The sequence below is a fragment of the Lycorma delicatula genome, chromosome 12, assembly GCF_047948215.1.
Source record: "Lycorma delicatula isolate Av1 chromosome 12, ASM4794821v1, whole genome shotgun sequence".
NCBI lineage: Eukaryota > Metazoa > Arthropoda > Insecta > Hemiptera > Fulgoridae > Lycorma > Lycorma delicatula.
Window position 1 is genome coordinate 76,100,765 of NC_134466.1, and position 102,934 is coordinate 76,203,698.

At 29.2% G+C, this 102,934-nt stretch overlaps 2 protein-coding genes across 2 annotated transcripts; one reads left to right on the forward strand and one right to left on the reverse strand.

Annotated features, from left to right (window-relative positions):
• Window positions 1–45,050: 45,050 nt before the first annotated feature.
• LOC142332819 (uncharacterized) lies at window positions 45,051–87,422 on the reverse strand. Its single transcript, XM_075379433.1, has 6 exons — window positions 87,222–87,422; window positions 66,132–66,261; window positions 59,015–59,094; window positions 51,175–51,253; window positions 47,476–47,600; window positions 45,051–46,167 (listed from the first exon to the last, which is right to left on the reverse strand). Exons 1-6 carry the CDS (start codon window positions 87,372–87,374, stop codon window positions 45,697–45,699), a joined length of 1,038 nt encoding a protein of 345 aa, XP_075235548.1. The 5' UTR covers window positions 87,375–87,422; the 3' UTR covers window positions 45,051–45,696.
• Window positions 87,423–99,206: 11,784 nt separating this feature from the next.
• Window positions 99,207–99,884, forward strand: LOC142332815 (uncharacterized). The gene has a single exon (XM_075379430.1). It carries the CDS (start codon window positions 99,207–99,209, stop codon window positions 99,882–99,884), a length of 678 nt encoding a protein of 225 aa, XP_075235545.1.
• Window positions 99,885–102,934: the final 3,050 nt, after the last annotated feature.

Here is a 102,934-nt window from a genome sequence, read left to right on the forward strand (position 1 = left end):
GGGTACAGCTTCGACAACTTTAGGTAGGTATTCCGTGGTATACCACTTTCCTGTAATTGGCTTCTGAGTTTCTGGCTCTGTCATTAAAAAATATGCCCTCTGTTCTCTTCTTTGTCAATCTAGATTTTTAAACAATCCTCTCCAAGCACAGAAGTCATTTCCTCTAAATGCTGATCAACACTTAACCTACCAACAAAATTGCTCAGTATTCAGCTTTTGGTCATGATGACATCACTCCTTTTTTCACTAACTGTCATCTTGACACTGTAGGGAAAGACACACACCACCACCCTCTTCGTGTCTAGCTGTTACAAGCTGTAACGGAGATCTTCTACAAAATCTTGGTATTTGTTATATTTCAGTCCGCCTCAGCCAGGATACTACTATTTACATGGAACTCATAACAAAACACATCAACCAAGTCTTAAACAAGATGAATGGACTAAATTACTTCAAAGGAACTGAACTACCTAGTCGAAATAGGTAAAGTTGAGTTCAGCACAAAAAAGTAAACACACAATAAAAACAAAAACTTAAAAACATAAAACAACAATAAATCAACTGTAAATCAAAATAAACACAGTTAAAAAGCAAATAACACTGAGACATGACTAGAGTGGCTACAGTGCAGGTTGGGACCTGTCTAAACACCATTAACTTGTAACCGCCTTGATAATTTGTTCCATCATATTGCAAAACTTTCCTAGTGCTCTTGAATATTCTTTAAAATATACCATTTAATATCCTGCCTGATATGAAGTATTTAATATCTTCTTTTTTTTCAGAATTTGCATATCTTTTTAATTGTTTTCATTAAATTATAATATTTTAAAACACACACTGTTAAAATGAATTTTTAATATATACGAGGGATATCTCTAAAGTAAAAACCGCTGAGGAATTTCTCTCCTTAAGGTTGGTAAACCTGTGTTGTTCATGGCCACACTAGTAATGTACACACTGCGTTGTTGTCTGTAAGTTGTTATGTTGTAGTATCTTTGATTGCATGTGAGTTATTACATTATAAAATGATAGGAAAATCAATGTTGCCGCCAACTGTGAAACACTTGGAGTCATACGTTTTTTAAACCATCAAAACATTAAGCTGGCTGAAATTCATAGGCAGTTGGTTGCTGTATATGGTGATGATGTAATGAATGAAAGAAACATCTGAAAATGGTGTGAAAAGTTTAGAAATAACAGAATTAATGTACATGATGAAGAACATCCAGTGAGACCCTTGATAATCACCAAGGACTTGTTGAAATGCCTCTATGATGAAATCAGAAAAGATTGTCGCTCAATGATTTCCGACCTGCCTCTTCGTTTTCTGATGTTTCTTGAAACATCAGGAAACAGCTCTTGAGCTGTTATCAGTCGCATTTTTCATGACCATTTAGGCTTCACAAAGTTTGTGCACGTCGGGTGCCGCACATCTTAACGGAACGTCACAAAAAAATCTGAACGGTATCGGCTTTGGAATTTTTTATGCACTACACAGAAAAAGGCGATGAGTTTCTTAATTTGAATGTTGCTGATGATGAAACATGGATTTCGTATTACATGCCAGAGAGAAAACGGCAGTCAAGTAAATGGCGTCATCCTTGATCACTAACCAGACCATCAAAGGTCAAGCTACAGCCATTTGGATGCAAACTGATGGCCACAGTCTTTTGAAATTGGTTTGGCATACTGCTGATTGATTTCATGCCGGGTGGAATGACTATAAATGCAGAAGCCTACTGCAAAACTCTACATAAGTTATGGTGCGCCATTCAAAATCAGCGATGTGGGTGGCTAACTGACAGTGTCGTCCTGCTGTACAATAATGCATGTCCACATGTTGCAGGTCCAACACATGATTTACTGATAACATTTGGATGGAAATTTACGATTACCCATCATATAGTTTGGACTTAGCTCCTTCTGATTACCATTTGTTTGGGAAATTGAGGGAATTTTTGAGTGGTAAGCATTTCGCAGGTGACTATGAACTTAAAAGTGCTGTTATTCAGTAGCTAAATGGACTGGCGGCAGAAGAATACAATGAGAGTATATTGAAGCTGATTTATTGCTAAGAAAAATGTCATAATTAATGTGGCAATTATATAGTGAAGTAGTATAAGATAAAGATATAGTAGTAAAAGACCATTTCTTTTACTTTAGAGATAACTTCTCATACATTTATTTTATTCAGATTTGTATTGTGATCTGCAGTTAAAGTTTATTCATGTCAAAAACATTTAACATCTTGCCTAATAAGTATTTATTGCTTATTTCTTGTTTTAATTTAAATTATATATAATTTATATGGAGTATATGTATAAATTTTATTTCAGCTATACATTATTTTTTGTTACAATGATAAGTAATTTTTTATTTTTAAATTACCCATTTACAATTTCATATAGTTTGTAAAATTTACATTTTATCATATTTAGATATACTCCTATTTTTTTAAATTATTTAACATAAAATTTATTACTGGTAACTATGGTTTTGATAATAAATTTATCATAAATTACTAACTGTAGAGTTATTTTATTTCTATAAAAATTAATAATAATTTCTTTAAAAATAAATTCTTTACAGTGAACTCTAAAATATTAAATTTTTGAGGTATAAAAAATTTTACAATTAAAACTTCCCAGGATAAATAACAAATTAACTTAATTTTACTCCACTGTGAATCCTTCACTGAACTTTCCACTATATTAAATTAATATCAATAGAAATTAAGTAGTCATCTGTGGTTTGTTCCTAACTCGGTTATGCTTGTTCAAATTTCTTCACATACTTGTATTTTGAAATCCAATGTTCTTGACTCGAATGCATTTTTCACTTTTGTACTTCCAAAAATAATAAATAATACATAATTACTTCACTCTATAATTTTTTTACAGCAATACAAATTAGCAAATTTAAACTTAGTTCAGGATGATACAGTGATAACTGAAATCACCCTCGTTTCTAATAACATCATCCTATCCTCTAAATAAAGCATATACTTCAAATTATTTGCTTTTATCAAAAAATACTAGTGAGGTTTTTTTTATTGAACTTTTCATTGTATTTAATTTCATTTTATGTAACGAGCATAACATTTATTTTTTCATATTATATGAATTTGTAATTTTTTCTGACTGGGTGCTGCAGTAACAGCAGGTTATTAATGATAATAATTAAAAAATTGAATTCAAGATAGAGAAGCAGATTTTGTTAATTCATTTCAAATAATTGCTACTGTCGATTTAATAATAATCCCCTAATCTGGCCTAATACTCTAATTTTTGGAGTCCACTTCTAATATAAACTGCAATTCTTTGTTGATCCTTAATTTTTGTCTCGTTGACATACTTGTAACTTGTGCATTCCTTTCTCAGGTCTTAAATGCTGGAATTAGATGTTCCTTTTTGGCCTCTTTTCTCATTGTCTCATTGTCTTTTCTCTTGTCTATTTAGAACTTTACTTCCAAGTTTCAATGTAAAAGTAAGATTTTCAATCAGAAAATAATATTGGAAGCCTTAACTGAAGACATCTAAATATTGTTTTTATTTAAATTAAAAAAAAAATAATAAATTCACTCCAAATCATTTAAAATAAAACAAAATCTGCAGATCACTTCTTAATGACAAACTTAACTGTCAATATTGAAAATTGTTTTGATTACAATTAGTAATCAAAATAATTTTGATAATAATAATGTTATTCCTCTAATTATAAGGCATAATCACCGCCGAATCTCCCATTTAGAAAAGGGAGGTAATGTAGCATGGTGTAAATAAGCCAGAGGTGATAGCATTGCTTATTCAGACATGACAGGAGAGATTGGAGCCATAGATGCAACTATAGCAAACTTTTATCACAATTTAATCGCTAAGTATTTAATTAATTATACAAACTAAAGTGATTAAATTCAATAAAAATAATAAATATAAGAAATAATAGCCATTAATGGAAATTATTTGAGCACATTATTTGTTCGTATACTTTTAAATGAAGATGCATTAGATGGTTAGAGTTGCTTTCTTTGAAAATAATGCTGTTTAATATTCAGGTGTACAAAAAAAATATGTTTTAATTTTACCAATTTGTAGAGAATTAAATAAAACCGTACAATTATATAAATGCACCTCGGCTACTACCTAAGGGCAATAAATTTTGTGAAAAAATTTACTTACTCTGCGTATGAAATTTATACCTCCCTGTTCTGTTCCCTTGACAATTGTGACCAGAGTTAAATTATTTCAATCCATTATACAGAAATCAAGCCAAATTCATTGATTTGTTAGGAAATATAAAAAAGCCAACTTTCTACATACTAGAATTTTCCAATGCTATTTTTTTTGTCATAAAATTTAAAGATCTACAAAAACTGTGACATAGAAAAATTTACTTAATCAGCATACTTTCCCTTAAATAGTAGTATACTGTATAGCTGGGAATGTAAAACGTAAATTTGTAAATATAATAGTATTTATATATTTTTTAAATTAAATTGTATATTTTTGTATCTTACAGTATTTATACTGACAAAATAAATGTATCATTTATTTAATCATCTAGGTTTATTCTACCTTACCATTCTGGAAATTTTCATCTCCAATTATAGCTCCCAATTACTGACCCTTTGTTTTCATTTGCAAAGAAATGTTATAACTTACAACCCAATTCCAGTATGCTTTTGCAGGATTTTATTTCATATTAATAAGATTATGTATTCCTAAAATATTGTAAGTACAATTATTGTCTAGATTAAAACAGGAATAATTCCTGAACAGTTAGAAATTAAACATTTCTATAAAATGATTTTTATACCAGAAGATTATTCACTGGTAAGTTTGCTTATAACTTATTTAAAAATATTTGAAATGTTTGTCTCAACAAATTAAATGTCATCTGAATGAAAATAATATATGTATTTATTAGCAGAACATAGAATTAGAAAAGTAATATAGAAAAGATAATGTAATGGATTCAAGCAAAAAAGATCTAATACACAAATAAATTGTTAACAGTGAGAATTTCACAATATTAAATTAGCTCGCAAATAACAAAGCAATAACATTTTGGAACGTGCATCTTGGAACAGTTAATACATAATACAAATCTTGTAGTTAGGTACCACAATTGAAAAAGAAATCTCCATAGCACAGTTTAGCTAACCTGTTGGGTGCTTTATATATATATATATATAGTATCTCAACTAAATATATACATTTTTTGTTTGGTTTTATCTAAAGACTAAAGAGGAATAAAGATTACAAAACCATATCAGCTAATAATTCAAAACAACCATTTTTCATTATTATCACTGCTTGTAGTGTAACTGGTATAAAAAACTCCCAGAAAGAAAAAAGAGAAAATGAGAGAGAGAAATGAAGAAATGACAAAGGATCCTTTCTAGAAAAGCGTAGAAAGTGCGGATAATGAAAATTGTTACGCTTGAACAATCAAAAGAACAGGTTGGGTATTCATATTGCAGGTCAGGAAATATACTCACCGGGTTGGTCTAGTGGTGAACTCATCGCAAATCAGCTGTGAAATCGAAGAGTTCTAAGGTTCAAATCCTAGTAAAGGCAGTAGTTACTTTTATTTGGATTTGAAAATTAGATCGTGGATACCGGTGGTCTTTGGTGATTGGGTTTCAATTAACCACATATCTGAGGAATGGTTGACCTGATATTTTAAGAGGCTACACTTCATTTACAATCATACATATCCTCTGAAGTAATACCTTACATTGGTTCCAGAGGCTAAACAGAAAAAGAAAGATCAGGTGATATAAATAGTGCCGGGGACCAGCAGAGTGACAGTTTTTCAAGTTTGAGTTCAGTTCAGTGTGGGACAAAAGTGATCACAATGTAGAGCATGTGTGTAATAAGTATTTGTTAACAAACAATTGAAGAGTGCATTATGAGTATTCCATTTTGTACAGGGGTTGAAAGCAAGAAGCTGTTTGGTGAGTTATTTGTGAACAGGAGTGAAAATGACATTATTCTAACAGTTTATAAAGTGTGCTCACCGGGCTGGGTTAAACTCGTCGTCACAAATCAGTTGTTTTTCAAAGTTGGTTGCCTTTATATGGATATGATTGCTACATAGCGGATATTAAAGTACATTGGTGGTTGGGGTTCAATTAACCACACATCTCAGGAATGGTTATATCCTGCACAACACTACAACTCATTTATGTCTTACATATCATTCTCATCTGATTAGGTTATGGTGTTAACAAAGTGCAAAGTACACATTAGAAAGAGAAATAAAAAAAAATTCTTTTACATATAAATTTTTTTATTACATATGTAATTTTAAACTTTTTAGACATAATCTGAGTTATTAAATATATATGTTTGATAAAATTATTTTCCCTTACAATATATTAACATATAAATCAAGGTTTCCATTATTTTCATTGTTAATGTGTTTGCAAATAAATTCCATTAATTTAATGCACATGCAACACTAAAAAAATTCTTTAATATTCTATTTTAAAAATCTCTAAATAAGTTACTCTAATATGAAATACTGAGTAATTAACTCAGCGTCAAATAATGGGCAGGCAGGAGTAGGTTTCGTGATGAACAAGAAGATAGGGAAGAAAGTAGAGTATTTCAAAACGCATAGCGATAGAATCATTGTAATAAGGATAAAATCAAAACCTAAACCGACGATTGTTGACGTCTATATGCCTACAAGCGCCCATGATGATGATGAGGTAGAGTGTGTATACGAAGAGATTGATGAAGCAATTAAACACGTAAAAGGAGATGAAAATTTAATAGTAGTTGGAGATTGGAATGCAAGCATTGGAAAAGGCAAGGAAGGAAATATAGTGGGTGAATACGGGCTGGGCAAAAGGAATGAAAGAGGGGACCGACTTATAGAGTTTTGCACGAAGTATAATTTAGTAATTGCCAACACCCAATTTAAAAATCATAATAGAAGAATATACACTTGGAAAAAGCCAGGCGATACTGCAAGGTATCAGATAGATTATATCATGGTTAAGCAAAGATTTAGAAATCAACTCGTTGACTGCAAAACTTACCCTGGAGCAGACATTGATAGCGACCATAATTTGGTGATAATGAAATGTAGATTGGGGTTTAAAAACCTGAAGAAAGGTGTCAGAGGAATCGGTGGAATTTAGAGAACCTTGAGGAAGAGGAGGTAAAGAAGATTTTTGAGGAGGACATCGCAAGAGGTCTGAGTAAAAAAGATAAGGTAGAAAATGTAGAAAAAGAATGGGAGAATGTTAAAAAGGAAATTCTTAAATCAGCAGAAGCAAACTTAGGCGGAATAAAGAGAACCGGTAGAAAACCTTGGGTTTCAGACAATATATTGCAGCTGATGGATGAACGTAGAAAATATAAGAATGCTAGTGATGAAGAAAGTAAAAGGAACTATCGGCAATTAAGAAATGCTATAAACAGGAAGTGCAAACTGGCGAAAGAAGAGTGGATTAAAGAAAAGTGTTCAGAAGTGGAAAGAGAAATGAACATTGGTAAAATAGACGGAGCATACAGGAAAGTTAAGGAAAATTTTGGGGTACATAAATTAAAATCTAATAATGTGTTAAACAAAGATGGTACACCAATATATAATACGAAAGGTAAAGTCCTTTACCGTCTAAACAAAGATGGGTGGAATATATTGAAGAGTTATACGGAGGAAATGAATTAGAAAATGGTGTTATAGAGGAAGTTGAGGAGGATGAAATGGGAGAAACAATACTGAGATCTGAATTTAAGAGAGCATTAAAAGATTTAAATGGCAGAAAGGCTCCTGAAATAGACGGAATACCTGTAGAATTACTGCGCAGTGCAGGTGAGGAAGCGATTGATAGATTATACAAACTGGTGTGTAATATTTATGAAAAAGGGGAATTTCCATCAGACTTCAAAAAAAGTGTTATAGTAATGATACCAAAGAAAGCAGGGGCAGATAAATGTGAAGAATACAGAACAATTAGTTTAACTAGTCATGCATCAAAAATCTTAACTAGAATTCTATACAGAAGAATTGAGAGGAGAGTGGAGGAAGTGTTAGGAGAAGACCAATTTGGTTTCAGGAAACGTATAGGGACAAGGGAAGCAATTTTAGGCCTCAGATTAATAGTAGAAGGAAGATTAAAGAAAAACAAACCAACATACTTGGCGTTTATAGACCTAGAAAAGGCATTCGATAACGTAGACTGGAATAAAATGTTCAGCATTTTAAAAAAATTAGGGTTCAAATACAGAGATAGAAGAACAATTGCTAACATGTACAGGAACCAAACAGCAACAGTAACAATTGAAGAACATAAGAAAGAAGACGTAATAAGAAAGGGAGTCTGACAAGGATGTTGCCTATCTCCATTACTTTTTAATCTTTACATGGAACTAGCAGTTAATGATGTTAAAGAACAATTAAGATTCGGAGTAACAGTACAAGGTGAAAAGATAAAGATGCTACGATTTGCCGATGATATAGTAATTCTAGCCGAGAGTAAAAAGGATTTAGAAGAAACAATGAACGGCATAGATGAAGTCCTACGAAAGAACTATCGCATGAAAATAAGCAAGAACAAAACAAAAGTTATGAAATGTAGTAGAAATAACAAAGATAGACCACTGAATGTGAAAATAGGAGGAGAAAAGATTATGGAGGTAGAAGAATTTTGTTATTTGGGAAGTAGAATTACTAAAGATGGACGAAGCAGGCGCGATATAAAATGCCGAATAGCACAAGCTAAACGAGCCTTCAGTAAGAAATATAATTTGTTTACATCAAAAATTAATTTAAATGTCAGGAAAAGATTTTTGAAAGTGTATGTTTGGAGTGTCGCTTTATATGGAAGTGAAACTTGGACGATCGTAGTATCTGAGAATACTTCTAAGATTAGAAGCTTTTGAAATGCGGTGCTATAGGAGAATGTTAAAAATCAGATGGGTGGATAAAGTGACAAATGAAGAGGTATTGCGGCAAATAGATGAAGAAAGAAGCATTTGGAAAAATATAGTTAAAAGAAGAGACAGACTTATAGGCCACATACTAAGGCATCCTGGAATAGTCGCTTTAATATTGGAAGGACAGGTAGAAGGGAAAAATTGTGTAGGCAGGCCACGTTTGAAATATGTAAAACAAATTGTTAGGGATGTAGGATGTAGAGGGTATACCGAAATGAAACGACTAGCACTAGATAGGGAATCTTGGAGGGCTGCATCAAACCAGTCAAATGACTGAAGACAAAAAAAAAAAAAATGAAATATTACTCTATATAAGTATAAAAGTTACTCTATATAAGTTACTCTAATATGAAATGTTACTCATATAATAAACAAGAAAAATTTAAATTACTAAGATTAAGATATACTTCCACTTAATGAATCTTTCAGCTCAAGATGAGTGCATGCCTTAATGAAAGCCAGTCATACTGGAGTCTCCTGCAAAGTGCCAAATGCTAAGCTTAAAATTGTATATTAAAAAAATGTATAAAATTGCCAAGATTTTCTTTAAAGCTATTTTCAGTACAAAAACTGTTACGATAATAAATTCTTCTGGTTGAAGGGTCTTGCTGAACGACTTTTGATCCAGTTTATTTACTAAGTCCCATGCTTCTTGTGTGATGCGGTTGTTAAGAAATTAGTACCTGTTTTGTAATAGCTCTTATAATGTCTGGAGAAAAAGGGTTTCTATTGCAGTATTATTTAAGTCAGTTGATGCAAAATTATTAATCATTATGCGCTGTTCCCCATCTAATAAAAATATTGTGATCTCTAAAAGAAATATCAGGATTGGTGAGCCCTGGAAATTGCCTGCAGGGAGCCTTAAATCTTACTAGGATAGATCAACCTAAGTCCTGTACAAACCTACACCTCATTATAATATACATAAAATCCTCATCTTATTGGGTTGTGAGGTTCACTAGTTAAACAGATTGCAATGTACACAATAGGAATAAATAAATTTATAATGTGCAAGGTAATATTTTATAAACAATAAAAATGAGTAATAATTTCATAAAGTAAATTGTAAATTTTTCTATTGTTATCTTGTTAATATTAGTTTCTATTAATCATAGTAAAGTTTTTTTTGTAAATCGGAACTGTATTTTGGTATTTATAATTTAATTGCTATTCAATTAATGTTGCATTTAATTTGAATTGTTATTTTTGTACCTGGTAATGGTTGTCCAGGGACAGCAAGCAGGTCGGTTGAGGGTCAGCCATTGACGGAATCCTAAGTAATATTCTGATTACAATAGCTTAGCTTTCTATCTTGTCAGCAGGGCGCTTGGGGACTGATCCAGGTTAGGAGGTTGGATGGCTGTGTGAATTGCCAGCTCACACTGCTTAATGGTATTGGCCCCAAGAATTATGGAATTAAAAATTCTTACCATGGCTGAGAATGAAAATTATTTATGTGTTACAGTTAATGAAATGAAATATTCATTTCATATTAACCGAAAATTAGTTAATAGGCAGTTGCGATTTTGTAATATAGTACACATATATTATTTTTATTCACTTAATTTATTATATAATATTTAGAAAATCATTTTTAATTTTAATTTTGCAAATTTTACATAAACATGAAAGATTTTTGTGAATGAATTTCAATAAATATAAGATGGACATACTTAAAAGTTAGCGATTAATATAATATGATAGGCCTGCTGCATCATTAGATCAAAGTTAAACTTTTAGGAATGTGTTCTTTGTATTTCTTATTTACTGGTGCTACAGTAGAAAAGATAATGTAGTTACATAATTTTCAAAATCGGTTACCTAGTGAGTGTGCAGTTAATTTATTTCCTTCCAGCCTATGAAAGCAAACTCACTGGGTTGGTCTAGTGGTGAATGCATCTTCCCAAATCAGCTGATTTGGAAGTCGAGAGTTCCAGCGTTCAAGTCCTAGTAAAGCCAGTTATTTTTACACGGATTTGAATACTAGATCGTGGATACCGGTGTTCTTTGGTGGTTGGGTCTCAATTAACCACACATCTCAGGAATGGTCGAACTGAGAATGTACAAGACTACACTTCATTTACACTCATACATATCATCCTCATTCATCCTCTGAAGTATTATCTAAACGGTAGTTACCAGAGGCTAAACAGAAAAAGAGCCTATCAAAGCAAATACACTGAAAGTGATAACATTGTAAGACATTTGTTTAAAATTCTTTTTTTATACATTAGATACAATAGTTCAATGCAATACCCAAACATCTGGGCTATAGCCAAAATTTTGGCAAATAAGTTAATTACGTAAAAATAATATTTTTTAAGTCTATGGCCAAAAATACAACAGAAATCACCTATTTTACTTTTCGAAAAAAAAACTGCATATTTTTAGTATTTTATTTGCATTTTACATAATTTAGATGTATTGAAAATAAGTTACGCTCTCACTGCTCATAGGTGATTATATAAAAGCCGAATGGTACAACGAGCTATTATTCAGGGCTCTGGAGAGCACTACCACAGAGTCCCCGACTACCTCCCACCAGGCAGAGTTGACTTCGTCAGAGTCCTGCTTACAGATTCAACAGCCCTTTTCAGGGCTACCATAATATTTTAAAGTCCCATGTGCCGTTGAAGCCATTTGGCGATAATATGAAAGGTATTCAGGATAAATGTTTCTAGATTATATTGCAAGATTCTCTCTAATGTAGGATTATAGTGAAATAGGCACACATATTTGTCAATCAAATATTTATTAGATTAAACCATAACCAATAATAGTACCACTTAAATGTTTAATGACATAAGTAGGCCTGCAATAACAATTCTCTATACTAAGTGTAGGAGATTTATTAGAAACCATAATATCAGTGGAATTTATGTAAAAGCTGTGGTAACATTTATAATAATACGTACTGGTTTCAAAAATATTGGAATGTCATTGTCATCAGGGTTTATAATAAGTAAAGATTGAAGGTAAGGTAACCTTTTCAAAATTTATTATGTGAGGTGATAAAAGAATGTTGCAGTGAATAAAGGCAGGCGGTGACATGTTATAAACTCTGCATTTTGGTAAGTATGAGAACAAAGTAAATTATAATCTAAGAAAGTTATGATCAGTACAAAAAAGAATGGAATATCTGATCATCAATGGAACAGGAATTTGTTGATTAAGGAGGATGGATCTGAAGTTAACATATTGAATGTGGAACCGGTTAATTATGACCTATATGTATATTTACTGTAAGGCACCCTATACTAACTTACACCTTGATATCCCTTACTGTGTAATACAGTTTTTTTAAGTAATCGGTTAAAAAAGGTAAAATTTACTTTTACTTTGGCATGATACTGAAATATAGGTTTTGCATTGGAGCCAAAACATCAGTGACATTTGTACAGTTCATAACACTACTAAGTAACATAAATATTTCTATAAAAAACCAACAGATATCGTTAGAAGAGGCAAAAACTTACAAGATAATCCTTCCTGTAACACACCAATGAAAACATGAACACTGGATAATGGGAACTTGTAACGCATGAAAATTACATGAGTTAAAAAATAACACTATTGATGTCAAAATTACACAATTTTTAACACAGGAAACAGTAAAGCAGAATTAAAATACTGGATTTAAAAAGTCAAGAATGCTACTCTTTAACTATGAATACATGTAACCAAAATACATCTATAACAAAATAAAAACATGTATTTAAAGGAATTGTAGAAAACAGTACGATAGGTAGAGGCTAAAGGAAATGGATGTTGATATATTTATAATCTAATTAATAATGACAAGTTTAAAATTGATACGGAGAAAATGAAATCAAAGAACACTCGTATTAAAGAATGTGCCAGTGTATTAAATTGATATGGACATATGAGGTATAAAGTATAAGACATATGAGAAAAGGTTGTTAGAACAGTATGCAAGACTGGGTTCCACTTTATCTCAGATTTGTGTTAGACATATAATGTGGCCAGTAATGACAAATTATTTATTTACTTTATTATTTTTTACCATAAGCTGAATTTTGTTGATCTTGCAATTCAAGTATACTCAGTGTAGAGTGTACATGGCAATGAGCAAAGATAAAAAAAATAAATCTGGCATCATCAGGAAGTGCCTACAATAATATGTGAATTTATATGACATTTCAGAGTTGAAAATCATGGCTTAGAGCAGTTTGACAAGATATTAAACATCATTTCATGGTTCATGACACCAGAATATGAGTATAATAAAATGTTAGAATAACCCCAATATTTCCCTAATTTTAATTTAAGATTTTAATGTTGTTCTATGTTTGTATGATTATGTGTTGATACCAGCATCCAATAATAAACTGGAAACTAAATTAAGCTTGAAAACTGTTAAATCTGAGACTAAATAGCACATTTTGATTGTTTAACAAACATCATCACTTAACACTGAGGAAGATTTATAAATAAGAAAATTAAATAAATCTATACATAAAAGTATACTAACACCAACTGAAACTATAATTTACTTTTCTAATTTATTTCAAAAACTATTTAGTGCAGATCTTTTTTTTATGTTCAATCTATAGTAAAATTTTCAATTTATTAATTTCTGTATGTTATTTGTGCAGGTTTTGACTTAATTTTACATTTTCTGAGATTCTTTTTTGTCATCCATAAGTAACTTGTGCAAGATATTCGAGTTTTGTTAAACTGTTTTACTATACCACTATTTCATTCTATATGGTTATTTTATCTCTTTGTCTATGGTGGTTTAGGAAAAAAAGGATAAATAAATAAAAAAAAATGGTTTTTATAAAATTGTGGTATTAAGTTTCCTTTAGAAGTTGTTAGTTAATCTTTAGAGTTTATTTACAAATGTTAATTACAAAATATTTTTTTTTATTACAAACATATATTTAAATATACTGTATAATACGTATTTTCCATCACAAATCTAACAACAAATAAATAAAAAATTCATCTACAGTAATTACGATAGATATCTATTTAGTTTCAATATTTTTTTTAATATTAATTTATTATTTTCTTCTCATTAAGAATAAAATTACACTAAACCTTAAAAAAAAAAAACCAACTAGTTGTAATTTTAAATTGAAAATAATTATGTTGCTGAATTCATCACAGATATTAACAAAAAAAAAATTCATACATTTCTAAGTCGGTAGAACTTACGAGTTATCATTTAAGAATATTGTATGTCCCATGAGTAAGATAATAAACTACATCTCTTTAACCTGATAGTTTTCCAACATCAAGAAAGTCAAAAGGAGTAGCATCCTGGAAATCATAGAAAGTAGAATATTGAAAATGAAATCCACGTTTAATGAACCGGTCTCCATAGATAAATAAAGTTAGAAATACTAGTACGGTTGGTTTTTTTACTTTCCCATTTAACGCTGTAGCTTTAGAAGGGAAGCTATAGTAATCGGTCCAATTTGGGCATATGCGGTTTTCACCGGATCTTCACATTTTGACAACTAAGGAACCCAAAACCCAGATGGAACTTTTCTGGATGTTCATATGTATTTGTGTATGTTCAGTGTTACCATCTAAATTTCATGTTGATTTAGATATTCTTATACATCCACAACTACCGGACCGATTTTGACCAAACTTAGATTACTTCTATATATGAGGCATTGATGCCACTAAATTTTCAACTTACAAAGGATGTGAGGTTGTAGAGCAAGGTCACCCTCAGTATCTTGAGATTTCACCTAATTAAGGTCTTAATTTTCTTAGACACATTTGTTAACAATTAAAAAATAATAATATTTCCAAATAGAAAATTTTTGCAAAATCGCACCTCCCCCACAAAAAATACTCTAAATAAACTAGTGGCTAAGCGGGTATACATTGTCAATAGTACTTACCACAAGGAGTGCTAGTGTAGCACTGATGTACAGCTGCTGTAGTCGTCTGTGCTATGTTGTGATGTCACAAGTGAGCGGTAGAGTTAAATAAATGAATAATATCTAAAGTGTAAAAAAGTATATAATGTTGCTGCTTAGTGTTGCTGCCCATGTGTATGAAATATGGTAAAGCCACAGGCTTTAGTTACAATCATTGAATTAAATAAACAAAAAATATTATATTTAAATAAAATGATAAATATTTTTAATCAGTTGTATGTATAAGCCACATATCAAAAAAAAGTTGCATGACGGGAAAGTCGTACAACTGTATTGTCAGCTTCTTTTGTAACAAATAATCACAGAATTGATGAGACTTAATAAAATAATAGTAAAACTTATGATGAAATAAATCACTCAAATTTCTTATATGTTAAAAAGTGATTGCTGAAGTTTGTGGGTTAAAAAGGATAAGCTTCAATGTATAAACAAAAAAATGAAATACAAACGGTATGGTTTTTGAGAGTTCAAGAAAACATTAGAAAAGAGAATGACTATGGAAAGTATCATGTAATGGATATTACCCATAATGGTTAGATGATTACAGTTGGAATCTAAAGAGGAATCTACCTACAGCAAATTACAGCAGAAAATCCAAAAGAAATAGATCTTTGGTTAGTACAAAATGTATTGTCCATATTACATTCAATTTGTTTCAAAAGAAATTCCAATTACAAAAAAACTGAGCCCAATAGAAAGCATTTATTAACATATATGAAATCAGCATAAAAATACGATAAGAATCAGCCATCTATGTATTTTGAGGATTATGTATTAATGCATACATACATATAATTTAATTTGTGTACTAATATATATGTATATATATATTTTTTTTGAATCAACACCAGTTTCTGTAGGACCACAATAAATGGTTTCATTTATTGACATCTCTTTTCTTTAAACCCAGTACTTATTCATTTTATATGAGTGTTTTTCTTACTTTTTCTGGGTTCATTCTGTATTTGTTCTTTATTTCTGGATTGTTTCATATCTTTGAGTATTTATCTGATTTCTTTTTATGATTTCATATATTTCTATCTTTGTTTCTTTTAGATCTTCTTCAATCTTTTTGAAACAGTTAATAGTTGTCTTTCTGTTATTTCCTTGGTCAGTCTTTGTATATTCTCATCAAGTTTCTGTAAAAGATAAGTCTGTGTTTTCTAATTGCATCTGATCGTTTGTTTACCTTCTAGTAAAATTACCCTTTTTTTGTAGTTTCAAACCATCTTCTGCTTTTCTGGGTCCTACTACTTTCCATTCTATATTTTTGAGTTTGTCTGCGAGCAACAGAGTGCATCCCAGGTTTCAAATATGAGAGAGGCCATCAGTATGATGATCAGCTGTATTTACAGGCATAACATGATTAACACTTATGGAGAGGAAGCAGCAGGGACTGAAGCATGGTGGAGTACTGCTCAAAGGGGATGAGCAACGAACCTATAAAATACCGTACATTGAAAAGGACAGTTTACTAAAGCAAATATTGGTTGCCGTTAAACAAACTTCGACAAATCCCTTATGCGCAAAGGTGACAGTTAAGACAAGAGGTATAGCTGGGCACAAGAGTACAAATTCCTGTAGGACTTACATCCTACTTGTAACAATTAAACTGGAACAATGGGTCTCACTAAACCAATAATTTAAATTGATGCATGATGACTGAAAAAGAAATATTAACATAACTTACAATCATAAATAACTTCAGTAACTATCTAATCAGAATTGGAAAGCAAGTAAAAATCAATCAGTGACAACAAACATTCTTTCTTCAATACTTCAGATTGACACTAACAATCATCTCCGGCATACATAACTTCAGTAAATATCTATACAGAATTGGATAGACTAAAAACTAATCAATGACAACACATGTGTGTTGTCATTGATTAATTTTTGTCATTGATTAATTGAGGTAGTGTAGGGGGAATGTTCCCGCTACACTAGCTCAAATTAAAACTGACAATTATCTCCTTCTTACATAAATTCAGTAAATATCAAAATAATAATTGAAAAGCCGATAAAAATGAACCAGAGAACACAGATTCCCTGTTCAGTAATTCAAATACAACTACCACCCTCATCCATAACTTCAGTAACTATCTAATAAGAAGGGGTAAGATTTAAAATTAAACAGTGACAACACACATTTACTCTTCAGTACCTCAGATTACAACTAACAATCACGTTTTTCATATATAGCTTCAGTAACTATCTAATCAGAATTGGAAGGACTAAAAATTAACAGAGACAACAAACATTCCCTGTTTATTACTTCAGATTACAACTAACAATCACCACCCTCATACATAACTTCAGTTAAAATCAAATAAGAAGTGGAAAGACTTGAAATTAACAGTGAACACAAACATTCCTTCTTTAGTAACTCAGGGTACAACTAACAATCACTTTCTTCATATATAATTTCAGTAACTATCTAATCAGATTTGGAAAGACTAAAAATTAACAGTGACAACAAGCATTCCTCGTTCCGCAATTCATATTACAACTAACAATCACCATCCTCATACATAACTTCAGCAACTTTCTAATAAGAAGTGGAAAGAATAAAGTTATTCAGTGACAACACACATTTTCTCTTCAGTAACTCAGAGTACAACTATCAATCACGTACTTCATATATAACTTCTGAAACTATCTACTAAGAATTGGAAAGACGAACAACTAATATTGACAACAAACATTCCCTCTTCAGTACCTCAGAGTACAACTAACAATGACATTCATCATACATAACTTTAGTAAGTATCGAATCAGACTTGGAAAGCCGATAAAAATTAACAGTGACAACACAAATTCCCTGTTCAGTACTTCAAATTACAATTAAAAATCACCATCCTAACACATAACTTCAGTAACAAGGTAATACGAAGTGGAGAGATTTAAAATTAATCAGTGAACACACGTTTCCTCTTCAGTACCTCAGATTACATCTAACAATCACGATCTTCGTATATAACTTCACAAACTATAAAATCAGAATTGAATAGACTAAAAATTAACAGTTGCAAGAAACATTCCTTGTTCAGTACTTCAGATACAACTAACAATCAATACCCTAATCTATAACTTAAGTAATTCTCTAATAAGTAGTGGAAAGAATGAAATTAATAAGTGACAACAAACATTCCCCCTTCAGTTCCTCAGAGTAACACTAACAATCTAATTCCTCATAAATAATTCTCTAATAAGTAATTCTCTAATAAGTAGTGGAAAGAATGAAATTAATAAGTGACAACAAACATTCCCCCTTCAGTTCCTCAGAGTAACACTAACAATCTAATTCCTCATAAATAACTTTAGTAACTATCTAATCAGATTTGGAAAGACTAAAAATTAACAGTGACAACAAACATTCCTCGTTCAGTATTTTAGATTACAACTAACAATCCCCACCCTCAGACATAATTTCAGTAACTTTCTATAAAAAGTGTAGAGAGAAAATTACTCAGTAACAACACACATTTCTTCTTCAGTACCTCAAATTACAACAATCACGTTGTTCATATATAACTTCAGTAACTATCTAATCAGATTTGGAATGACTAAAAATTAACAGTGACAACAAACATTCCTCGTTCCGTACTTCAGATTACAACTAACAATCACCACCCTCATACATAACTTCAGCAACTCTCTAATAAAGCGAAAACAATAAAGTTATTCAGTGACAACACACATTTTCTTTTCAGTAACTCAGAGTACAACTATCAATCACGTTCTTCATCTATAACTTCTGAAACTATCTACTAAGAATGGGAAAGACGAACAACTAACATTGACAACAAACATTCCCTCTTGACAACTAAAAATGACATTCATCATATATAACTTCAGTAACTATCTAATCAGAATTGGAAAGCCGATAAAAATGAACAGTGACAACACAAATAACCTGTTCAGTACTTCAAATTACAATTAAAAATAACCACCCTTATACATAACTTCAGTATCAAGGTAATACGAAGTGGAGAGATTAAAAATTAATCAGTGAACACACGTTTCCTCTTCAGTACCTCAGATAACAACTAACAATCACGATCTTCGTATATAACTTCAGAAACTATAAAATCAGAATTGAATAGACTAAAAATGAACAGTTGCAAGAAACATTCCTTGTTCAGTACTTTAGATTACAAATGGTGATTAACAATCACCACCCTCATACATAATTTCAGTTACTTTCTAATAAAAAGTAGAATGAATAATATTAATCGGTGACAGCACACATTTCCTCTTCAGTATTTCAGAATACAACTAAAAATCACATTCTTCATATCTAACTTGAGTAACCATTGAATCAGACTTGGAAAGCCGATAAATATTAATCGGAGGAAACTCACATTTCCATTTCATTACATCACATTACAAATAACAATCACCACCCTCATACATAACTTCAGTAACTAGCTAATAGGAAGTTGAAAGAAATAAATTAATCAGTGGCAATATACATTCCCCGTTCATTACTTCAGATTACAACTAAAAATCACCACCCACATACATAACTTTAGTAACTAAGTAATATGAAGTTGAAAGACTTATAATTAATCAATGACAACACAGTACCTGAGATTACAACTAACAATCTTGTTCTTCATATATAACTTCAGTAACTATCTTATCAAAATTGGAAAGACTAAAAAATAACAGTGACAAAACACATTCCTTGTTCAGTACTTCAGATTACAGCTAACAATCACGCTCTTCATATCTAACTTCTGTAACTATCGAATCAGACTTGGAAAGACTAACAACTAACAGTGTCAACAAACATTCTTCGTTCAGTAATTCAGAGTACAACTAACAATCACGTTCTTCATATATAACTTCAGAAATTATCCAATCATAATTGGAAGGTCTAAAAATTAACAATGTCAACAAACATTCCTTGTTCAGTACTTCAAATTACAAATAACAATCACCAACCTCATCCACAAATTCAGTAACTATCTAATAAGAAGTAGTAAGATTTAAAATTAAAAAGTGACAACACGCATCTGAGGTACTCTTCAGTACCTCAGATTACAACTAATAATCACATTCATCTTACACAACTTCAGCAGCTATCCAATCAGAATTGGAAAGCCAATAAATATTAATCGGAGGATACTCACATTTCCTCTTCAGTACATCACATTACAAATAACAATCACCACCCTCATGCATAACTTCACTAACTAGCTAAGAAGTTGAAGGAATTAAAATTAATCGGTGACAATACACATTTCATCTTCAGTACCTCAGATTACAACTAACAAGCGCGTTCTTCATATATAACTTCAGTAACTATCTGACCAGAATTGGAAAGCCGATAAAAATTTACAGTGACAACACAAATTCTCTGTTCAGTACTTCAAATTATAATTAAAAATCACCACCTTTATACATAACTTCAGATCAAGGTAATACGAAGTGTAGAGATTTAAAATTAATCAGTGAACACACGTTTCCTCTTCAGTATCTCAGATTACAACTAACAATCACGATCTTCATATATAACTTCACAAACTATAAAATCAGAATTGAATAGACTAAAAATTAACAGTTGCAAGAAACATTCCTTGTTCAGTACTTCAGATTACACTAACAATGAACACCCTAATCTATAACTTCAGTAATTATCTAATAAGTAGTGGAAAGAATGAAATTAATCAGTGACAACAAACATTCCCTCTTCAGTACCTCAGAGTAACACTAACAATCTCATTCCTCATAAATAACTTTAGTAACTACCTAATCAAAATTGGAAAGACTAAAAATTAAAAGTGAAAAAAAAATTCCCTTCTTCAGTATCTAAGAACACAACTAACAGTTAAGTCCTTCATATATATCTTGAATAGCTATCTAATCAGAATTGGAAGGACTAAAAAGTAACATTGACAACAAACATTCCCTGATTTATTACTTCTGATTACAACTATCAATCATGTACTTCATATATAACTGCAGTAACTATCTAATCAGAATTGGAAAGTCGATAAACATTAATCGGTGAAAACTCACATTTCCATTTCAGTACGTCACATTACAAATAACAATCACCACCCTCATACATAACTTCAGTAACTAGCTAATAGGAAGTTGAAAGAATTAAAATTAATCAGTGACAATACACTTTCCCTGTTCATTACTTCAGATTACAACTAAAAATCACCACCCACATACATAACTTCAGTAACTAGGTAATATGAAGTTGAAAGACTTATAATTAATCAATGACAACACATATAAACTCTTCAGTACCTGAGATTACAACTAACAATCTTGTTCTTCATATATAACTTCAGTAACTATCTTATCAGAATTGGAAAGACTAAAAAATAGCAGTGAAAAATAAACATTCCCACTTCAGTACCTAAGAGTACAACTAATAATCACATTCGTCTTACACAACTTTAGTAGCTATCCAATCAGAATTGGAAAGCTGATAAATATTAATCGGAGGATACTCACATTTACTCTTCAGTACATCACATTACAAATAACAATCACCACCCTCATGCATAACTTCACTAACTAGCTAATAGGAAGTTGAAAGAATTAAAATTAATCAGTGACAACACATATATCCTCTTCAGTACCTGAGATTACAACTAACAATCTTGTTCTTCATATATAACTTCTGTAACTATCTAATCGGAATTGGAAAGATTAAAAATTAACAGAGACAGCAAACATTTCTGTGTTCAGTACTTCAGATTACAAATAACAATCACTACCCTCATACATAATTTTAGTAACTTTCTCATAAAAAGTAGAATGAATAATATTAATCAGTGACTGCACACATTTCCTCTTCAGTAACTCAGAGTACAATTAACAATCACGTTCTTCATATGTAACTTCAGTAACTATCGAATCAGACTTGGAAAGACTAACAACTAACAGTGTCAACAAACATTCTTCGTTCAGTAATTAGAGTACAACTAACAATCATGTTCTTCATATATAACTTCAGAAATTATCCAATCATAATTGGAAGGTCTAAAAATTAACAGTGTCAACAAACATTCCTTGTTCAGTACTTCACATTACAAATAACAATTACCACTCTCATCCACAAATTCAGTAACTATCTAATAAGAAGTGGTAAGATTTAAAATTAACAGTGATAAATAAACATTCCCCCTTCAGTACCTAAGAGTACAACTAACAATCACATTCTTCTTACACAACTTTAGTAACTATCCAATCAGATTTGGAATGCCGATAAAAATTAATCATAGAAATCAGTCATTTCCTGTTCAGTATTTCAGATTACAACTAACAATCATGTTTTTCATATATAACTTCAGTAACTATCTAATCAGAATTGGAAGGACTAAAAATTAACATAGAGAACAAACATTCCCTGTTTATTACTTCAGATTATAACTAACAATCACCACCCTCATACATAACTTCAGTAAAAATCTAATAAGAAGTGGAAAGACTTGAAATTAACAGTGAACACAAACTTTCCTTCTTTAGTAACTCAGAGTACAACTAACAATCACGTTATTCATATATCACTTCAGTAACAATCTAATCCAGTTTGGAAAGACTAAAAATTAACAGTGACAATAAACATTCCTCGTTCAGTACTTCAGATTACAACTAACAATCACCACCCTCATACCTAAGTTCAGTAACTAGGTAATAAGAAGTTGAGACTTATAATTAATCAGTGACAACACATATTTTCTCTTCAGTAACTGAGATTACAACTAACAATCACGTTCTTCATATATAACTTCAGTAAGTATCTTATCAGAATTGAAAAGACTAAAAAATAACAGTGACAAAACACATTCCTTGTTCAGTACTTCAGTAAAAATCTAATTCAAAGTGGAAAGACTTAAAATTAACAGTGACAACAAATATTCCCTCTTCAGTACTCAGAGTAACACTAACAATCATATTCTTAATACATAACATTAGTAACTATCCAATGAGAATTGGAAAGCCGATAAAAAGTAATCAGAGACAACACACATTCTTTGTTCAGTACTTCAAATTACAATTAACAATCATGTTCTTTATATATAACTTCTGAAACTATCTACTAAGATTTGGAAACACTAAAAATTTACAGTAACAACAAATATTCCCTCTTCAGTAGCTCAGAGTACAATCACATTCTATATACATAACTTTAGTAATTATCGAATCAGAATTGGAAAGTCTAAAAATAACAGTGGCAACACACATTCCTTGTTCAGTATTTCAGATTAAAACTAACAATGCCGTTCTTCATATATAACTTCAGTAACTATCCAATCAGAATTGGAAAGACTAAAAATTAACAGTGACAACACACATTCCTTGTTCAGTACTTCAGATTTCAACTAACAATCACGTTCTTCATATATAACTTCTGAAACTATCTTCTTAGAATTGGAGAGACTAAAAATTAACAGTGACAACAAACATTCCCTCTTCATTATCTCAGAGTACAACGAACAATCACGTTCTTCATATATAACTTCTGTAACTATCTAATTAGAAGTGGAAAGAGTTAAATTAATTAGTGACAACAAACATTCCCTCTTCAGTAACTCAGAGTACAACTAACAATCACATTCTTCTTACATAACTTTAGTAACTATCTAATCAGAGTTGGAAAGCCGATAAAAATGAATCGGTGTAAACACTCATTCCCGGTTCAGATTACAACTAACAACCACGTTTTTCATATATAACTTCAATAACTATCTAATCAGAATTGGAAAGAATAAAAATTAACATAGACAACAAACATTCCTTGTTCAGTTCTTCAGATTACAACTAACAATCACCATCCTCATCTATAACTTCAGTAACTATCTAATTAGTAGTAGAAAGTCTTAAATTAATCAGTGACAACAAATATTCCCTCTTCAGTTTTCAGAGTACCACTATCAATATAATCAATAGTACAATCAATACAATCAATAGTATAACTATCAATCAATCAATACTCTGTATTGATAGTAAACTATCAATACAGAGGGCTGTATTGATAGTAAATGTATAGTTGTATAGTTGATAGTATTGTATAGTTGTACTCTGTATTGATAGTAAACTATCAATACAGAGTACAACTATAAAATCAGAATTGGAAAGCCGATAAAAATTAACCAGAGACAACACACATTCTCTGTTCAGTAATTCCGATTACAACTAACAATTACCACCCTTATACATAAGTTCAGTAACTAGGTAGTAAGAAGTGGAAAGACTTAAAATTAACAGTGAAAACAAAGATTCCCACTTCAGTACCTCAGAGTACAACTAACAATTACATTCTTCATACATAACTTCAGCAAGTATGTAATTAGAAGTGGAAAGTCTTAAATTAATTAGTGACAACAAACATTCCCTCTTCAGTAACTCAGAGTACAAGTAACAATCATGATCTTCATATATAACTTTAGTAACTATCCAATCAGAATTGGAAACCCGATAAAAATTAATCAGAGGCCACACACATTCCCTGTTCAGTACTTCAAATACTCACAATCTATTTTAGTGATTGTACTCACAATCACTATCTATATACATAACTTCAGTAACTAGAAAATAAGAAGTTGAATGACTTAAAATTAATCAGTGACAACACACATTTCTCTTCAGTACCTCAGATTACAACTAACAATCACGATCTTCATATAGAACTTCAGAAATTATCCAATCAGAATTGGAACGACTAAAAATTAACAGTGACAACAAATATTCCTTGTTTAGTACTTCAGATTACAACTAACAATGCAGGATCTTAAAATGATATCTATATGTTGAAAAATCAAAAAATCTTTTAATTAAAATTAAAATTGTTTTCAAAAATGGTTGGTTATAGAAAGATTCTGAGTTCATAATCGTTTTCAGCATCAAAAAACAAATTTAATCATGTATTGCATGTTAGGAAACAAAAATTATATTTATCAGAGTAATTTGTTGACCTATTAATCCTTGTCAGTACTTCTCAAATCCTGCATTGTTCAAATAATTTTTTTTTTTGTTTTGTGTTTTTCTTCACAGAAAATCTGCTGATTTCTCCCGAATGAAGATTTCTTCGTATTTTCCATAAGAAAATATCCTGAACTTTTCTAGAAAATATCCTTTTTTTCTTATAGAGACTGTCCTTTATTCTCAAAGAAAATTTCTTTAAGAAATGTTTAAATCTCTCAAAGGAAAATCTCCTTAATGTCAAAAAAGTTTAATAAGCATGACGTAGATTGGAACTATTTTATCGTTTGGTTTTTGTTACGTGATTTTTTTTAGGGGCGTGCAATGACAAACTGTACTGTTGTTTCTTTATATTCAAAAACAAAAACAAAAAGTTATATTCAAAGAAAAAGTTTTGTCATTCAACTGTTAACATATTATTTTTTCTTTTACAATCATAAGTGCGATATAAATTCTTTAACATGACAATACATAAACAGAAAAACTGTGCAATTTTTCAGTGGGAAAATTTATTCAATAGTTTTAATTTTTTCCATGAACCATTAACAAATTTTCCTGACCATACACATTGTTTTAGAATAAAAATTGGAGAAAAAATAAAATTATAAAGAAATAAATATAAATTATTATATTAGTATTAAATTTTAGAAGCCTGTAGGACCTCCTACTGATTTCCTGCTATTGCAGAAATAATTCAAAACTAGTGATAATACATTACTAGTGGCCCCTTGCTGCTCCACAGCGTTATTACAAAACACTGTTATACATTTTTAATTCTTTTTTAGATTTCAATAAATAGGATAAAAAAAATAATTTTTTTTTACAATTATTAATATTTATCAATTTTATTTCAAACACAGCCATTAGATTTTACATAGGATATAATTATTATTATTACTATTATTATAATAACTACATTATTTTTTATAATAACAATGAGTAATTGAAATAAATAAAAACAAATTCGTTTTACTTTTTATTACTGTCAATGATAATGCTATTAAAAAAATGTTGTTATTAAAAATTAAATATTGTTTAATTTCAGTAAGAAAACTAGCCTCAACAGAAATTTTATCATGAAAAATTTTAAATAAACAAAATAAAATATATATACATTATTCTTTAAAGGGAATCACCTAATTTACAACTCCCATGTTAAAATGGGCAAATTTAGATATGTTTTTTTTTTGAAACGTTAAAGCTATAGGATTTACATTTTTTTTTACTCAAGTTGATTTCTCTGTTGTATATGTCACGGTAAATTTGTTTAATCCGGTGATTATGCATAATTACCGGCGATTTGAATAATCGCCTACAATGTTAGAGAATTTGATAAACATATAGCAATTTATTAAATATACCGGTCATTTTACATATTCTCCATTAAAATAACTGGACTATAACGTGTAATTACTGAATTTATTAATTAAATAACCAGAATATTACTGTTAATTAGTCGAGGTTAGCAAGCGTAGGTTGTATTTTTTTCCTATTTAGCCTCCGGTAATTAAAGTTCAGATAATACTTCAGAGGATGATATGTATGAGTGTAAATGAAGTGTAATCTTATACAGTCTCAGTTCGACCATTCCTGAAATTGTTAAACCTAACCAAACTTTGTGTAATTAACTAACGTTAAATATCAAATTGACCGGTAATTATGCATAATCACCGTGTTAATCAAATTTACCATAATATTTACGTCAAACATTTTTGTTATTAAACACATTATTTGTCAGAAAATAAATGTTTTTCATGAAGAATTAGGTAAAAAAAAAAAATAATAATTTTTACCACAAAATAAACAATTTTTATAAATAAACCTTTTTATTTAAACATGTAGAGCAATATCAAGTACTTGTATAAAAAATAATTTATCATTAATGCTTTTGAGAACCATTAATGGCAGCTTAATCTAGTTTCAAAATTTGATTACAATCACTTTTCTCTACAGCACTAATCCTTTTTTCGCAGGCTGCGTTCCAAAGTTTATTAAAAATTAATCATTTAGTTACTTAACTTTTACTAGCAACTATTACATCATAAATTCAAAATTTATTACAGTTAAGAGATACAAAATCAAACCAATGTTCAGATTAAATTATTTGACCCATTAAATTAATATATTTTTGATTCCTGAAAGAGGGCAGCAGCTCTTTCAGTAGTTGTTAGGGGCTTGAGTTACAATGACTTAAAACGGCCATATCAACATCACTCAGTCCTCTGAGTACTGCGCAGCTGAAAGCAATGGAAAACTACAGCTGCTTTTTTTCCAAGAAAATGTGGCTCTCTGCATTTTCACATAGCAATAATGGAGGCGCCTTCCTTGGTAAAATATTCCGGAGGTAAAATAGTCCCCCGTTCGGATCTCCGGGTGGGGACTACTAAGGAAGGGGTCACCAGAAAATTAAAAAATAACATTCTACGAGTCGGAGCGTGGAATGTTAGAAGCTTGAAAAAGGTTGGTAGGCTAGAAAATTTAAAAAGGGAAATGGGTAGGACAAATATGGATATAGTAGGAATTAGTGAGGTTCGGTGGGAAGAGGAAGGCGACTTTTGGTCAGGTGATTTTAGAGTAATTAACTCAGCGTCAAATAATGGGCAGGCAGGAGTAGGTTTCGTGATGAACAAGAAGATAGGGAGGAGAGTGGAGTATTTCAAAACGCATAGCGATAGAATCATTGTAATAAGGATAAAATCAAAACCTAAACCGACAACGATTGTTAACGCCTATATGCCTACAAGCGCCCATGATGATGATGAGGTAGAGTGTGTATACAAAGAGATTGATGAAGCATCAAAACGTAAAAGGAGATGAAAATTTAATAGTAGTTGGAGATTGGAATGCAAGCATTGGAAAAGGCAAGGAAGGAAATATAGTGGGTGAATACGGGCTGGGCAAAAGGAATGAAAGAGGGGACCGACTTATAGAATTTTGCACGAAGTATAATTTAGTAATTGCCAACACCCAATTTAAAAATCATAATAGAAGAATATACACTTGGAAAAAGCCAGGCGATACTGCAAGGTATCAGATAGATTATATCATGGTTAAGCAAAGATTTAGAAATCAACTCGTTGACTGCAAAACTTACCCTGGAGCAGACATTGATAGCGACCATAATTTGGTGATAATGAAATGTAGATTGGGGTTTAAAAACCTGAAGAAAGGTGTCAGAGGAATCGGTGGAATTTAGAGAACCTTGAGGAAGAGGAGGTAAAGAAGATTTTTGAGGAGGACATCGCAAGAGGTCTGAGTAAAAAAGATAAGGTAGAAAATGTAGAAAAAGAATGGGAGAATGTTAAAAAGGAAATTCTTAAATCAGCAGAAGCAAACTTAGGCGGAATAAAGAGAACCGGTAGAAAACCTTGGGTTTCAGACAATATATTGCAGCTGATGGATGAACGTAGAAAATATAAGAATGCTAGTGATGAAGAAAGTAAAAGGAACTATCGACAATTAAGAAATGCTATAAACAGGAAGTGCAAACTGGCGAAAGAAGAGTGGATTAAAGAAAAGTGTTCAGAAGTGGAAAGAGAAATGAACATTGGTAAAATAGACGGAGCATACAGGAAAGTTAAGGAAAATTTTGGGGTACATAAATTAAAATCTAATAATGTGTTAAACAAAGATGGTACACCAATATATAATACGAAAGGTAAAGTCCTTTACCGTCTAAACAAAGATGGGTGGAATATATTGAAGAGTTATACGGAGGAAATGAATTAGAAAATGGTGTTATAGAGGAAGTTGAGGAGGATGAAATGGGAGAAACAATACTGAGATCTGAATTTAAGAGAGCATTAAAAGATTTAAATGGCAGAAAGGCTCCTGAAATAGACGGAATACCTGTAGAATTACTGCGCAGTGCAGGTGAGGAAGCGATTGATAGATTATACAAACTGGTGTGTAATATTTATGAAAAAGGGGAATTTCCATCAGACTTCAAAAAAAGTGTTATAGTAATGATACCAAAGAAAGCAGGGGCAGATAAATGTGAAGAATACAGAACAATTAGTTTAACTAGTCATGCATCAAAAATCTTAACTAGAATTCTATACAGAAGAATTGAGAGGAGAGTGGAGGAAGTGTTAGGAGAAGACCAATTTGGTTTCAGGAAACGTATAGGGACAAGGGAAGCAATTTTAGGCCTCAGATTAATAGTAGAAGGAAGATTAAAGAAAAACAAACCAACATACTTGGTGTTTATAGACCTAGAAAAGGCATTCGATAACGTAGACTGGAATAAAATGTTCAGCATTTTAAAAAAATTAGGGTTCAAATACAGAGATAGAAGAACAATTGCTAACATGTACAGGAACCAAACAGCAACAGTAACAATTGAAGAACATAAGAAAGAAGACGTAATAAGAAAGGGAGTCTGACAAGGATGTTGCCTATCTCCATTACTTTTTAATCTTTACATGGAACTAGCAGTTAATGATGTTAAAGAACAATTAAGATTCGGAGTAACAGTACAAGGTGAAAAGATAAAGATGCTACGATTTGCCGATGATATAGTAATTCTAGCCGAGAGTAAAAAGGATTTAGAAGAAACAATGAACGGCATAGATGAAGTCCTACGAAAGAACTATCGCATGAAAATAAGCAAGAACAAAACAAAAGTTATGAAATGTAGTAGAAATAACAAAGATAGACCACTGAATGTGAAAATAGGAGGAGAAAAGATTATGGAGGTAGAAGAATTTTGTTATTTGGGAAGTAGAATTACTAAAGATGGACGAAGCAGGCGCGATATAAAATGCCGAATAGCACAAGCTAAACGAGCCTTCAGTAAGAAATATAATTTGTTTACATCAAAAATTAATTTAAATGTCAGGAAAAGATTTTTGAAAGTGTATGTTTGGAGTGTCGCTTTATATGGAAGTGAAACTTGGACGATCGGAGTATCTGAGAATACTTCTAAGATTAGAAGCTTTTGAAATGCGGTGCTATAGGAGAATGTTAAAAATCAGATGGGTGGATAAAGTGACAAATGAAGAGGTATTGCGGCAAATAGATGAAGAAAGAAGCATTTGGAAAAATATAGTTAAAAGAAGAGACAGACTTATAGGCCACATACTAAGGCATCCTGGAATAGTCGCTTTAATATTGGAAGGACAGGTAGAAGAGAAAAATTGTGTAGGCAGGCCACGTTTGGAGTATGTAAAACAAATTGTTGGGGATGTAGGATGTAGAGGGTATACTGAAATGAAACGACTAGCACTAGATAGGGAATCTTGGAGAGCTGCATCAAACCAGTCAAATGACTGAAGACAAAAAAAAAAAAAAAAATCAATATAGCTAGAATGGCTATATTAAAGGGGAAAGTATGGTTATTTTGTAAAAAAACAGGGTACCGATTTTTTGCAAATCTTTACATTTTGGGGTCCAACTAGTCAATCTTTTTCTTTTTCTTGACCAAAAAACATAAGTATACATACGTGTCACACTGCTTTTGGCCTTATGTGTCAGAATTTGACCGAACTGATTTTCTTAATTTCGTTGAAATATTTTTCCCTATATGAGGGATTGATTATATTCATTTTTTCAAAATTCATTCAGGAGGTGAGGGGATATTGTAAAAAACCAATTTTGATTTTTCGCAAACACATTTTGGAGAAAATTTTATCAAAGCATTTTTTTACTTATAATGTATATAAATAATCATTACACGTCTTTTTTTTTTCAATAAATCAGTCCCTAAATTAAATTTAAAAAATAGTTTTTCTAACTTAAAACTTACATTATTGATTACAAATTAATATAGTTGCTAGCATTTCAGAAGTTTAAGTTTAAAGTATCTACTATGAACTACATAATTTGTCTAATTATGACATTGATAATAGTAATGTAACACTTTATCAAGAACCTTATAACTCATTTTTATTCTATCACATTTACAGAATGCTGAGATAATTTATAAAATTTGATATTTGAATCAACATTATTATTCAAGACCTCATTACATAAGTTCAATGAACTGAAATTTCTAGCTTTTTTCAAAAAATTAAATAATCATGAAGTAGAATAGGTTTTGTATTATATTTTTGTAATAAAAAATAATTAAAAAAAGGAAATTTTTTCTATTACGAAAATAAGTATTTATGTACAAGAACTCCAATAAAATTTTGTTTTAATATTTAATTAATTTATATAATAAATTATTAGTACAGATTGCAGGAAGTACATATTTATTTATATACAAGAAGAGATAACCGATAAATGTTACTGATAGATAAAAATAAATTCTGTAGCGTGGAAAAAATGTCATGCCTGACCAGGATTTAAACCCAAGATCTCCAGATGGAAAATCAAAGATGCTACTATTCAACCGTGGAGAAATGGTTTTCAAATATAAAATTAAAATAACATAACTACTCACCCGTATAAATTAATTTTTATATAACCGATGAATCAGTTTTTTTAGAAAACCGATTCTGGTCACCATGCCACCCGCTCCGTACCTAGCTCTGATGGGTTTTACCAGAGGTCGTCTTTTGAACCCACAGACTGATTAACATCACTCAGTTAGCAGCTTGGCCTCCGTCAGGATGCCACAAATGATATTTCTACCGGTGTAAGAACGTACTATCAATAAACCTAGATAATTAAATCAATCAGGTAGGCCCAACATACAAGAAAATAAATAAAATGAATTGGACAATATGAATGCCAAACTGATGAAAGTATTAGTAATCGAACAAACTACAAATTGTCTGCTTGCCACATAAAAATGAAAGACCTTTTAGCGCAATAAATTTTTTTTAAAGATACAATAAATTTTATTTTTTTTAAATAATGAAAAATAAAACATTATAAGATGATAGTTTCTTTCATTTTTAAAATTTATCCGATATGTGTACTTTTTTTTAATTTCTTATAGTAGACTAGACTTTTGCACTCTTTAATTGAAAAAAAAAAACTGTGTACATGTTGAATTGCTTCTTAATTCTGTAAAAATGTAATATGATAATTTTATGTTTTCTGGAAGTGACATAACATGTTCGATATATTTTAATAATGTAGATAAATATTAAAAATTGTGATAAATTACAGAGATTTTGTTTTCTGAAAAGTATTTTTTTATTTCAGGTACTATGAAATTTCATAAACATATTGATGTTATATCAATTCTTAGTAAAGCTTTTTTTCCTTTACTTGATTATCAAATTAAAATTCATTACAGATATTTTATTCACGAGGTAACTAAACATTTAGTCTTACGTTCAATTCTATTTTTATAATAATTGTACTTATAATTCTAATTTATAATTTATTCTGTTTCATGATTTAAAATATCCAGAATTTTTTTCTTGTTTTAGTTAGTACAACAAATGCAGTTTTTTAATAGATTAAAGAACTGCTTACATTCAATTTTGTGTAAAATAAATTACCTAAGCTTCATGTAATCCAAATTAGTAAAGTTTTATTCATGTATAATAATCTTTTTTGTTTATTTTTATGTTACATCTATACATAAAATGAATTTTTTATTAGCTTGTGCGTTATTAAAAACCCTGATTTATAAATGTAATGAAATTATTACAATTAACTTAAACATTCTTAAAATCACAACCTTTGTTTCTTAATAATTCTATAAATAACTCATCTTCAAATATCTCAGATATTATGTTTTAATCAATTAGTTATCCATGTAGCCAGAGATTTTTTTCAGAGATGTCTCCTTTCACCCAAACCTCTGTAAATTAAACCTCCATAATTTAAACAAATTAGGAGATAAATTTAAGAAATTTTTGATTTCCATGAACAAATTTATTTTTTTGAAATAAACATTTCTAAGTATTGGTATCTTTTAAAATACTTAACAGTGATAAATTATAAGTGTAGAAGGAGTCAAAAACATTTGTCCTTGAAGTGTTCAATCACTTGTATTCTGTTTTCTTTATGAAAATTGAATTTACCTTGATTTTTTCTATGATAAATCTAACTTCTCTATGAAATCAACAGCAACAGTTTTTATTTTGTTATTTTCCCAGGACATGGAATTTTTTATCTTTGGTAAGCAGAAATATACTGTATACTACGGATTCATACCATTACTTGTCTGTCATTTAAAACAAATTTTATATATCTTTCTTTTAATACTGCAATGTTTGGTATTTCTTTTCTAGACCATCCGGTACGATTTCTCTTCAACAGATTAAGCATATGTTTTTGTCACTTCATCACGGCCACTTTGGTTTCTTTTATCTTGATTTTTCCCAACAACCATTTATTAAAATTAATTTGTTGTAATAAATGTCAACAAATTGTATTTTTTTATCATCTTCAGCATCTGATTAACATAACTATCAAATCATAGTAATTTGTCTTTCATACAGAATGATCCAAAATCAAACAAAATTTTTCTACATTCTTCTCTAATCTTTTTTATTGCAGTTTTCCTAGATTTTTAATTTCAAGAAATGTATCAATGACCTGTCCTTTACATTTTTTTTAAAGATTTTCTTTCTGTTTGATAAATATCCAGCATTCAAATTTACGATCATCGTTTAATGATAATTTTTTTTTTCTCAAAAACATATTTGTTCTCTTATACATATATTGATTCACTTAAATAAGAGATACAAATAAAAGACATTAACAGAAATCTATTTAATTTTTAAAAAATGCATTTTAAAAAAGTTTATTATGATTGTGAGTTATGTTTTTTTACACAACAAAACACAAGATTCAAATAAGTTTTATTTCTATATTTTACTTTATACAGTACTGGATTATTTTTTTCTTTCAGTATATTTCTTTTGCTAATTGCATTTTTTGAATCTTCATGAATGATTTTGGATTATTAATTACATCACATCTATATCTTTATATGCCTTAATTTTATCATAATTTTAGGATGTTACCAATGTTAATAATAATAATTTATAAACTTTTTTTGTACTTTTTTTTATCTTTGAAAGTACATTTTACAGGACAAAAAATATTCAATTCATTAAGTGCACAAATTTTCAGTAAAATCACCAGTTACATTAAATTTTTGGAGTTTATTCAACTTTCATAAAATGATCCCTTCAAAATTAAAAAAAAAATTAATGTGATAGAGATATAAAACAATACATACATTAAATGTGTTAGGAATATTACATTTTTAAATATTTTGCACTTCAAAAACTACCAATATAAATTTAACATTGTACAATGTAGAATGTTCAAAAGATCTTTCGTAACATGTAAATCTTTTCTTTTTTTTATTTCTCTCCAGGTAGAAATAATTAAAATAAAAATAATGTAATTTATTGTTCTACACAAGGAAAAAAAAATTTTCAATAGCGCATAAAAATACTAACAAATTTTTTCTTCAATTTCAAATTACCTTACATTTGATAAGATCAGAAATCAATTTCTTATATCCTGTAGTAATTCTCCTAAATAAAATTGCGACTATTATTATTTTTTTTTTTTGAAATATGACAAACAGTAAATACAGTGATTAACACAAGTATAAAACTAGCCAGTTTATTATGTTTTAACATTTGTTACATGTTAAAATGCACCTTTGAATCTTTAATTCAAAGATCTTAATCTTCTCTGGGAATAAAACATGTTTATAAACTAATACACCTTTAAGCCAATGCATCTAACTCTTGAGGCATTCATATAGAAAAACATGTTTCACCAATAATTTCACAATATAAAATTCAATCGATTAAACAGAAACCTCTCATCTCTTTGTATGACATGTCCAAAATAATTATTAAAAATTTTAATTCAATGTAAATTGATTTAAATTATTTCTAACCAGGATTTCAAGACTATGCTGATTTAATGAGTATAAAAGTAGTAAAAGATCTAAAAAACAAATGTTACTACATGCACATAGTATAATAATGTTCTGTAGAATACTTCTGAATCATAATAATATAAATTAATTACCACAAATTATTACGACATGGTTGTTAATTTATCAATTACCATTGCGGATGTATTTTTTTTTATCACATTTGACTGATTTTAGTGAACAGGTAAAACATTTGATCTATTTTTATGAGTATGAGTAAAATAGTTGAAGATGATACTTAATTAAAATATTTTAATATTTTTAAATGACCTCATATATATATATATATATATATATATATATATATATATATAGTAACAAGACCAGTATAACAGACCTGAGTAATGGATTGTTGCCAAATAAGTAGAAAGTAGTAGAAAATATAATAATGAGAGGAATCGAGACAGAGGCTAAAAGAAACCCTTTTAGTAAAGGTAACAGGTCCGATTAACAATTGTCTTTTGTAATATTGCCCATTCAGACGCACCTAAACAGATGTTCATCCCATGAGAAGAATTACCGGATCAAGGTTTGGAATGCATGGGAATGAAAGGGCTTGGTTGATGGTTCCAACGCTTTGAGCTGGTCCAGTCCATAACAGAGAGGAGACCAGACATCCAGAACTATGTTGTCATGCATGACAACATTTTCACCAGTAAACCAGATTACTCTGTTCCAAAATTTATAATTTTCTGAACCTTAAAAATGATCCAAACACCACAAGGACAGTTATCTCAAACTAGCTGTTTGTTTATTTTTGTGTCAACTCTAACCATTGAATGTACATGTAGAGGTACCATGTATGAACTGTTGAACATTTAACAGTTATTTTATTTCAGTCATTAATGATTAATTTTATCTTATATAAGCTTTTGAAATGTGGTGCTATAGGAGAATGTTAAAAATCAGATGAGTGGATAAAGTGACAAATGAAGAGGTATAGATAAGTAGATAAGGTATAGAGGTATAGATAAGGTAATAGATGAAGAAAGAAGCATTTGGAAAAATATAGTTAAAAGAAGAGACAGACTTATAGGCCACATACTAAGGCATCCTGGAATAGTCGCTTTAATATTGGAAGGACAGGTAGAAGGAAAAAATTGTGTAGGCAGCCCACGTTTGGAATATGTAAAACAAATTGTTAGGGATGTAGGATGTAGGGGGTATACTGAAATGAAACGACTAGCACTAGATAGGGAATCTTGGAGAGCTGCATCAAACCAGTCAAATGACTGAAGACAAAAAAAAAAAATAATTCTTTTTTTGTTCTATTTTAAGAATGAAGATTGTGGCTGTAAATGGATCAAGCTTAATGATGAGAGAGCTTGTCCATTCATTAAAATGTAAGCAAAGACCAAAGAGAATAAAGTTCACATTTCCAAGTAAGATACAAAAGTTTATATTAATAAGGTAACAATAAGCAAAATATTATAATTAATTTCTTTTTAAAGCAAAGAAGTAATAGAAATATACAGAATGAAAAGCAAATGCAGACTTTTACGCATTTTGATAATGGCATTCCAAGAATTAAATATAAAATAACATAAAAAATAATCAAAATTATTCAATAAATTGGTGCCATTTCATCTGCTGTAAAACAGATAATTGTAAATATTATCTACTGGATATATAATAATATTTATTACATTATAGTCAATGTGGAACAATAATTGTCAAACTCTTTTACAAGTTGTGAAAATAGAAGCAGGTAAGTAGTTCCATGAGACTAAAAATCTGGTTGTAGTTCATGTAAGAAAGAAATATTATAATAATTTATATGATTCAAAGAAAATGTCATACGCATCTACACTTTTCAAGAAAAAGTATAAGTAATAATTATATTAAGGGGAAATATTCCTAAAAAGGATAAAATGTGTCAATGATTACTGACGTGTTTTCTGCTGATTTACGAGTATTACAAACCAAAAGTATTTTGTGTATGTAGTCGATTTCATTTGTCTATCATATCAATCACACGCTATTTGTTTTTTTTCCTTTTTTTGTCTAATAGTTATTAGATTTTGAATATTTTCAATCAATGATTGATTGTAATCTTACACAATAATTTTTTCTTTTCTTCATTTTAAGAATGTTATGTTTTTCTTCGGCATAATTTCTGGCTACATTTTGGCATTTGTCCCACCTTTCTGTTAATTTTCTCATTTCAGTCGTAAAGAATTGTTCACCTTGGTATCTGAAACACTCTGATCTTAAGAATGTATACATTTTTTTTATAATTACCATACTTTTTTATGTTATATTTTTGAGTTACTGATTAAATTTTATATAAAATAATATTTGGTTCCTATAAAGAAAATTTTAAAAATAGATTGAATCTTATTATGGTATTTAATTTATAAAAATCTATTGTGACAGCAGAAAGTTAATGAGAAATTAAATATTAAGACAGGGACCAATCTTTTTTCTACATAAGCCAAACAAAGAATTTTTGACATCAAATGATTAATTTTTCCATCAGTGTCACATCTGATTCGATGAAAATGCATAAACTGTAAAGAGTAAACAACCCAAAGCCAGGTTTATTTGGAATAATGAAAATTGAAATTGTTTAGAATTGCTTTCTTTATTGAATATAAATTGCATGCAACTCATAACAAATGAAATACATCTGATGTTTAGCTCTACAAATAAACTTCAGTCTGTTGATGAGAGAAACTTGCTGTTTTATGACACACCAACCATTACTATCATGGGGAAAACAACTTAACAAAATGGGATACAGATAAACCATTTCTGAACAAAATATTATAAAATCCATTAGATTTTATATGATTTTAAAAGATGACTTTTATAACACAAAGGTCATATAAACTTTTATGACAATTATATATTCTGTTTTTAAATTATTAGAAATAGATGTATGGAATTTAACTGAATTTTTGCAACTGGGACATCCTGACATCAAAAGCCAGGGAGAAATCTTTTCTCACTTTGCTGGTTTATGTGCTCAAAATAACTGAGTGCGATGCTAGAGCTAATGTCAGCTCTAGCATCGCACTCAGTTATTTTGAAGGTTCCTCAGTTATGTTGTAATATTCTACTACTATTAGTAAATTCAAAGAAAACCTCCTGGCTCTCCAGTTAAGTGTAAAGATTCAGTAATTATTAACAATTTTTACTGATAATTGTAATGATATACTGATACTTTACAGTAAAACAATTATTATTAAATATTATTATTGTAAGAAGTTTAAATTTGTTTAAACTAAACAATTTTTTGTTTTTAAAAAAATTACAATTTTTCATTTATTTTTACACACAACTATCTTTCAATGTCCCATTCATTTAGACCGATGGCTTTCCAACTTTTTTATACTCTCAATATAATACAATTTGTCCCACTCTGCAAAATAAATGAACTCATATACATTTCTATATATATATACACCAAAAAATGACACAATTGCTGGAGAATTTACAAAGACTGTAACAAACTTTCAGGACATGTTCTACTGATGAAAGTTCATGTAAACAGAGGTTCAAAAAGCTGTGTGTGTGTGTGTGTATATATATATATATATATATATATGGTGGATCATTTAAAAAGTTACAACATTTATTATTCAACAGCTATCAGTCCCATTGTATTTCTGTTAGTATCATTCTTGCTTGGTGAGATCCTTTTTAAAATTATTTTCAAAGGGATGGAACCACCCTCTCTGCTACATCTACCCCAATCAAAAAACTTAAATGGCAATGGTAAAATTTAATTACATTAATTAACAACCCAAAAAAAATAATGAATTTTGGTGAAAATAAAATAAAAATCAGTCCACCCCTTCACTCAGTACGTGTGACAAACCACACCTACCGAAGGGTAATACTTTTTATAAATTTCAATCCAACAAAAATAACTATAAAATTATGTGATATTACTTCTTAAACCATTTGAAATAATCATAGTCTATGGATTAAAACTGTAAAGATTATTTTTGAAATTACAAACACAAAATTTCACCCTTAAATGTTTTCTAAATTTTCAAGGGTTGAAAATTTATTGTTTTTAAATGAGACAATGTAGCTTGTGACACTCATTAAAAGGTTCTTTGAATAACAAATAAAATAAAAATTGGTTCACTGGTATTGAAGTTATAATTTTTTTTTTTTAGGTTATGTTGTACTGACCCAAAGCATTAGGTCTGAAATTGTCCGTTCTTAAAAATATGGGTTTTAGGTTTCTCTAGCATTGAAAAAACATACTAGTAAATACAGCAGTATAAAACATCAGTAAAACATATGAAAAACCAACAATGTGGTACCTATTTCTTTCCTGACAACATGTTGAAAAATTTATTACCAGATAAACATAATGATTAAATAAAAACTAATTTATAAATGAATAATTGTTAATCAGAAATAAAGCTTAAATCATTCATTAGTTAATTTTGTAATAAAGGTTTTTTTTAAACAAAAAGAGTCCTTAAGAAATAAAAGAAACACACATTTCTTTCCTCAATAAAATAAAAGTACCAATTTTTAAATTATTTGTTCAAAATTATTCAGATTTTCCTGTAAAGTCTTTGTTGAAATTCACATCTTACTTTTATTAAATTTTCTTTAGTTACATCCCTACCTACATCCTCTTACAATATTATTTTTCAATTCTTGTATGTATTGATGTATGATTTTTATTTTATTTTCACCAAAATTCATATTTGGTGAAACTATATTGTCATGTAAAAAAATCCGGTTTATAGCGGTGACAGGAAGAAGGTTGATTAAGATCACTATGCAGGTGCAATCTGAGGAATCAAATATAAAGGGATTTGTTTCAAAGGAAACTCGCACTAGAGCAGAATTAATGGTTAAGAACCTCAGTAGACTGCTAGCGAACACATTGGGCCCTTGGACATCGAAGAGGAGCTATACTCACATATAGCCAACTCGATACTGTTATATGTTATTCCTGTTTGGAAAAGAGCCTTGGAGGTTGATAGCCTGGAGGACCCAGCCCTCAGGACTGCGGCTGCCTATACATCAGTGTCAATGGAGGCCATCTTTGTTATTGCCGGGGTCCACCAAGTGCAGCAGTTAGCTAACATGAGAATGAGAATCATCAGGGGTGAAAACAAGGATGCAACATACAGAAACATGATCAGAGAATGACAGAACATTGAAACACTACGACGAAAGGATGCCTGATACAAGAAATTGAGCTGTGGGTTGGGAGGAGATTCGAGGAACTTAATTTCTGGTTCAACCAATTTCTGACCGGCCACAGGGCTTTCAAAATATATCTTCATGCATGAAGAACAGACAATGAAAGCTGTCCTTATTGTGGGGATCTAGTTTCCCCAGAAGACGTGATATTCTCATGTTCAAGATGGCAGTGCAAAAGAAAAAGGCAGGGGGGAAAATACTAACAATTACATTATGAAAGAGAGAAGAATAAATATAGTAATGTACTTTTAATCATACAATTTGGCAGTGTAAAATACCTTTTTTCTTTCTTTTTCCTGTTTGGCCTCGGGTAATTACCGTTCAGATAATATTTCAGAGGATGATTATGTATGAATGTAAATGAAGTGTAGTGTTGTACAGTCTCAATTCAATACCTGTACATTGTTCCTCTTTACTACTTTTTCTCCAGACAATATGGTTATAAAAGATTATGATAATTCAAAGACAGTAAATGTCACTGCTTTATGGGCCAAAAACCATAAAGCAATGAGCTACATGTCTTGTTCTGATGTAAATAAAGTAATTGTCTACCAGCTAACGGTCAGTTCTCAAAGCAGTGGCTCGTGTTCACCTTTAACACAGCTCCATTCATGGCGCACAGGACTTTTAAATTGAGTTTGCTGCTCCAAATTTTGCCTGTTAAAGGGAGGTCCAAAATATGTTAAAGGGAGATCCATAGTATTGAAGTACGAGTGTCTTTTATAACTAAAATACTGTAGTTATATTTTTTTTTAAATTCTAAGCTATTGAAAAGATTTTTAAAGTTATTGGAATGATTGTTGTTAGATTTTTAAAAAAAATTCTAATACTCCTGTAAGGCTGTATTAAGTTATATTTTTTTACCCATTTACTGCTATAGAATCATCAATATAGAACACTGATATCACAAAATGTTGGCATATAACATAAGTTGTTATTAATAAAATAGATTTCTCCTTTTTTAAAATTATGATATTTATAGCACAATACATTACACTTCTATTGCGATTTAAATGAATGACTGATAATGGTTTACACACTTTGAATTACAAAAATTTGCTTCTTTTTTAGAGGAGTTATGGAAAATAAAAGACTAAATAAAAAATAAAAAAATAAAATACTCATCCAATATCAAAAGTATAGATAAAATCTATCTAACTTTAAACTGGTATGATGACTAGGATCATCACAAAGTGGGTGTCTTCCTCTACAGGGTTCAGGATGTAGTTACAATGCCTTTTAAAATTCACTTTTAACAACATAATATATATTTAAAAATTGTCATAAAAACTCATAATTATATTTTTAAATGAAAAATTAAACAATTTTACTGGTGTAATATAAATTCAATCTTTTTTTATTGAAATAAAATGGAATATTAATTCTATTATTAGTTCAATTATTATTCAGTGGATTAATGGATTCATTTTATTATTTGATATTAAATTAATTATTTCCAGAATTTGTATTTAAAAAATAAATAATAATTAAACCTTTCAGTCATGTGTATTTAACTGTTTCACATGAAGCAAAAAGTAATAAAGCATTTTACTAGCTCAACTTTATTACTATTTTTTCTTAGTACTCTATTGTTACTTATTAATCAATCATAAAATGGTAAGAAAACTATTAAAACATATAAATTAAATGATTAAGGTATAAATAAATTTAAAATAAATGAAGCATATAAATGAATGGATAAACAATTAGTCGATAACATTATCTAACAATCCGCTATAAAATGAAATAGAATAAAGCAGTTAATTTTAATAACTCTCTTAACATGAACTTAATTAAGCACCTAAGTATTGACTAATTTTTTTAATATATAATTTTTTGTATTTATTATGTTTTGTATATATAAAATAGAACTTTTATATTATTAAATCAACAAAATAATTTGTTATTATACATTGTTAAACAATTATATTAATTTGACACACAGCATTTCTATCATCTCTCATAATTATACACACACAGTTGAAAAGAAATATCTCAGGAATGAAATACAAATTTTCATAAAGTATATATAAAAATGTAACCTGCTAAATTTTATGTTTATTAACCCACTGGCTACAGTACCTGTTATGTATACTCTGTACAAACATTTGCAGCGAGGCTTCCTGTTCTCCCCTTAATTTCCCTTCTATGCAGGTATATTTTACTGTTTATTCTCAATTATTTTTTTGTCATTCTGAGTAAAACTAAAGGTTAAATTCTAACTCAAAAGAGTTAAATTTATACCGGCCTTGTGACTTTTAAAAATTACGTGCATTAAAAAGAAAAATATTGCAACCAACAAGTTATCTATTTATCCTGCAAACAAATATTTTCTGAATTCATTTTTAGTTTACAAAATTTATTTATATATTGTTTCAAATTACAAATGATATTTATTGAATTCAATGGTATCAAGAAATATTTAATTTAGTTATTTTGAATAATATTTTATTAATAAAAAATACAATGGTCCGTAAATTATTAATTAAAATTGTAAAAATTACTTTATTACATTATGGTGATGTACGAACAAACAAATTAGAATTTAAAGCTATACAAAACAATTAAATAAAATCGCTTCTGATCATTACAGACCAAATTTAATTTTGAACATCCATATAAAAAATTTGAAATACTTTTTTAATAATTTACTATATATTTAAAAATTTATTTTGATATATCTTGTACAGTTTGTAATCAATGATTCTTTCTCGCCAATAGAGATAACTGAATGGATCTTGATCTCGCAAGGTCAACTGCTTTCTAATAATCAAACTTAAAAGTTTTAAATAATTTGAATTAGAACCATATTTATTATTAATCCAACTAATTAACTATATGTAATTAATAAACACAGTATACATTCATAAGCTTTAAATATATTAAAATTTTTTTAATTTTGTCAAAGGAAATAAATGTTCCAGTAAAATCAATAAGCAACTTGCTAATTCAGAAAACTTTAGGAAATAATGTACTATTAAGTATAATCTGATTTATTTACTTACGTTATACAAAGACTAAAATGTCTGTTCCAAATTACTTTTAACAAGGAAAAATATGAAGTTTGGAAATAAAATTAAAGTTTCAAAAGGGCTAAAAAATATATATATATTATAGATAAGTAAAATCCTGACACATTGCATTCCATAGGCCACATGTGTTGCATATTACTAAATACTAAGATATCCACAGTATGGTGGAAATGCAATGCAGCTGTACCCCCTTTGTTAACTGTGAGAATAATTAGTTAGTCCATGAATGGCACTTGTTCGATACACATTGTCCTAATTTATAAATCATTAGTAGTGGAGTTAAAATGGTATAAGATCAATAGAACGTGCAAAGAAAGGGAGGTAAGAAGAAAGTAATCTCATTAATAGTTAGGTAAACCATATTTAATACAGTTATCATATATAACTATATATATATATATATATATATATATATATATATCTTCAACCAGTAATATCAGTAATGAATGCATGATAGAATTTTTGGAAACTATCCAGGAATTGAACCCAGGTTTTTCAATATAGCACGCAAGCACACAAATGCCAATTATCACAAAGATGGTCAAAATGAAATACGGGTTTAGTATGCAGTCTACCACCATCTAAAGTAGCACTGTTCCACCTACTCAGTCGTAAACTAATATTATAAATTATATACAAATTGTATATTTAATTAGACTAATTATGTAATTAGACAATGTCAGTGGGTGAAGTGAGAATTGGATTAAGTTTGGTTAAGTAACATCATTTCCGTATACTAAACTTCATATAATATCAACATAACCTACCAAACTGAAACAATACCAAACTTAACTTAACGCTCAAATCCTACCAAACTTAACCTAACACCCCCCTTACTCACTAACCTCATACAATTATCATTAAATACTAAAGTGTCCACTCCCCTTAGCTTAGCACTAGAATGAACTGATGATCACTACCAGAAAATTCCAATTCGGGATTTGTTATATGTTTTACATATATCATATCCCTTTCAGGATTTGTTATAACAAAAAAAGGTTAAACTTTTTTGTTATACTTATTTTACTTTTATCCAAGAACTTTTTTTAATATGCTAATTTAAAGTACCTCTTCACATAAATCAAACAAATACTGCTGTATATATTTAAACACATAATTTGTTTTGTTTTAATAATAAAACTAAGCTATTATTGGTCAAATGTGATAAAAAAAACTGATACTTACATAATAAAGCAGAAACATATTAATTAATGTGTTTAATAAAGCACTACTAGGTTTATAGGGAAAAAAATTATATTTTCGTTATTTTTATTCATTTATTTTTTGTGCGTATAGATTTTTTTTAACAATAGCACCCAAGATTTGATTTTTTTCGTATAACAAATAAATTCTTTTAACAATGAAAGCAGAAAATTGTATGTATAATTCAATATTCTAACAATATACCAATAAATAAGCTCATTTTAAAAATTTACTAAAAAACAATTACATATACTGTAAATAAATAATAATTATTTAATTTATTAAATTTAAAATCTTTTAAAACTATTAATCATAATAATACACTTTGACTACAAAAATTAAAATGAAGTAAATAAATATATACATATATATTTTAATTATTTTACTTATCAGGTTATCTTACAAACTGATGCAGTGTTGTCAATTCTAAAATTCTCACAAAAAGATCATTTTAAGTTATACTAAATAATAGACAAAATTTTATATATATATATATATATATATATATATATATATATATATATATATATATATATATATATATATATATATATATATATATATAATGCACAATTGTTTTTACAGTATGAAGCAGGAAAAAAAGACGTAATTGAATCAAAATAAATATTTTGATATAAACTTGATTAAATATTATTAATATGTAACTACTAAGGATTTTAAATGAAAATTCTCTGGATTTTTTTTTAATATATATTGTACATATTTTCTTGCAACACATTTATTGGCCAAGTTGTAATAGAACAATCATTATTTTTCTAATTTAGATCAACTTTGTCCTCAACATTATTGTTAATTGAACCCCAATAATCATATTAAAAAAAAAAAATTGGGACAAAGTTTTTTCTGTTTTAAAAATTTTTCTGTATTTTTAAAAAATGTCTTATTTGGATAAAATTATTATTATTACATAATTAAATCCAAGGATCGCCAACCTGATGTGCTCCCTTTATGGGATATGGAGTACGAGTAGCTGATGTCTGAGAAATTAATCATTTTTATATATATATATATGTAGAAAATTTATGCATCATTTTAGAAATATCAAACTATTTTTAATGAATATTTTGCTTTTGTGGATTGTGAATCCGCATTTTTGAAATTTTTAAATAATTTTACAAGATAAAGAGTTGAAAAAATATTCTAATAATTTGGAGATACTCAAATTCTTAAAACTAAAATTTTGGAGTATGCTACATCAGATATTTGTACACATTACATTCAGTTTTACAACTATATGTATTTTAACCACGATAAATAGAGCTGTATATTTTTTCAAATAAGATAAATTAATAAAAAAATAATTCTGTTAAGGCTGTTATCAGTATATACATAAATTAAAAACATCCAGAATCATTATTTTTTTTTTTAATATTAAAATCAAAATCTTTAATTACATGAAAATACAATGATAATTATTATATATATTTTTATATGATAAAATAAATTAATGATATAAATGATATGTGACATCAATTAATCTTTAATAAAATCTTAGTTATTTAAGAAGACAAGATAGAAAGAGTATAGTTTTTTTTAGTAATATTTTACTAATAAACATCACAATTAAAATAAGCCATAATAAAACAATTAATTAAAATGGCTGTGTATTTAAATTAAAATAATCAAGCGATGTTAGATGATGATTGTGGTGAAGATGTGTTTTTAATCATAAGACTTTCATCGTCATTCATAACTGCATCATCATATTTAGGTGGAGGTATTTTATGTATGGTCGGTACTATCACTTCCATTTGATTCTTATCTGTCTTATCGATCGGATCCACTAATACAGCGATGGGCATAGATTTTCCAGGTGATGAAAAAATCGATTTAGTCAATGAAGCATTCATATCATCATTAAATGATGGAGATGATCTATGCACAAGATTTCTACGTGTATCGCAAGTAAATAAGAAACGTAATAATAAAATTATTATTAAGACCAGTACTGCAGCTAATAAACATGGTGGAACGTGATTCAACTGCAAAAAATCACGAATCCACCATAAACATTCTGATGATGACGTCGATGATGGTGATGTTAATGTCGAGGATAATGCTACCTTCTCGTTGCTATTAATCGAATTGTCGAGCTGTAATAATTAAATAAAGAAAAGTTTAAGCAGTAATATATTTCTTAAATTTAATGTAAAATATTACTTATTCTGGATCAAGATTGGCTCATCCAAAAAGTAAATTATGTTTGCACTTGGTGCTTGTAAGGGTGAATTTTCATCAACAATGCAATCAGACGAGTTCTTTGTTACAGCTCTTGTAACAAAGAGCGTAAACAGCTCTTGTATCAAGGAATGCTCTGTTCCTTGATATAAAATACAACCAATCAATCAGTATTGTAGAAAATTAAAAAAATTATTTATCTCATCAATACAATAAACTACAACTGGTAGCCATAACAAACAAACAGAACACTCAGTCCATTATTAATGCGAAGATAATTTTTTCACGAGAGGAATGTTTTTCTATGGCCGTAATTCAGTACACGATCAGTGACTGCAGTGCAAGAATTTTTTTCACCATAAGTACCAAGACTGTTAATGACAAACACAAAAGATCAAGGAAAGTGTTGAATGTATGCGGAGTCGCTGAACAAAATTGTTAAACCTATAACCATAGTGAATTCAAGTTGTAAATTCACATTTTATTTGTGCATGAGGAGATTCAAATTACAGTCACTATTTTTTCAGATGGCTACTTAAGCAGTAAAAACGGTATGATTTGTAGTGCAAAACCATTGTCCTCATAGAAGATCAGCATCTGATGTGCGATCTCATAAAAAACTACTTACTATTCAGGATTTTGGAAAATCTATAATGATGCAAGGAGTATTGTTACATATGTTTGTCATTTGTCATTAATCATTATGCATTTGTGTATGTATTACACAAATACATATACACTAGCTATCTGGCAATGACTGACTCGGCTACATTCCCTTATTTCACAGGGGATGGCAGATGACGAAGATTGTAGCCTTGTCTGAAGGTTTTTTAATCTGAGTGAAAAATGCTTGTGTTATCGCCCAAATACAATGTACGTGTTTTAAAAAACTAAATGTTAAAAATTCATAATTAAAAACAAAAACATCTTTAAAAACAATTAAAATAATCTTAAAATGAAAACTAACATGATTCATGTTAAACTTTCCTAATGTTTTGTATATAGTGTAAAAATACTGAATCCACCATTACAATTTCATTATTTATTTTTTTACTGATGTGGTAATATTAATGAATAAAAACTTCTGAAATAAAAAGATGAAAATTAATGGAAAGCTACCTTAATATGCCCAACAACAGTAGATCATTGATAACTAACACTAATAATAAATTTTAAAAAATATATGCACAATTAAATAAAATAATTATCATTAACATATATACCTGATCATTTTCAACTGGTAATGTTTTAATTTTCATTTCCGGTAATTTTTTATCATCAATGACATTCAAAGATAACTGATTCCTCAATGCAGGATCAGTCAACACATCATCTGGCTCGATGTCACCTTAAAAAAAAAATCATATAATAAAACATCATATATATATATGGAAGAGAAATCCTAGGCCCCTAATTTCAAAACAACTAATCCACATCAAAAACAAAACCCTATACAAAAAAATAGAAAAATTGTCAGACACAATGAGAAAAAGAAGAATTAACTTCTATGGATACATATTCATAATGAGTGCACTCTTAATCATAGAGAGCATGCTCCTGGACAAAACCCCCAAAATAGTCACAAAGGACAAGGAAACAGGTTCCAAGCCAAAATCTAACCCAAATTTCCAAAGAAGAAAGGAAAGTAACATCAGAAAGAATGAGACAATACTGGGCTGAAAGAAAAGCACAGAACACAAAAAAGTAATTGAACGTACTCGAATGAAACAAAAAAGTTAGTCAATCTTATTAGTACATAAAAAACTGTTAAAAAATAATAATAATACAGAGTGGTTTTATAATTTGCATCTCCTCAATTCATGTAGAATTTGATTCGCCTGATGCATAAATTTTCTTCATTAAATGTACATGTACAATTTTTACATGTACCAAATGTAAAAAAAAACACAATGTTTTTCTTCATTTTTCATTATTATCCAAGGTTATTATTTTAACAGACTGTAAACAGTTCTTCTCATTACATTACTACTAAGTTTTTACATTAGTAAAAGATATGGAACTAAACCGAATGGTTTACTGAGGTCATTAAAAATTCAAAATGGAATCTTCTGTTATGTAAGGAATTTGAAATATATCTGTTGACAATTGTTTTTTTTTAAATATGCTGAAAATTTATTAATATTTTATAGTTTTTTCAAAAATTATAAGTTTACTTTTCAAAGTTTTTTCAAATAATTCAGAAAATATGGATAATAATGAATTGACATATAACAACTGTTTAAATTAGGTGAACGCTTTATAAGGATGGGAATAACAACGTAAGTCTTGGGTGGCTGGGAAGTACTCTGTTGTTGAAAGATACATTAATTAAATTTGTAAGAAGGATATCATGTATGACTTCTTCAAAAATATTGGCAGGAATTTAATTTATACCTTCTGATTCTTTACTCATTATACTTAAAATACATGTTAAAATCAAATTGATTTCATTCATAACACGATCAAATTTCATTAGTTTGCATTGTTTGAAGTGCAGTAATTATTAAGCTCATCATAATTCTTTTAAATGTGGATTATACTTACATATCTTGTATCCAAATTATGTTAAATCTTGAGGTATTTTTTTTTTTCAACTCAGATTCAGTGAAAGTGAGCTATCAGATTTTTATTTGGAGTATGAATGATTAATTTTTCGTAAAATAAAAATTCCGAGACTTTCTAAGAATTTATTTTTTTGAATGTTCTAAATTAAATAAATGATTCACTTATTCCAAAAAAAACCAGACAATGTTTATCTTTCACTAAATAGATGTTTTGTAACACTTCATCACATCATAACACTTGAAAATATAAACTTCAGATCAGGCTGTCATTTTTTTGTTCTTATATATGAATCCTGTAGATCTATATTTAGAAAAATAAACATTTCAACTTATCCATGCTTTTATATTTATGATGTAGCAACCTTTGCTAAAAATAACAGTCATTTATTCTTAGCAATATCAATATCAACCACCTATATCAATCCAGATAACAAAACTGTTTCATATAACTAAAAAAAAATGTCTTCTTTATATAGTTTAGTTTATCCTATGAAAAAGAATCTTATGATTTTGTTTCTGATTTTTAAAATCAGTTTATTTTAGAATTAAATTTAAAAATGTATTTTTATAGAGGCAATATTCTGTGTTAAGAGTAGGAGTTTGATAAACCTGAATTATCAAATTCATATACAATTGAACATGAATTTAAATATGCGATTATACAAAAAAGAATATAAGGGGTTTAATGTATTATAGTATTTCTTGTATGTGGAGTACAGGGTTAATTTAATGCTACAATTAAACAGCAAAAATGACAAGTTTTAGTTGTGTGGCCATGTGCACATATAAAATCTTAACAGAGCAGTATCACAAAATACACAATTTTTTTTTTGTCTTCAGTCATTTTACTGGTTTGATGCAGCTCTCCAAGATTCCCTATCTAGTGCTAGTCGTTTCATTTCAGTATACCCTCTACAATTATAAGGTAAATTATACAATACACAATTATAAGGTAAAAAAGCAGATGTGATTAAAGCCTATTTTAATTATTATTTAAAATATTTATAGATCAATAATGCTTGAAAATATTAAACTTAAAAAACTACAAAATAATTTACAATTCAGAAGGCATTAGTGAAAATTGTTTGTGGATATATTTTTTCTCAAATATAATATTTTAATTAGGATTATATAAAAATTCATTGACCATGTAATTAATATTGTTTCTGGAAAAGAAAATATTTTATATAAACCTGTTTGGTAATTTATTGAGCATAATCAGGCACTTTTTCACGTAAGTCGAAATATATTGTGCGAGTTATCTAGTTATTGTATATGTTATCTAGTTTGATAGCACTTAATGGAAATGGGGTGCTTTTTGTTTTAAGTCAGTTCCCAAAATTTTTTCTTAAAAGATTGAGGTTTTCGCAATTTTGTGTAAAATCTACTTTCCTGTACTCGGTCAACCAAATTAGAAAATTTTCATTTTCACCATTATTAATAATAATCATTAATAACTTATATTTAATAATAATATTAACAATTTTTATTTTAAATTATTTAATTTAATGAAATTATTAACTTTATGGCACTAAATATTATGTTACTTTTGCAAACATAAAAGCTGAATAATAATAATACTTACAATTTTTATTTAAAATTAAGAAAATTTAACTTAACCTTTATTATAACAATTTAATTATATATTAAAATTTTTAAATTCTGTTGAACATAACAGACAATACCGGGAAAGTTTCACAATCCTTTGCTGGCTTTTTAAAACCTAGATAGAAAAGTGTGTGTCCACTTCATGTTTCCCACTCAAAGTTATTAGGGAGACCATCTTTCAAAATTAAAAGATAGGTTAACTAAGGTTCCAAATATAAATAAATACTATTTTTTTCTTGATTTGATTCAAATTGAATTTAGTCACAATTTAAATAAATATATGGTATCTAAAAAAAAATTGTGAATATTTTCTGGACAGAAAGTCTGCTTTGGTGCTAATTTTCTGTAGTTATTCCAATAAATTTGATACCATGTAAACAAACAGTTCATATTACTGTTTTAAATATCGATGCTAATATTTTTTATGCACACAATTAGTGTCATAAATCCTGCAACATGGTCAGCGCATTAAGTTTTATTTTAATATACATGAGTCTACTACTTTTTTATAAACTCACTGCTACTGTTTTAATGGAGGTATTATATTTAAAAAAAAGAAAGTAAAAATTTCATTCATCTAAACATACATAAACATTTTTTTGAAACAACGTGTACACAACTGTGTTTACATATATTTAAAACAAAGACACCAGCTATTACAACTTCATTTAATCAATCTCTTCATTGGAAAGAGACAAAAATTCATAAATACATACTAATACAGATAACACTATAAACATTCAATCTTACCTGTTGACTGAACTCCTTGGTCATCACTGTCATCAGCAATAAATATAGACAAAGAGAATGATGATCTAACAAACGCTGGCTGCAAAACAAAAAATAAACAAATAGAATTACAAAGAATAATAACAGTAGTAGTATAACTATTATACACGCAAATATTAGTATTCAGTCCCTCATTAGATACTGCGACATTGCTTCAAACGCAGCATCTGTTCTCTGTTTTAAGAACGGCTGCAATTGGCTGAATTCCACAATACAGACAAATTGTTATATACAAAGAACACTAGGAGAGTTTAGCAATACTCCTTTATTTTTAGGCAATCTAAATAATTTCCACCGTACATTATACAGTTTTCCACCCTTCAAAACCAGTTTTACAAAAAACCCTCTGTTTTATCTGGACTCATAACACAGTCGATGTTTCATGATCACTCATAAAATGCCTCCTTTTCAGTTTGTTCTTCACCTAGAAGAATAGTGCAAAGTCCCATGGAGCGAGGACAAGGATGTAGGAAAGTTTTCTAACAGTTTTATTCCGATGCTGGCCAAACTTTGGAGCGGTGTGCTTGAGCATTATCATGAAGAAGAAACCATGCATCCAAACTTGAGTTTGAGCGCAGCTTCTTGACAGCTTGACAACTTCAGGCAGGCATTCTTCGGTATATCACTTCAATGTAACTGTCTTAAAAGAGTTTCCAACACAACTCTCTAAATCTCCTTTCACACTAAAAAATTCAGCCACTTTCTTCTTCACTAACCTTGATTTTCAAAAAGCCACAAGTGTCCTCAACTTCAAACATACACACTTTGTTCTAAGCCTTGATCGGGATATCATAATAATACAGTCCAGTTTCATCACCTGTCACAATATACTGCTCACATAGGGAGATTTCCTATTTTCAAACATTTCCAGCATTTCACGGCACCATGAAACACGGCATGCCATCAGATCATTAATTCAAGTTATGGAGCACCCAAAGAGTACAAACCTAAGCAGCAATATTTCCATAGTAAAGGCACCAAGACAGTCGACCTGATCTTAGAGCATTCTCAAGGTCAAAATTTCCTCTTTCCAAGTCTCAATAACACCTAAATATCGCAGTACAATGAGGATATCTTCTCCAACCACAGCAGTCACTTCTTCTAAATAGTTATCACCAGTGTGCAAAATTGCCTGGTATTCAGTTTTCAGCCACAACATTACTACCTTTTTTACTAACACAACTAAAAAGCAAATAACACTGAAAAGTGACTAGAGGGACTACAGTACAGGTTGAACCTGTCTAAACATGGGATAACTTGTGACCGCTTGTGATGATCTGTTCCATCGTACTGCAAAACGTTTCCTAATCCCCTTTGTAGATGGAAAACAATAGAATACCACAATGATTCTCCATGTTTTACCATCATGGCAAAATCTCCTTTGATAAATTTTCCAGATAAAATTGCTTCCCATTCAGATCTTCTGGAGAAGTGACATGAAAAGTTATGGAAATCTCACAATTTCAAATATAAGTCATACCGAGAGAAATCCAACAAGCCTGTTTCTACAAGTATCTATGAATTAATCTATTGCACCATAGAACACTTAAAACAGTTTTTTTTTTAATTTAATTTATGAATCTTCTTTAAATTGCAGCTCTTGTTATAAGCTACCAGTATTTTCTCTACATTTTTGTTTATTGTGCCTATTGACAACTCTCACTCTAAATTGAAATTTCTACATATATCAACTTATTTAACACCTGTCTTTAACTCCTACATAACTTTGATTTTTTATCATCTAAAATAAAACACCTACATGATAAAAAAAAACAAAAAAAAACTGTAAAATAGTAACCTAGGGTCATAAAGTAATGTACAGATCCAGAAGCAGTTATGATAAGGATAAATCAATACATATCAAGCATTTCTTAACAGATAAATTTAACACTGGTTTTTCCAGAATAATATTAAGAAAAAGAATATTTGGTGTAGATACAGGTAACACATGACTTGTTTGATAATCAATGTAAAAAATCAGATTAACTTTCCAGTTTACAACATAACGATAAACAAATTCCTAAGGTTATTGTGCATAATTTAACAGGGGAAGGATCATGTTCTGGAATTGTTATGGCTGCTATGTGAAAAAAAATTGCTATGTTTGTCCTTCTTTCTTTTTCCTGTTTAGCCTCCGGTAACTACCGTTAAGATAATTCTTCAGAGGATGATATGTATGAGTGTAAATGAAGTGTTAGTCTTGTACATTCTCAGTTTGACCATTCCTGAGATGTGTGGTTAATTGAAACCCAATCACCAAAGAACACCGGTATCCACAATCTAGTATTCAAATCCGTGTAAAAATAACTGGCTTTAGTAGAACTTGAACCTTGGAACTCTCAACTTCAAAATTAGCTAATTTGCAATGATGAGTTCACCACTAGACCAACCCGGCAAGGTTAGTTATGAGGCCTGCCTAAAACTTTTTAAAACTGGCTTTACTAGGTCTTGAACGCTGTAACTCTCGACTTCCAAATCAGCTGATTTGGGAAGACGCGTTAACCACTAGACCAACCCGGTGGGGGTGACTATGTTTATCCTGGATTGTATTTACTGAAATGGGTGAATAAAAGTACTTTACTATAGTACAGGGATGTGCTTAGAGGATTTAATGTGTAAAATAATAATAGTTATTCATAATAAACGGGTAGTTCTAGTATTTTATTAACAAATCAGTCTGTTTTGAATCAAACTTAATAATTGTATTATGAAGTTGTAATATGTGATTTTCATATACATAATTTGACTCAAAGATGATTGTGCAACTATTTTTTGAATTACTATTAACAACTGAAACAGCAAAAATCTACAAAGAAAATATACAGTAGGAATTATTTTACTATGTTCCTTCAAATTTAATTTGGCAACATACTGTAACAGTTCCATGTTGTAAAACAATATTTTATTCAATACCTTAGTTAACAATAACGCAATTATTATATGTATTTTGCAGCATAATTATAAAGTTAAATGACATACTGCTATAAATCGCATGATATTATTTATTCAAATCAGTATTACAAATCTAAATAGCACATTGGCTGTTAAATATTAATTCAGCTGATACATTTCAACAACATTAGATTATTATTTTATTTTGCATTTGGCTTAATTCGACTGTCAATTGTGATATGAAACCGATAAATTAATTAAATATTAAAGAATTGCACAAGCATAAAACTCTGTTAATAATACAGCAGGTAACTAAAAAGAGACTAAAGTTTGACAATACATTTCATCACAGATTACGATTAATTAAACTGGATATGAGACAGTAAATCAGTTTGAAGAAACTGACTGCTATTAAAACAAGTATAGGAAGAAAGTTCAAGTAAGATGGCGATAGAAAGAGAATTCAAACCTTTTGTAAAACAATATTTTTATATCTGCCACATCTGGATTTATGTCATTGTCTATTGTAGACAATAGACATACATTATTATTAAAGTTTTGCAGTAATAAGAAAGGTATTTATAAGCTTATTGAACTTTTATAACAACAATTGGTAAACATATATAAAAACGATAAAAATTAAATGAATACAGAAAGTAAATGAACACGTACAATAAGATTAACGGTTAACAAAGCCATACATTAATGATCACCTTTACAATGTACTAAACTATGTACATACTAGTGAGTTAAACTCACCACAGCCCTAAAGAGAAGCAAACAATAACTGAATCAGAACCATTACAATATTTAATTAACTTATACAGGCAGATCTCCCTTTAATTATTAAAAAATGTTGGGATTTATAGTAATCAATCCATGTATATAAAACTATTATACTGATACACTGCTTTTAATTAATGAGGACAGTAAATTACAACAAACTGATATTATCCCTATAATTTTAGATTTTTTACAAGATAAAAACATAAAATAAAACACCATTATTCATAATGTATATCAAAAAATAAAATTCCAATAAATCTAATAATTAAAATATATATCTATATACATTGAATAACTATATTGATATGTAGATGTATATAAATGCATTAAAAATGTTTCGAATCGATACATATGGTTGTTAAAAAGATACTGCAATACATACAGATGTGCAAATAATACACCAGATAATTTACATCAAATACATCATGTATGATTGTAAAGCTTTGACAATAGAAAAATCTAAATGATTTTGATATACATATATATATATATATATATATATATATATATATATATATATATATATATACACATAAACAAATATGGTAAATTATTAAGCATTTTAAAATTAAAAAAGATTAGTTGAAAGAGAAAGCACTTTACTGGCTAAATATCTTCATTTTAAATCTAACTGATACTACAGCACCGCAATCCTTACTCATATATATACATAGCAAAACAAATTATTACAACCATATATGAATCATCACTACTTAAAACATATTGTTCTGTATAACATATGTAAAAAAAAAAAAAACTGCTTCATGTCACAGGCAGATGGAACATAATTATTTTCTTTGCTTGTACTGAATATTTTAACAGTTCAGCATTAGATATTTTTAATAATTAGTTCCCTGTATAAACTAAAGGAAATATTGTGATTGTGAAAAATTTTGGTTTTCAGATTACAATAGAAATATCCATTTTAACTATTCCTGAATCCATTTTGAGTAGTTTTGGAGTGATATCTGTATGTGAGTATGTATGTCGTATGATTTCGCATAACTCAAAAATGACTAGCTGTAGAATGTTGAAATTTTGGATTTAAGACTGTTGTAACATCTAGTTGTGCACCTCCCCTTTTGATTGGAATCGACTGAACCAAAAGTGTCCAAAAAAAGCCCAATATCCAAAAAAATTGGATTTTGGACCTTTCCTTAACTGCAGCAATAAAGCCCTCATTGAGAGCTTTTAAAAAAAAAAGTTTGATTCAAACTTCCATCTCCTTTTTTTTTAATTTAAATATACTGATTTATTAATAATTATTAACCTCTAACTGTAAAAAGAAATTTACAATGAATAATAATTCAATAATAAAAAAAATGAATAAATTCAGAAGTTATTAATGAAATAAATTTTATGTACTTTTCTTACAAAAAAAAAAAAAAAAAGTGAATATGTAATTTCATAACTGTTCAAGGAAGTCATGTGTTGTCAACACCAGATTTTTTTTAGTAAAATTAGTACACAGAAGTTTAAGGAGGTGCTGGCAAATTTTAAGGAATTGATTCAGGAGATCAAAATAAACAAAAAGTTTATATAGCAAATAGCTGTTATATTATTACAAATAATAAAAATAATTTGTAACTATTTTTAATTTGTCCATCAAGTTTGTCTAGTGGTCAACTTGTCATCACAAATCGGTTGTTTAACAGCTGATTTTTTAAGTCGAAGGTTCTGAGGTTCAAATCCTAGTAAATATTAGTTACTTTTATATGAATTTGAATTTGGCATGAACCTTAGTTGAACTGACATTCCAAATACTTCATTAGGGTTTAAAAGAAGAGCCTTTTCATTAAAAACAGGTTTTTGCCTTTTCTGTGGCATGAGTGCTTCAAGACAGGTTAAAGACAATGATTGCTTAGGGCAGCCAATCAACAGCAAAACAATGGAAAATGTGTGAAGAAAATCAAAAATGCATTCATGATGAAAAAAAATCAATGAATTGTGCAATACAGATTCAATCATGAGGCCTTTTTCCTGTTTAGCCTCAAGAACCACCTTAAAGTATTATTTCAGAGGATGAATGAGGATTATATGTAAATGAAGTGAATTCTTGTAGTCTCAGGTTGACCATTCTGAGATGTGTGGTTAACTGAAACCCACAACCACCAAAGAACACCGGTATCCATGATCTAGTATTCAAATCTGTATAAAAGTAACTGTCTTTAGTAGAACTTGAACCTTGGAACTCTCAACTTCAAAATCAGCTGATTTGCAACGATGAGTTCACCACTAGACCAATTCGGCAAGGTTAGTTATGAGACCTGCCAAAATATCTCAACTGAAATCTTGAACACACATCAGTTTGCTGCAAGATTTGTCCATTGACTTTTAAACTTCATAAAAATCAGCTGCACATTTATACGTGCTGTGAACTTCAAAAGGTGGTTCGTAACAATTTAAATTACACCAAATCACAAGCATTAAAATTTATGTAAAGCCAGAGACAAAGCTACAATTATCGCAGTGAAAGAACTGCAGTCACAAGATCAAAAAAGAGTCTGCAACAAATTGCATTCTCATTGATGTTTTTAAAATTAAAAGGTATCATTTGTTGAAAATTTGTTCCAAATGATGTTACAATTATTTTTTACTTTTATTGCATGATGTTCTGAGATCCTTGAGATGTATTACAAAAGACCAAAACAATGGAAAAATCAAAATTAGATTTACTACCATTACAATACTTTTCTTTACATCTCCCTCAAAATAACAGTTTAAAAAAACAACGTGGTAGTTGTCCCACATGCTCTGTATGCTACTGACCTCACACCTTATATGCTTTGTTCACCAAAATGAAAATGAAGCCAAAAGGGTGTTGTTTTAATACCACAGAAAAAATCGAAAAACAATTGTAGTAAGTACATGACAGTCATTACATTTACCAAGCGATACAAGAAATGTAGAATTTCTGGTATACATTCCCCAGGAGATAATTTCAAAGGTTCAAAACGGCTAATGACATTTTTTAAATAAAATAACCTTGTACATTCTTTTAAGATATAGTCCACTAACATTTAGTTAACATTTTTATACAAATTAAAAGGATGATTCTGTAAAATGGGTGATTTCAGAAATTGGAATGAGCCAGCTACATAGTAGAGCGGGTGAAATTGTGACACATCATAAATAACTTCCCAGTCTAGAAATCAGTTACAATGCGGATATGAAGTGGTAACATGAAAATATGCTCAACATACTCATTTTGGCTTTCATTGTAACCATCCAGTTCCAGCTTGCCCAAATAATCAAGCTGGATCATCAATTTTAAAGAAATACATTCAATATCTATCAAAAGAGCTGGGAGTGAAAGATCAGTCCATACTCTGATATACATTGAGAAGATGGGAGAAACAACAGGAAGAAGTTCTTGCAGATTGGCCTATCAGCACTCCTTCAACTGGGCTTACATTTTCTTCTGTGCAGCAAATTTTACACGAAGATTTTCATTTATTAAGCTTACAAAATTCAATTCAAAAACCATGATCCGAAGGAAAGTTATCATGCAAGCAAGCCGAATAAGGTTTTTTCTACTGCTAAATATAAAAAAAGAAAAACAAAAAGCTATGTATAAATAAAACAAAGTTGTGCACTAATAACGAATCTCATTTTCACTGTATCTGGCAATTTCATCTTTTGGAACAATTAATTATGTTGAAATTTTTTTTGAGGATAAAAATGGAACTGTAACTTTTAAAACATATGTAAACACATTGCAAAACATTTTAATACCCAAACCTCCCTGTTACCTGCTTAACAGACACTTTTTATAGTAGAACTTCAAACCATCCTGCAAGGGCGTTAATGAAAATATTTAAGGTTGTTTTCCAGTCGTGTAATTTTTTATAATTACCCCTTGCCAAGGGGTCCATTCTTTTTTTGTAGAGGTAATTAAGGAAAAGGTATTCCAGACACCACAACCAATCAATTGAATCATTAAAACAACAAATTCAGAAAGAAACTGCTCAAATTCCACTGGATGCTACTTCAAATCATAATGAATAATTTCTACACAAGACTAGCTGGGTCTTCTAACAAGATGAAGATTGATTGTAATTTTCAAAAAATTAAAAAAAATAAATAAATAAAATGAATGTAAAACTGATAAAAATTTACTTACTTCAGCAGTAAACAATGACATTGAATCACAACCATTTCGACACGATTTTCTTTTTGAATCTAAATAACTGTCATCACAACCTAAATTAACAAAAAAAATCCATAGGTATTAGGTAAATATCATAAACATAACCAAAAATCTAATGTAATAAACTGTCATATGTTCACAGTTCAAGAAGGGTATTTGAGAGATAGCACTTTTAAAAATTCTTACAGATATAATTTATTTACTCTTAAATAACTTAACGCACAAAATATGTCAATTATAAATAGCAAACACAATTCCAATTTTACTATACATCCTACAATAGCTAATACAAAATTTACAACAGATTATAACAATAACAGGTAAGATAATGATCACAAAATCAACAATTCACTTTATGCAAGAATTACTTACTTTTAATGTTTACAAAAGGAAAATAGCTTATACTTTTATAGAAGAATAATGTCACTTTGTCCCCTGTCTGACAAAGAACTCACGAAACAGCTTTCTTGTACTTCATCACTGTTCAAAAATGAAATCTCGTGACACACTCTTCACGTATTTGTTATTGCGTACTCACTCCAAATGCTCCCACTCACCCTCCTCATATTTATTATACAGTGAACAGAAACTTTGGAAGTTTGCTGGTCCTTGAAGTATTTATACACCCAGGCTTAGGGCTTGACCTGCCCTTTTGTTTGTTTAAGAGTAATATTTCTATTGCCTGCACCTTCTAAATTACGCTATAAATTTTTGTAAAAAAAATTTTGCTGTTATTTCTTCTGGATTTAGGTTGTTCATTTTCTCTTTCTTCTTCTAGATGCTTCTCTACCTGTTACAATATATCAGATGTAGGATACTGCATCAGAAAAAAGTTATCGTTCAAGGATCTTGCAATAGAAAAAAAAATAATCTGTTTCCAGCTATTTCTACTGAAAATTTTTTCCGAAATATTCACTCTAAATGTAAACTATTAAAGCAGTACTAAAAGTCTATCAATGTAAACAACTGGGCAAAATCAGAATAATTTAAGTTATATTTAAAAGCAGGAGTGGTTCCAAATCAACAAATAGCCTCATCCAGCTTTGATGTGAATAATCTTTGCTTAAAAAAAAATAATAATAAAAATAATTTCCAATCTTCTCTTTTTTACTTACTTTACGATTCCTCTATCAGATAACCAAACAGACAGAATATAAGTAAATAAAATAATCTCGCAATAAAACAAAACAAAAATTAACTTTTTTTAAAATAATAAAACTGATTTTTAAAATTGCACTAAAAATTAAACAATTGTGTTTTCAATCCTTCAAATTTTGATTTTTGTTATCAGAACACTAAATCAAAAATGTGAAAATTTATAGAATTATTGGCAAACTTAATTTTTAACAATTCAGTGTATTTTTTTTAAGTTGCTAATCGTTTATTTCTTTTAATTTTACAACTTTTCAGTTTTATTTTCATTAAAAATGAAAAAGCCTATGAAAAGAATGCAGCCCTTATAAAAAAAAAACACAAAAACAAGGAACCTACATCTTAACAGAAATAAGAAAAGCAATTAAATGAGGAATGTAGAAAAACTATTTAGAGACCATTACAAATTGTGAACTAAGGCCAGTTGAAAAAAGCTAGTAATATTTAATATTTTTATACTCTAAGATTTACAACTAAATTGTCTCAAATTTTCATGTGAAAAATATTATGAATATCAAAATGTTATCAAGCTAAATATCATTATACTACAGCAGCATGTATCAAAAAGACTGATCTGATTTCAAAATCACACACAACACGTGCAACATTTGACCATGTGCATATGGTCAGTGAATGAAATTTGCACTATTTTAAAGTGTGTGTCCTAGAGTTTCAAGTTACTGCTGCCAGTTTGCAATACTAGCATTCAAACATGTCACAAACAACATGGTGTCCATAAATAAACAAAGGAATTTTGTGTTCAATTTAGCACGACAGAGTTAGTAATGATGATTGAGCGTGCTTTTCAACAACATTTCAGGATCAATCCACTATTGGTTAACATTTGTCAGTGGTATAAACAGTTTGAAAAATCAGGTCTTTATAAAAAGAAAAAAGTCCAGGGCGACCAAGCACTTCAGAGGAAAATGTACAACAAATTCAAGAGGCTTTTCAGTGAAGCCCCAAAAACATCCACTCATTGTGCTAGACAAGAACTTACGATCCCTCGTATGACTGTTTGGCGTGTATTTACACAATGCCTGCATTTCAGTCCATATACAACTGGTACAAGCAAAAAATGTACATATATAACCACTCATGCAATCTGCTAAAAGAAAAATGTGTAGACCCCAATTTGTGGGCTTCATAGAGTTGTAGCATTTACATTTATAATTCTTCCTTTAAAACGGACAGTAATTAATCGAAAATATATTGTGTTGGAATAGAGTTTTCCCTGGATTGTTTATCAATATACTCGGAAACATTTCGATGTTACCTTACCTTTCCGCCTCTCGAAAAAACTCCTGCATTTGGTTGATTTGGAGAACATAAATGAAATTACAAAAAAATTTTCAAGCAAGAACTGTCTAAATGTCGAGCAACAGGTTCAAGATTTACTGACATCTAAACATCGTGTTGAGCACTGCACAACATTGGACTGCTATGTGAATTACATAATGTCGAGTGGTTTATACTACTGGACCTGATACGAACTTCAGAATATCAAGTATATTAGGACAAAGTGCTGCAAAGGGTTAAGGAACATTGAAATTATTCACCTGAACTAAAATCAATTCTGCCACAACCCCCAGTAGAGAATAATTGCCATTTAACAGGCTCTGTCTTGTTATCATTGCATCAATTAATATGCAGGAAAAAAACAAATGAACAAAAATTATAATTAAAAATATTGGAAATTACTACTAGAAATTAATAGTACCACGGAACAAAAGAGATGGCAACAAATTGCAGCATAACTTTCCTGACTATGCCGGTCAAGTTAAGTAATTCATTTCAATTCACTCATTTTAAGCTCTACTTTTATCTTTATGATAAAGTAATACAAAAATGTTAAAAAAGTTTCACAATTTTTTTTTTTTAAATATGGGAGCTACCCATAAGGAGAGAGGAGTATTTTGTTATTTTAGCGACTTTATTGCTTAAAAAAATATGTTTTGAGCATTAAAAATTTTAAATTGTAAAATTTTTAAACTTTTTTTTTCATTTTGGTCTATCTGAAAAGGAAGTGATTTTTTTTTTTTAGAAATAATATAGAGTAACAGCTCTATAAAATAAAGATTTTTACATTTTAAATGCAATGGTAACTTGTAAAATGGATTTAAATTAAATATATATATTTAAAAAATTAAAAAAAAATTAAAATAATACTTTTTGTTACCACAGACCCATTGGAATGGGACGGGAAAAAACTTTTATAACGGTTCGAAGGCCTATTTGATGTAGAAAATATAGATGCAAAAAACTATCCCATTAACTTTTTTTCTGGAGCAAGGTATAGCTAATATAAAGAAAATGTATAGTCTTTTTTTGAGGATGGGATGAAATATTAAATACAAGCTTTTGGTAATTTGTGATCTAAATAAAAAAAAATTTCACCTTTTGTAAGAAAACGTTTTTGCTATGTGCCACATAACAAATTTGAAATTTTATTTTGGCCAAAACACCGCCACCCCTTTTTCTAATTTTTGCAAAAATTTAATAAATACTTTCCCTACCAAATGTTGGAACCTATCTACCAAGTTTGAAGAAAATCAATTAATGGGGTCTTGAGTTATAAAATGAAAAACAGGCATATGTATAAATGTATGTATGTATGTATGTACGTACGTACATACATACTCTCTCTTTTCTTTTACATACCATTCCTTAGAGTGGTATGTACGAATTTAGATATGTACACTGCATACTGCAAACATCAGTTTCAAAAGTAGATATTTTGGACTTGGGAGCACTGAAATAAAAAAATTATTTTACAAATTATTTACAATTTATTTAAATCTATTACTTTTTTGTTAATTTTTTTAAAAATGTCTCCTTACAACAGACAATATAAACGAAGACCAATTAAAAAAGTTTTTTTGTCAGATCGTTATGGATCTTTTTTACTTTCCTGTTAGCTGTTGCTGTAGCTAGGAAAGTAAAAGAAACTATGAAAATTTTCCGTAGTAGAATTATTAATACTACATTTGCTTTGTTTCATTAGTAGAGATTAGTTTTATTTTATCAATAAAAAAATGTAAAAACCATTCATTCCTAATATCTAAATTACTGTAATTGTGTAATAAAATGTTATTACTGAACTTAATACAATGCAAATGAACTAATGTTCCAAAATTTTAAATATTTATATTATTTAAAACATTTATGATAATGTAACAAATAAACCTTATCAGTTTTCAATGGTTTGTGGTTACCTTATCAATTTAATATTAGCAAATGAAAAAATACACTTAATATATATATATATTTATATATTAAATGTATTTTTTCCTTATATATATATATGTGTGTATGTGTGTGTGTGCACACCTTTGTGTGTGAATGCACAATTTACATATGTGTCCCTTCCAATTGTAAAAATTTAAAGGCAATAATAAACTGAGAATACCAATTACATAATTTCCTTCATTTTCATTGTATCAGCCATTTTGTGGTTTATTCAATATAAATTGTTATCTGAAGAAACTGAAATATTGTAATGAAATTTGATGTAAACTTTTGCAAATTCCAAAACGGCAGCCATTTATTTATTGTAAATAAAATGACACCTCATTTGTTTAAATCAGTTGATCAACAGCTTTGTTTTATAAGAGTGAAATTGTTGAAGTGGATCACAAAAATTAAGCGGTCTAACAATTTTATTCCTATTCTACTATTATTGACTGATTAATTCAATTAATGAAGGAAGTGAAAACTGGGACAATATTGTCAGACATTTCAATGTTATGCTCTTTAAAAAGTACAACTTTATCTTATAATTAAATGTACACGTTGTTACTACTTATTTATTACAAAAGAACCTCTAAAAAAATATATATTCCTAGTATTGCAAAAGCAATCGATTTAAAAACCTGTAACTGCTATAAGAATGTAAAACCACATAACTCATTCTCTATAGTCAGTCCCAGACTCAAAATCAGAAATGAAATAAAGCTGAAGCTGACAAAGTATTGCATGATATTCCCAGTTACACCGGTCAAGTCATGTAATACCTTGCAGAGCATTTTCATTGCAAAATTTTATTCTGCCTTTTTGGTCTGGGCACTATATTTTTTTTAAATGTTGACATCTGTTGATAACTCTATATATGAAGGATAAACTTTCAAAAAACATGAAACATATTTCAAATGAAAGGAGGTACAACAAAAGGACAAAAAACATATTTCAATTGTACGAGGTGGGGGTTGATTTTTTAAAAACATTTTTTGGATTTATATATGCCCTGTTTTCTCTACAATGCATCTGAAGAAAATCTAAATCAGTTTTTTAACACACAGAAATATTTGAGCCGAATTTGAAGAAAATCAGTTCGGTCAATTCTGAAATTATGGCAAACAGCAGTGCGACACACATAAATACATCATATATTTTTTTGGTCTAGATGAACTAGATGGACCCTAAAATAAAGATTTATAAAAACACTGACAGCCCATTTTTGACATGATCACCATGCCTTCCCTTATAATACAGCTTTTCTAGCTACATTCTCTATAAAAATAAAATGTAAACTGATACTAATGCATGATGTGCTATCTATGCAGTTTTACATAGTAAAACTTTCTCTTATTTTACTGCTGATAAATTTTCTGTTCCATTTTAAATTCTAGCCCACTGGACTGGTTTAGTGGTTAACTCATTGTTGCAAATCAGTTGTTTAACAGCTGATTATTTAAGTCGAAAGTTCTGAGGTTCAAATTCTAGTAAAAGTTATTTGCTTTTATATGGATCTGAGTACTAGATAGTGGATATTGGTGAACTTTCGTAGTTGGAATTCAATTAATCACACATCTCTGGTTGGCCTGATTCTGTACAAGACTACACCTCATTCAAACCAAAAATCCTACTAATAAGGCAATAACAGTCTGCATATCTGCAAATTTTGGCTCCAATAGCACTTCTATTTTGCAGAATCCAACGCAATCAGCCTGAATTTATTAGAGATCATTTAACACTTGCATGTATATTTACAAAGAATATCATCAAAAGATCTGCATTTCCACCCATATAAATTGCAGTTTGTTCAAGACTTGAAGCTTCAGGATTGGAGAAATTGAGAAAATTTTCATGAGTTAATTTAAAGTGTATTTGAAATCAAACAAAATTTTCTTCCCCATTTATGAATGTCAGATAACAAAATGTTTATTTAAATGTTTTTTTTTTAAGTAAACAAACTTCCAATACTATGCATTACGAAATCTGAAGAGGCTTCTGCATCGTGCAGAAAAGGTAATTTTTTGTTGTGCTGTCTAAACCGAGGGAATTACTGGACCATATTTCTTTGAAAATGAGAACAATACTGCAGCAATAACTGTTGTTATTGCAATTCAACACATCAATATAATGGTGGGTTAAAATGGTTAAGTTGGTGAGTCAACTTGATTTCAACAAGACAGAGCAACAGTTAACACTGCTCGCATCTCTACTGCTGCAATACAAAGGTTGTTTGGGAATCATATTATCTCAAGAAATTTCATTACTAACATTACCTACATATTTAAGTACATATGACAACTTTTTGAGGTTTTTTGGAACCGGAGACGACTACAGCACTAAAACTTAAAGTATTGATGAGCTTAAAAGGAACATTAATGAAGAAATTGCAAAAATTACAATTGAAATGTTACTGAAAATTGTAAGAAACTTTAGTGATAGGCTCAAAAATGCATACTTGAGACACAACTGGTGGACATTTGAAGAATATAATTTATGGTGTAAGTGGTTATAATACAGTTTATAAATGGCATATGCAGTTCTTAAATGATTCAAATAAAATTTATAAAACAAACTGTTCATTTTCCCATTTCTTTGCCCCATTCTGGTATCAACAAATCAGCAAAAATTCATCCCTTTAATAATACACAAATACAGGGTAAATTAACAGTTTATCTAAAGTACAGTGATATAATACATAGCTTACATTGATAGCAAGCATTCAGAGCAATACTTGTGTCCCCTGAATTTTCAGTAAACATTTTCGCAATGCTGAAAAATCTACAGCCTCTGGCACAACTGCCTGACTCTGTTGTAATTGCTGCTGGAATGAGCACCTGAAAAAAAATGTACACATTGTATACAACATTTATTTTATTAAATTTTAATTAATTTATATACACATAAAAAAATTAAAAATGACTTTCATTTCTTATTGTTATTGTTATTAACTTTCTTATTTCTTTCATTGTTTTATGATAAATAAAAGAAAAATAACTGTCGCTGAAAATTATTCTTGTTACTTTCCCAACAAACTAATAATTAAATAGAAAAGCCCATTAATACACCCATTCCCCATATAGCTAAGAAAAAATAAATTCAGCATTGTTTCATATGCTGAAATTTTAAAAACCCATCTGTTCACCAAAATGATAAGAGTGGTAGCAACTTGGTCTTTCATCCTAAAGTTCCTGGGTTTAAATCCTAGTCAGGCTTGAAATTTTTCATATACTATCAAATCTTTACCATCATACAACAAACCTGCCTCCAGCAATATAAATGCTTTGTCTTCAGCTGTAGGCTATATGTCAGATGGTAGCACTTCGCTATCAGTGCATATCAAACTGGTATAGAGGTGTTTGTTAGTGATTGTGTAATAAAACAACTTTCACAGAACATTGGTATTACCTAACTAGATCAGTGAAATTTATTTAACTGGGTGTATAATATATAAACTCTTCCACCCTCCAATAGAGAGGAATCTCTCTTTGTATCTTTGTGGGAAGTTATGATGTGGTAGCAGCCTGTTAATTGAGAAAATAAATTTATAAAAATATGTATTTTAAATAAGCAAAGACTAACAGCACAAACTGTCTATTATAATGAAATAAAAAAAATTAAATAAAAACATAAATAATTATAAATATCTATAAAATATTATACCATACTACTAACAACAAAACACTTCATAGAAAAAAAAGAATTCATCGCATGCTTAATATAAATCTGAAGAAGCATACAAAGAGTAGTCCTTATGGATTCATGACACCATTAAACCACTGAATTGCCCATTTTCCCCAATAAAAACTAAGTTTTCAAAACTGCAACTAGTTCTAGACCCACCTGATCAAGTAGCAGTTTTAACAACTTCAATATTTTCATCCTAATTTAAAATACCAACTGAGCGTTCAATCGATTTTTTAAACTGTTTCAGGTCATTTAGAACTGAAGGAAAGGGCTTTGATTATTCCTCAGAACAAAAAAATCAAATATCATGCCTCAGAACAAGAACAAGCATCATGGCTCAAAACAAGGTAACATGTCACATGAAGATGGTGCTTATCCAACTGATCCTAGAGACATCATATCTATTCAAGAAAAGTTTGATCATGAGGTACTTCCTTATTTAAAAGTACATAGTGAGGAGATTTCCAATTGTTATGCCAAACACAAGATTTTTTATTAACAGATAAAAAATAAATAACACTTATAGAAGATAAAAAACTTAATTGAGTAGCAACTGTATAATAAATAAACCTACTGATTACTACCAACTGCAAAAGCAAAATTTCCCATTTGTTACAGAATATTATAAAATTTACTCATGCAAGGGAAACTGACTGCAGTGGGCTAGAAGTTAATAATTATAATTGCAATAAAAAAATTTTTAATTTTATATTTTTTATATTTATGACTGCATATTTTTATACGTTATAATTTTAACGGTTTGAATTTAATGTGTGATTTGGAAGAAAAGGTTTTTTAACTGATGATGAGGGAAAACCTCGAAAGGGCTAATAGAAAAAAATAATAAGCATTATCAAATTCTGTACTCTTGGTGGTAAACGGTTTTTATACTTTTGTCTTTGAGATACTAGTACAGAGGGGACTATGGACGAACACAATAACAAAAGAATTGTTTTTCTAAGTTAATTATAAGTATATACTGTTTGTTTTCACTTCCTTCACTAACTGAATTAATAATAATTTCTATTATTAGTTAGGCACAAAATTGTGACTGCTTAATTTTCCAATCAACTTTTAACAATTTCAGCCACATCTCAGCTGTTTTATCAACAAATTACAGCAAATGAGATATTCATTTTGTTCACAATAAAAGGCTTAATATTTTATTTTTGATAAAAGTAATATTTACAAAGCTATTAATGATAAAAATAATCTCCACTAAGGAAAAGGTAAAATTTTCACTCTATTTACTGAGTGAAAATGCAACGAGAAGAACATTTGTACACATGAACCTTTTTGTTTATTTTGATGTTCTAATCAATCCCGTAAATTTGAACAACACCTCCCAGTATATTCTCACATATAATACCTAACTCTTGCATTGCAGTTACAAGATTCCACTAACAACATTTCCTATTCTTTTGTGTACTTTCCACCTTTTTCTTCTACAATCTTATTCATTACTACCACACCCCCCATTTCGTCTGACCTTCTTACTTTCCCCATCGTTCTCCATAATCATAACTCAAAACCCTCAATCCAGTCCCTTTCCCTTTTCCTAATCATTCATACAAGACACTCTGCACACAGCTAATCTCTTTCTTAATTCTAAGTCCGTACTTTTATTCAGTAATCCCCTCATCGTACTGAAGGCTTCCTTTACCTTCATTATCCTACCTTTTATTTCCATTGCACCCTTCCAGTCCTCTGTCATCATAGTCTCCAAATATCTGTAATTTTTTACTTTTTCTGTTCTTCCTTGGTCCATTTGTTCACCAAATTGTGAAGGCCCTTCACTCATTCTTACCACTACACTTCTTTGTTATTACTTCCATTACTTTACTTTGTTATTTACTTCCATTACTTTAGTTTTTCATACATGTATTTTCATTCCAAACTCTCTCATTCATCTTGTTAACAATCTTTGAAGCAAATATATGCCATCAAATAGAATTATCATAACATCAGTACATCTTGTGTATCTTATTTTTTTTCCTCCTACATTTACTCTTTCTTCTCAGCACTATCTTAACAATTCAACCTAAACCTATCCAGTCGGTCATATTCTCTCTTACTGCTGCTGTTTTCTCACATGTAATACTCTTAACCTTCTGTACTCCATTTTAATTTCCCAGCGGAAAGTATGGTGATCAATTAAAAAATGAGAATCGGGTAGTTTTGGAAATTTATGTTTTAAGGTCCAACTAGTCCATCTAGACAAAAAAACATATGTATATATGAATGTCCCAACGTATGTGTGTCACACTCCTTTTGGATTTACATCTCAGGATTGAACAAACCAATTTTCTTAAAATTTAGGTTAAATAAAAAACATTAATCATTAACTTCTTTCAAAATTCATAAAGGAGTGAGGACTACCCCACCACTTAACCTATTAAAACTAAAACCAATTAAATTAACCCCCCTTAAACCAATTTTGAGTTTCTTCAGAGGCACTTCAGAAAAAACTTTAATTTGGCAAATCTTTTACCTAAACTGCATATATAAAATAATCCACATAATCTTACACATAACTGCGCAAGAATTGTTTTATCTCTTCATATTTATCTCGTCGCTGAAGGACTACCTAGAACAGTTAGCTCACCAATAATTCTTCATTCTTTCACTGTGTCGCTTCCTTCTTTCTTCCAACCACTTTATGTTAGCCCAATGTTTCTTCTCCTTCTGAATCCCTCTGAATTCTAAAATTCTCTCCTAAGCATTCTTCTGTCTTTTAAATCTGTCACGTTTATATTTCCGATCCTTAGATCCTCTTTCACTTGCTTGAATCATTTAACGTTTGTCTTGTCACCATTACAATTGTCAAAAATTCTCTTTGTAAGCTTATTGAATCCATTCTTGTCAGATGTCTGTAGAATGCCAGTCTTCACTTATGTATTGCTTCCGTGATTCAATCCTAACTCTCAGTAAAGTTCCTCATCTCCACATTACGCACATCTGATAAATTAACTTTGTTAAATTCAGGTTTTATTTATAATTTTAAGGAAAAACATATGAAATAAGAAAAGTCAATGTTTAATCAGCAGTGTTCAGCAGGGACTACGTCTTACAACCACAATTTGTGGTTATTGGCTTTAAAGGATTAATCCTAGAAAACATATTATATTTAAGTATAAAATTTATTTATAATTCAAGAGATTATAATACTGGCAAATTAGGTTTTTATTAACAAGTGCATGGTTTATGTAATTTTTTAATTTCCCATAATTGTAGAAGCATAAGTGTACAATGCTTAATGATGCATTGTAACAATAAAATATCTATTCATTTATTAAAATTAATTAAAAATGTCTCCACCGATTGCTTTTTCTACTCTGTAATTCATTTTGTGTACTTAAACAGAGATCTCTGCTACTTCAGAATGGATTTATTTCATCATAATAAATTAAACAAAAACATAATAAATTTTAAAACTGAAAATCTTTTAATAACTGATAATCAAGGATCAAGAAATTGGCATCAAGTTTTATGTAAATAATGAGAAAATGAATCATCGATAAATTAATTATATTAACTCTATAAATTAGTTTTGTTATATAATAAATTTTTATTCCCTTTAAACAGCTAATTTAGCAAATTAGCTGTAATAAAATTCATAATAAAAAAAGCTGGCAAATCACTGCACGACTTTCATCCATTATATTCTGGGTTCAAAACTCAGTTACAGTTGGAATTTTTTTACACTCTACAAAAATTCATTTTTCACCACAAAAAAAGCCAGCAAATTATCTTAAGAATTTCCTGGCTACGCCGGTCAAGCCAAACAATACCTTTCACAGCTTTTTCATTACAAAACCAATTATTGCAATGAAAGTCAGTCCCGTAATGTTTGAGATAGAAAATCTTTGCCAGAAAGATTTTCCAATTCAAACATTAAGGAACTGACTTTTATTTTTATAATAAAATAATTTTATCTTTTTATAAAAAAAAATATTTTCATTATATTTATATATTTATTTTTTAACAAAATATTTATATTAAAAAAAAAATATATAGTAACACGATTAGAAAATCTTTTTGGTAACCAATTTTTTTAATTTTCTTAATAAAATATTATAATGTTAAAAATAAAATTAAAAATGTATACTTATAACAAAAATAAAAATACAAAGAAATAATGTATCATTTTTATTACTTTTCAAATTTTACTTTTTTAAAAATTTTCTGTATTTGTTGTAATATGAAATTAAAACCTTAAAATAAAATACTTTATATGGTTTCTACTAACTCTTAAAAATTTATAATAACATGAAGTCTAAAGGCTAAAACTTTGTTGCTTATTTAAATTCGCAACCATAAATAAATAAAAATTTATAACGATAACATTTTTTTTTTAAATTATTGAGTTTAAAGAATAATTATTAACTTGATCAATGCCCATACATAGAAATACTTGAGCCAAATTTGAAGAAAATCGGTCAATTCTGAAGTATAAGGCTAAAAGCTGTGCAACATAGGTAAATACGTCCATACATACGTATGGACATACGTATGGTAAAAAAAAAACATGTGTTTTTTTCTAGATCAATTAGTTCACTCTAAAACATACAAATTTACAAAAATACACAACATTTAATTTTTGACATGATCACCATACTTTGTTCATCGGAAAAGTACAAAAATACATAAAATTTCTCAACACGGTGAAAATATTGCAAAGAGCTTTTGACAAGTATATTACAGAAGATCAAGCATTTGTTAATGATGCAAAATTCTCCTATGATGATCAAGAATGAGATAAAGAAGAATTTGAAGAGCAAACGCAGCAACAACTTGAAAAAGAAGAAGGTTTAAATCAAGGCAAATTATGAAATAAGGGTATTCCAAGGTTACTTAAAGGCTAATATAGTTTATGCAAAAACAATTTTGGCAGCAGAATAGGAACACTTTACTTAAATCCTAAATTATGAGTTTTTTTGAATATTTTATCTACATAAAATGTTTTACTCAAAACAATTGATAATAATACATTACATACATAACATCATTAAAGGATAAATTATAAATATAAAAACATAAATATGAATTATGAAATCATAAAACATAAAAGTTAATATTAATTATTTAAAATATAAACACATAAAATAATGTTTAAAATACATTAAGATATTAAATATAAAGAAATAATTCACTATTCCGACAGCAGTATTGAAAATTTTTTTGAGCACATATTTACACAGTTAGTTGCTTTTACTAGACAGTAGATACCGTGGTTGGGATTCAATTAACAACACAGGAATGGTTGGCCTGAGTCTATACAAGACTAATATCATTTACATGTCATAGATATCATCCTCATTTTGCTGGGCCATTGGGGAGTTGCTCATTTAAATATTGCTCACTAGCTGAACAAATGCAACGTACACAATTAGGAAAAACGTAATAAACAAAGGAAGCATAATACGACCTCTTTCCCATAAACTGAACAGTTTTATGGTTTGGTTAAGTTGGGATAGATAATATTATTTTTTAAAAATAAAACACCTTTTTTTTGTAAAGATTGCTGCACATTCATAGATATAAACACAAAAATAAGTTAATATTTTTAATTTACTAAATTATAGTCCTACACAATTCATACTTATGGGTGTTAAACAATAACATGAGAGCACATTTTTAATCTTGAAAATTTGAAGAATTTATATAACTGAAATGAGTGTAAAAATCCAACACTCAGAAATACAAATTACTAAATAAAAATAATAGGAATATTTAATTTAAATAAATAATTTTAATAATTCATATGTAAATATATTTTTTATTTTTTAAAGTCAATTCTTTTAAGAATCATATTCCTCTCTATTAATATACAAATTATATTTATTAGATCAACCTAATTAAAGTATAATAAATAAAGTAGGTTGGCACTTACCTTTATTCCATTATACATGCAAAAGCGCTTTTGCAAATTTCTCGCATCATCAGTTGTATTACATTTCTTTTACAAATTACTCACACCAAATTACATAATAAAATTAAAAATTATTTTTTATATATTATATTTAAAAATTAATTACATATATAGAAATATGATGTCAATTGATAAAATTAAATTAAAAGTTAAAATAAAAATAACTAAAAAATAAATATGCATGTGGTCTAGCTAGCCAATGTTACGTAACTCACAATTTTTAACTTTTAATTTTAATTAAAAAATATTTAATTTTTAAATATAGTATTTAAAAAATAATTTTTAATTTTAAGTTTAATATGTAACTTGATGTGAATAATTTGTAAAAAAAATGTAATACAACTTATGATGCAAGAAATTCACAAAAGTGCTTTTGCATGTATAATGGAATAAGGTTAAGTGTAATCCTACTTTATTATTCTGTATACACACACACACAAACACAAGTAATCAGAGATTTGTAAAAGATTCCTTCTGACAAAATGAAGATCAGCCTAACATATATTACAAATTCAAATAAAGTACTACTTCAAAAATGTGAAAAATGTTTGACATTTTTATTACACCTAACCTAAACCCAAATTCTATGTACCAGTTTGCAATGCTCTGTAAGGTACAAATTCAACCAAAAAATGATATACCATTAAGTAACAATACTATCAGAACAAATCAGTAGCTGTAAATATGACACAGATTATTGTTAACAAGTATCTATTTGTCTTCAGCCGATATTTCACAAAACATGTTTGGTAAAAATGAAGATTTTATAAATCGGTGACCAATATTTCAAAAAGTATTCTAAATAATGATAATTTTAAATTGTACAGGGTTTAATTTATCACCTGTAAAGTAATCAAATGTAAACAAGACTAAAATGACCAAAAACTATTTTCAATACAGATTCTTGGATCAAGATTTAAAAAAAAAAATAATCAAAAATTGTTGTATGCTGTAAGTGTTGATTTTATTAATTTCAACCAAATACAGCATGAAAATATTAGATAATTTTTAACATCAATTTTCTGCCGTAACTCAGCTATTTGTTAACCGATTTAAAAAAATAAAATATCATTTTTTTCAAAATAAAGGGCTTAATATTTTAGCAAATAAAATAAATTTTGATAAAACTAATATTTACGAAGACGTATAGAATTGAGAAATAAACATGACCGCCATTTTTTAATTTGCATAGGTATTTAATTCCTGATTTTTTGCAGATTTTAGAACTTTATTACCTAGACGATTACCAAATATTAATGCGATTCCTCTATCCAAACTTGAGATATGCATTTTTATATAAAAATAATAAAATGGCGGATAGGAGGAGAAGAATAAAGAAGAATCACCATTTTTCCTAAGGATATTTTTTGTTTAGTTTTACAAGTAGAATCTGAAAAAGTATAACCAGCACACCATTTTAGAAACACCCTGTATACACATATGTAATTTAAAATTTGTTAATAAATAAATCATATTTTTCATTTCTTTAAAAGTATCTACAATAAGTAAAACAAAAAAGTAAAATTATTTCTTTCAAATCATGACTGATAATAAAATTTACTATGCATTTATGTAAATGTCAGTATAATTTTATGTATCGACATGTTTTAAAAGAGCTTTAACTGATAACACCATATGTCTTATGTTTATTTATTAATGACAACATGTAACCTGTGAATTCATAATAACAATTAAAAAGATACCCTACCTCAAAATAAAGCTTATAAATATTTAAATAATTAATGAATTCGTTATACAGATATGTTTGTTACTCTTTGAAAAATAATGCGCAACAGAGTGAAATAAGTTTACACAAAAAATAAAGTTTATGTATAAACTGAATGTATATAGTAATTTTTATAGATATAAATTATGATTAATTAAATATTGTTTTATAAAATTAGAAAATAGATTTAAAGCATTTTATTTTAGGATTGGAGTATTACAATAACTTTGTAACATTATTTTTATCTACTTTTTAACATATAATCATTACAGACTTCATGTTTGGTGAGCTCATGAGTGAGTTTATAGAAGTCTTTCTCCTGCTCATTTAACTCTTACGGATTTGGGTGACCATAAACTGTGGTCATAAATATAGTTCTCACCCGTGAAGCCCAAAAGGATTCCCTTCATTCATTTTTATTTCCTGTTTTTATATGACGATTATAAATATCCATTTTTTCATACATATATCAAATATAGAATTGGTGATAACATTTGTAGATTTCAAGAAAGCTTATGATTGCACCCACAGAGAACCCCTACTAAAAATTCTATGACACCTCAGATTACATACCAAATTAATTAACATGATAAAACTGGCCCTCACAAACATTAAGTCGACAGTAAAATTCAAAGGCTAGCTCTTGGAACCATTTGAGATCAAAACAGAACTGTGCCAAGGTGATGGGCTCTCACCACTATTATTCAACTGCAATCTAGAAATGGTAATGAGGGAATGGCTCAAAAAATGACCCAAAAGTAAAAATAGGCCAAAAAATCAAAACAAACTATTTTGGTTTTACTGAAAACTTGGCACTACTAACAAACATCAAAGAAGCTAAATCACAGATATTAGAACCACAAAACAAAGCATATCAAATTGGCCTCAAAATATCACTTGAAAATACAGAAATTATGCCCTAAAAACCAGCACAATTAAAGAAGTAAACATAAGTGCTAATAAAATAAAAATAGTAATCCAATTTAAATACCTTAGAGAAATAATAATAACATCCTAAATGAAAAAAACCTCAATATAAATAAGAAACAAACTAGCTAAAGCTCGAAAATTAACCTGGTACACTTACAATAAAAAATGCATATAAATAAACTTGAAAATAAGACACAGCACAGTTTTAAAACCAGAAGTCACTTATGCAGCAGAAACACTCTTCCACCTGAACGAACAATCAAAGACAGACAGATTCCAAAAAATCAAAACAGAAATTGTTAGAACCTGCATGAATAAAAAAAACCAGAAAGATGAGCAGTAGTGGACTGTAACCAACAATGTTGTGTACAGAGTTAGAACTTATCACTGATACAAAGCGTAAGAGAAAACTACGATTCTTTGGAGATATCATGAGGATGCAAGATTCAAGACTTGAAACAGCTAGTACAGTACAATCTCAATTAGAAAAACACCATAACAGGATACAAATTGATCAGAGAAATAAGAGAGGATCTGAAGGAAATTGGCCTTACACCTTTAGGCAACACAGGTAAGATAAAATAAAACTAGAATCAAGGACAAAAAAGACTCGCTTCACTCATATTAAAAAACTCATAACAGGAACATTTTCAACACTAGTATTCTGCAAAAAAAAAACATATGAAAAAGTACTGGGAGGACAACAAGGCCCAAACAATCCCATCGAATTGACTTTGATAATGGACTGGCTAAAGTGATCCTACACGGTTATAAAAAATAATAATAATAATAATAATAACATATCAAATACATACTTACATACTTTCAAATAAATAATGCAAGAGAAATAAATTAAAAAAACCAATCAGACTTATTTAGATGTAGAGAAAAACCAATGTGTCTATGCATTCAGTGCACATAACAACAAGACTTCTATCTTTTCCTTACTTTTTATCTCTGGAATTTTTCCTTAGACAATTATAAATAACAAATCTTTGAAAATATAAATTAAATATTCTTTTTAAATACATACACATTATAAATTTTCAACAGCTAAAAAAATTCTGAAAAGTAACAAAATATTCACTGGTTTAGCTAATATAAGATACTAAACTTAGAATAAAAAAAATAAAATAATATAACATATTTTTTCCTCTTGTAATTAGCAAAAAATTAGAACATGCAAGAAAAATGTTTCTGAAATTGCCTTATATAATTGAATAGCATTCTTAATTTTTATGTTGGCAGCACTTATAACACCATGATGCATCAATATTTGGAGTTTTACTTAAACAATACTAAACCTGTTTATTACGTATTGTGTATGTTACACTGAAAAATGTCAACAACTAAATAGCAAATCTTGCACATTTTTTTTTTGCTTGATATTACCACATAAGCTTGAAGTTTGTGCATGGAATTTGGAAATGGAATTTTGTAGCATATGAAAAATGGCATGCCTGACAGGATTTGAACCCAGGACCTGCAGATGAAAGACTGAGATGCTACCACTCCTCCATGGAGATCGGCGTTTTACAAATTATAGTCAGATATTAACACTGCTTGAACAAGCATATGAAAAGAAAACAGCAATTTATAAGAGTAAGCACTTTAGTGATGGTAGTATTAGTGTTGGATTGAAGATGACATTCATAATAGGCACCCATCTATCTTAATAAATGAAGAAGATATCAAGCATGTTGAAAATATAGTTTGTAGTGATAGAAGAAAAACTACCAAGAAAATAGCATCAATATTTGATATCGGTCGGAAGTTGTCACAATGTTTTTCTATAATTAAATGAATGTGCATTATGTTTGTCAAGACTTGTTTCAAAACAGTTGTTTGCAGATCAAAAAGAAACTTGCACAACACTGGCAAAAACACTAATCACTATGGCTGATTACGATCATAACATGCAAGATGAGACATTTATTTTTTTTACTATCCAAACAAAATGGCAAGTCATCAAGAGTGGAAATCAACATCATCTCTGCAATCACAAAAACTTAATTTGAATAGAAGCAAAGGAAAGATTATATTAGAAGGTTTTTTATTCATAAAATATTCTTCACTATAAATTTTTATTCCTGATGGACAGACAATAAAACAAGGAAATGTTAATCAGTATCTTTTGCTGTTTATGGCTGCAGTAAGAAGGAAACGTTCTAAAAAAATGGAAAGCAAAAAACTGATTTTTTTTACGATAATGCACCTGCTTGTAAAAGTGTAACTGGCCTCACACAACATAACAACTTTGACCATAGTCTTTTCCATCTTGACACCATCGGATTTTTACTTGATTCCTTGACTGAAAAATTCTTTCAAATGGGAAAAGATACAAGAATGCAACGAAACAGCTGAGATATTATCTCAAAATAGGTTTCAAATATGTTTCCAACATTTTCAAAGACATTTAAAATGTGTAGCTACAGAAGGAAACTATTTTGAAGGAAATGTACTCTAAAACTTTTTCATGCAATTAGTTTTTGAAAAATAAACTAATCCTGTTAATCTTTTGAACCGATCTTGTACATTTATTAATTATGTAATACTGCTTTGAAAGAAATTTATTTTTTTCTATGTATAACAGTTAAAAAAAATAATAACTTACATTATATTAATAATTTCATTAGATCCCTAAGAATAAGTTTAATAACTGAATTATTTAAAAATCTAATTTTGTTTTTTTAGATTCATACCTAACATAAATATTGATAAATGCTTGGAATCTGTTAATATTTTACTTTACTTTACTTCCATAGTATTTTCTTAATTTTAGTTTAATTTTTATGATAAATAAGAATAACAATCCTGAACATACCAAATTAAACTAGCAAATAATTAAATAAACACCTGTTATAATTTTCAAAACTAACAAAATAAAATTTCCAAATATGCTCTTATTAAATTTTTTTATAATGTATAAATAAACAGTTGTTTCTCAATTATTAATAAATTACCATGAAATACATATCATTATTTTTTTTTTTTGACTTCAGTCATTTGACTGGTTTGATGCAGCACTCCAAGATTCCCTATCTAGTGCTAGTCGTTTCATTTCATTATACCCTCTACATCCTACATCCCTAACAATTTGTTTTACATATTCCAAACGTGGCCTGCCTACACAATTTTTTCCTTCTACCTGTCCTTCCAATATTAACGCGACTATTCCAGGATGCCTTAGTATGTGGCCTATAAGTCTGTCTCTTCTTTTAACTATATTTTTCCAAATGCTTCTTTCTTCATCTATTTGCCGCAACACCTCTTTTGTCGCTTTATCCACCCATCTGATTTTTAACATTCTCCTGTAGCACCGCATTTCAAAAGCGTCTAATCTTTTCTTCTCAGATACTCCAATTGTTCAAGTTTCACTTCCATATAAAGCGACACTCCAAACATACACTTTCAAAAATCTTTTCCTGACATTTAAATTAATTTTTGATGTAAACAAATTATATTTCTTACTGAAGGCTCGTTTAGCTTGTGCTATTCGGCATTTTATATCACTCCTGCTTCGTCCATCTTTAGTAATTCTACTTCCCAAATAACAAAATTCTTCTACCTCCATAATCTTTTCTCCTCCTATTTTCACATTCAGCGGTCCATCTTTGTTATTTCTACTACATTTCATTACTTTTGTTTTGTTCTTGTTTATTTTCATGCGATAGTTCTTGCGTAGGACTTCATCTATGCCGTTCATTATTTCTTTTAAATCCTTTTTACTCTAGGCTAGAATTACTATATCGGCAAATCATAGCAGCTTTATCTTTTCACCTTGTACTGTTACTCCGAATCTAAATTGTTCTTTAACATCATTAACTGCTAGTTCCATGTAAAGATTAAAAAGTAACGGAGATAGGGAACATCCTTGTCGGACTCCCTTTCTTATTACGGCTTCTTTCTTATGTTCTTCAATTGTTACTGTTGCTGTTTGGTTCCTGTACATGTTAGCAATTGTTCTTCTATCTCTGTATTTGAACCCTAATTTTTTTTAAATGCTGAACATTTTATTCCAGTCTACGTTATCGAATGCCTTTTCTAGGTCTATAAACGCCAAGTATGTTGGTTTGTTTTTCTTTAATCTTCCTTCTACTATTAATCTGAGGCCTAAAATTGCTTCCCTTGTCCCTATACTTTTCCTGAAACCAAATTGGTCTTCTCCTAACACTTCCTCCACTCTCCTCTCAATTCTTCTGTAGAGAATTCTAGTTAAGATTTTTGATGCATGACTAGTTAAACTAATTGTTCTGTATTCTTCACATTTATCTGCCCCTGCTTTCTTTGGTATCATGACTATAACACTTTTTTTGAAGTCTGACGGAAATTCCCCTTTTTCATAGATATTACACACCAGTTTGTATAATCTATCAATCGCTTCCTCACCTGCACTGCGCAGTAATTCTACAGGTATTCCGTCTATTCCAGGAGCCTTTCTGCCATTTAAATCTTTTAGTGCTCTCTTAAATTCAGATCTCAGTATTGTTTCTCCCATTTCATCCTCTTCTTCATCTATATAACACCATTTTCTGATTCATTTCCTCCGTATAACTCTTCAATATATTCCACCCATCTATTGACTTTACCTTCGTATTATATATTGGTGTACCATCTTTGTTTAACACATTATTAGATTTTAATTTACGTACCCCAAAATTTTCCTTAACTTTCCTGTATGCGCCGTCTATTTTACCAATGTTCATTTCTCTTTCCACTTCTGAACACTTTTCTTTAATCCACTCTTCTTTCGCCAGTTTGCACTTCCTGTTTATAGCATTTCTTAATTGCCGATAGTTTCTTTTACTTTCTTCATCACTAGCATTCTTATATTTTCTACGTTCATCCATCAGCTGCAATATATCGTCTGAAACCCAAGGTTTTCTACCAGTTCTCTTTATTCCGCCTAAGTTTGCTTCTGCTGATTTAAGAATCTCCTTTTTAACATTCTCCCATTCTTCTTCTACATTTTCTACCTTATCTTTTTTTACTCAGACCTCTTGCGATGTCCTCCTCAAAAATCTTCTTTACCTCCTCTTCCTCAAGCTTCTCTAAATTCCACCGATTCACCTGACACCTTTTCTTCAGGTTTTTAAACCCCAATCTACATTTCATTATCACCAAATTATGGTCGCTATCAATGTCTGCTCCAGGGTAAGTTTTGCAGTCAACGAGTTGATTTCTAAATCTTTGCTTAACCATGATATAATCTATCTGATACCTTGCAGTATCGCCTGGCTTTTTCCAAGTGTATATTCTTCTATTATGATTTTTAAATTGGGTGTTGGCAATTACTAAATTATACTTCGTGCAAAACTCTATAAGTCGGTCGCCTCTTTCATTCCTTTTGCCCAGCCCGTATTCACCCACTATATTTCCTTCCTTGCCTTTTCCAGTGCTTGCATTCCAATCTCCAACTATTATTAAATTTTCATCTCCTTATACGTGTTTAATTGCTTCATCAATCTCTTCGTATACACACTCTACCTCATCATCATCATGGGCGCTTGTAGGCATATAGACGTTAACAATCGTTGTCGGTTTAGGTTTTGATTTTATCCTTATTACAATGATTCTATCGCTATGCGTTTTGAAATACTCTACTCTCTTCCCTATCTTCTTGTTCATTACGAAACCTACTCCTGCCTGCCCATTATTTGAAGCTGCTCTAAAATCACCTGACCAAACGTCACCTTCCTCTTCCCACCGAACCTCACTAATTCCTACTACATCCACATTTATCTTATCCATTTCCCTTTTTAAATTTTCTAGCCTACCAACCTTTTTTAAGCTTCTAGCATTCCACGCTCCGACTCGTAGAATGTTATTTTTTAATTTTCTGGTGACCCCTTCCTTAGTAGTCCCCACCCGGAGATCCGAACGGGGGACTAGTTTACCTCCAGAATATTTTACCAAGGAAGGCGCCTCCATCATTGTTATATGAAAATGTAGAGAGCCACATTTTCTTGGAAAAAAACAGCTGTAGTTTTCCATTGCTTTCAGCTGCGCAGTACTCAGAGGACTGAGTGATGTTGATATGGCCGTTTTAAGTCATTGTAACTCAAGCCCCTAACAACTACTGAAAGAGCTGCTGCCCTCTTTCAGGAATCATTCCTTAGTCTGGCTCTCAACAGATACCTCTCCGATATGGTTGCACCTTCAGTCCAGCTACTCTGTATCCCTGAGCACTCATGCCCCCTCACCAACGGCAAGGTCTCATGATTCATAGAGGAGGGCATAGAGGATCATTATTTTATGAAGACAAAAAACTCAAGCGAAAGTTAACATTTTGGAAATTAATAGTTTTATACAGACATAAAAAAATTAAAATTGTGGTGACATTTTTTTGTAAAATTTTACCATATACATGTTAATTCTTTTTAAAATTTACAAATAACATGATTATAAATGGTAAGAATAAAGAAATTTTCAAACAGTAAACTAGGTCTAATAAGATACTATGAGCTGGTTCAAACTGTTTAGAATGCATGAATTAAAATGAAAAACCACATCACTACACCTTGAACATCAATATCAATATATTGTATGTTTTTCAATGTACAAAATTTTCAGTTAAATGTGTTTTTTCTTGGTGCTGGACTTGCTTTGAATATGAACACAGCCCCAAAAAAAAAAACTGGGGAATTCATTCCTGTACTTCTTCCACTACCTATAAATAGTTGTCACCAACATCTTCAAGCTGAGTGTCATGCCATTCATTCTGTAACACAGATGTGGGGATAAACTTGTTGAATTCTCTCAGGCATGTTTCCCATTGCTGCAAGAACCAGTAACCAGTACATTCAAACACCTTATGTTCTGAGGTTCCTCCCTTCCACAATAATCATACTAAGCAGAGGGTCAAACAAATCAAGCTTCACTGTTGGTCTTCAATTTTTTTATTTTTTCCAAATTTTATTATGGCAATATATATTTTTAGGTTTTATTAATAATATAACCCTTTATATTCTAATTCAGTGTTAACTACTTTTTAGGTAATTTTTGTTTTTCTATATCTTCGACTTTACTTACTTTCACTTTTTTCCCCTTTTATATCTTTAAAGTAGCTATATAAGTACAATTATTGTTAATAATAAACATTATTATTAATTATTTTTAATTCAATTAATGAAGGAAGTAAAACACAAAAAACTGTCAGACTACATAATTTTTGTAATATAATTTCATTGATATTTCAGCTGTTTATCAGCCGAAAAAAATCAGATGTAATTTTATTCACAATAAAGGGTATAACATTTTAATCAATAAAAATATAATTTGATAAAACCAATATTTACAGAGCTATTAATGACTAAAATATCTTAATGGTTTGAGAATTTTCAAATATTTATTTTGTAGATGTTATTTGTATACATGTATACTAAATTTCATTAAAATATCTGAATTCATTCTCAAGACATAAATTTTTATTGAATAAACCAAACAATAGCTGATAGAAGGAAAATGAAAGAAACATATATACACACCATGTTTCCCATGAAGAGGTACATGGTTTTGATTTAGTATCACTTACCCATTTCCACCAATTCTGTTGTAAGTTTACAGACCTTTTAATGAAAATTCTAAAACTTTTCTGTGAAAATTTCAACCTTCTAGAAAATATAGAAACAAAATGGCAGCTTTCAAATAAAAACATCAATTTCAGATAAACCACATTTTTTATTTATTACAAAATAGCTGGTAAAAACAATTAAAAACAGATTATAATTAGAACTAGAATAATTAAAAGATAATTAATTAGTATGACTAATGGTTAACTTGTTTTATTCAATTTTAATCATTTTTACCAATTTTTTTATATTGAATAAAAATTGTGGTTTATCTGAAAATTGTAATTCTTTTTATCTGAAAGCCCCATTTTGTTTCTATAAATCCTAAAAGGTTAAAATTTTCAAAGAACATTTTTAGAACCTCCATTAAAAGGTCTGTCTATAAAGTTTCAATATAACCGGTAGGGGAATGGGCGAGTAATACTAAAACAGTGTATTAAAAACAGTTAATTTAAAAGTAGCATTTTGCAGTCTTCAACTGCACCATTAACTCTACACATTAAAAATTATTACACAAATAACATCAAAGATAAAACTAGTTTTTCCCAATATCATTTATTAATAAATAATTATTATTGAGCTAGCTGACAACAGAAATACAATAGTTGCCTTTATTTAAATTAAAAGAAGCAACAATATTTATCTGTAATTTTATAAATGACCCTTGAACTGAGACTCTAGTCTCAGTTCATTTATTTAATACCCCAAAAACCCCCAATTCCTCCTGATGAAGAAAGTTATTTATCGATTTTTTCAATAGGACTTGAAAATTTACATATCAATAATAATTCCTTATATTATTTTCTTTAAAATATTAATTAAAAAAATATTCTTAGAATACAATATTTATTTTCTGTCAATGATTTCTCATTAATTTTGTGTTAAGAAGATATACATAAATCACATGCTTATTACAAAACACTTACCTGACTCCATTGCACAATACAAAACCAAAGACCTAGCATTGTTTTATTTCATATTAATTCTTTTTTGTGAAAAACTGTAACAACTCAAATGTTACTTCAAAAAATTGACTAGGGAGTATTTTAAGCACCCAAAATGAACTGAAGCCTAATCTGGCCAAACATTACATTCTTTTTTCCTCTAAACTAAATGGCTCTTATTAGAATTTGAACTATATAATCTTAAGATTATCTAAAAAAGTTTTCAAAAATAAGAATAATGGAGTCATTTTGTGATTTGACACTCACTAAAATGAATCATGTAGACCAATATTTAGAAGATTAAACATGTTAACTTATCAACATGTTTTTTTATGAATGTGCAATATTTGCGAAAAAAAATAGTCATTTACTCTTAAAAAATAAAAATTCCATCTCTCAAACCAAACAACATAACTGTTTTTGTTTAACTTAACAGAATACTTCTTCACCAAATGAGAAAGGAATTTATTAAGCTTTAATAAGTTACCAAACCATAAATAATCTTCCCATAATTTATTTAAAATACAGTTAAAAATATTTTTTACAGAAACAATATTAATTTGATTTTTTTTAAATATTTTAAAATTAGTTTTAATAAAGCCTTGAATTCTCTGCTCCTCTATTCAATATGTGTGTAACATATACTCCAATAACTTTCATTATTGCCTTCTGAACTGTAATTTATTTTGCAGTTATTTTTTGTGTTTAACATCATCACATATTATTTTATTTAATTTGTTTATGTTTTTTAAAATAAAATGGTTTTTAATCTATCTATTTTTTATTTTATAATTAATTGCATATATTTTGATGCTGTTCTGATCATGTTTTTATCAGAGTTCAGCCACTCAGATAACGCTGGGGTAGTTATTGTTTTTTTATTGATTGAATATATACATACTCATTCCTGACAAGAATTATTTAATATATCATTATTATTAGAAGCATAAAATAAATGAAGTAATAGAAAAACTAGCAGCACAATGTAGTAAGCATCTAGACAAATTGTAGTCACAAAAATAAAAGAAGTTTTGTTATATAAAAATAATAAACAGTTTTTATATTATTATTACTAAATTTAAGTTCATTGTTAAATATTCTTATTATTCTAGACTGTTGTTTTACATTCATTTTTTTGGCAGTTTGGTACAAATTCTCATCAGAACATACATTTCAACAATAGTAAATCGAATAAGGGTAGACAGCATCAATTTTCTTTGTTAACAATTCAGTAGGCATTTTTCAGCTATTTTTTTCTGTATCCTAAATTCTGTTGTTTAGTTAATATGTAATGATTATTTGTATTTGTTATAATTTATCAATAATTTTATGATCTCATAACATCACCTAAAAATATAATTAACTATATATTGATCTCATATACAATATATGAGATCAGGATGATGAACTGGCAAACATTGCTAATGATTAACATAATGTTTAATTTTCTAAACAAACTTGGAAATTATTTAGGTTTAAAATAAAATGAATCCTAAAAAACACTAATTTTGCTCCTAAGAATCAATCAACATTAAAAAGTTACAGAATGATAGCAATACTGACAAAATAAGTTTTCCTGTAATCCATTATTTCAGTGAATTATGAAATGTAGACATTTCAGTGGTATTTTATATACCTTCAATTTTTTTTGTCTTCAGTCATTTGACTGGATTGATGCAGCTCTCTAAGATTCCTTATCTGGTGCTAGTTGTTTCATTTCGGTATACCCCCTACATCCTACATCCCTAAAAATTTGTTTTACATACAGCAAACGTTGCCTGCCTACACAATTTTTTCCTTCTACCTGTCCCTCCAATATTAAAGCGACAATTCCAGGATGGCTTAATATGTGGCCTATAAGTCAGTCTTCTCTTTTAGCTATATTTTTCCAAATGCTTCTTTCTTCATCTATTTGCCGCAACACCTCTTCATTTGTCACTTTATCCACCCATCTGATTTTTAACATTCTCCTGTAGCACCGCATTTCAAAAGCGTCTAATCTTTTCTTCTCAGACACTCCGATCGTTCAAGTTTCACTTCCACCATATAAAGCAACACTCCAAACATATACTTTCAAAAATCTTTTCCTGACATTAATATACTTTCAATTAATATAATTTAAAATTTTTATTTTGCTTATCAAGTATGGAATACCTAATATGAAACAAATACTATTCTGTAATAAATTGTCTATAAATAATATATTATTCAATCTTATATATTGGTTTTAGTAAAAAAAATAAAATAAAAATGTCTGAAATTTCATAAAAAAATGCAGCCATTTTTACAAAGTTGATCTTTCTAACAGGGTAATGTATTTATACATATACGTAACTGTTTTTAACAATACTCAATGTAAAAAATCCTAAAAATTATGCATAATATAAAACAATTTTAAAACTAAAAATTGTAACAACATAAATTTTAAAATGAAGTTAACACTAGTATTAAAAAAAATTCAATGGAAAAGATGTTTTTAAACGTAATAAATTTTTATCCTTGGGCATAAATATTAATGTACATAAATAATTTATTCCATGTCATCAATTAATTCTTTTAAAAAAATCAGACGTCGAATTTTCCCGCTTATCTTAGAGCAAAGTTACATAAAATGGAAAATTATTTATAATTAAAATAATTGTTCAAAATCTCTCAAAATATTTCTACTGTATTTATGAAAAATTGAATTCTTTAAAAATAATTTTCAAAATATAGCATGGTTATTTTAATAAACCACAAACATAAAAATTATTTAAACCGGATCAACAAAATGTAGTTTAATTTTACCGTAACATTAAATATTCATTACAATCAAAATTATTTATTATCTATTATCTATAATTATCAAGAACCTAATAACATATAAATTTAGGGGTAAATTGCAAATATTAAATAACAGAAAGGAATTTTTTAACATTTTGCATACATACGAAAGTTTAAAGTTCAATTTAAATATCGTAACGCAATAAAACCAATCAAATGAACAATACAATAATAGCGGACTTACATCATTAGAAGACTTATAATTCTCGTTACAACCTTTGTTGCATTTATCAATCTGTGCAGAGGGAAGCTCAAAGTCTGTCAGGAACAAATTAGAATGTACGTTATTTAAGCAAACAACAAAGAACAGCCCAAAAAGTAGATAACTCGCAGCCATCTTCGCATCAATTGACAACTTTGTATATCTCTGTGCGCTATGTTATCGTCTGCCAGTACAACAAATCCAGTAAGCCAACATGTAAAAATAAAATTATTGAATAACACTTATTATGCCAAAATCAATTTAACTATATGCATTATTATTTTTTTGTAAGATATTATTAGTGTTAAAATATAATTGTTTTTTGTACTAATTTACGGATATCCTACGTCATGGAATTTTGTTAAGTTTTTTGTAACTTAAAATTCATCGATCATGTTGGATCTTTATCTAAAATAAAGATTTTCGATTTTGTTACTGTTTTCTTTATTTCTTAATTCTGTATTAAGATTGGTTTGGAAAATATCAAAAAAAAAATTTTTTAATGATAAAAAATGGATATTTTTCTTTGAAAACGTCAATAAATACATTAATTAAATTTTAAACATATAATTAATCCAACTGTATAAGTGAAAGAATGAAAATTTCTGAAGGAATTATATTTTATTTTTATGTATTGGTTAAATTTTTGTAAATTTTAAAATTTATATCAAGTAGGTTGGCAATAGTTTTATGCAAGACAATATTTCATTTAAATACGGTTGATAAATAAATAATTTTAAATTAAGGAATTATTTTAAAAAAGTAAAAAGAAAGTTTTTTTATGTAAAAAGGAAACTTTTCCTATGAAATGTAATTTGGTGCATAATGTTTTGGTTCCTAATAATTTTTATCTAGTTGTATTGCACACGTGAAAATTATTTTAACGTTAATCTGTTGTCAAACGTTTTGATGCACTCTATACACTGCCTCATGATTTGCGCATAATATTTGAGTAGTAAATAAAAAGTCTTTCATAACAATTACTTTAATTATCGTCATAAATAAATTGTTTGTAAGTTAAAATACCAAAGCAGATTAAGTCGCCCAGTAACTTTTTGTATTTTGACTAATGACCAAAGATAAAACAAAGCTTTAGACTACCTTTTTTTCCTGTTTAGCCTCCGGGAATCACCGTCAGGTATTTTACTCATACATACATATGAGTGTAATCTTGTACAGGCTCAGGCCGACCATTTTTGAGATGTTTGCTTAATTGAAACCGAACCACCAAAGAACACCGGTATTCACGATCTAGTTTTCAAATCAGTTAAGTAACTGCCTTCACTGGTAAAGGCGGGGTAAACGCTGGAACTCTCGACTTCCAAATCAGCTGATTTGGGAAGACGCGTTCACCACTAGACCGACCCAACCTTAGCTTTAAGCGTTTCTCCATTACTTAGAAACTTGAGTTAATCTTTAACTTTAGAAGTTTTTTCTTTTTCCTGTTTAGCCTCCAGGAATTACTTCAGAGGATATGTATGAGTGTAAATGAAGTGTAGTGTAGTACAGTCTCAGTTCAACCATTACTGAGGTGTGGTTGGTTAATTGAAACCCAACCACCAAAGACAACGGTATACGCAATCTAGAATTAAAATTTGTATAAAACTAACTGCCTTTACTAGGACTTGAACGCTGGAAGTCTTGACTTCCAAATCAGCTGATCTTGGGAAGACGCATTCACCACTAGACCAATCCAGTGGGTTAACCTTTTCCATCTGACATTCAAGATTTTTTCTAGTACACTACAACTTAATCTTTTTCTTCTAGTTTTGCTTTCATCGTTGACAATTCCTTCTAGAAACAACCAAATTTACCATCCTTGAATGGTTTTATATTAACGGCTGATAACTTACAATCATGTTATTGTTTTTTCATGCTCTTATTTTATCTTTTTTACTTTCCCGGGTATAGCTATATATGCTGCTTTAACAGGAAAGTATATAGGGGTAAAAAAAGTTTTAATTTTGTAGCATATGGACATTTAAAAAAATTGTTTAACAAAAAAAAAAGTAGATTTAAATAATTTCTGAAAAAAACTTTCTATTGCAATGTCCCAAAGTTCAAAAAATCCATTTTTGTCAGACATTTGTGTATATGTATGTTGGCCCATACTTGGTCTTACTCTAGATCCCATTGACCAATTTTCTTCAATCTTGGTAGACAGATACTACCTTCAGGGGAGAAAATGTATTGAATTTTTACAAAAATTACAAAAAGGGATGGGGTATTTTCATCAAAATAAAATTTCAAATCTTTACTGAGGCGCTTTAGTAAAACATTATTCTTAAAAATTGTAATTTTTTATATAGAGATCACAAATACCAAAAATTTCTATTTAGTATTCATTTCCCTTCAAAAAATGACTATATATTTTTTTTTCTTTAGCTACATCTTGCTTAAAAAGGGGTTAATTAAGAGTTTTTTTTTTGCATCTATATTTTCTACATTGATAAGCCTTCAAGCCATTATAAAATTGTTTGTTCATCCCACTCTATGGTAGAAAAAAATTTAAAAAAAAATTTAAATCCATCTCACAAGTTACTCATTGCATTTAAAATATAAAAATCTTAATTTTTTGATAGCCGTTAATATTTAGTATTTCTTGAAAAAAATTTTTTTTTAATTTTCACTTCTTTCCTAGATAGACCATAAAATGGATAAATTAAAAAAATCCAATTCACTGCTAGCTTCCTTAACTTCATCACTTTGTATTCCACTAGCTTACCAAAATTTTAATATTCTTTACTAGATAAAAAAGGGGAATTTTTGTTTCTTGGTTTCTTTCCTAATTTACAATAGCTGTCATACAACCAACTGTTAAGAGCTACAAGCATTTTAAAGAATTCTTTCCGGTTCCTAAACTTATATTTGTTGTAAAGAATTTTATTTTATTAAAAGTTGGTTTGTGGTAGACTACTTTTGATTTCTTGTTTATTTTTTCTATCATCTGTAATTTTACTGCCTATAGAAAACAACAAATTCTGGGACTTCAAAATTTTGTGTTCTCCTCCTACCTTAGCATTTAACTTCTCATTAAGTCCTGTAACAGATTTCATTCATATTTTGTAACATTCCTGAGTTAGAAGTGCTAAGAAATGAGTATACTATCTTCTGCTATGTTAATACATTTGTTTGTACTGAATCAGCTGTTACCTGGGCGGGGAATGTGTCATCTTAGTATCTACCATAGCATGAACTTATCAACACTCGAGCTTCACAGAGTATGTTTTCTATACAAAGATAACATTTGCAATATTACCTTCATGTGATATAAATATTTTCTCAAAAAAGATTAATTTATGTTTACACTGTTAAGAAGTGATATTTACTACAAAAATAGCTGAATATTATCTCTTGTTTAATAAGCATTATAATCCGTATTTGCAAAATCCACTGAAAATAGTTGTAAATGACCAAACTCTCACAAAGATAAATGTGGAACATATTGCTATGCACATTTCTATTGGATAGAGATATCCAGGAAAGTTCATACTTTATACAAACATTTTTTGAGTAATTTACCTGTACCTGTGGAAGAATTATTTAAATTTCATATGCTGCAAATGTAGAAGATTATTATTAGAAAATTATAAAAAACAATAGGAAGGAATTATATGCATTAAAAATAGATTTTAAGTAATAAATGATCATCAGCAAAACCTATGAAAATATTCATTTTTGGCAATTGAGTAATTGAAAAATTAAGTATTTAGGAATACGATTTGTGGTCAACAATGTATGCATTGAGATAGTAAAAGTACCCTTCCACAAGATAAGATAACGCCTTGCTAATCAAAATCTCAAATTACATTGGAAATTCTGTATCATATAGAAGTATAGAATTATACAAAAATCCATTATACTTCTTCTAATAAAGAATGGCTAAGTCCTTTCCATAATGAAATAAACACGAATTGTTTGTCTTTAGTTTAATATTTTTACACATAAAACTTACTTTTTATTACGTTTGTATGTGCTCCTCCAATGCCCACATACAATACTCTTATGTTGTCAAATGCATTTAGATATTATCTTCCATGTTGAATGATCAGAGTTGTAAAAGCAGTCTCTGATAGCAGTTTTCAGTTCATCAACATTCCTTAGTCACAAATTATCCAGTCTTGGAGATAACAGTAGTTCTACACTGCCACTGATTTCTGGATCTCCTACCAATCCACCGCCATTTAAAAAGTCTCTTATAGAGTAATTGTAATGAGCTGGGGCTTCATTTTGCTGTAAAATGGCAGTTAAATTCATACCACTCATCTAAAACTGAGGAATAAAATAATTTTCAAGCATATTAAGTTATAAAATAATGAAAACATTTCCTTCAAAAAGGTATATCCTAACAAATATGTCACATCATGGAAAGGGGCTTTAAGCCCACTGTCTAGATCAGCTATGTCCAAACCAAAATCTTTACCGGGCCAATAAAATACTAGGAATGTGACATAAGCCACAATGCAATAAAAAAGGGCCGGCTGCCTATTATTATACAGTTTTCAATGTAATAAAACAATATTTTTTAAAAAATCAAAAAGTTTTTATTTTTCAATATATTTTTTATAATGGTGTTTTTTTTTATCAAATTCCCCAAATCTAACTAAACATATTATTTATATTTTGTTTCTAACATAATTATTTTATTTTTAAATTACATTATTTTAAAAATAAAAATCTTTTACAGTATGCATCTTTAGCGTCAACTTAACAGCCATCTATGAATGTTGTAAATAGTTTAATATAAAAAATAGCTAAGAAAACTGTATTATACTGTTAAGCAGTCACAGTCAATGTATGGCACACAAGATGTTCAATTACTTGTATAAAATATATTATAATTTTTTTTAGATTTTTTTAATGCAAATAAAATGTATCCATGTAAAATCTATAAGGACCAACTAGGCTGTGACTTGGACATAGCTGCTCTAGATAAATCACAAAAAAAAGTTAATAAATTTAAAAACATAAACTTTTGTGACAAACTGAATCAAATTATAGAAAAAAACCAACACTTTAATTGCCTTAAAATAGTTTCTGTTGTTTTTACAATCATCTTCTGAATATAGTTGCAAAAATGAACTGAAGATGTAGTCAGTCACAACTGGTATTGATATTCTCACCCTTGTGGCAACTGATGTTACTGTTAACGTTCAATTTAGTTCTACATTTTAACGATGAAAAAATTTAGTAGCTTTGGTATCAGAGGAGTGGTTACAATTGGTTTACCAATTGTAAAAGTAGTTGAAATTTATATTTTGATAGGAAAACATAGGTCCTCATTTTGAAGTGTATAACACGGAAAAATCTAAAACTAAAACTATTCATTACATTCTTTTCACAGATGGCACAACCATATTTGAAGACAATTATTTAAAAGCAATTGAGAATTCTACGTTAGCAATTCAAAAATGTTAAATGCATTATAACCACCTAATTTTAAAAATGGATAAAAACAGCATTGTTTCAAGTAGATATAATATTGCTGACCACATGGATAGAATTCATATTAATAATGACAGTATTTATGTTGCTTATAAAGTAAAATTTCTGGATTTTTAGAATGAAAAATTTTCTTTGGTTGTCAAATTGATTTCATTAATAACAAAATCAATCTGTACTGTTTTACTCTGATGCTACTTAAGAAAAATCTAAGCTTGTCATCATTATTAACTATTTATTATAATTAGATATTCTTGACTCAAATAATATCATCTCTTCGGGTTCTCTAAAGTCAGAGCAAGCTTTCAAAATAAAATGGCTGTCATTTCATTGTTTGGCATCCATTAAAATGAATCACGTAGACCAATATTTAGAAAATTAAAAATGTTAACATACTAATATGCTTTATTTATGAAATGTGTAATCTTTGCTAAAAAGAATCATCCATCAAGTATCCATCTCTATCAAATCAGACACAACTGTTTTCACGTACCTAACAATACTTCAACTTACAAGAAAGGGACTTGTTATACTTCCAGCTGGATAGTTAATTATCCAACTGTTTAAAAATCCTTCCACAATTTTTTTTAAAAAACATCTGAAAGGTTTATTTTATAATATTACTTAGTTGATGAATATTTAAATAATACTAACAGGAAAAAAGTTTGCTTCCCATTTAATATGAACATAAATGAGCTCAAGTAATTTTCATTAACGTTTTCTGCACTGTTTGCAGTAATTTTTTATCTTCATGAATTATTTACATGTTTATATTTTAAATAATTAATATAAAACATAAACACACCTATTTTTTTTATTTTATATTTTGTAATGTTCTCATCAAGATTTTACCTTGTTAAAATACGAAATTTACAAGTCCACTAATTTTGACAAAAACAAATGAAATTAACATTAAAAACAAAGAACTATTCTGCTCCATATAAAATATATATTTCCTAACCACTTTAAGATAAATAATTAACTTGGAACATGATCTTTTAGAAGTACAATTTCCATATTATTCATATTTTAAAAAGCCAGTTAAAATTTTATCAAATTTTTTTCTCTCATTAATATACTTTTTCTTATAATACTACATCAGCTGAACCGATATTTAATATTAGAAACTTTAATTGGTAATAAGACAAACCATCAAATAATTAATTATGTGGAGATTTCCTTATGGATACAACACATCAAGTAAAAACTGATTACCGATTACCAAAGTTGGAAAAACGCAAAATATGCACAATAAGGTAACTTCAGTCTTACAGGCTTTAAGTCTGCATGCCACCAGGTTCTCCCTAGGGTAGACGTCTGATCAAGGGAACAAGACACTCAGCTTATAGTGCATGAAGTTTAATCAATTAGTCAGATCCATCTTCTAATGTAATCATGCATCGATGGAAAGAAAAAAGAAGCCCTTTTACTTCTTCCTGGTTTATCATTAAGGTCTCAGTATGTTGAGATGACAGTTCAGCATTGGCAATAATGATGCTCTTTTATAGCAAGTGAAATGCAATGATAGTGCATGCATGGTATTGGTCAAAGTAACTATCAGTCTGTCAAGATTATGGTGTTCAATCCACCATCAAAAATTAATCTTTGAATGACTGCATCATTCCAGTTGATATTAAACATTTTGAAATAAGATTAAAAAATTGTTTATTTTAAAATTTAGTTTGGTTAGTTTTTCAAAATTTAAAGATTTAAATTACTATCTGTGTCGACCAACATATACATGAATGTAAACAAAACATATTTGATAAATAAATTATATAGATCAGCATAATATCATCTCTTGAAATATCAATTAACAGAGTGAAGGGGAATTGCATCGGAAGGATACAAATATCTTGCTAATCTCCCAAGGAATAACCCAAGTAAAATACTTCAAAACTCTATCTACGGGGGACTACGACATGATCTCAAATTACATTATTTTAAACTAAAAATAAATATATAACTGCTGCTAAAAAATTAAATACCTGCCAGATAATTAGAAAGACCCAGCAGCAAGGGACTGATGTCCAAATGCTCTGATGAATAGGGGGATAAAATATCCCCCAGTATCCTTGCGTTCTGTACCAAGTGAGTGGCAGATGTGTGATAACATTCAAAACTGTACAAAGGTGTATCATGGGAACATTCTATTTTGCGATAAAAGTGTGACAGTGTCTTTTCTCAGTTAAGTACGAGAAGCTGTTCAGTATGTTTGTTGTGAACAGGGGACAAGGTATCATTATTCATTAATAAAAGAAGAGCTAGTTTCCTTTGTAAATAGTAAAAGTATATAACTTAAGTTTATATTGATTTTGTAATTGTAATAGCTGCAATAATTACTTCTTAATTTTTTATAAATTTTCATTAGTTAAATTAAATTTCATAATGGAATATTAATTATTGTTTGTGATATATTGTTTACTTTTTTGTTAATAGAAAGATATAAAAGAATTATTAAACTGTATTTGTAAGAATTTTAATGTAACTATCTCTCTACATTCTCTTTCTTGAGCTGATAATGTGTGACAATATTCTACTATGACAGGCTTTCAGTCCATCACACAATGAATAGTTTAATGCTACAGCTCCAATTAGATATAACGTGGATATCACCATAAAGTTTCATAAGAATATGAACAACATCTAAAAAAAGGAAAATAAATTAAGGAAATGTTTCACAAAAAATAAAAATTGATATTTTCTTTAAATATGTACAAAAAAAAGATAAAGATTACAAAAAAAAAACAACAGTACAAAATTACCATTATGATATACAACTAGAATACAATAAATATTAAAAGAAAAGTAGCACCTTAAACGTAAACAAATACATACAACATAAAATCCTATTAAAAAAATTATTTTTCTTCAGACTGGGTACAATGAAAACAATTAAGTACTTATTTTGTACTAAAGGCATACTATATAATATTAATAGACAGTTTTCATACAAGTCTTTTTTTCTAATATTATTTTACAATCATGATTAGAATAAAAATAAGGTAAACTCTTCATATTCATTGAAGCACTGTTTAGAACTGATAAAATATTATAATAAAAATATTCATATAAAACTTTAGTAAGTATTATTTATCAGGTCTACTGGATGTTAATGATATTTTACCTCTTATAGTAGATAAAATAAATTTTTGTATTGAAAGTCTTTTCTTTTTAAATCAGTTATTTCTCTAGAATGTGCATAAAAATTTCTTTTATTTAACATAAAACCGAAGTTTTGATTGTGGAATACAAAAATTTATATTTCTTTTTGTTGATAATTAAAAGCAAAAATAATGTGTAGAAGTATGAAATGGAAATCTTGTAATGTATGAAAAAATGCCATATTGACCAGTATTTGAACTTCCAGATGAAAGATTTGAGATACTAATCTACCACAGAGGCTGCTATGTATATAGAATCATAGAAAAAGTTTAAATTAGGAAAAATAACAAATTATTTTTTAAGTATAAAATCTTTTAGATTTTTATTTAAAATATTTTGTTATATGGATTTATTAATAGTTCTAACATAAATGTAGCGACTACAACCTTATACGAACGACCTACAACGAATATACTAAAAAGTAATTCAGATAATCCGTTTATATTTTTTAAGTTTAATATATAAATTAAATATTCTGTTAACGGAAGTAATGTCATGTGATTAATTAATTCTAATTTAATAAAATGTAAATAAGAACTAAATACATTGATTAGTTATTAATTCTTATTGTTGTATCAGTAACGAACGACAGCTCTATGTAAACATAATATACTTCATGTAAAACTTATACTAAAACAAATGTATTTTAAACGTAATATAAACCGAATGTAATTAAACTTAATACACGTATTTTAAACTGTAATTAAAAGTTTTATGTTATCTCAAGCTTAAATAAACTAATAAGAAACTTAAATTGTGAATCTTATTCCATATTGTCTATTTTACTAACATTTTTTGGTGACCCCGACGTGATGCTTTTAAACGGAGTGATAAATATTACGGAGTGATTTCACAAATATTTTTATTTATTATTTTATTTCACAAACTTATGACGTGAGTATTGTACATTATTTTATGATTCGTCTCTGTCTGATATATAGTCTGACTTTTATAAATTATTGATTAATTATTTGGCTAATTTAAACATTAAGATTTTCACAATGGTTTTAGATGATGAACGTTCCAGTGACAAACTTACTGAGTTACGACGTAAACGCGGTTACATTAAGGGCAGGCTAACCTGCATTGAAACCTTTATAAACTCATTCGATCCCAAAGTTAATAATCCCTTAGAGTTAAAAACCCGTTTAAGAAGACTTGAAGAATGTTGGTCCGAATTTGACTGCGTTCAATCAGAAATTAGAGCGATCTGGACGGATGCTGAATACGAAACTGAAGAAAATGAGTTAGCATCTTTCGAAAATAATTACTACGATCCTTGCGAATCAATCTTCATCCTCTCTTCCTCATCCATCTCCTTCTACTACTGAACAATCAAACATGGCTAACATTAAATTCCCCGAAATTTCCTTGCCTTCATTTTCTGGAAAATATGAAGACTGGATTGACTTTCATGACGTTTTCGAGTCTATGATTCATAATTCCTCCAATTTAACAGATATTAAAAAATTTTATTATCTACGTTCTTGCTTAAAAGCCGAAGCTTTAAACACTATTAAGGAAATAAAGGTTTCTGCCAGTAATTATGAATCAGCGTGGACGCTTCTTAAGCAGCGATTTAAAAATACTAGATTAATAATAAAGGCTCATATACAAGGGATATTAACTTTCAAACGACTTGACAAACCTAAGTCTACCGCGCTAAAAAACTTATACAATACTATTAATAACCATTTGACTGCCTTAAAAAATTTAGGTGAACCAACCGATCAATGGAGTACGCTTTTAGTATTTTTAATTACAGATATATTAGACCCCGAGACTAGAGATCGCTGGGAGGCGCATCATGCTAAGAATATACTAAGCTATAATGATGATGAAGATAATAAGTCTTCTGACTGTGAATCCAAACCGTATTCTTTTGAAAATTTAATGCAATTCTTATATAAACAAACAATGATCCAAGAAGTCCATGAAGAAAATCGAACAATAAACACCAGAAGTCCGTCCTAAAAAATTTCCAGTCTAAACTGCATCTTAATCGAAATGTAAATAATATTTTATGTCATGTTAGCAATATCAGCATTTCCAAATCTAAATGTGCAATCTGTAATGACAATCATACAACTGTTACCTGTAAACAGCTCACTAATCTTAACTCGTCACAAAGATACTTAAAGGTTCGCGAACTCAAGCTATGTATAAATTGTCTAAGGTCAGGAAACAAGACTCTGCAATGTAAGAGTCCTTATTGTTGCAAACTTTGCAATAAGTGTCATCACAGTATTCTTCACATTGAAAACACTTCTCAAGCTTCAACAAATCAGTTACCTAAGACTGATGTTCAATTAGAGTCTTCCACTCCACAACAGTCTATATCCGCCTTTTCCAATAGTAGTGATGAAGTTATTCTAGCTACCGCCATTATCCTTATTAAGGACTCTCAGGGCGTTGCTTACCCTTGTCGCGTACTTTTAGACAGCGGTAGTCAATCAAATTTTATTAGTCAATCACTAGTTTTAGCTTTAGATCTCAAACAATGTAAACCCTTGCATCAGTCACCGGAATCGTAAATACGGGAATGTCAACAAATGCCTTTGTAAACGCTACAATTAAATCAAGATTAAACGATTACGAGGAAGATATATTTCTGTTGGTTTTAAGGAAAATTGTTAACGATTTGCTGACTTCCTCCGTCAACTTAAACTTAAACATAACTAATGGCATTCAGTTAGTTGATGACATGTTCTTTCAATCTAAATGAATCGACGTACTTCTGGGTGCAAGTATGTTTTTCGATATTTTGAGAGACGGCCAATTTAAACTAGGAAAAGATTTACCTACATTACAAAATTCAGTTTTTGGCTGGATCGCGAGTGGCATGGTTGCGTCCAACTATGCATTACAGAAAACGTCTATGGCTCTTACCACGACTTGTAAGACTTCAGATGAGAATTTGCATGATCTTCTTTCTTCATTTTGAAAAACTGAAGAGATTTCAAATAACGATAACAAATCCCTTGCCAAACAAGCATGTGAGCAACACTTTATATCAAATGTAAAACGCCAGTCAGATGGCAAGTTCGTTGTTAAATTACCTTTTTCGGATGATCGCACGAAATCATTAGGAAGGTCCAAGGAATATGCCATTAAACGTTTTTACTCTCTGGAGCGCAAGCTTAACCGATATAATGACATGAAAAGGAGTTATGATGAATTTTTAAACGAATATCTCAAAAATGATGAGATGGAACCTGTTACAAAGACAGGGAACCAGAGACCACTTATTACTTATCTCATCATCCGATCATCAAGGAATCCAGCTCCACGACTCGATTACGCGTTGTTTTTGACGCATCAACTAAGACCTCTAACAATAATTCTATAAACGATGTCTTAATGATAGGCCCAACTATACAGCGGGACTTACAAGCTATACTGTTATCATTTCGCACTCACGCCTATGTATTTACTGCAGATATTAAACAAATGTACCATAGAATATTAATTGATGAGAGTCAACAAGATTTTCAACTAATTGTATGGCGTAATGATGTATCTAACAAAATTGACACTTACAGACTGAAAACAGTTACCTATAGCACTGCTTCTGTTCCATTTTTAGCGATTCCTTGTTTGATTCAGTTAGCAGAAGAAGGGAAGGACTTGTATCCCAAAGCATCTAAATCTATAAGACGAGACTTTTATGTCGATGATGTCTTAACTGGAGGAGATTCTGTTGACGAATTAATTGAAATACAATCTAAGTTAATTGATCTGCTAAACAGTGGAGGTTTTCAACTTCACAAATGGTGTTCAAATCACCCATCTATTTTGAAAAATGTCCCAAAAGAACATCTGGAATTAGGATTCGTCATAGAAGACTCAGAAAGCAAAGCAATTAAGACTCTGGGAATATATTGGCAACCAACAACAGATACATTTCGATTTAAGGTAAACCTACAGGATCCTCCAAATGTCGTCACTAAGCGTGTTATTCTGTCAGATATATCTCGACTATTTGATCCACTTGGCAATATATCACCGATAATAATTACTGCTAAGCTTCTAATATAAGAAATGTGGCTCATAAAGGACTTAGGATGGGATCAACAAGTTCCTGGTGCTTTGCAGCTAAAATGGAATGAATACAGGGAATCACTGCGGATCCTAAATCAACTGAATTGTCAATAGATGAATATCGATTGGAAACTCTGATCAAGCATTTGAAATACATGGATTTTCTGATGCATCAGAAAAGGCTTAAAGAGCCTGCCTGTATATGAGAACTGTAGCAGAAAATGGTGTAGTAAACGTGATGTTGATATGCTCCAAATCATGCGTAGCTCCACTAAAATTAACGTCGTTACCTCGTCTAGAACTCTGTGGAGCGCTACTATTGGCTCAACTACTTCAAAAAACACTTAAAGCCTTAGATTTACTCAATATTAACAACATCACTCTGTGGACTGATTTTACCATAGTACTTCACTGGTTAAATTCTCCTCCTAAAACTTGGCAAACATATGTCTGTAATAGAGTAATAAACATATGTCTGTAATCACAGGATAATCCAGCTGATCTCATTTCTCGTTCTCTGTCACCTAAATTGCTCTTAAACTGTAATCTCTCGTGGAATGGACCTCAGTGGTTATCAAAAACGTCAAATGATTGGCCTCAACCAATTCAAATGACAATTATCAATTTCGAACTCGAAGAAAGACGAAAGACCAACACAATCCAATTATCAACTCTAACATACTTTGAATTAATCGACAGATTTTCTAGCTGGATTAAACTATTGCGGATTACAGCTCTCTGCCAACGTTTTAGTAAAAATTGCAAAACCCCTGATAACAAATTTACCGGACATTTAACCTATCAAGATTTGTCTGAAGCTGAAACTACATGGATTAAACAAGCACAGTAAGCCTTTGTTGAAGATCTTTATATGCTTAAAAACAACAAGGAAGTAAGTAACAGACTTAAATCACTGGCTCCCTTCATTGTTGAAAGGGGAATAATCAGAGACGGAGGCAGGTTAAAACATGCTGCAGTTTCACCTAATCACAAGCATCCTATACTCCTCCCATCAGACCATATTGATAACGCTACAGGCTCACCGTAATACTTTACATATTGTGCACATTAATTCTGAACTATTTGGCTTTCTTATTATATAAGTATTTTTTTTTTAAATTGCTGATTATGATACTGAACAGTATAATACAAAAATTTTTTATTTTTGGATATAACATTTGTGAATATAAAGAGTTTACTGATGGCATTCTATAGGTACAGTTTTGTCATGGAAATGCTTTTTCTATAATAAAATGACGTTTAGTATATTAATAACTTTGGGAGTCACGAACTATTTAAATTACAATTGCATAAAATATAACTCTATTTTAAATTTAAGCCTTAATATAAGAGCATATGTTTTTTTCATTGTCAAAACAATGGTAGATGATGAAACAAATATCACAAAACTAACAGAAGACAGAAAAATAATTACAAATGTATTTTTATAAAAAAAATCCATTTTTTTATAAGAGAAGTTTAATTTCAGGTTTTTTTTTTAAAATTACTTTTTGCAATGAACTGTAAAATAAAATTAACAAACTAATGTACTGATTAAAAGTATAATATTACAATATTCTACGGAAAAAAGTAAATTTAACAATCATTAACCTATGTCCCATCAATAAAATGTAACTGGCAAGACCTAAGCATTTTCATCATAACAGAAAAAAAATATTTTAAAATCTTTTATGTAATAGATCAAAATGACTGTAGAACTTGCAGGAATATTTTCTGTTAGGATAATAATATATAGGCTTGACAGAAAATTTGGCAAAGGCATCTGAATTAATTTTAACAAGGAAAATAACTTTTTGCATCTAATAGTCACATATGATGAGACATGGGTCTATTACCACTTCCCAAATTGAAATCAGCGACTGTGGAATGGTACAGGAGTGGAAAGCCTTGCCCTGTGATACAAAAATGTGTCCAACAGCTCGAAAAGTCCATACAACTGTCATTCAGGACCAGAAAGGGGTACTGTTCATTGATTTTCTTCATGAATAATGCACTGTGGATGCTGCATGCTACTCTCAGCTCTTGTAAAAAGTGAAAGCTGCTTTTAGGAATAAAAGGCACCAACAGCAAATCAGAGATGCGATTCTCCTTCATGATAGTGCCAGGCCTCCCACAAAACTGTTAGCACTTGGGATAAACGGAAAAAAATCTACAGGGAAACTTTAGAATATCCACTGTACAGTTCAGATTAATCCCGCCTTCAATTTCTTTTTGTTTCGATCATTGGAAGGACCTCAAAACAACAACAACAGTAGAGAATTTTGTGTGCATTTGGCTTGCAATATATTTTTAAATGCCTTATGAAGGGATTCACAAGCTCCCCAGATGTTAGAAAAAAATGTGTAAAATTTCAGGGAGATTACACAGAAAAACAATAAATATATTTTTTGTATTTGATTGACCCCCTCAAAATAAAATTCTTTAAGTTGGATTAAAAAATTGACAAAGGTTAATGAGTTCTTTTCAAAATTTATCATGATACAGGCCTAGGTATTATAAAATTACTGCGTCATTAAAGTTGAAAATGATGAAAATGATTTGTTTCTTTTAACATGACCTTATAAATGATTTTATATCAGTGCCATATACATAAAGTATATATTTTAAAAATATAGTAATATTAAAAAATCGAACACAAAATGGCAATATAATAAAAACTTAAAACAAATAAAAAATTATTTATAATTAAATAAGTACAATTCAAGCACCCGTAATAATAATAGTAATAAATACAATATTATAAAAAGATGTGCCTTAAATTATGAGTATTAATTTCTTCTTTTTTTGAGTATTATATAAAATAAATTTTAAGAAAAATGATATGTATATACACAATAGTAAATAACAAACTACCATATTATAGTTTACAAGAATACATTATATATTATACACATGATATAAATAAAAAAACAAATTATATAATTAAAATCATTATCCTACATATACTGAAAATAAAGTATATATGTATATTTATAATATAAGACCTCATTTATTGAAGTATTTTTCACATAAATGACATTGTTTTA

Excerpts from the sequence above, each read along its gene's own strand:
- LOC142332819 (XM_075379433.1), bottom strand. The coding sequence starts at position 87,374 with ATGGCTGCGAGTTATCTACTTTTTGGGCTGTTCTTTGTTGTTTGCTTA. Across the intron at positions 59,095-66,131 it reads TCTGAATGCTTGCTATCAAT|GTTGTGATGACAGTTATTTA; the intron begins GTAAGCTATGTA and ends TTGTTAATTTAG. Across the intron at positions 51,254-59,014 it reads TGTCATTGTTTACTGCTGAA|CCAGCGTTTGTTAGATCATC; the intron begins GTAAGTAAATTT and ends TTTGTTTTGCAG.
- LOC142332815 (XM_075379430.1), top strand. The coding sequence starts at position 99,207 with ATGATAGGCCCAACTATACAGCGGGACTTACAAGCTATACTGTTATCA.